General features: G+C 40.8%; 1 protein-coding gene across 1 annotated transcript; it reads right to left on the bottom strand.

Annotated features, from left to right (window-relative positions):
- Positions 1-61,420: 61,420 nt before the first annotated feature.
- CNPY1 (canopy FGF signaling regulator 1) lies at positions 61,421-126,920 on the bottom strand. Its single transcript, XM_067469517.1, has 6 exons — positions 126,709-126,920; positions 122,414-122,525; positions 99,241-99,356; positions 70,685-70,888; positions 68,756-68,852; positions 61,421-61,940 (listed from the first exon to the last, which is right to left on the bottom strand). Exons 2-6 carry the CDS (start codon positions 122,508-122,510, stop codon positions 61,903-61,905), a joined length of 552 nt encoding a protein of 183 aa, XP_067325618.1. The 5' UTR covers positions 122,511-122,525; positions 126,709-126,920; the 3' UTR covers positions 61,421-61,902.
- Between the last annotated feature and the right edge of the window lie 238 nt (positions 126,921-127,158).

Here is a 127,158-nt window from a genome sequence, read left to right as displayed (position 1 = left end):
AGAGTGGTCCCTGGTCCCTGGTCAAAGTGGTCCCTGCTAAAAGTGGTCCCTGGTCAAAAAAAAAAAGAGGTGAAAATGAACCACTGTGGGAACCACTGATCTACCTTAACTGGCAGAACTTAAATCTGGGTCTCAGTATACATGCACATACATAGTGTAGTGGGGAAAGGGGCAGGAGATCATGCTTTTCTGTTTTTAGTTCAGGACAGCACAGAATTCTGTTGGAAGCTGAGTAATCAATGGAATTTTATGTCAGAACTAGAACTCTCAAATGTCAAGGTTTATTTTCTCCAAACTCCACCAGTGTTCACATTTGAGTATTCATGCCAAATTTGGTCCAGATTCATCATTGTTTGAGTCCATAGTGCTCCCTGGATGTAGATGAACTCAAGGTCAGTGCCTACCAAACCCTTCCAGTATTTTCTGTTGGTCATTGGAGTTCTGTTTGCCAAGTTTGGTTCAATTCCATCGTTGGTGGAATTCAGAATGCTCTTTGATTGTAGGTTAACTATAAATCCCAGCAACTACAACTCCCAATTGACAAATTCATTTTTTGAGTGATGGTTACTCCTTGGGTTAGATATCTTGTGGCCAAATTTGGCAGCAATTTGTCCAGTGGATTTTGAGTTATGATATCACTCAAAACAAACAGAACATTTTTATATAGATAGATAAATAAATGTATTAGAGATTGCTATAAAATCTTTCACAATAGGCCCTCTACATTTGCTCAGGGAAATCCTTTTTTCCCAGTGTGAACACCTCTCTGGGAATCTCTAGGTCTTCCATCGCAACTCTAGAATCATACTTGAGGACCTACACGTGTGTAGAGAAGTGTTCTGTCTAGGAATCTCTAAGAGTTCCAGTGTGACTCTATAGTGTCCTTCCAGTCATACCAGAACACCTAGAGTAGGCATGGGCAAACTTGGGCCCTCCAGGTGTTTTGGACTTTGACTCCCACAATTCCTAACAGCCTTAGGTCTTTTCCTTTCCCCTCTCAGCCATTTAAGCCCGAGGCTGATAGGAATTGTGGGAGTTGAAGTCCAAAACACTTGGAGGGCCCAAGTTTGCCCATGCTTGACCTAGAGATTCTGCAAGAGAAAATAATAATCAAATTTGAAAATCATCAAATTTGCAAAAGTTAACTCTACAAATGTGGAAGGTTGACTATATTTCTTTGCAATTACAATCTAATATAATTGCCCTTCTGAACTGTATCTATAACCATTATTCTAAACACAATTCTATCCCAATTCTGTTAGAAATATTATTTCCCATAGATAATGATATATATATATAAGTGCACTCTCCCCAAAACAAGACTCATAGAATCATAGAATAATAGAGTTGGAAGAGACCTCATGAGCCATCCAGTCCAACCCCCCCTGCCAAGAAGCAGGAAAATTGCATTCAAAGCACCCCGGCAGATGGCCATCCAGCCTCTGCTTAAAAGCCTCCAAAGAAGGAGCCTCCACCACAGTCCGGGGCAAAGAGTTCCACTGCTGAATAGCTCTCACAGTCAGGAAGTTCCTTCTAATGTTTGGATGGAATCTCCTTTCCTGTAGTTTGAAGCCCTAGTGCATCCTAGTCTCCAGGGCAGCAGCAAACAAGCTTGCTCCCTCCTCCCTATGACTTCCTCTCACAAACTTGTACATGGCTATCATGTCTCCTCTCAGCCTTCTCTTCTTCAGGCTAAACATGCCCAGCTCTTTAAGCTGCTCCTCATAGGGCTTGTTCCCCAGACCATTGATCATTTTAGTCACCCTCCTCTGGACACATTCCAGCTTGTCAACATCTCTCTTCAATTGTGGTGCCCAGAATTGGACACAGTATTCTAGTATTATTCTAATTCAAGGGTATGGGTAAAGGTCTTATTATGGTCCTGAAGCCATAAAAAAAACTTAGACTATTTTTTTAATTGGGCGATTTTTCACCCTCAAATACCAAAAACCTAAAAGGTGCCACAAAATAGAGTGCTTTGGCCCTCACAATTCCTCCCAAGCCTCTAACATAGCTTGCGAACCTAAAACAAGCTGCCTTGCAATCAACCAAAAACCAATTAAAAATGAAATGGCATTAGACACAGGCCCTAAAGGGATGCAGGTGTGAAAAATGGCCCCTGCCTTCTTTGCAGTTTCCCACCTCTGATTTACTGTGGCATACATTTTCAAGGACTAGATCTTAGATACCAGTATACAGAGAACTGCTGTAAAATCCCAGTTTTTTTTAAAGTAGATGGATTGGATAGATGTAGATGGAATGTTATGCAATGATTATATCATCTGGTGACAGTAAAAACTGAAAAACAGTAGCATAAAACATATTGCTCACGATTGCAACATTCTCACTTGCTTCAAACAAACAATTCTTTCTCCCACTCTGGACATTATTCCACAGATATAACCACACCTGCCTAGTTTCCAACAGACCCTCAACCTCTGAGGATGCCTGCCATAGATGTGAGCAAAATGTCAGGAGAGAATGCTTCTGAAACATGGCCATACAGCCCAGAAAACTCACAGCAACCCAGTGATTCTGGTCATGAAAGCTTTCGACAATACATTTGCTAAATAATTGTGAAAAGGGTATCACCAGTCTGTAGTGTATGAAGCGACTAAGAAGCGGATCTGTCATTGCTATATTGACAAAAGACAATCAAAAGTAAGCAAGCAACAAAATCTAACCTTCTGTTTTCATTCATTGGTACTGTTACTGAAGACTACCAACTGCTAACAAGATTGGGTTATATAAGCCAGTCCTCCATTCACCATTGCTGCCACTGTCACTGAAAGACTTTTGAGTGATAGAAGGCAAGAGAGAAGCCTCATCCTGCCACTAGCGTCCATCATAAATTGACTTCAATGCAATGAGTTGTTTATTTTTGTGCATAAATGTTTCCTCCTCTTCCGTTGCTTCAAAATGTCAATAGAAAAATATTTAAATGTAAGAAACCAATACCATGGTTCAACCGTGAGTTACAGTAAATTTTGTCAACTGGAAAGTTGGTAGTTTACTTACTTACTTACTATATTAATACCCTGCCCTTTCTCAACCCGACGGAACTCAGAGCGGCTCACAAGCAGGCAACAATTCAATGCTGCATAGACAGGCATAAAATAAATAAGGGCAAAAGTAAAGGTTTTCACCTGATGTTAAGTCCAATCGTGTCCGACTCTGGGGCTTAGTGCTTATCTCCATTTCTAAGCTGAAGAGCCGGCATTGTCTGTAGACACTTCCAAGATCATGTGGCCGGCATGACTGCATACAGCACTGTTTACCTTCCTGTCAAGGCAATACCTATTGATCGACACACATTTGTATGTTTTCGAACTGCTACGTTGGCAGAAGCTGAGGCTAACATAAGGAGCTCATGCCGCTCCCCGGAGTCGAACCTGTGACCTTTCAGTCAGCAGGTTCAGCAGCTCAGCACCGGGATTGTGGTGCAGCTGGCTGAGCGTCAGCTGCATTAAGATCACTCTGACCAAAAAGGTCATGAGTTCGAAGCCAGCCCGGGTTGGAGTGGGCTTCCAACCAATTGTGTAGCCTGTTGTCGACCTTTGCAACCCGAAAGACAGTTGCATCTGTCAAGTAGGAAAATTAGGTACCACCTTGTGTGGGGAGGCTAAATTAACTAATTTATGAGGCCATAAGTACTTCATCAGTGTCGCAGATGGACGATGAAAGCGACAGCTCCCCTGGCGGCCAGAAAAAGTTAAATAGCCTCTGTGTACGTCTGTATACGTTGTATGTCAAATTGGCATTGAATGTTTGCCATATATGTGTACACTGTAATCCACCCTGAGTCCCCTGCGGGGTGAGAAGGGTGGAATATAAATACTGTAAATAAATAAATACTGTAAATAAATAAATACTGTAAATAAATAAATAAATAAATAAATAAGCAAACTAACTCACTCTGCCACCGGTGGCTCCTCACATACATTAAAACATATACATTAAATGAAAAACCAAAAAGTAAAAAAAAAAATAACGAAGCATTAAAACCAGTTGTGAAAACCACACAATCCAAAATCATAGTCCAGGAACCATTCTGGTCCAGTTCAAGCTACGGGTTGGGGTGAGCTCTTGCTGTCAGCCCTAGCTTCTGCTTATCTAGTGTGAGTAGATAAATAGGTACCACTTCAGCGGGGAGGTAAACGGCACCCCTGAAAACATGCTGGCACTTCAATCAGGAAGGCATCCACGGACAACAAACTCCTCGGCATGGAAACAACAGCACCTCCCTGTGGCTAAGTCAAGCACAGTGTCCAGATGCCAGAGATGAAAAAGAGGGAAGACTTGCCTCTGTCTTTGTACTGTCTATCTTTGTTGTTAATTGCACCACAGCACTGAATGTTTGCCATATACAGTAGACAGGGGCAGCTCGTCCATTATGCGAAGTAAGCGGTCGCAGAACACTTTTTTTTGCCAGGGGCGCAGAGGTGCCTCTGTAAAGTGTCCCTCGACCACCAATTGAGGAGCGCCCCCTCAGCTCACAACAGCCCTAGCAGTCCGGGGGGAGCCTCGGCTTTCTTGCCTCGCTGCCGGGCAAGCCTCTTCCCAAAGGGGCCGGGCCCTTGAGCCTCGCCTATCCCCTCTCGTTCCTGTTCCACCCAGCCACTGGGTGCACGAGCAGAGCCGGCGCTCAATCGTTCTCTGCGTTCGATCCTTTCCCTATGACCAGCTCCCTTTCCCGATCCCCCGGGGCTCCACCCGCCTCCTCTCCTCTCCCCAATCCGCGGGTGGGCCAAGGGGCGGAGCCGCCACGTCTGGCCCGCTTCGGGTCCGGAGGCGTGTCTGAAGACCCCAGCGTGCGAACCAAAAGTCACCTCTTCTCCTGACTTTCTCTTCAGCCATTGGGACCAAGACAGAGAGAGAGAGAGAGAGAGCCCCTCCGGCTGGAGGTATCTCCCACCTCCGCTCCCTCCTTTGTTTTTGCACCTACCTTCAGGAAAGGTGGGCATCTCCACCTCTGTCTCTCTCTCTCTTGGTCCCAATGGCTGAGGAGAAAGTCAGGAGAAGAGGTGACTTTTGGTGCACACGCCGGGGTCTTCAGGCACACCTCCGGACCCAAAGCGGGCCAGGCAAGGGAGCAAGTGCGGCAAGTGTAGTTACTGGGATGTATAGTTCACCTACAATCAAAGAGCATTCTGAACTCCACCAATGATGGAATTGAACCAAATATGGCACACAGAACTCCCATGACAAACAGAAAATATATATCAATGATTGGTTGGGGGGGGGGGATACTGTTTGCTTACCTTTGAAGATTACTTAGGGCCGCCTCTGACAGTAGAGTCTCACTTATCCAACCTTTGCTCATCGAACATCCTGTATTATCCAACGCAGTCTGCCTCTCGCCTGGATCCACCCCTGTTTCAATAGATTGCAATGTTTTGGTGCTAAATTTGTAAATACAGTAATTACTACATAATGTTAGCATGTATTGAACTGCTTTTTCTGTCGATTTGTTGTAAAACATGATGTTAATTTGTAAAATCATAACTTAATTTGACGATTAATAGGTTTTTCCTTAATCCTTCCTTATTATCCAACATTTTCGCTTATCCAACGTTCTGCTGGCCCATTTATGTTGGATAGGTGAGACTCTACTGTATGTATTCTGTAATCTGCTGAGTCTCCTTGGGGAGATAGAGAGGAGTATAAATAAATATGATGATGATGATGATGATTATTATTATTATACAAGTAAAATGAAGAGGAAGTACTATGCCATGTGAAATGCACAAATAGGAGCCTATGTTGAATGACAACTAGGCAGGAAGAAATAAAAAACTCTTTAGCTTGAGTCAAATCAGAAGTAAGTCAGATACAGATAAGATGATAGCTCCTGCTGATTCAGCATATGCTTGGGAGCTACCAGACCTTCTAATGACATAAAATCAACATAAGCACCAACAAATAGTGTAGCCATTGTTGGTATATTTCAGGTTTAGCAAAATAGCATATAGATACTATCCCTGATCCCATCTTTAAATGAGTTATTGCAAAACAAGCCTAAGTCTAATTAAGTCTGCAAAGCTATGTAACTAGTACTATAGAAAAAAATAGGAACTTGAAAATCAAAATGCTTCAGTTTCGATTTTATACAGCAGAATCATCCATAATGGTTAAAATCTTATTTGACATGATTTTGACACACTACCAAATAGTAAGAGATACAGTATATCTTATTAAGAGAGGTATAAAACTGAGCACTGTGATCTTCTAATACCACATGAATTAAACAGCAAACATTTCAAATTAATACATCAACTTTCCTGAAGAAGCTTGTAAAATACTGTAAATGAAACTAGTAATTAACATCAACACCAATCTAAATGTAGATATTCTGGGAGAGATATTACTCTCTCAGGAATGAATGTTTAAGGACCCAATTGGCCACAACAAAAGCCACGATGAAGCTGCCGTAGTATGAAACGCATTCACATTAAGGATGCTGCAAACCTATCAATCTTACAAAAGCAGATGGTTGCCATAGATTCGTAAGTTGTTTATATGCTATCCCAAGTTTTTATAAACATGTTTGAGGCTGCAATCCCAACTATCTGGAGAAAAATCCTAACTTATGGGATTTAATTCTGGACAAATATGTTTATGAGGAATGTAATGAAGACTGAGAGTAAATTCACATGGACTTTGAAAGGTTGTGAGGCAGACCTTGAAAAGTTATATTTTTGGACAACAACAACACAACCACACTTGTTATTCTTATTTATATTTTCCCCCCAGTCTATGACCCAAGGAGGCTAAAAACAATTGAAAGATTCACACAGGGCCCTTCTACAGAGCCAAATAACCTGGAATATCAAGGCAGATAATCCACAATATCTGCTTTGAACTGGGTTATCTGAGTCCACACTGCCATATAATCCAGTTCAATGGAAAGGGCCAGGCTTTAGCGCAGTAGGCTAACCACTAGCTGCAGTAAATCTTACCAGCTGAAAGATTGAAAGTTCGAAGTCCAGGGCTGGGTGAGCTCCTGGCCTTCAGTCCAGCTTCTGCTGACCTAGCAGATCAAAAACAGTAATGATAGTAGATAAATCTATATGTTGGGAATCAGCCTGTGTTTGTGTTCCAGGATGATCATGATGCTTCTGATGTGGGCAATGCTGTGAGAAATGATGAGGGAAATAATGGCGCCAAGGCTGAGGTGCAAGATGGAGATGGTTTGGTCAATGATTTTCTTGCAGACAATGACAGAGAGGCCCCGGCGCAGAGGGCAGTTTCTCATGAGAATATTCCTGCTGGGCATACGGATGATGGTTTACTCCCTCTCTCTGTGAGCTCTCAAGATTTGGGTTTGGAAAACAATCTGACACCTGGAAATTTTAGTGAGCAGCCAGAAAGAGAGTTGAAAAACAGGCGGCTGGAGTTCAGCTAGGACCGACAACAAACTCAAGGTTTACGTCGCTCCGAAAGGCTTTGTCAGGGTGGGGGGAAAGGAAACCAGTTTCTGGGTTTTGGGATATAAGATTTGCTTCAAGGGAGAACCTGTTAGATCAGGCATCATTTGGAAATCAAGTTTATATGCCATGGAAATCCTGTTTAAGGGGTCTTGTTTTTGTGGATACTTCTAGCCTTTTGGTGTTGATTAGCAGCGTTTGGATTGTCTTTGCATCTTGTTGATTCCTATCTGGACAAATACTGCCTTGGATTGCTTTTATATCTTTTGTGGACATTGCTTTGAGTTACTGCATTTTACTGACCTTTTATTTTTTGGAACTTTCCTATTTTCTTGCAAGCATTTCTTTCTACTGGCTATTTTACTGAGCTTCAATAAAAAGGATTTGTTTCTTCACTCAACGTGTGGTGTGTTTTAAAATCAGAGGGCTTTTTCCTGTTTTGGAGTGCAACACTATACAGATTTAAAGCGGGAAGGTATTTAAGGCACCCATAAGAACATTCTGGCAATTTGATCAAGGAGGAAGTTTACAAACAAAGCTCCTTGGCAGGGAAGATGGAGCAACAGCACTCCCTCATGGCCGGAACCAAGCACACACTCCAAGATGTCGAAGATGGGAAAGACTATATATCTCTATCTATGTACAATTGTCTGCCTTGCCATTGTACAATGGCATTGAATGTTTGCTGTATATGTGTTCTGTGATCTGCTCTGAGTCCCCTTCTGGGTGAGAGGGGTGGAATATAAATACTGTAAAATAAATAAATAAATGCTGATTTTATACAGCTGTGTGGAAGGGGCCACAGTCTGTCAACAGCATGGGATTTTGGTAACTGTAACCCACAAAAAAGTAAAGTAATTTTCCTGCAAAGTAATTTGTTCATTCAGTTTAAATCAAAGCATGCTGACAAGTCTTATAAATATGTGTGTGTATAGAAAGCACAGGCACCAGGATAGCTCAAAAACCTATACAGTGGTTATGGATGTTATAGCATCACTATATTAAAATGATGCTTCGTGTGTTAAACTAGGAACCTGGAACACTATTTTTTTAAAATGTCTTTCCATTTTATTATGTTTTCAGCTATTTTTTCTTGTTTCTGAATTGTCTTGTGGGGAGAAATGGGGCATACTAATGCAACAAACAAACCAATGTATGGGAAAGACAAAAACAATTCTCTGGTTTTAATTGTGTTTTTAATTTTAAAAATATATATATTTATATTTATGTTTTTAATGTTATATATGTTTTAACACTGCCTGCAGTTATTTATCAATTAGTTAAATGAATTCAGTCCATACTTTTTTGTTTTCCCCCAAGGGCTTAAAGAATTTCTCATGTTGGCATTCTGACTTTACAGTACTTTTGATTTCAGATGACTATCCAGCCTCTGCTTAAAAACCTCCAAGGAAGGAGCCTCCACCACACTACAGAGCAGAGAGTTCCACTGCTGAACAGTTCTTACAGTCAATAAGTTCTTCCTAATGTTCAGGTGGAGTCTCCTTTCCTGCAGTTTGCAGTCATTGTTCCATTGCGTCCTAGTCTCCAGGGCAGCAGAAAACAAGTCTGCTCCCTCTTACCTATGACTTCCCCTCACATATTTATACATGGCCCTCATTATGTGTCCTCGCAGCATTCTCTTCTGCTAGCTAAACATGCCCAGCTCTTCAAGCCGCTCCTCATAGGGCTTGTTCTCCAGACCCTTGATCATTTACATCACCCTCCTCTGGACACATTCTAGTGTCAACATCTCCCTTCAGTTGTGGTGCCCAGAACTGAACACAGTGTGATTACAGGCGTGGCTTCCCTGGATCTAGTCACGATACTCCTGTTTATGCAGGCCAAAATCCCATTGCCTTTTTTAGCTGTCACATGACATTGTTGGCTCATGTTTAACTTGTTATCCACAAGGACTCCAAGATCTTTTTCACATGTACTGCAGTCAAGCCAGGTGTCCCCCATTCTGTATCATCATCATCATCATCATCATCATCATCATCATCATCATCATTTATATGCCACTTTTTCTCTTTTAAAAGATATTCAAAGTGGGTAATAATGCTAAAAACAATACAATGTACAATTTAAAGCCCAAAACATATAAAAACTAAAATAGAATTAAATGTAGGAGAATTACTAATAAATAGTTAAAACCATTTTAAAAGGTTCACATTTCTTGCCCCATTCAATATGAATTTCAACAGCAACTTTGGGAATATATGTTTATGTAGAAGGTAAAGTATATGGATATATACAATCATTGGGTTGTTGTAGGTTTTTTTCGGGCTATATGGCCATGGTCTAGAGGCATTCTCTCCTGACGTTTTGCCTGCATCTATGGCAAGCAAGCTTGCCATAGATGCAGGCGAAACGTCAGGAGAGAATGCTTCTAGACCATGGCCATATAGCCCGAAAAAACCTACAACAACCCAGTGCTTCCAGCCATGAAAGCCTTCGACAATACATTACACAATCATTCTTTCTTCATTGTCAAAATACAAAAATGCTAGTTCATTACATCCTTGAATACATTAAGATTAAATTCTCTCTAGGTATTCCCTGGATTTTGGCGAGCGAGGAGGCAAGGGATGCTGTATATCAGGGGTTCCCAAACCTTTTAAACAGAGGGCTAGGTCACAGTCCTTCAAACTGTTGGAGAGCTAGATTATAATTTGAAAAAAACATGAATGAATTCCTATGCACACTGCATATATCTTATTTGTAGTGCAAAAAACACTTTAAAACAATTCAATAATTAAAAGGAAGAACAATTTAAACAAATATAAGCTTATTAGTATTGAAAAGGGAAGTGTGGGCCTGCTTTCGGCTGATGAGATAGGGTTGTTGTTGTTGTTGTTGTTGTTGTTGTTGTTGTTGTTGTTGTGTGCTTTCAAGTCATTTCAGACTTGGGTTGACCCTGAGCGAGGGCTGGGTAAATGACCTTGGAGGGCTGTATTTGGCCCCTGGGCCTTAGTTTGAGGACCCCTGCTGTAAATGATACATTTTGGCTCAGCCAAACCAGGGGACTCTTGAATACCACCAACGTCATTCCAAAATTACACACCAGACCACCATTATTGAGTTGTTGTAGGTTTTTTCGGGCTATATGGCCATGTTCTAGAGGCATTCTCTCCTGACGTTTCGGCTGCATCTATGGCAAGCATCCTCAGAGGTAGTGAGGTCTGTTGAAACTAGGAAAAGGTGTTTATATATCTGTGGAATGACCACGGTGGGACAAAGAACTCTTGTCTGTTGGAGCTAGGTGTGAATGTTTCAACTGACCACCGTGATTAGCATTTGATGGCCTGGCAGTGCCTGGAGCAAACTTTTGTTGAGAGGTGATTAGATGTCCTTGTTTGTTTCCTCTCTGTTGTTGTGCTGTTGTAATTTTAGAGTTTTTTTAATACTGGTAGCCAGATTTTGTTCATTTTCATGGTTTCCACAAGAATGTGGACAATTTCAACAGAAAGGAGGCCATTATATGCTATTCAAGGTGGTCAGTTGAAACATTCACACCTAGCTCCAGCAGTCAAGAGTCCTTTGTATATATGTGTGTGTGGGGGGGGGGGGGGGTTACACATGTGCATGAACACACACACACACACAACCATATTCTCTATCCCTGTCCTAAGCTATTTTGCAAGAACATTCCTCTCACTCATATTCTCTTGGCTAATACTTCTCTGAACACCGCACAGCTTAGCTTTCAGATTCAATTTGAGACAATGCTCCATGGAAATATGTTATCAATTAATCAGTTACATGATTAAAAATATAAATGGAGGGTGGACTAAAATGACTCCTGCCAGTATTTCTTTTCTCTCTTTTTTTTAAACCCACCAGCTTCAACCTTTATATCTTTACAACCATTGTGGAAAGCTGGAAACCAGAACTGTTTTGGACTTGGAATATTTTTGAAGATGGGAACACATATATTTTAATACATGAGATATCTTGAAGATGAAATATCACTGGTGTTTCATATACACCTGATGAACATTGCCGGATGATAATTTTATGCAATATTTTTCATAATTTTGTGCAAAGTTTGTGAACTATCAGAAAGCAAATGTGTATATGTCTCAGGCACGTATTTAGACAATTTTGGAATATTTTGGATTTCAGAATTCCAGATAAATCTATACATATAATAAAAGTCAAAGTTTGTATGCGACGTAGGACAGAGGTAGGTAGGATGTAGGGCGGACGTGTTTGTGGCAGCTTTCTGATTGGCTGCCACTGTGGTGCTATTTGCATATGGTCTCTGATTGGCCAACCTCAACAGGACCCCCTGGTGGTGAAGACGGTTAATGAGAGAAACGGAGACATGACAGAGGGAAATTTGCATATGGTCTCTGGCCAGCCTCAATTCCAAGATTCCAAGAGGACAAAGAGAGGAAAGGAAAAGGCCAGATGCTGTGTCAGAAAATTACCAATAAAGACCAAACCTGGCACACAGAGCCCCCGTGACCCACTCTACAGCCTACTGCAGTTTGGAGGAGGATGGACCATGGATGATGGGACTTCCAGTCCCATCACTCACTTTCTGAGACTGCTGTTGACCTCATCCAATGACTAATCAGGACCAAACTTGGCACATAGACCTCTCATGACCCACCTTATGTCCTGGTGTGGTTTGGCTGGGGATGGACCATGGATTATGGGACTTGCAGTACCTTTGCTCAATTCCTGAGACCACTGCAACCCACATCCAATTACCGATAAAAACCAAACTCGGCACACTGAGTCTCCATGACGCACTCTACATCCTGGTGCAGTTTGGAGGAGGATGCACCATGGACGATGGGACTTGCAATACCTGCACTCCCTTCCTAAGACCATTACAACTGCCAACAATGATGGATCAGGACCACAATTAACACAGAGAGCCCGCATGACCCACTCTACATCACTTCACTCACTTCCTGAGACAACTGAGACCCTCGGCAATGACTGATCAAGACCAAACATGGCACACAGAGCCCCCATGACCCACTCTATATCCTGCTGCTGTTTGGAGGAGGGTGGACCATGGATGATGGGACTTCAAGTACCTTCACTCACTTCCTGGAAACAATGCAGCCGTTATCCAATGACCAATAAAGACTAAACTTGGCATAGAGAACAGCCATTACTCACTTTCTCTAATAACCTGGGCAGTGCTGGGTCCCCAAGCTAGTATAAATATAAATCCTGAAGTAGCGGCATAAAAATGCTTGTTTGATTCTGTCATGTGGTAAAATTATTGTGATGAAACACTCCTCTTGTCCATTCAGAAGGAAAAAGAAATATAGCAGAACACATATGTATCATCAAAGGCTTTCAGGGCTGGAATCACTGGGTTGTTGTGCGTTTTCCGGGCTGTATGACCATGTTCCGGAAGCATTCTCTCCTGATGTTTTGCCTCCATCTATGGCAGGCATCCTCAGAGGTTGTGGGGTTGTGAAGTGGGGTTTATATTTATATATTACACATAAGTAGGTTTTTTGATATATAAAACCTCAATTTCCTAGTTTCAAAGAGACCTCACAAACTTTGAAGATGCCTGCCATAGGTGTTCTCGGTCTCCCACCCATCAACTTTAGTCCTGCCCCCAGTGCCTTCCTTATGGTGATGAGACCAAAGAAAAGGGATTGTTTTTCAAATACTTTATGTTCTCTGGGCTTTACCAAAGTTGCTTAATGGTTATACTGAAAATTAAACTGGCCCTGATTCCAAATGTTGCAGAATCTTAACAAAAACAATTAGTGAGTGTTTCAATTTCTAAATTCCACTCACCTTTCCTGCAGGTTTCTAATATTGATTTGTATGCAGAATGAGCCAAAATACAAATTAAAAACAAAATATGTGGATGTAGCGCTCCTGATGGTGGAGTGGGTTAAACCACTGAGCTGCTAAGCTTGTTGACCGAAAGGCTGCAGGTTCAAATATAGGGAGCGGCATGAGCTTCTGCTGTCAGCCCCAACTTCTGCCAACCTACCAGTTCAATAACATGCAAATGTGAGTAGATAAATGTCAGTAGGTACCACTCCAGCGGGAAGGTAACAGCGCTCCATGCAGTCATGCTGGCCACATGACCTTGGAGGTGTCTACGGACAACGCCACCTCTTCAGCTTAGAAATGGAGATGGGCACCAACCCCCGGAAATGACACCAACCCCCAGACATGACTGGACTTTATGTCGGAGAAAACCTTTACCTTTGCCTAGTGGATATACCAAACTGTCAGTAACTGATACTGAGCCTCCGGTGGCGCAGTGGGTTAAACCCCTGTGCCGGCAGGACTGAAGACCGACAGGTCGCAGGTTCGAATCCAGGGAGAGGCAGTTGAGCTCCCTCTATCAGCTCCAGCTCTTTATGTGGGGACATGAGAGAAGCCTCCCACAAGGATGATAAAACAAGTCCTGGATATTAGACAGAGGACAGCATGATGCAATGAGAAATTCCCTGTGCATTTTCCCAAAAGCCTACCATTCCAATCCTGGTCACTTTTCATAATTTTTGCCCCCCTTTTTACTTCAATGGAAAACTTAGAAACAAGTTTTAGAAATAATATTTCTAAGAAAACTTAGAAATAGTTTTCTAAGATCTACAAAGGCACTCACTGGAACACCTCAGCAAGTGAAAATCCAAAAGTGGCAGGCTAACAATCCAGAACTTCAATCAATGGCTGACACCAAATGGGCACACAGAAAACTGAGCGACTTGGAAGGCACTGAACAGACTGCACACTGGCACCACAAGATGCAGAGCCAACCTAAAGAAATGGGGCTACAAAGTGGAATTCATGACATGCGAGTGTGGAGAAGAGCAAACCACAGACCACCTATTACAATGCAACCTGAGCTCTGCTACATGCACAATGGAGGACCTTCTTATAACAACACCAGAGGCAACCAGGAGCCCCCTTTTATAACTTTTGTAACTTTTATAGTCCCCGGTGGTACAGTGGGTTAAACCCCTGTGCTGGCAGGACTGAAGACCGACAGGTCGCAGGTTCAAATCTGGGGAGAGGCGGATGAGCTCCCTCTATCAGCTCCAGCTCCTCATGCGGGGACATGAGAGAAGCCTCCCACAAGGATGATAAAACATCAAATCCTCCGGGCATCCCCTGGGCAACGTCTTGCAGATGGCCAATTCTCTCACACCAGAAGCAACTTGCAGTTTCTCAGGTTGCCCCTGACACGAAAAAAAAGTAACTGATACAGAACTGTGACCCATAGTTCTAACACCAAAAAGGCATCTCCTTCCACCCAAATTTGCTTATAGGTTCTGCTTCTTCATAAGGGTTTGGACAGCCAACTGCAGAGGGAAATGAACCACCGTTGAATAGCAGGCTCTGCTCTTTTTAGCTGCATTTTTAGCCGCAGCTTTTCTTTTCTCAGACTCCAGCAATCTGTAGCACAAAAGACCAACAAAAAGCCCCCTTCTGAATTGGGAGAGCTTGCTCCTGGGGAGTTTGTGTTGGCCAAGGGGACCTTCCTGGCTTGTTTCCCTATATAAACAAACAAACAAGCAAACAAAGTGACTAGACCTTCTGCGTAACCCGACAAGTTTTCAAAGTTTAATTAGCTCCACGCTCGGCATTTAGACATTTCAAGCCGGCATACATTTACATATATTAAGAAATAAGCAATGACTGTATGAATGAATAAAATGATTGAGTGCTTTTTCAGTATAAAATGGAAACATTTTCTACAGAATTGTATTCAATGAGTTCGACTGAAGTGAATGAACTAGATATATAGCCTACTGTGAACAGAGCTCTTGTTTGTGATGTAACTGGTACAGCTGAAATTTAATTTTTACAGTTTGTAATACATACAGACGAGAGTGAGGATGTTCGTGTTTCGTACCTTATTACACACTAAATACGTTGTTTTGTATTTTTGTTCTTCTCCAAGCAATGAGGAATTCTAAAGCAGCTTTCTGGATGACAGAACATGGAAGATGTTTCATTTACAAATAAAAGTAAGTAGGAAGGGAATCTTGCCAGTTTGCAGAATTGTGTAAATCTCAGAACAACCCTAATTTCCCTAAATGTCAACGGAATGCATTAGCTTCATACACTTCTATATATACCAAAGTTTTAAGGGCGCTTAATTATAAATGTATATAGTCCCTCCTGGGTCCTCTGGTGGTGCAGCAGATTAAACTGCTGAGCAGCTGAACTTACTGACCAAATGGCTGGCAGTTCAAATTCAGGGAGTGGGGTGAGTTCCCATTGTTAGCCCCAGCTTCTGCCAAACTAGCAGTTCGAAAACATGCAAAGGTGAGTAGATCAATAGGTGAGTCGCCTCCGGGCTGAGAACAGCGGTATAGAAGTAAAGTAAAGTAAAGTAAATAAATAAATAAATAAATAAGTACCACTTCTGTGGGAAGGTAATGGCACCCCATGTAGTCATGCTGGCCGCATGACCTTGGAGGTGTCTACGGACAACACCGGCTCTTTGGCTTAGAAATGGAGATGAGCAGCACCTCGCAGAGGCGGACATGACTAGACTTGCCCTTTGAGAGTCTCCTTAGACTTATTTATATATAACCATCTTAGTCTTACTTTAAAGATTCCTGACGTTTTGGAATATATTCCTTGGTCCCTTATAACAATGGAATAGTGTGTGTAAAATAGACAATATATGGAAGTTTATTTGTTGGTTTCATGTCAACAGTAACAACAGTTGACGGTGACGGCTCTGCCTGTTTCAAGAATGTGCCCCTTGAAGTCTCAGCCTAAATTCAATTTAGCCATCAGATTGATTATTCCAGGAAAAGGGCCAGAAATTTTCTGAGAAGGCCAATATCCGTTCTTAGTTTTGGAAAGTAGCATTCATAACCTTTTGGGGAAACCAGGAAACTTTTGGAAAGGCATGACCTTGTTAGATATGGTAACCTTTTGTAAAGTATGATCTTCCCGAGAAGAGTTAAAAATTCGCTTGAGTCAACCTTCTCCTTAGTGGTAAATATTTCTGTATATATTTCAGATTTCAAAGACTTTCTGTATATATTTCAGATTTCAATATTAATGTCTAAAATATGTAGTATGATTTTACATAGGATTTGTGCTACAGTAGAATAGTAAAGACAAATATCACTTAAGTAAAATAAACATCAGTTTATTTTATTTATTTACAGTATTTATATACTGCTTTTCTCACCCCTAGGGGGGCTCCTGTTCAAATCCAGAGAGAGCTGGATGAGCTCCCTATATCAGCTCCAGCTCCTCATGCAGGGACATGAGAGAAGCCTCCCACAAGGATGATAAAAACATCAAATCATCCAGGCGTCCTCTGGGCAACATCCTTGCAGACGGCCAATTCTCTCACACCAGAAGCGACTTGTAGTTTCTCAAGTTGCTCCTGACACAACAAAAAAAATCCCTAGGGGGATTAAATATTAAATAAACATTAAATAACTAGAAAAATAAAATAAGGTATAAACACTAAACTAATCAGGGAATCTGCTAATGCAACACATCCAATGAAGTGGTTTAAAACCAGTATAAAAAAAGATTAGGACTAAGTACGTTCCAGTCTACTTGGAATAAACGAAGCTCATTCCAGAATGCAAGGCAATTAGGTTCCTCAGCTGTTAGACTAATATGTCATTGAACTGTTAGGAACAAAGATATGCCAATACTCAACAATAGCAGAGTTTCAACAATAGCAGAGTTTCATCTACTCACCCTTAAAACATCTTGATTTAAATAATTCTCTCAAGAGACAAAAATAAGTAGTCTCCATTAAAATAACACAGTTGGTTTACTCACAAACTTCATGTATTCAGCATACAGGTATATTGCTTATCAATCCAGTTACAGATAGGATTTGAAGTAGTTTCTCTGTGCAGAAAACAAAAGGCATCTGTCGTAGAATTGTAATAGTCCAAAGTCTGAAGCATCTCTCTGTTCTGAGAGTCTAATGGAGTCTCTACATCCTAAAAAGGAGTCTGAGATCTGAACAGTCCCAGATCTGATCACATGGTCACAGAGTTAATGAAAACTGAATATCAACACAAACATATACAATACAGTAAGCAGCAATCTGAATTATATACATAACAAATAACTACTATTGAAGGCTTGTAGAAGGCTGCTATTTCCAACACTTAGGCTACAAATGATAAAGTCCAATTCCAAGCAAAACTGTACTTCTCACTTTGAAGCCACAAGTTAATCACAAAGTTGGCATACAGTAGATAATATATTGGACAGCTACCTACCAGAAATGCATGGAAATGTAGGATTTATGGACCTAAGGTAGCAATTTGCCAGAATACAGCTTTGAACTACCACAGCCTGTTTCTCTTCATCATTCTCACCAGCGTCTATATTATTATTATTATTATTATTACTACTACTACTACTACTACTACTACTACTCCTCTATCTATATATATAAATTTGTTAGGGGCATCCAACGAGGAAACAAAACTCAAAAACCCCCCAACGAAAATGTACCAAAATTGCCATGCCCATAACACAACCCACAAGGTACTACTCAAAATGAAAAACAACACAACAACACACTCACAAAACGGCAAAACAACAAAACTAAAAAAAACCAACAAAACTTAACCAAAATTGCCATGCCCATAACACAACCCACAAGGTACAAACATATCTACTCAAAATGAAAAACAACACAACAACACACTCACAAAACGGCAAAACAACAAAACTCAAAAAACCCCAACGAAACTTAACCAAAATTGCCATGCCCATAACACAACCCACAACATTGCCATGCCCATAACACAACCCACAACAACACAACAACACACTCACAAAACGGCAAAACAACAAAACTCAAAAAAACCCAACGAAACTTTACCAAAATTGCCATGCCCATAACACAACCCACAAGGTACAAACATATCTACTCAAAATGAAAAACAACACAACAACACACTCACAAAACGGCAAAACAACAAAACTAAAAAAAAAACAACGAAACTTAACCAAAATTCCCATGCCCATAACACAACCCATAAGGTACAAACATATCTACTCAAAATGAAAAACAACACAACAACACACTCACAAAACGGCAAAACAACTGAGCATGCACATTGGTGCCCAGCCGCAAGTTCCCTGGCGCGCGCACACAGTTCCCTCTGCGGAAGCCATGCCCACTCCAAGCCCCACCGCGCCGCTTCCCGCACACACACACCCCGCCGCACGCACACACACAACCCCACGCTCCATCACTCCCCCCGCCGCACACACACACGCAACCCCACGCTCCATCACTCCCCCCACAGCCACACACACACGCGCAACCCCACTCCCCCCCGCTGCCGCACACACACACGCAACCCCACGCTCCATCACTCCCCCCGCTGCCGCACACACACACACAACCTCACGCTCCATCACTCGCCTGCCCCAATCATACCTCCTTTTACTTCACGCCACCTCCAAACCCCACCGCACCCCTTCCCGCCCTGTCAAAATCCAGGAAAGACAGGAAGGAAGCAAAGATGGAAGAAAGAGAAAGGGAAATAAAGAAAAGGGGGAAGGAAGGAAAGTTAGAGAAAGAAGGAAGAAGAAAAGGAAAGAAAAGGAAAGATGGAAGGAAAGAAAAGAGAGACAGCAGAAGAGAAAGAAAAAGGGGGAAGGAAGGAAAGAGGTAGAGAAGGAAGAAATGAGAGACAGAGGGAGGGAAAGAAAAAGGGGGAAGGAAGGAAGGAGAGAAGGAAAGAAAAAAGGGAATGAAAGAAGGAAAGAGGGAGTGAAGGAAGGGGGAAGATGTAGAGAAAGAGGGAGGGTAAGGAAAGAAGGAAAGAGAGAAGGAAGAAAAGAGACCAGAAGAGAAAGAAAAAGGGGGAAGGAAGGAAGGAGAGAAGGAAAGAAAAAAGGGAATGAAGGAAGGAAAGAGGGAGTGAAGGAAGGGGGAAGATGTAGAGAAAGAGGGAGGGAAGGAAAGAAGGAAAGAGAGAAGGAAGGAAAGAGGCCAGAAGAGAAAGAAAAAGGGGGAAGGAAGGAGATAGAGAAGGAAGAGGAGAAGGAAAGATGGGAGGGAAGGAAGGAAGGAGGGAAAGAAGGAGAGAAAGAGGGAAGGTTGGTCACAGCAATGCGTGGTGGGTAAAGGTTGTTATTTCTATGATTATTATGATGCTATTATTCTTATGAGACCATTTTAGGGGGAATGGGAGAGGTGTCAGGTCCCGGAGGCAATGCATTGCATTATTGTTATTGTTATGATGGTGGTGAAATAAAAGGAAATAAAAAGCGAAAGAAGGAAGCAAACAGGGAGGGAAGAAAGGCAAAGGAAGAAAGGGGGAGGGGATGAAGGAAAGAGAGAAGGATGAAACCAAGTAGTGAAAGAAGGAAAGAAAGAAAGAGGTAGAGAAGGAAGAAAGGAGAGAAAGGGGGAAGGAATAGGTAGGTACCTCTCTTTCATAATAGTCCAGATATCTACCTCAACTTTGATAAGTTTTACTATAGGCCACAGCAACGCGTGGCAGGGCACAGCTAGTTATTATTAAAATATTCCTGGCAATAATATTTAATCTGTCTGTTTTTTAAGGGCAGAATCCTGCTTATGATTAAGTGTAGTCTCATAGTGGCTGTTTCATCAAAACTGGATATAGCAGAACTTACTCTTTCCGTGCTTTGATATTGGAAGCACAAAATCAAACTTTCCCCCCCCCTTGATCATATTTCAAGGTAAACTTGTATCTAACAGAGTCTTTACTATCATCTCAAAATCTTTCCCAGCAGCAGTAGAGCTCTTCCGTGTTTATTTTTTTTATCAGAGATTGAAAAAATCTAATTTCAGATTATTTTTAATGAAATGTAGTAGACTCTGCTCCCTGAAGTTGAATTTAATTTTTTTCCCCATCTAGTGATATTCCAAGACTCTTTGAAGTCCTATAATTTTCCCTCTGATTTCTAGCTTCAGTGAGGTTTGAAAGTTCTTCCTATTTGGCCTTGTCCACTAGTTTATGATTTAACCCCTCTTTGATAGGCCCAGGCATTACCTCAAAAAGTTCATAGAACAGTTGTAGTGACCAGAGATAAAGATCAGTGGTTATAATCAATTAAGTTATCAATTAAGTTGGAACCTTTCTAATATAAATGGCTCCTTAATTAAATTTATTTTTGACTCAATTTAACAGGGACTAATTTTGAAAATATAGTATCAATATAACCAGCATACCTTGGACATATCATGCAGTCACATGACTCATTAGAAAAGATTATTCTGTTCAGTCAATTGGAAGGCAGTAGGAAAAGAGGAAGATGGATCACAGGTAAGTTGACTCAATTAAGAGAGAGAACATCCTGAGTTTGTAAGACATGAGCGGAGATGTTGATTACTGGGCTTCTTGAAGGTCTCTAATTCATAGGTCAAAGCTGATTTGCAGGCAATGAACCACCACCATATTTACTGTGACAGCGTGAGTGGTGCCACCTGTGTGTAGAACTTTAAAGTGCAAACATGCCCAAACTTGCCTAGTTTGTAAATGTATAGTTGGATTGATTGGTTATTTATAGCTGTCAATCAATGTTGTTTGCACCAGTTATATTGCTTCCTCAGCTCAATTGCTTGGCTCCACCTCTTCCTGGAGGAGGGCAGAGCTTTTCCTTTTCCATTCTACCATCAAACTTTCTATCAGATAGACATGAGAAAAAGACTTGGCTCTAAAGCCCTCAATTAAGTTATCTCTCATCACCAATTCTAAGGTTTTTACCCTTGGGACTCATACTTCATGTCCAGATCGCTCTGGACAACGTTGAGGAGACCCAAGTGCCTTCAAACTGGTCCTTTGGCATCAAGACAACCAGAGACTGTAATGTATATTTCTTTTACCCCCTTTGAAACTTCCAGCTTATTGCCTTAAAGGGATAACTCTTTGTGAACAATAAAACCTATTTTGAGTTGTCTACAGTGTTTTGGTCCTTGGGAGTTCCAGTTCCATAAAGGAAGGCAAGAAGCAATCCCCTGGGGGAAAGTTGTCATGTCTATGTCTTTTTCACTAAGAGTGAAAATAGAGGGAACACAGGTGGCTAAATAATTTTAGACCAAAAAAGGGCATTGTCTGTAGCTTTCAACAGTTCTACCTCAGTGCATGAGGCAGGGCATTGTGGGCAAGCATACAGATGCTGAGGCGCGACGGCATATTTATCTTTTTCTATCAACTTTCCTATCACTGGTAGTGACATAGTTGTTGTGGTATCCTGTACAAGGTCAAAGGGACAACAAATTCTGCTTCCAGTGGAGAAATGGATCTGACATCTTTTTGTGCTGAATATTTTTGTTTTTCTCTGCATTGATATCTGATTCTCTCAAAACTAATACTCTACGATTCCCACATATTATAGGTCTATTGAGGGTTGGTTAAAAATACACTCATCCCTCCACATTTACTAGGGTTAGGGCAATGAAGATCTGCCAATTAAAAATTGCTATTTTTTCACACTAGAAGATATCTTTCTAGAAATCCCTAGGTCCTGCAGTATGACAATATATATTGTCAGCTTCCTGCACTGGCGGACCTAGAGATTCAAATTGATGAATAATCAGATCTGCAAATACCAGACCCATAAAGGTGGTCCTGATTATATTTGCTGTCTGAGGTGAAGGAGAAAATGGTGGTCTACCCATTCCATGTACAGAAGTGGACAAAACTAGGAGCTCAGTCTTACAGGATGATACCTTCCACCATATTTGAGGCAACAGGCTAGCTTAGCAGAAAGAGGGTACGACAAATGGCATCATAACACTGACCTCCATCACTTTACCTTTACCTAACCCTTTACCACTGCATTCCACCCCATTGATAACAACAACAACAACATTATTTTTATAACCCACCACCACCACCACCCTGAAGGGACTCAGGGCAGCTTACAAGGGGGGCAAGCCCACATTACAGATAAAAACAGCATTAAAATCTATAAAATAAAAACGTAACACAATCAAAAACAACATCAACAACATTGATGCCACTTCTGCCTCATTTTGGGAGTTATCAATCAATAAAACCATAGACTAAACGCAACACACTATGAAAGCACAAAAGCAAATGTGAGAAATTTGACAGGTACATTTTTTGTGTATATCACTTTACTTGTATGTGTTCTCCATTTGCACTCAATCAATGCTTTGGCATTAAGATAAAGGGAAAGCAACTCCTGTCATCTTCATTCACAACTATATAAATATACAAAACATTACACAACTTTATGAATACACAGGCTGGCTCTACACTATAGAATCAATACAGTTTGACATCACTTTTGCTGCCATGACTCAATGCTTTGGAATCCCAGTATTTGTAGTTTGATGAGGCACCAGCACTCTTTGGTAGAGAAGGCTAAGGACCTTGTAAAAGGACAAATTCCAGGATTCCAGAACATTGAACCGTGGCAGTTAAAGTGCTGTCAAACTGCATTAATTCTACAATGTAGTTGCATCCCAAGATCCATGTGAGATATGAAGTTTACGGAGAAAATCCTATCACCTTTCCCTAGATCAGTGGTTCTCAACCTGGAGTCCCCAGATGTTTTTGGCCTTCAACTCCCAGAAATCCTAACAGCTGGTAAACTGGCTGGGACTTCTGGGAGTTGTAGGCCAAAAACATCTGGGGACCTCAGGTTGAGAACCACTGCCCAAGATACTATAAGGTCCTTCCTTGCTGCTTGTTTTTGAAAGCACTTGATTAACAGAATTTCAAGCTGTCCTTTCACACAGCTTTGTGCTTGGTATCTCCAAAGTCCCTTAGATACTTTGTTCTTCCTGTCCTTTGCCCTGCTCATATGTACCAGGTTGTTGCACCCATCCTGCCTGTTGATGGGCAACCTGAAGGCTCCTGGCCTGCACTCTTATAGCAACTTATCATATCTTTAAATGAGTTTGAGAGTTAACAAACCTTCAAATAGAACCATGATAGCCCTATATACCAAAGATCGTCTCCAGAATTAGAGTTTATGGCCACCTTGGTTTTAATAGTGGGATGCAAATTCACAAATGTTCTGCATTGGGCACATTTATAGACCCCTTTGCATACAACAATTTTTAGCAATATTTTGTTACAAATTTTCAACATTGGGTTGTGGAGGAGCAAAGAAAGTGCTGAGATTGCAGTATGATCACAAAACAAGCTAAAGTGTTGAGTCTAAATTAGGCTGAAATAATAATTCTGATCTCAAGCCACAGATCTGCTCATGGACTAGCTAAGAGCCACAGGCAGCCTCTCTAATTGTGTAGGACAATGCAGTGGGGTCCACTTGCTGCATTATGCTTATACCATGATCCCATAGGGAACAGGAGAATTTGCACATCACCCCACATCCTGACGTTCTAGCATATTCTCACACAAAGATTTAGTCTGTCTGTCTACCTTCAACATCCCTGAGCTCTGGACAAATGAGAACTACATAGTGTAAACAACAACATTGGCAAAAAAATGAATGCCAAAGCAGATCATACGACATAGCTGATCCTTGTAAAAGCTTTCAGGTTGGGCTTTGTCTCTGATTTAAGCAGAAAGGGAATGTAATAGGGTGATATTACTCTCAGACCTAGGTTGTCTGAATTCTGGAATTTATAATCCAAAAAAGGTAACTTTTTCAAACCCAATGGGATTTACTTCTTGTTCAGGATATTAATCTGGAAATTAGTACATGAAGCCATGATAGAAATGCTTTTGTTACTACAATATTCCATAGCCAGCTACACATTCATAACTCTAACAATGATGAAGATTGCATAGAAATGCCAAACAAACACCAATATTGTATTGTTTCATGGACACTGGGAGTTTGGCTTGAAATATTTGGAAAATCAGAAATATTTGTACACAAACATCCTTGAGTCGTGTTCTTCTATGTGCTGTTCCGATTTTATCTTGGGCAATTTGGAAGTCACTAAACAGATTCAGAAGTGGAGTTGGCAGATCAACGGACAAGCTGGCTAAATGGCACTACCTAGAAGAACCCTCCACCTTGTGCAATTGTGGAGCAGAACAAACAACTCAGCATCTGTATGCTTGCCCACAATGCCCTGCCTCATGCATGGAGGGAGAACTGTTTAAAGCTACAGACAATGCCCGTTTTTGGTCTAAAATTATTTAGCTGCTAAAATTATTTAGCCACCTGTGTTCCCTTTATTTTACAAATTTTATACTAATTTGGGTTGTTGTAGGTTTTTCTGGGCTATATGGCCATGTTCTGGAGGCAATTTTTCTCCTGACGTTTCGCCTGCATCTATGGCATCTATATAAACCCATTTTTCCTACTTCCAACAGACCTCACTACCTCTGAGGATGCTTGCCGTAGATGCAGGCGAAACGTCCAGATATATAAACCCATTTTTCCTACTTCCAGCAGACCTCACCACCTCTGAGGATGCTTGCCATAGATGCAGGCGAAACGTCAGGAGAAAAATTGCCTCCAGAACATGGCCCTATAGCCCGGAAAAACCTACAACAACCCAGTGATTCCAGCCATGAAAGCCTTCAACAATACTTTATACTAATTTATTTATGCAATGCTTTTGACACGAAAATAAATAAATTCTATCTGCCAATGCCTTGTGTTTTAAAAAATGCATTTTTCTTTGACAGTCTAAATCTTACAGTTACATTCATCTAAACAAGTTAACAAAAACAGAAAACATGACCTAGCCATTTAACGACAGCAACAGCTAGTACAGCTTCCATTCTGAATAATAAACTAATTAAATGCGCAAATATACAGTTTAAGTATTATTCACAGGAATTAACTGGGAAGTCATTTTGAATAATGAATAAGTCCGAGACTATGACAGTTGCCATGCATATGATCCAAACACAGAAAACTGGCCGACTATACAACTTAACTAATTTTCCATTTAAACCATTGCACCATGACACTTGCATTGCTATCATCACCTATTTTGATATCTTCCAGCCCAAATTTGATTTGTGATCTTGACAACTGAAGCCTTAAAATTTATAGTTGAGCCATTCAACAACTGATAGAAGAACAGTGAAATTCTCAGATCTTTATGAAGTGGGGTTGATCAACCCCTTTTCCAGACAAACCGTGGTGAGCTCCACTTTAATTATAATTTCTTTAAAAATCCTCTTAACCCCATCTATTTTGCAGATTGCATGGCATTTCTCATATGGAATTATTACTTCATTTCACCATGCTATGTGCATGCACACACACAAGAAATAATGCACATTTAGAGTCCCTTCTTGTTCTTAGGACAAAACCCTTTTGAAGTGCGATTCTTGTATGGCTGAATATTAAGATAATGGATGTTATTGTTACCTACAGCTTTCTCATTTAATTTAACCGAACGGTGCTTCTTCCATTGCATTCTTCTCACAATAATCTTGCTGGATTAAGAGTCATCAAAGGGGTGTTATTATGTTACCCTCAGCTTTGATTGCTTAATTTCTTACTTTCAGGGACAACTATGATTTGAAACACGAAGCTGTTTTAAGGTTATTCTGATAGAGGTTGTTGCTGTACTGATTGTAATGAAACCTCTTCATGAGTCAACTTTTTTCTATCACTGACCTAAATTCTCCAACTGAGAATTCAGTCCAAAATTGCAAACCACACTGTTATAATATTTTATGCACTTCTGTTGATCTTAATAGATTTTACGTTTACTTTCAGCCTAGTACTCCAGTCTAAAACACACTTAATGTTATGTAGAATGTGCAGTGGATTTATATGGAACCTGCTTGGCTATATATGACATTTATGGTGTGATTTTAATAGTGAATGCAATGTTTTATATGTTTTAATGTTCATTTAATTTCAATTTTTAGTTTAATTCTATTCTGTTGGTTGTCCAAAAGGATTGATCCTAAGTAATCCACAGCCAATGTGATGAATCATTGATAGTACTGGCCCGCGCTTTGATTGATTGTTATGATATATACCCAGCCCACAGGTTCCACTGCTTTTTAGGAATTTAATAATGTTCATTTTTTTATAATTTTATCAATGAGATTTTTATGTGCTGTTGATTATACTTATATCATTGTATTTATACTTATGTATTGTTGTCTGCATGTGGCACTTGGAGTGCTTCTGTGAGCCACCTTGAGTCCCTTTGGGGAGATGGTGGCAGTGTATAAATAAAGATTATTATTATTATTAAAAATATTATTGAAAAGTTACCATATGTAAAGCTGCCTTGAGTCCCCTTTGGGATAGAGAAAGGCGGGATACAAATAGAGTGAATAAACATAGTCTATAGCTTGATGCCATGTATAATCAATGAGGTTTGCTTTAAGTGGTCATCTTGGCCCAATTGACAGATATCATAATAGACAAAATAAGTAAACCTCACTTTGTGGGGGTAAACAGTTGGATTGAATCCATTTGTCCAAAGGCCTGAAGTTCCACAGAACAAAAAAATAGCAAGAAAAATACTATAAGCAATTGTTAGAAAGCCGTCTTGAGACCCCTTCAGGGTAGAGAAAGGCGGGATACAAATAGAGTAAATAAATAAACAAATGCAAAGTCTTATAGCTTGATGCTATGTATAATCAATGAGGTTTGCCTTAAGTGGTTATCTTGACCAGGCCTCCTAGTCCAATTGACAGGATATCATAATATACAACATAAATAAATCTCACTTTTGGGGGTAAACACTTGGACTGAATCAGGCATGTAGCCGGGGGGGGGGGGGGGGCTTGGGGGGCTTCAGCCCCCCCCCTGAAATTTTCATGGTGGTTCGCGAAAAGGCCTTATTGGTGCATTATTTAAATTGTTATGTTTATTCATATCATGATCTGATCACCATACTCAATATATCCCATATGCATGGGGGTATTGGGGTAATGATACAAAAGGTTTGCTAGGCTACACCCTCTTTCACTCAGACTCAGCCCCCCCCGAAACTCAGCCCCCCCCCGAAACCCCCCCTGAATATTTTTTTAGCCCCCCCCCCCAAAACGAAATCCTGGCTACGGGCCTGGACTGAATCCATTTGTCCACAGGCCTGGAGTTCCACAGAGCAAAAACATAGCAAGAAAAACACTATAAGCAATTGTTAGAAAGCCGCCTTGAGTCCCCTTCGGGTTAGAGAAAGGCGGGATACAAATAGAGTAAATAAACAAACAAATGCAAAGTCTTATAGCTTGATGCTATGTATAATCTGTATCGTTCTAATTTTAGTATATGTGCTGCCAAAGCGAGCTATGTATACTATGTATACTATGCTATGTATAATCAATGAGATTTGCCTTAAGTGGTTGTCTTGACCAGGCTTCCTAGTCCAATTGACAGACTATCATAATATACAACATAAATAAATCTCACTTTTGGGGGGTAAACACTTGGACTGAATCCATTTGTCCACAGGCCTGGAGTTCCACAGAGCAAAAACATAGCAAGAAAAACACTATAAGCAATTGTTAGAAAGCTGCCTTGAGTCCCCTTTGGGTTAGAGAAAGGCGGGATATAAATAGAGTAAATAAACAAACAAATACAAAGTCTTATAGCTTGATGCTATGTATAATCTGTATCGTTCCAATTTTAGTATATGTGCTGCCGAAGTGAGCTATGTATACTATGTATACTATGCTATGTATAATCAATGAGATTTGCCTTAAGTGGTTGTCTTGACCAGACTTCCTAGTCCAATTGACAAGATATCATAATATACAAAATAAGTAAATCTGACTTTTTGGGGGTAAACACTTGGACTGAATCCTTTCATCTACATGCCTGGAGTTCCACATAGCAAGAAAAACACTATAAGCAATTTTTAGAATGTGAACAATAATAATAACGATTTTGCACAATTTTGCACAATTTTTAGATGGTGTATTTCCTGTCCATGTCAATTAAATGCTATTGCTATTTTGTGCCACTCTGATTTTTTTTTAAAGAAAGAGTAGTTTCTTATAACTATTGTTATTATAAGTAATAGTTGATACTGAAAATCAAATTTATAAACCAAGACTGGGTCTTTGATTGTGAAATTCGCACTACCAAGGAATTGTGAATGCCTTTCTCCAGCTATTTCCATTCAAGTATCACTCTTAGCCCTTGGCTTCTTTATTGTGGTTTATCTGCCTGTGTTGCAGCACCTTCTTTTCCGTTCTTTTCCGTTCCTCCAGCTTAAACACCAACCTAGACACAAGCGGTTTCTAAAAGGAGAGCCATCGCATAGAGCCAGCTCTGGCTATTCTTGAAAATTGATTCTTTGTGGACTTCCTACTTCTCTTACTATTGTTATTCATGCTCGTTTTAGGTCCATTTGGCCATGTCACAAACGGTTTGATGTGCTTGGGCAAAACTTTCTGGCAGAAATCGCTTCAGCTCCAATGATGTGAATGGAGTTCTGCTATTTTTACACTCTCTGGCCAAGCCAAGTAAACCCAATAAAATCTCACTATAGTTCTGCTTCGTAATCTCACCAACTTAGCTGTTTTCATACTGTTGCTGGCTCTATTCATCTCAAAGAGCGTGGTTTTGCCTTGCGTTTTTCCATGGACTGCTTTTATGTTGCTACAGTTGGCCTGGCCGCTTATTCATGCTCAAGAGCTAAACATTAGGAATGCTGAGATTCCTTCCTTTTTGTCAGGACAATTGTTTAGATTGTTTGCCACTTAACGCTCTGATGAGCTCCCTTTCCCTCTCCCCCTTCACCCTCTTGCTCTTTCTGTGCTGCCTACAAATCCCCTTTTCCTCTTTAGTCTTTCAACTCTTCCTCATTGGCCAAGACACATAACAACAACTCTCTCTTTTTGACTTACTCTTTGGTGAGACAGAGACACTCTTCTACCTTTCCAGCAGTTTTCTTGCCATTTTAGGGTTTGTTTTTTTTTCCTTGCTGTTTTTCTGCTTGGTGGTGTCTGGAGCATTGCCGTAGAGAGCTGGTGTCATATGGGTTACCTCATTATTGACTTCCAGTCCTCCTGGACTTTTATTTTATTTCATCTCAGCATTGGCACCATATGGCAGCTATGGCAACTGAATATATCACTGTATTCATTTTCTGGTTTGAGTCTGCATTGCTGAAGGGCTCCACTCCCTGGCCTGGCTAAAAAAAAAAAAAAAGGGAACATATCTAAGAGAAGCCAAGCCAGTACTATGGAGACTAATTCACATTTGCATTTCATTTCTAAAACCAGTAGGTTTGGGATCTAAGAAATCATTTTTGGGGGGCTGATATACCAAAGTTGATTTATTAAGGAAATTTTTAAAAAGAACTCCATCATGCCAGCCATTTTTTAAAATCATCATCTGTATACCTATTGCCATCTATCAACAATCTATAATGCTGTCTGAGCCTATCCATATTTCCGTGTAAATAAGTTGCACTAAATGCACTAATATATATACCCAAATATGGAGCCCCAGTGGCACAGCATGTTAAACTGCTGAGCTTCTGAACTGCTGACCGAAAGGTTGGTGGTTTGAATCAGGGGAGCAGGGTGAGCTCCTGCTGTTAGCCCCAGATCTTGTCAATCTAGCACTTCAAAAACATGCAACTATGAGCAGGCCCATAGCCAGGATTTTGTTTCGGGGGGTGCTGAGTTTGATGCAGGGGGGGGGGGGGGGGCTGAGTCCGAGTGAAAGAGGGTCTACCTTAGCAAACCTTTTGTATCGTTACCCCAATACTCCCATGCATATGGGATATATTGAACATGGTGATCAGATCATGATATGAATAAACATAACAATTTAAATAATGTACCAGTAAGGCCTTCTCGCGGACCAACATGAGAATTTTTGGGGGGGCTGAAGCCCCCCAAGCCCGCCCCCCCCCGACTACATGCCTGACTATGAGTAGATCAATAGGTGCTGCTTTGGTGCCATGCAGTCATGATGGCCACATGACCTTGTAGGTGTCTATGGACAATGCCGGCTCTTCGACTTAGAAATGGAGATGAGCACCAACTCCCAGAGTTGGACATGACTAGACTTGGGACTTCATCACACTAGAGAATGAATCCACTTTGAATCTGGTTTCTGCCATTATAAATTGTATTACAAGATTACAGCCCAGCCAGGGATATTGTTAAAGCACAGTCAGCCCATTGTATGCTAATCAAGGTGGTCATTTGAAACATTCACATCTAGCTCCAGCAGACAAGAGTCCTTTGTCTCACCCTGGTCATTCCACAGATATATAAACCCTTTTTCCTAGTTCCAACAGACCTCACTACCTCTGAGGATGCTTGCCATAGATGCAGGTGAAACGTCAGGAGAGAATGCCTCTAGACCATGGCCATACAGCCGGAAAAAACCCTACAACAACCCATTGTTAAAGCTTCTCCCATTCTCTCCTATTTCTTGTTTTTCTATTTTGTTTAAAACAGGGGAAGAAAAAACCTCACACAATTTCCTGTGTGAAGCAGTTCATTATGTCCTGACACCGACTCTACATATGTATATATGCGGTTGTTTATGAGAGAGGTCCCAGTTATCAAGGAGTACCACGTAGAGCAGGCATGGGCTGTTGGAATTCAACCCCACACTGCCCAAGTCTCAAGTCCTCAATGACGAACAGTTTACTTAGCCTAGCATTTCTCAACCTGGGAGTCGGTCATGAGGTGGGTGTCAGAGGGATCACCAAAGATCATTAGAAAACACAGTATTTTCTTTTGGTCGTGGGAATTTTTTATGGGAAGTTTGGCCCAATTCTATCATTGGTGGGGGTTCAAAGTGCTCTTTGATTGTAAGTTAACTATATATCCAAGCAACTACAACTCCCAAATGACAAATTCAATCCCTCCTAAACCCACCAGTATTCAAATTTTAGTGAATCAGGTATTTGTGCCAAATTTGGTCCACATCCATCGTTGTTTGGGTTCACAGTAGTCTCTGTATGTAGGTGAACTACAACTCCAAAACTCAATGTTAGTACCCACCAAACACTTCCAGTATTTTCTGTTGGTCATGGAAGTTCTGTTTGGCAAGTTTGGTTCAATTCCATCATTGGTGGAGTTCAGAATGCTCGTTGTTTTGGATTTCAACTCCCACAATTCCTGGCCTCAGGCCCTTTCCTAATGTATATAATACATGTACATACAATGTATTATATTCTTGTTGTTGTTGTTGTTCATTCGTTCAGTCATCTCCGACTCTTCGTGACCTCATGGACCAGCCCACGCCAGAGCTCCCTGTCGGCCGTCACCACCCCCAGCTCCTTCAAGGTCAAGCCAGTCACTTCAAGGATGCCATCCATCCATCTTGCCCTTGGTCGGCCCCTCTTCCTTTTGCCTTTTGCTATTCTTAGCATTACTATATTATGCTATGCCACTATACTGCAATATTATGAGTAAAACGTGTAATATATAATATATAATTAATATTATTGTATTATTATTATTAGTAGTAATAATAGTGGGTTAGTAGTAACCTGCTTCGGCTGAGGGAGAAAAAGAAAGGGGCCTGAGGCCAGAAATTATGGGAATTGTGGGAGTTGAAGTCCAAAACACCTGGAGGGCCGAAGTTTGCCCATGCCTGGTGTAGATTCAATTGTTCTGATTTAGAAAAGGAGAGACCAAATAAATGCTTTTCCTCTTTTTCAGGTGCTTTTAACATGTCAATTTCTATTTCCTTCGCCCACATCCTACATTTGTTCTCAACTTACTTCAGTTGGTGCAAACTGAATTCAAATGGCAAAAAGCAGTTTGCACTCCCTTAATTCAGCAAAAGGAAAAAAGAGAAAAGGAGACAGAATCTCATCCTTCTCAGTAGGTTCGGTCAAAAGCAAACTACTGCAACCCATTCTAGCTTGGTTATTTTTTTCTTATTAAAAACCTTTACATCTTGCTCAGCCACAAGCCTTCTAGTTTTCATCTGTTTGCAGCTACTGAAAATGCTGAATATAGATGAAGGAGAGAAAAACTGATATTTTAAAAGCAGCTGAAATAGTGGGACTGCAGAGGCTTTATTGGGTCTGTTCCTATCAAATCAGAACAGTTGAAGGGTATGCATTTATATAAACATATTTCTCTCACTCTTAAGTGCTTGCTTGGACCTTGTGAGATTTTTAGAACCAATCAAAGGTGGTAAACAGAACATTCTGAACAAAGAGTTTTTGGCAGGGACACCAGAACTCAACATTGGCAAGTAGGTTCGTATTAATCTTGACTCCTTACAGGGCAAGGGAAATGACTTTCCTTATTCATTAACACTGTGGCATCCTTAAATATGAAGGCTCTTAAAAGCACAATGTGCACTTAAAAGTGATCTCTATATTGCAAGTTATTTTCCCGGGAATGCTCAATGACAAGAGCTGTCTTAGTGCTTGATTATTTAATACATTTCTTATTAGGTATCTCCTAAGGAGGATCAGCTACAGGGGTCTTGATGGTCCAGTTTTGCTAGATATTTCAATGGGATGGGTTTAGTCTTCCTATGCCTTCTCTTAGGGGCTCGTGCCCCCTTACCTAATTCTGGAGTCCAAGGGCACTTCCAGACATGGGGAAAACCCACGCAGAAGTGGATTTAAGAAACCCACTTTGGTGTTGATTTTTGTCCCCATGTCTGCCCAAAAAGAAATGGGATTTCCTGGTTGAGTGGCCCCAAGCCATCTTGGTAACTTCCAGGATGGTATGGGGCCACCCAACCCCTCCCCCCCAAAGCCCTTAAAAGATGTAGAAACCGGGCTGCCATGACACTTCTCCAGCAGGTCTCCTGGCATGTAGATATAATGCATGGAGGAAAATTGCTCATTTCTACATACCAGGAGGCCTGTCAGATGAGCATCTTGGCAGCCCAGTACATTTTTACTTCTTTTATGGGCTTTTGGGGGGGGGGGGGTTGGGGAAAGGGGCAGATACCCTCTCAGTTTTCTGTGCTCATGGAGCTCGAAGAACCGAGAGTATCCGGTAGTCAATGCCCACAGGCCCAATAACACATTAGACCTGGGCCTTTCAGGTCTAATGGGGCATCTAATTAATTCAGGCCAAAGCAGGGTTTTCCTCCTTTGTCCCAAATTAATTCTGTTTTATTGGGAGTGTTGTTTGGATGCCTCTGATAAAGGCCCGACAGGCCCCACATTTTGGGGCCTGTATGGAAGAGCCCCATGTTTATTGGCCAAAACCTTTAATTTAGAAAGAAAGATACGTTATGCAGTTGAACTAGGCAGATGGAATAATACTTTCCTGCTCAAAGTTCTTTTCAAGAGCTATCTGTTATGCTGTGTAAACACAAAGAGGAGGGAGCAACACCTGTGGAAGGGACACAACACTATGATTAGCAGAGAGACTGAATTCAGGACAAAGTGATGTTGGTATGACTTCAAGTAAATGTCTGGTTCATAAGTATTTTGATATTTGATTTCTCTTTGATTCTTCTGAGGTTTCAATCATGCAGATAGCCTTGAAGAAATAGAGGGGAGACTCTCATTTTCAGATTGTTTCTTTTCATGTTATGAGCTCATGGACAGAGGGAAATGAGACTAGCATTTGTCATTGTTGTATGTCTTCCCGTTGTTTTTGCAGGATCACTGCCACAATAGTCTACCTTGACCAATTTACTTCTAGAGCCTAGTATATGTGTGTTTGAAAACCATCTGTATACATGTTCTTATGGAACAGATTCTTTATCCTTCTTTGCCCTTCATGTAACTATTCTTTTAGACATCAGAAAGAAGCTGATGTAAGACAGTTGTGGAACTCCAGAAATCTTGTTGTGTAGTATGCAGAACCATAAGCAACTGACACTTTTTTTGTGAGCTAACAACATCTCATTTCTCTGAATGTATGCAAATAAATTATGGATGACTGTTTAACAAGCTTTGATCTTTCTGCAGCTGCCAACAGCAGCAACTATTCTGGCTGTAGTATACAAATCTCAAAGATCATCACAACATGCCCTCTCCACCGAGAGTCATTGTTTCGTCACTTCATTCCAGATTCCCAGTAATATAAACTTCTCTACATCTTCTTCGATGCTTTTGAGTCATTATAGGCTTGTGGTTTCTCAACAGGTCATCTCCCATCAGGATGGTCATTAAAGATTTTACACTGAGCATGCTAAAGCATTCCTGTAGTCCCAGCTTTTCTTTTTCAATCAACAGCGTCAGTTGAGATACTCCAAAACATACTGTAAATTAGATTCATAGTCGCCCCGTCACTAGAGACTGGATGCTATCTAGATACCATTCATCCTCAGTACTAAGGGTTTTTAACCCCCCCCCCCCCCTTTTTAAGTCTAAATGGTATGGAAAAACAAGCAAGCCTGTCCTACAGTAGCAATCCTGTGCTGCTTTTGACTTAGCCACAGAAAACTAGAATGTTAACAGGCTCCACCCTCCTAGATTTCCCAGTGGTTACATATATTTATTCATGTGTGTGTGTGTGTTTTGGTTTTCAGTTTTGAGTATGAGGTAATCTTTGTATGTTGAAGAAATAAGGACATATATTTGAAAAAAGTAGGGGCTGTGATAGTGCAGTGGGTTGAACCGCTAGCTGCAGGAAATCTGCTGTCCAGAGGGTCAGCAATTCGAAGCCATGAGTCGGGATGAGCTCCCGACTGTTAGCCCTATTTTCTGCCAACCTAGCAATTTGAAAGCATACAATGCAAATAGAGCAATAGGTACCACCTCATTGGGAAGATAAAAGCCTGCCCCATGCAGACATGCTGGTGAAATATGATCAGAGATGTCTACAGACAATAGGCATGGAAAAATGGAACAACAGCACCTCCCCATGGTTGGAGTTGAGCATCACCTTTGGATGCCAGAAATGAAAGGGGAAGACCTTTAAGTTTGTATGTATATTGTATGTTGTTCACTGTGTAAAAGGGATTGAATATTTGCCTTTTATCTGTATACTGTGTTTGAGCTCATTCACATTTGTAGATAATATGCCATTGTAGCTGGGGGCTTCCATGATGAATCTGCTCTGGTTTTAGTCTGAACCTGGAGTGCTGCACTTTGGATAACTCTTTTCAGGGCAAAAAACTGGAGTGCATGCATTGCCCCACTGACATGAACACCCCCCCCCCCCCCCCCCGCAATTCACTGCAGACTGCCAAGCAAGTTCTTTAGACTAGAGTTCTGAAACCCTTCCAACTAGGATGGTCATTAGTAACCATATCTAAGCTGATTAAATGTCTTCAGCACTCGGGATATAGGGAAAGAACTTGCAGGAATGATTCTGTATCTTAAAAAGTGCCTAGTGTGAAAGTTTATGAGTAACACAGAAGAGAAAACTAAGAGGTAAGATGGAAAAACGGCTTTTGAGGCCTTAGACAAGCCAATGTTCTCTGAAATATTGCATCACCTTAGAGAGGACTGTTGCAAGGATGCTCAAAAAGAAGATGTCATAATCTATTTGTTGCCTATTGTGTTTCCTTCCTTTTTCTTCTTGGGAAAGGAATTTATGAAGGTGAGACTGTGGAGAGAAAGAGCATGGACGTTGCATGTGTGGCTGATTCTTATAGCTACACATTTGTCTTTCCAAGAGGAACCATTTCATTTATTCATTTGCTCATTTTATTTATTCAATGATGTTCTCAGATGACATACATTTTGGTGTCTATATATGGACCATCAGCTTTGAGCCCTACCCTGCTGTGTTGGAAGCATTAATCAGACCCTCAGAGAAACTAAAACCACAGGTCGAGTTTATAGTTGGTTGAAAGGCATAAATATGATGCCAATGAAATTAATACTGTGTCGAATTAAGACTTAGATTGTCTTGTGCAAATTGGCCAATAGAAAGTTGCCCTTTCTTCAACATATAACATTTAGATTTAAAACTATAGTAGAGATCTTGCATTGGAAGACACATGACTTTGTCTCATTAACTGTGTCTCCCAATGTCTTGCTGTATGACTTCAAGCCATTTCCAACTTATGGCTACTCTAATGCAAAGCTATCATGGGGCTTTCCTGGCAAGATTGCTCAGAGGGGGTTTGCTGTTGCCTTCCTCTGAGGCTGAGAGCATGTGACTTGCCCAAGATCATCCACTGAGTTGGATGTTCTGCAACAGGAAGAGCACCTAAATGGATATGCGTGAGGAGGTGAGTTTTAGAGGGAATCTTCGCTGGTTGGAATAGAATTTTGAACTCCAAAATGACATAAAAACAACAACAAAAAACAAAACCATGAGTTACAAAGGCATACATGCAACCCACCATTATTCACCACCATTGTAATTCATGACCAGGTTGCCATTTTAGCAAAACTTATTATTTCAGCAAAACTTATTATTTCAGGTACAGTGGGAACCTTTCAAAATAACTGTTATAGTATAACAAGCATCAGAGGAAAAGTCAGAAGATGAGACAGATGGTGGGTTTCTAAATGAGTCTGTATGTGAGCGGAGAGAAGTGTAGGCAGATGAGGCTGATGCTGTGGATTCCTGTGCTCCTTTCCAGGCAACAGGGGAAAGTGAAAGTCCTTGGGCTGATGGGGAGTTTTCCCAGGAAACTAGATTAGGCCTGAGAACGGAGGGAGTAAAAAACAGACAAACTAGATATTCTCACAGAATCTGTGAGAAGACCTTGAAGTCCAGGTGCATTCGGTATAATGTCATAGATGCCTGGACAGGCTTAAGTTAAGTAGTCTGGATTCAAGCCTCTCAGAAGAGACAATGTTGCTAAAGCATGATTTTCCTGTCTCTACTCTCAAGTTCATGATTCAAGTTTCATGCTCTGGTTCATGTCTTTGTTCCTATAAGGGTTTGCCTTGGAAGAAGCTCCTGTTTTCTGGTTTATGGATTCATGTTTGAATAACTGCTAAGGATTCTGGTTCTCTTGAATTTATGTACTTTGCAATTTTTGGATTACTGCTATTTTGTATTTCCTATTTTTGAATTACTGCTATTTTGTATTTTCTGTTCTACTTATCCTTTTGGAAATGCCATTTCCCCCCTTTGTACCTGCTTTCCTTAATAAACATTTCCAGATAGTATTACTGGACTCTGGTGTGTTGCTGGGTGGAAAAGTGTTTCAGTGCTAGAGTGCAACAATAACCATTTTAGGTAAGATAAATGTGGGCAATGTAATGGAGACACGTCTTTGTGTGTCCTTGTGGAATGTGATGGGGAATGTTCAATGGTTACTTTCAGATTGGAGGTGTAACAGTACATGCATTTTGTATTAAAATCTGGATTTTGTAGATAGATATTTCCCTGGGACTTGGAATTTAAAGGATAGCCAGTATGGTTGGATTCCACATGGTTTTATTTAAGCTAAAATAATACTTCAAGATAAATATTCACCAGTTTCAAATTAATGATTAAATCCTACTGTTTTGACAATGCATGTACATGTATTATATGGATGTTGACTGCAGGGAAATGTATTTAAGGCATATGGTCACTTTGTGGCTATTGTGTGTCTTCAAGTTGTTTCTCACTCATGGAGACTGTACGGTGAAGCTATCAAAGATTTATTTGGCAAGGTTTTTTCAAAGATCGTTTGCTATTGCTTTTTTCTGAGGAAACAGTAGCTGAACTCTGATTCAAATCCTGGTCTATCAAAGGCCCTTCCACAAAGCTGTATAAATTACACATTGAAGTGGGTGATATGGTAGTGTGGACTCCGATAATCCAGTTCAAAGCAGATATTGTGGGTTATCTGCCTTGATATTATGGGATATATGGCTGTGGAAGTGCCCAAAGTCCCAGTCCAACATTCACACTCAAACCACACCAACATCCTGGCTAAGCTTACATTAATGTATATGTAAGAGATATCCTAACTTCATATCTTGTGTATTGTTCTCCTCCCCTCCTTTCCTTTTTTCTTATTGTTTTGTCTCCTCTTTTCCTTTCTGATTGTATTTGCATTTTTAGTACATAGAAAAGCTGACATTCTTGAATACTAAATAAAACCAATAAAAGCAATGACATGCAATTAAATGGAAAACAATTAAAAGCATCTAACACTTAATTTTGGATTTTTTTTTGAAGTACTGACAGATATTGGCCATGCCTAGCTATAGAAAATAGACTTAATAGTGCCTCTGAAATCATTGCTTTTTAAAAACATCAATAGGAAAACATTTTAACATGCCTCCTCTTACAAATTTTGCCTACCAGTTTACTATTCGCATGACAATGTCATGGCCGTTAACATGGAAGGAACATAGTGGGATGTAGCCTTACAGAAAGTGCAATCTCACCCCTGAGAGTATGAAAAACCAATTGTAAACTGCTTCCATGAAACAGAAGACCAATCTTTAGAAATGTGATGTGCTGCCCACCTTGAATGTGCCGGGTGAATCCAAAATTTAATGGAGTGCTGAGATATTTCACAACAATTCCATGCAACAGAATTTGAGTTGAGACTACACAGAGCTGGAGTAAAGAGTAAAACTTTCTTAGCAGTGCCGCTGCATAGCATACATTTCGGTTCAGAGGCAGCACAATCTCTGTTCTTCTTGAAACCAATCAACTGTAGCATGACATCACAAAGAAGTTAGGAAGGCGCCTCTTTCTGTTATTGAACCTCTTTTGCTGTGTTGGTCTTTACTTAGAGTAAATTGCCCCAAGTGGCCCAATCATCTTAGCCACATTCTCACTAAGACAAAAGGCAATAATACTATACATCTATCTCTTTTGACTTTTGCAGATTTGATTATTTGCAGATTACTGTACTTGCTTTTGCCTCTCTGGCTGCCCTATGCCCATTTCTAATGAGACTTTGGTGGGATGATGGGAAAGGGAAGTGCTCATTCATGCGCTTTGATGGGAAGGGGATGGAAGGGGATGGGACAGGGAGCAGAAGGAGAGTGATGCACAGTCTTTGGAAGCAAGGGAGGGAGTGCCATGGAGAAAAAAGGAGGAGAGAGCTGGGTATATGAATGGCAGTGATAAGGTGAGGGGAAAGGCAATGGGAAGGGGCTGTGGCTGCTGCTCTTATGGCAGTGGCTTCAACAAGTCTGGGTTTAATAGGGACTATGAGTCCACCCAAGATTAAGGCCTGCCTACACTCTTGGAATTCCCTATTAAACCCTTGCATTAAACTGCAGGAAAAGAGATTCTATATAACACTAGGAGGAACTTCCTGATGCTAAAAGCTTTTTAATAGTGGAATACATTGCCTTGGATGTGGTGGAGTCTCCTTCTCTGAAGGTTTTTAAACTCCATCTGCTGGGAGTGCTTTGGGAGTGTGTAGCCCTCCATGCAAGGAGGGAGTTGGACTGGTTGGCCCATGTGGTCTCTTCCATCTGATTTTTTGATTCTATAAATTATGTATATTGAGAGCTTCCACATTAATTTCTGTTCAGCTTCATGAACTGTTTACGAGCAGCAGGTTCCCTAGAGAGCCAAGATGTTGCTGTTTTACTCTGAGGCAACTTTTCTCAACCTGGAGGTCGGTACCCCTGCGGGCGGGGGTTGCAAGGAAGGTGTCAGAGGGTCGCCAAAGACCATCAGAAAACACAGCATTTTCTGTTGGTCATGGGGGTTCTGTGTGTGAAGTTTGGCCCAGTTCTACCATTAGTGGAGTTCAAGGGGCTCTTTGATTTTAGGTGAACTATAAATCCCAGCAACTACAACTTCCAAATGTCAAGGTCTATTTCCTCCAAACTCCACATTTGGGCATATTGAGTATTCATGCCAAGTTTTGTCCAGATCCATCATTGTTTGGGTCCACAGTGCTATCTGGATGTAGGTGAACTACAATTCCAAAACTCAAGGTCAATTCCCACCAAACTCTTCCAGTATTTTCTGTTGGTCATGGGAGTTCTATGTGCCAAATTTGGTTCAATTCCATCATTGAAGGAGTTCAGAATGCTCTTTGATTGTAAGTGAACTATAAATCCCAACAACTACAACTCCCAAATGACAATATCAATCCCCCCCCCATCAGTTTGGGCCTATGGGGTGTTTGTGTCAAATTTGGTCCAGTGAATGAAAATGCATCCTGCATATCGGATATTTATATTATGATTCATAACCGCAGCAAAATTACAGTTGTGGAGTAGCAATGAAAATAATGTTATGGTTGGGGGTCACCACAACATGAGGGATTGTATTAAAGGGTTGCGGCATTATTAAGGTTAAGAACCCTGACGTAAACACTAGGAAGAACTTCCTGATGGTAAATGCTGTTTAATAGTGGAATGCATTGTCTTGGATGTGGTGGAATCTCCTTCTCTGGAGGTTTTTAAACAGAGTTTTTAAACTCCATCTGTCATGAGTGCTTTGATTGTGTAGCCCTCCATGGAAAGAGGGAGTTGGACTGGTTGGCCTTTGTGGTCTCTTCTGTCTCTGATTTTTGGATTCTATAAATTATGTACATTGAGAACTTCCACATTAATTTTTGTTTAGCTCCGTGAACTGTTTATGAACAGCAGGCTGCCCAGAGAACCAAGGTGTTCCTGTTTGAGGGATCGGAACAAAAGATCTTCCCATCTGAATCAGGTTGGTAGAAAGCCATGCCCAAAGAGTACTTGCTTTGTACCACCTCTCAACCCCTGAACTCTAAAAATGAAGGGCAGATCTTCTGAATGGAAAACAATCATGGACAAAACACCATGAAATGAGACACAATGAGAAACATCAAAGTTTCTCTAAACAATGGAAGAAAACAGCAGTCTGTGATGGGCTGTAGGTCTTTGTGTGAAGTGTGGGCCCTTGGCAAATGAAGCACTAAGACTGTATGTTTCACTAGAAGTCTATGAAGCACGGGAATTCCTATTTTATGGGCAAATGTAGATGAAGATATAAGGGCTGTAGCCTTTAATGGATGTAATGGGTAGATGAATCAGCTACAACTTTACTTAGTTAATTGCTCTGTTGATGGGCATCCCTTGTTTGTTTGACTTCAAGCCTTCTGGGGCCTTGTCTTGCTGCAATGGAGCCTTCGAAGTGAAAGCTGACATCCTAGGGAATAAATCCCACTGAATTCAGTGGGATTACTTGTCAGTAAACATTTTTCCATTTGCACTCATAATGGGATGGTATTTCTTCCTAAAAGTGCTTGAATATAGTAGACGCAGTGCTCATCCAATGACTATTTGTCATTGGAGATTTTTTAAAAGCCCAATTCCTTTTTTGCTTACCAGAAACTGTAGTTGAAGGTATACATGTGCCCTTGTTTTCTGTTTCTCCAGAGCACTGCATAAACTCAGATACTTCTGTTGCTTTTAGCATCATAGGCACTATAAATTGGTTAGGTTGCTAACAGGAGTGGCGCTCAGGGAGCATACAACTCCTCTGTTGCATCAGCTCCACTGGCTGCTAGTTTGCTACCGGGCACAATTCAAAGTGCTAGCTTTAGCCTATAAAGCCCTAAACTGTTCCAGCCCAGCTTATCTATCCAAACATATTTCCCCCTATGAACCCACTAGAGATTTGAGATCATCGGAGAAGGCCCTGCTCTCAATCCCACCTGCTTCACAGGCATGTTTGGCAGGGACAAGAGACAGGGCCTTCTCTGTGGTGGCCCCTCGGCTGTGGAACTCCTTGCCCAGGGATATCAGATCAGCCCTCTCCCTCCTAAGCTTTTGGGGAAAAAATCTGAAAACTTGGCTCTTCGAGCAAGCTTTTGGAGCCTCAGCTTAATCAGATAAACCTTGAATTGGAAAATGACCTAGGAACGGCTAAGACGACGGAACAGATGAGGACTGAATATGATGACATTCAAAGTGCTAGCTTTAGCCTATAAATTTTTTGTTCACTGGTTTGATGTTTTTAGATATAGCGTAATGTGATGTTTATTTTTATTGATGTATGTATTTTATATGTGGCATCGAATTGTGCCGATTGTTGGGCTTATATGGGCGGGGTAAAATGATATAAATAAATAAATAAATAAATAAATAAATAAATAATACTGTCTTTGGCCTCAATCATGTTTTTTAGTTGCAACAATGACAAACTTAATGAATACATTGTAGAATGCTACAGTGTCATATACGTATATCCCATTCCTTAAACAGGTCTCCTTTAGTTAGGACTCACAATACGATTTTGATCAATGGAAGCTGTCTAATCTGTCTGTAAGGTCGGAACTGACCTTGGTTTAGGTCATATACTGAATAATCTTTTCCTCTTTCCATCACATACCCCTTTAATGTGCAAAATCCTCATTTTCTCTTAAATTTGGTCTGGCTTTCTAGGGGTTAGCGCATTTGGATCAGAGGAGCCATTCTTTCTTTTCCAATATCTCTTTCAGTTTATCCTTGACCTGAACTAAGATTTAAAGATGGGGTTAAAGCCAACCTTAGAAACTGTGGCATAGACACGAGAACTATGAATCCCTCCTCCTTGAGTGCTCTAACTGGAGGTCAGCTGTGACCAGCAGTGTTGCAGAATTTGAAGAGGCATGAATGGAGGACGAATAGGAAAAAGGTGTCAAGAGGAAGGTGCATCAAGCCAACCCTGACCGGGACCGCCTTCCATCTGGAAACCAATGTCCTCACTGCAGGAGAACATGCGGATCAAGAATAGGGATCCACAGCCACCGCCAAGACACTGCACTTGGACAACCATCATCCTTGGCTATGAGTGATCGCCTAAGAACAACTTGGTTGTGTATTTGCCAAGAAGAAATGCTTCACTGGCAAATAATGCTTTTCATGGGGAAATTCTGACTTGTATTATCAAGACATTTTGGCTGAACTTGCATTCTATGTATTTTTCATTGTAACCTTGCAAATGCAGAGATAGTGGTAATTCTTACATTGGAGGAAGATGTACCATGAAAGGAGAGTTTAGAAGTGGAGTGGGCAGATCAAAAGACAACCTGGCAAAAGGGCACTACCTAAAAGAATCCCCCACCTTGTGTGACTGTGGAGCAGAACAGACAACTCTGCATCTGTATGCTTGTTCACTACCCCCTGCCTCATGTACAGAGGAAGAATTGTTGGAGGCTACAGACAATGTGGTTGCTGTTGCCTGTTTTTGGTCAAAAATTTTTAGCCACTTGTGTTCCTTCTATTTTTATCAGTTTTATACTAATTGATATCAAATAAATAAATACAATTATTATTTATTATTCTTTGTCCTGAATTAATTTGCTTTTACCTGAGGCATCATTTGGACACCTCAGGGAAAAGTCCAACATGGTCCACATTTTGGGCCCTGCCTGGAATGGCCTGGGAATAGACCCTTTAACTAAGATTTCGGTCTTACTTTCCAAACATGAAAAAAGGATGTCCTATATGTGTGTAGTTATTACCAAAATGCTGAGACAATCCTCAACTGGAAATCCTAAAAGCAACATCAACTGTTACATTTACTGTTACTTTTTAGTTAAGCAATACATTACATAACTCCTTTTATCAAATACAAAATGCATTGCATAACAGGCATGGTTGCTGTAATTAAAAAATTAAAAACTATTTGTATGCAATGAAGATTGAAAAGAAAACAGAAGCAGGTGGTAACAATAACCATCCTTAACACAGAATGGGAAGGCAAGACCCTGGCCATTTGCTGGCTAGACCGGAGGCATTCCAGAATAAAAAGGTCTTCCGCAGACAATGAAATGCTATTGGGGAGAGGACCCAATGGATGCCCTGGCTTAATCAATTGGTTAATTAACGGAGTCATCAGTTAATGAGTGGACAGTTAATCAACTGAATTAATTAACTGGTTAATCAGTTAAAAACTGGACAGTTCATCACCTGGGAAGGAGGAACTTTAATCAGCTAATGGAAGCTCTTCTATAGAATAGGAAAATGAATTTCCTATAGTAAATAATAGCAAAGTAAATAGTATGTTATAATAGATAGTAAATGACAACAACAAACAATAACACAGCATTTACATATACTTAAGATAGCAGGCCTTCTCTAGGGAAGCTACTATTTGTCACAAAATGGTGTGAGATAGAGATTGGTGGAAGCAAGGGAACTCGGGAGTGTTAAAAGAAAGCCCTCCCTTTTTTTGCCTGTTCAAGTCTTTGGGGTCTTCATGGATTTACAATTTTGGACTTTGATATTAGGTCAAAGAGCAAAATGGGGAAACTTGCTTATGCTGGCTAAATATCACTATTAAACATGGGATTGGGATGCATTGGGATACATAGCGGTGGGGCTTCCTGCTACTCAGCTTGCATGCATCCTTGTGAACACAGAGGTCTCTCCTACTCTGTTCCTTTTGTTAAGCAGCACTTTGTCTGAAGCGAAAGGGATAACGGCAGTGTTGTTCTTCAGGGATCTGTATTGACTCTGCCAAAGGCAGGGCAATACTGCTCAAGGGCATTGCAACATTCTTCAGGGGAAAACAACACTCTGCGTAACAGGGGCACACATAGTCTTGAGCAAGAGTGTGTTTGTGTGCATGTACACAATTCACACACTGAGGCCAATTCCCAGAAGTCAACTATGCCTTGCTTTTCCTTCTCCCTGTCTTCCCTCACTCTTTTAGGCTACAGTGCTACATCATTTAGCTGCATGGATCCCATTGGAGTATTTATTTATTTATCGTGGCAGAAGCAAAACCAAACAGTTGTATTGCATTAAAACAAACAAATAAACAAAACACAAAGTTTGCAAACTTGGCATTCTATTAAATGTCCTTTGACCAGTATCTAGCCACTTGGAGTGCCTCTGGTGTTGCTGCAAGAAGGTCCTCCATTGTGCATGTAGCAGGGCTCAGGTTGCATTGCAGCAGGTGGTCTGTGGTTTGCTCTTCTCCACACTCGCATGTTGTGGACTCCACTGTATAGCCCCATTTCTTAAGGTTGGCTCTGCATCTCGTGGTGCCAGAGCGCAGTCTGTTCAGCGCCTTCCAAGTCGCCCAGTCTTCTGAGTGCCCAGGAGGGAGTCTCTCATTTGGTGTCAGTCATTGATTGAGGTTCTGGGGTTTAGCCTGCCACTTTTGGACTCTCACTTGCTTAGGTGTTCCAGTGAGTGTCTTTGTAGATCTTAGAAAACTATTTCTAAGTTTTCTTAGAAATATTATTTCTAAAACTTATTTCTAAGTTTTCAATTGAAGTGAAAAGGGGGCTAAAAATTATGAAAAGTGGCCAGGATTGGAATGGTAGGCTTTTGAGAAAATGGACAGGGAGTTTCTCATTGCATCATGCTGTCCTCTGTCTAATATCCAGGACTATGGGGGGAAAAGCACTAGCTCATCTAATTTATACAGGAGCCCCTTTTGAAAATCAAGTATAAGGATTATATTGCTAAAATCCATATTCAGTTCTTATTGTGATAATCTTATTTTCTTATGCATTGACTGGCATCAAAATGTGTAAGGCCTGCCGCCCTCCCTCCCTCCTACAAACAGTCTAAGGTGGTTTTCAACAGTAAAGACAAATAAAATACTGTACAGTTTTGTACAACCAACTGAATGGTGGCACAGGCAACAGATTAAAAGTTAAATGCAAAAAATACCCCCAAACAATCTGAAACATCAGTGTGAAAGATCATAGAGATGTAGCTACAAAGGGGAAACTCACTTCTTGATCCAGTTTCCACAAAAAACATTGGTTTTTTTTAGTGTGGGTGGTATCGGGGTAGTAGTGGGACAGAATGATGGGTGGAAGGCAAAGCATCACCATTTTTAAAGAATGTGTTGACATTTTGTTGGAAATAGCAATCTTCTCAAGCTTCCACTACTTATTTATTATGTACGTAATGGCTTACTGTATTATATAGGTGTGTGTTGGCTTGCAATTTTACCTAACCTCTTTGTTGTGGGAGGGGCTGCAGACCATGTGGTCAGAACTGGGCATGTTCAAGACTCAAGACTCCATTTTAGAGAGAGTAGAAGCCATTAGACCAGTGTTTCTCAAACTGAGGGTCGGGATGCCTCCCCCCCCCCCCCAGTCATGAAGAGGTGTCAGAGGGGTTGCCAAAGACCATTGGAAAACACAGTATTTTCTGTTGGTCGTGGGGGTTCTGTGTGGGAAGATTGGCCCAATTCTATCATTGGTGGGGTTCAGAATGCTCTTTGATTGTAGGCGAATTATAAAACCCAACAACAACAACTCCCAAATGTTAAGGTCTATTTTCCCCAAACGCCATCAATGTTCACATCTGGGCATATTGAGTATTCGTGCCAAGTTTGGTCCAGATCCATCATTGTTTGAGTCCACAGTGCTATCTGGATGTAGGTGAACTACAACTCCAAAACTCAAGGTCAATGCCCACCAAAACCCTTCAAGCATTTTCTGTTGGTCATGGGAGTTCTGTGTGCCAAGTTTAGTTCAATTCCATCATTGGTGGAGTTCAGAATGCTCTTTGATTGTAGGTTAACTATAAATCCCAGCAACTACAACTCCCAAGTGACAAAATCAATCCCCTCCCCAACCCCACAAGTATTCAAATTTGGGCGTATCTGGTGTTTGTGCCAAATATGGTCCAGTGAATGAAAACACATCCTGCACATCAGGTATTTACATTATGATTCACAACAGTAGCAAAACTACAGTTATGAAATAGCAACTAAAATAATTTTATGGTTGGGGGTCACCACACCATGAGGAACTGTATTAAGGGATTGCAGTATTAGGAAGGTTGAGAACCCTGAATTAGATTCTTAGAGAGAGTAGAAGCCATCTGTATGCTTTTAGAAGTCAGAGTGTGTTATGCTTTAGACTTCAGTAAGATGTATGCTTAGAGACTAAACGGAGAGATACCTTGGACTATAGGCTTGTTTCTAAGTAAGTTTAGGTAACACAGGGCGTGTTACCTAAACAGAGAAACTACTTAAAATCCTATTGTAACTGGATTCATAACCATGTACCTGTATGCTATATACATGAAGTTTTGTGAATAAACCATCTCTGTTATTTTTAAATAATGTTTATTTTGTCTCTTGAGAGCATGATTGAAAGGCAAATATATTTTAAGGGAGAGTAGATATTTTTTGGACTGCTAAAGGAACACTTCTAAAGGTCTACTGTATATATTTCCAAAAGGTTATTTGACCAGTGGTTTTCCACAAAGGTTATGAATCCCATTTCCCAAGTGGTTATGGAGATTCTCATTTCCCAAAACATTTGACCCTCTTGCCACTGATCTCATGGCTGAATGCCTCGTTCTGAACTCAGAGCAAACAATTTCACAATCAGGGCTCTGCCAGGGAAGTGTTTGGCTGGGAAGGTAGCAGTGGAGCTTCAGTATGCTCAGAGAGAATGATGCAGTTTATTTTGTTTTTTTCAATGGGCGAGAGCCCTGATCTACCCCCTCATCATTGATCCCACTCATTGCTGTGGAACAGGTGGCAGCCCCAAGAATAAGAACAAAAAAGCAGTCCTAATCTGAATTTGGTTTTGGAAATGTGTAGCTGACAACACAGTGTTAATGTGGTCTATTATAAATAGGTGTGCTAAGGGCGAAATACTTTGAATTGCAGCTGAATTATTTTGCCGATGTAGACAACTCCCTCGGCTAGATGTGTCAAATTTATTTTCACCGAGGACCATATCAGGCTTATGGTTGCCTTCAAAGGGCCACTTGTAATTGTAAAACTGGATAAATGTAAGGTAGAGTCTCACTTATCCAACATAAATGGGCCGGCAGAACGTTGGATAAGCGAAAATGTTGGATAATAAAAAGGGATTAAGGAAAAGCCTATTAAACATCACAGTATGCTAAGATTTTACAAACTAAGCAACAAAACATCATGTTTTACAACAAATCGACAGAAAAAGTAATACAATATATGGTAATGTTATGTAGTAATTATTGTATTGGGTTGTTATAGGTTTTTTTCGGGCTATATGGTCATGTTGTAGAGGCATTCTCTCCTGACGTTTCGCCTGCATCTATGGCAAGCATCCTCAGAGGTAGTGAGGTCTGTTGGAACTAGGAAAATGGGTTTATACATCTGTGGAATGACCAGGGTGGGACAAAGGACTCTTGTCTGTTGGAGCTAGGTGTGATTTACGATTTTAGCACTAAAACGTCACAATGTATTGAAACAGCTGTGGATCCAGAGCAGGCCCATAGCCAGGATTTTGTTTCGGGGTGGGTGGGTTGAGTTTGGTTTGGGGGGGGGCTGAGTCTGAGTGAAAGAGGGTCTACCCTAGCAAACCTTTTGTATCGTTACTCCAATACCCCCATGCATATGGGATATATTGAGTATGGTGATCAGGTCATGATATGAATAAACATAACAGTTTAAATAATGTACCAGTAAGCCTTCTCGCAGACCACTATGAGAATGGGGGGGGGGGGGGGGTACATGCTTGATCCAGGGAGGAGGCAGACTGTGTTGGATAATACAGAACATTGGATGAGTTAAAGTTGGATAAGCAAGACTCTATTGTACTTTCCTGGGAGCAAGTCCACTGAAGTCAATGGGGTTTTTCTTATGTAGTGAAAGAGATCATTGCATAGTAAATGGCTCATCATATACTATGACTCAACATATATATTTGCACAAAAGAGCTAGCGACAAGTTAACATGAAGTCTCTCCCCCCCTTTGGCTATGATAACAAGCTAATTTGTTTTTGCTGTTCTAGTGTGGCCATTTCAACTTGTACAACCAGTACAATACACAGTAACATTATGTAGTACTTACTGTATTTACGAATTTAGCACCAAAACATTGCCATGTATTGAAACAGATGTGGATTCAGATGGGAGGCAGACTGCATTGGATAATACAGAACGTTGGATGAGTGAAGGTTGGATAAGCAAGACTCTGCTGCAACAATAAGTTGCCCTACTATTGAAAGCCTTGCGGGCCACATAAAATGACATGGCGGGCATTTGACACATTTGCCCTAGGCCTCCTCTCGTTGGGACTAAACGATAAGACTGAGGTCAGCAACTAGGTGATAAGCCATGTTTGGCCATTAACCAGGTGACTCGAGAGAAGGGGAACAGCTGGGAAGGCAGGAAGGGAACCTCAACCACCTCTTCTCCCTTGCCATCAGCTTCTGAATGTTAAGTCTGGCCTTGCCAAGAGAAATCAACCAGAAGAGGCACCCTTGCTTTTACACTACAGTACCGAGCATTAGCCCATATTAATTTGGGAATCCAGACTGGTGGACTTCTTTAGAAACCCGATTAGATTATGCAAATATTCACCTTAAAAAGAATCCTGTTCGGCACTATTGTTTGTCCTGGCTGCCGCCTCTGACTGGCACCATTTTTACCCACTGGGCTGTTTCTTCTTACATGGTTAATCCCCCTCGATCGGGGATCATGCAATGAATGGGAATGTCATATATATGGTAATATCACTGGAAGTCTGTTTGGGGAGGAACAAATCTACTACCAATCAGATGTGGCTAGATGTGGAAGCCACTGAGGATGCAAGAGGGCAATTGAGAACAAAGCAAATGAACACAAGTTAAGATAATTTTCTAAAAAAAGAATCCCTCCCCTAATTGCGAACCATATCCAGCATTTTTCAATACCTTCTGCAAAAACAAACAAATCTGAGTCATTTGGACTTAGTTGAAAATAAACTCCAGATTGGAGCAAAAAAAGCCTTTATTAAGTTCTCGGTATTCTCACAATCCCTTTTGAAAAAAGGGAGGGGGCATTAATACATATAAGAATATTATCTTCTTGGAAACTTGGCTGTTTCTCTCCACCGATTTGTGTGTCACCTCCAGGTCTGCTATAATTATTTATTGGCTGTTGTTCCAGTTCCTCTTTTTTTAAATAATCTTCAGGAGATGCAAAGGCCCATGACGTGGAGCGCAAGCAATATGAAATGTCACGACTGGAATATATATTCCCCTTTCCTCAGACCTCCTCATAAAGTTTGAAACTGATATTAATATTTAACTTTTCAACTCACAAGGTCTTTCATGGTCTCAGCCTGACTTAATTAGCTGACATTTAGTTCCCAATATTCCTCAGCACACGCTTAGGAGTCCTTGGGTACCAGTTTATTAACATTCCCCCACAGTCGGCTGGCAAAGGCCGCTTCCAGATTCTTTATCAATTGTTCCTGTAGGCAACCAAATTCATTCCTGAATGCTGGTAGAACTGGCCTAGTCGGTAAATATGTTTAAAGGCAGAAAGAGCCGCCTTCCTTTTCCATTTCGTTTAAACAAGCTTGGTGGGTTGCAGTCCCTCCCTCTCTTCTCCCCCACCTGCCATATCCTCAGTGCGAAGGCTCATCAAAGAAAATTCAACAAAAATGGGCTGCATTTACCTTAATGTGTAATGCATAAAAAGATGATTTTGCTATGAATTAAGACTCCTATACAGGTGCATCAAGGAACCTAAACAATTCTCGTAAGCATGGTAGCACAAAGCTCTCTTCCTTGCTTCACTCCTTAACCTTGGTGAAGACACATTTGGGTTGATTTTGAATGTATGGATGGCTACTTTTAAGCCACGCCTAATTGCTGTACAGTAGAGTCTTGCTTATCCAACCTTCGCTCATCCAACATTCTGCATTATCCAACACATTATCTGCCTCCCAACGGGATCCATAGCTGTTTCAATACATTGCGATGTTTTGGTGCTAAATTCATAATATAGTAATTACTACTTAACGTTACCATGTACTGAACTGCTTTTTCTATCGATTTGTTGTAAAACATGATGTTTTGCTGCTTAATTTGTAAAATCATAACGTAGTTTGATGTTTAATATGCATTTCCTTAATCCCTCCTTATTATGCAACATTTTTGCTTATCCAATGTTCTGCAGGCCCATTTATGTTGGATAAGTTGGAAACTTCAATTAGTCCAAAGGGCAGCGGCTAGATTACTCACCGGAGCGTCATACAGAGAGCATACCACCCCCCTGCTATGTCAGCTCCACTGGCTGCCAATCCAGTTCCGAGCACAATTCAAAGTGCTGGTTTTGACCTACAAAACCCTTTACGGCTCCGGCCCAGCATATCTGTACGAACATATCTCCTTCTATGTCCCACCTCGGAGTTTAAGATCCGCTGGGGAGGCCCTGCTCTTGACCCACCTTTATCACAAGCAAGACTGGTGGGGACGAGGGACAGGGCCTTCTCGGTAGTGGCCCCTCGCCTGTGGAATGCACTCCCGGGGGAGATTAGGTCATCAACATCCCTCCTTGCTTTCAGAAGGAAGCTAAAAACCTGGATGTGGGACCAGACCTTCGGGTAAGCTGGCAGATGGACAAAGACAACCAATGACGACCAGAGTAGGAAAGAATAATGACGATGCTAGATGGATTATGGACTATGAATTGGCGAACATTGACCACAAGATGATTTTATTGCTGCTAGTATACTGTTTGATTGTTTTAATTAGTTATAACTGTTGTCATTATATGGTAAATTTGTGTATTGTGTATTGTATATTGTACCGTTGTCATTATATGGCAAATTTGTGTATTGTGTATTGTATATTGTACCGTTGTCATTATATGGTAAATTTGTGTATTGTGTATTGTATATTGTACCGTATTTTGTGAATTGTTAGAATTGTTAGGCATTGAATTGTGCCTTTTGTAAGCTGCCCTGAGTCCCCCCTAGGGGGTTGAGAAGGGCGGGGTAGAAGCACTCCAAATAAATAAATAAATAAATAAATAAATAAATAAATAAATAAATAAGTGAGACTCTAGTGTATCTAGATTTCTAAAGCATAGTAGATTTTCTTACTGGATACTTCAGCTTTAAAGTTTGCTTGCCATTCCTAATTCATCTTGGGAAATGAAATATTGTCTTCCCTCCATCCTTGTGTGTAGTCAATAATAGTAATAATAATAATCATCATCATCATCATCATCATCATCATTATTATTATTATTATTATTTGTAATTCGGCCCTATCTCTCTGAGGGGACTCAGGTAAAGTTTTTCCTTTTCACTCTGAGGGGTGGTGCTCATCTTCTGCTCTGTAGGGTGGTGTCATCTCTATTTCTAAGCTGAAGAGCCTGTGTTGTCCATAGACATCTCCTAGGTCATGTGGTCAGTGCGACAGCATACAGCATTGTTTACCTTCCCATCAAGGCGATACCTGTTGATCTACACACATCTGCATGTTTTCAAACTGCTAGGTTGGCAGAAGATGGGGCTAACAGTGGGAGCTCAACCCAACTGTGGATTTAAACTGCCAACCTTCCAGTCAGCAAGTCCAGCAGCTCAGCGGTTTAATCCATTGCACCACCATGGCCCCTGGTTACCCTCTTGTGCTTGCAGCTTGATGCTTGAGCCCAAACTTGGAAATCCAAGAATAAGGATCTGAGAAAGCTGCTACGTATTTAAAGTAGTGTGTGTGTGTGTGTGTGTGTAATGTTTGCAATGCTAACTACAAGAAACTGAGCTGATTATACTAGATTGCTGTCTGGCTTCACAGCTTCAAAGAAAGCCATGTCTGGATTCTCTCACTTTTGTCTGCACTATATGTACGTTGTTGTCTCTATTGCGTACATCTCTCAAAAGATACATGGACAGGCTTATGGAAACATAAACACCCTACAGTATTTGGGATTGAGCAGAAGTCCATATCTTGAGAATCTCACCTGAAGAATTTCCATGAACTGGAGTGTCACCATTCAATGCTAAGCAAGGTTGCTTGAAAGTATAGCCTGCTTTGTTCAATGGGGTTTATTCCAAGTGTTGCAATCGCAGCATGATATACAGCAGGCATGAGCAAACTTGGGTCCTCCAGGTGTTTTGGACTTCAACTCCCACAATTCCCAACAACCTCAGGCTTAAGCAGCTCAGGGGAAAAAGAAAAGGGCCTGAGGCTGTTAGGAATTGTGGGAGTTGGAAGTCCAAAACACCTGGAGGACCCAAGTTTGCCCATGCCATATATATAGAGTGTTGTTGTTGTATTTGTTTGCCTTCAAGCCATTTTCAACTTATGGTGACTCTAAGGTAAACCTATCATGATGGTTTTCTTTGTTCAGATGGAAGTTCCCATTGTCTTCCTCTAGGGCTGAGAGAGTGTGACTTGCTCAAGATCAGCCAATTGATTTCCATGGCTGAGCAGGGCTTCGAACCCTGGTCTCTCAAAGTTCCTGGTGTTCATAACTTCTTTCCTCTTCCCATAATTAGCTGGGGTACAATACATATTACCAGAGAAATATATTCATATTTATAGTGCAATTCTAGATATATTTACTCTTTGTATACGCAAACATAACTGCAGCGTAAATGTGCATAAATTGCAGCATGCTGCCTACCTTGCCACAAAAGTTCCCTTTCTTTGAGTGCAAAAGTAGGCACAGGCCTGGGTTTATCCTTCAGCAACAGCATATAAATAAATTCTGGCAAGAGTTGCTAGAGATCCACATACGATATCTAGCAATGGAATAACTTTAGCTCTAATTATCTAGTTAAGCTACCATAACAAAACATGCTGTATATGGTTGTGTTCAGTATAATTACAGAGTATTTCACACAGAAGTGTGATTAATAGTATTTCATTACATTTCGATGCGGCTCCCCTAATTTGTGAGGAATTTAATACGTGTGCTGGGTGTCGACTTTATGAGTTAATATTCTTCCGTCATTTGTTTTGACTTGTGTCAATAAATGCAAAAAAATTACAACCAGCCTGATATACATTTCTTTAGAAGAGATTGTGTTTTTCTGTTGGTTCACATGAAGGTGAGAAAGAGAGTGTGTGTGCTTAAGAGAGAAAGCAGGCAGATAGAGAATGTGAATCAGGAGACAAGCCTGAGTAGAAAAATATGACTTGTTATTGAACAATCTTGTTTTAAGGGCTTATCTTAGTAAATAAAGTATTGATCTTTTCCATTGGGGACCTTTGGTTTGATTCTACTATCTATCCCTCGGTGATATGTATACAGTGGTGGCAGGCAGCTCATTCCTAGCAAACAGTATCAGTTCACATTAAATATAATATCAGTCACAGCGACCCGAGCTCTTTGCCCGATAGACTTGATGTGGAAAATGAAATCAACCATTAAAAAGTATGTGTATAATTCTAACCCTGTTGCCATCTTTGTTTCAAAAGGAAACAGAAGCCAAGGGTTTAGCTGTTGCAAAGGCTCTCTTACTCTTAGCTGAATGATGGCCTTTTATTACACCCTTCTCTGGTTTCCTTAAGCAGTTACTTTGAATACATGTCAATTATTATTTTTTACATTTATCCAAATTGGTGCCATGGGTTAAACCAGTGTTTCTCAACCTCCCTAATGTCGCGGCCACTTAATACAGTCCCTCATGTTGTAAAGGTAAAGGTTGTCCCCTGATATTAAGTCCAGTCATGTCTGACTCTGGGGTGTGGTGCTCATCTCCATTTCTAAGCCGAAGAGCCAGCGTTGTCCGTTGTCCGTAGACACCTCCAAGGTCATGTAGCCGGCATGACTGCATGGAGCACCATTACCTTCCCGCCGGAGTGGTACCTATTGATCTACTCACATTTGCATGTTTTCGAACTGCTAGGTTGGCAGAAGCTAGGGCTGAAAGCGGAAGCTCACGCCGCTCCCCGGAATTGAACCTGCGACCTTTTGATCAACAAGCTCAGCAGCTCAGTGCTTTAACCCACTGTGCCACCGGGGGCTCCTCCTCATGTTGTAGTGAACCCCAAACATAACTTTATTTTTGTTGCTACTTCATAACTGTAATTTTGCTACTGTTATGAATCGTAATGTAAATATCTGATATGCAGGATGTATTTTCATTCACTGGACCAAATCTGGCACAAATACACAATACACCATCTTACATATCAGATATGTACATCCTACATATCAGATATATACATTCTACATATCAGATATTTACATTATGAATCACAACAGTAACAAAATTACAGTTATGAAGTAACAACAAAAATAATGTTATGGTGGGGTTGATTTTGTCATTTGGAAGTTGTAGTTGCTGGGATTTATAGTTAACCTACAATCAAAGAGTATTCTGAACTCCACCCACAATAGAACTGAACCAGTCTTGGCACACAGAACTGCCATGACCAACAGAAAATATTGGAAGGGTTTGGTGGGCATTGACCTTGATCTTGAGTATGGGAGTTGTAGTTTACCTACATCCAGAGAGCATGGTGGACTCAAACAATGGTGGATTTGGACCAAACTTGGCATGAATACTCAATATGCCCAATATGCCCAAATGTGAACACTGGTGGAGTTTGGGGGAAATAGACCTTGACATTTGGGAGTTGTATTTGCTGGGATTGATAGTTCACCTACAATCAAAGCGCATTCTGAATCCCAGCAATGATAGAATTGGAGCAAACTTCCCACGCAGAACCCTCATGACCAACAGAAAATACCGCGTTTCCTGATGGTCTTTGGTGACCCCTCTGATACCCCCTCGCAACTCCCAGGTAGAGAAACACTAGGTTAAACCCTTGTGCTAGCTGAATGCTGACCTGAAGGTTGGCAGTTTGAATCCTATAACAGGGTGAGCTCCTGTCTTTCAGCTTCAGCTTCCCATGTGGAGACATGAGGAAAGCCTTCCATACGTGTCCCCTGGGCAACATCTCTGCAGACAGCCCATTCTCTCACACCAGAAGTGACTTGCAGTTTCTAAAGTTGCTTCTGACATGATAAAAAATTAAATTTTGTTGAAAGTTAGTACTATTTTTATCAAGATAATTCCTCATTTTTTCAAGAAAAAAAATCAATTTATTTTAATTTTTCTTCTTTACTACAAAGGGATATCTTAAATGATAGAGAAGTGAGGTATCTATGGACACCAGCTATCTATTTGTCATTACGTATTACATTGAGCGACTCTTAACTGATATTTAAACAGAAATATTTCAGCTGGTGATTATGTATTATGAAACTGAACACCATCAGTCCACACTGAAAAGACGTACTTGCAAGAAAGACCTATACTTGAAATGAAGCCCAGCTGAATCAAAAGCTTACATGCCTGACCCCAAATATATGGATTTCAAAGGTTTTTTTAATCATGTCAGAAGCAACTTGAGAACATACTACAAGTTGCTTATGGTGTGAGAGAATTGGCTGTCTACAGAGATGTTGCCCAGGGGACGCCCGGATGTGTTACCCTGTTGGGAGACTTCTCTCATGTTCCTGCAATCTAGACCTGACAGACAGGAGCTCACCATCTAGCCGATTCGGACCGGCAACCTCCAGGTCAGAGAGATGTATCATAAGAAGTCCCCAGTATTTGCTCAATAAATAAAGCACAAACCCTGTAGCAAAGAGCTGAATGCAGTATTTAATACAACACAATCAGCAACACCTCCTCAAGATACTGTCTTACTGACAGAAGTAAACAGAACATTGGAGATTACTAGCACTAGCAGTGATGGATAACACCACAATAATTTTGATTATTAGCACCTTCAATTGGTTTATTTAGTGTGTTCATAGATTGCAAATCATAGATCGCATCATTTTCTTGACTTTTGGACGGTCCATGCAAACAGCCGTTCCCCCCTTTTAATAGCAAAGGGGGGGGGGTCTGCAATGGTTTAACCCTTCCCCAAACTAATTGGGATACTGAAACCACTTCTCACTAATTAAAATAAGATGATGAGATTTGAAGTTGATTATGCCCCCTTTTTAATATATATAAAATATAGATTTTGGGCAAGTTCTTTCCTTATCTGCATCCTGAAAAATCAATAGGGTTCCATGAAGTGTGAAGGAAGCAATTCAACCCTTTCCCATCTAATTTTCCATCCACCATGAATAGGGGCAGACTTTCCAGCTCTGTTTGTCTAAATGAAGCCAACTGGAAACCTCTCTGTTTCTTCTTCATATCCACGGTGTTTGCTGAGCACATTCGTTTCATGTCAAAATTAAAGTCCTCCCACCAACCGGGGTGTTCATCTTTGTTAATCACGAGGAGAGAAACCATACTAATTAGCCCAAAATGTATGGTTATAAATGAAAGAAAGTAAGTGAATGTCAATCCCCGAGGTAGACAATGGAAGTTTAAGACAAGACAAAGGAAGAATATTCAAGACAAAGGGAGAATTGGGCGGGGGAATGAGAGAGTGTCGCCAAAAAGAATACCCTGCTAGGAAAAATATTAAAGCATCAACTCCAGATCCAGTTAGAAGCAAAGCGCTCATGTTTTATTTTTGTGGAAATTGGTACAAGATGATAGTCCATCACTGATTCTGAAGTCATTATTTGTAAGTACCGTATATACTCGAGTATAAGCCGACCCGAATATAAGCAGAGGCACCTAAATTTACCACAAAAAAAACTGGGGAAACGTATTGACTCAAGTATAAGCCAAAGGTGGGAAATACAACAGCTACTGGTAAATTTCAAAATAAAAATACATACCAATAAAATTATATGGAGGCATCAGGAGGTTAAATGTTTCTGAATATTTGCCATATTTCAAAGAAAAACAGTAAACTAGCTCTGTAAGTAGAAAAGTAGAGTCAACAAAAAGATCACAGTATCAACAATAACATAATAATAATAATAATAATAATAATAATAATAATAATAATATACATCACATAGTCCTAGGCACTTGGGAAGTGTCTGACGTGTGATCCAATACAACAACCAGTACAGTCATCTTGTTTGCTCTGTACTAATCTTGTTGTGTTTCTAATAATAATAATAATAATAATAATAATAATAATATACATCACATAGTCCTAGGCACTTGGGAAGTGTCTGACGAGTGATCCAATACAACAACCAGCATAGTCATCTTGTTTGCTCTGTACTAGTATGTTGTGTTTCAAATAATAATAATAATAATATACATTACATAGTCGTATTGGATCACATGTCGGACAATCCAATACAACAACCAGCATAATCATCTTGTTTGCTCTGAACTAATCTTGTTGTGTTTCAAATAATAATAATAATAATAATAATAATAATAAACATTACATAGTCGTATTGGATCACACGTTGGACACTTGGGAAGTGTCCAACGTGTGATCCAATACAACAACCAGCATAGTGATCTTGTTTGCTCTGTACTAATCTTGTTGTGTTTCAAATAATAATAATTATTATTATAATTATAATAGAACTTCATTTGTATCCCACCCTATCTCCCCCTGGGGACTCAGGCTGGCTTCCAACATAGTAACAGACAAACATTCAATGCCTATATAAACAATGCAAAGCTAGATATAGATCTATAATTATATATACTAATTTTACATTTGCATTTCCCCCTGAAATGTTTCCAAATTCTCTCTCTATATGTGTGTATTTTCCTCCTGTAGGCCCTATATTTACAGGTCCTATTTCCCTCCTGCAATGTCTTCAAATCCTATATATCTATATTCATATCTATCTATCTAGACATCTCTCTCTAGCTAGATAATTATATCTATATAGGATTTTCAGAGACTTACAAACATGTGAGGGGAAAATCCATATATAAAATTATATGCACATATACATACAAAGAGAAGAAAGATACAGTATATACAGATATATAGGTGCCTCTATATATCTATATCTATATAGGATTTGCAGATACTTACAAACATGTATAAGTATCAGTATATACAGAAATCTGTATATACTGTATCTTTCTCTCTTTGTATGCACATATACATACAAAGAGAGAAAGATACAGTATACACAGATATATAGGTACCTCTATATATTTATCTATATCTATATAGGATTTGCATATACTTGCAAACATGTGAGGGGAAAATTCATATAAAAATAATGTATACATATAGATACAGATATACATGTACATGGAAATCTCTAGATATCTATATGTATATAGGATTTACAATGACCTGCAAACATATGAGGGGGAAACTTCCAAGGCAACAAAAATGCACATATAATATATTTAGATACACAAAAAAGCCAGGAAATTGCATGGGCTTGAAAGACAGCCATACAAACAAGGAGGACATGAAATATATCTCCTTTCCCTCCTTCCCTCCCTTTTGACTAGAAAAGAAAACACACTGTCAGGGGAGGTGAAGAGGAAAGAGAAATATATCATATATTGCAAGCAATTGCCTCCAGACTCTGCTGCCTGGTTTTGACCCCATTATAAGCCAAGGGAGGCTTTTCCAGCTCAAAAAAGTCTGAAAAACTCGGCTTATTTTCGAGTCCCACTGATTTAACAGTTCTTGTTTCCAAGCAAATGTAGTTAGGACCGTGGCCCATGGCTCTGATGTAGCACAGCCCAGTGTAGTTCTCATAACTGGACTTGTATCATTTCCATGTAAGCCAAGGTAGCTCGGTTTGCTGGCATGAGCATGATACGCAAGCCCAACTCAGCACATTTCCAAAGAAGAATATTTGTTAATATCAATGGAGCTTACTCCCAAGTAATATTTTCAGGGTCAGGTTGCCAGTCATTGTTAATCCACCATCTGTGACTTGTAAGGCTCCTGGAAACGACTGTAAACCATGCAGCAGGAGTCCTAGTAAAGATATAAAGTGGATTACTGGGTTCCAGCAAAACCAAATTAATAAAAGTCTGCAGCGACTCAAAAGACCATGAACTTGCATGTAGCTCAAACAGACCTACTCATATTTCTGTACTAAATATAAAAGTAAGCCAGCTTACATTTTTGGAAATATTAAAATAGATAATAGTATTGGGGGGAAAAATGACTTGCTAAAGCTAAAAGGCATTTCAAAGCAGGCAGGTATGAGAGGAGTCCTTTTTTAAAAGCATAGCATGACTACACAAACATCTCACTGAAAGTTCAACACTGACATCTTCATTTTTAACTATATTAACAGCCCTCCCTTATTTTAGACTTAAAACCCTTTTCTAAATAGTTTACTATAAACAGATTTCGATTATCTTTCCGGCGACTGCGAAAAATTGTATATCTGCTTCGAATTTTTCAAGCAGAATTTTCAGTGGAAAAAGACTTTTGGGAAGTTTCGTGTATTTCTGACTATAGATGATATAGAGACAAAATATAGTACAAAACAGTATACTCACTTTAAACCTATGGGATGTGATTTGCTCCATAAACAGAACACATTTAAACATCCGTAAGAATTACCCAGAAAGTGAGAAAACCTCATTCCATCCTTCTCGCTTATAGCCAAGCGAGAAGGATGGAATGAAAGAGAGCTTTCCGTGATAAAGTATCGAAAATTATAAACAAACACACGGTGTGAATTAGTAATAAAATACCTTCCAATCAAAAAGGAAATTATTAGACACGGTTTACTGGTGCAGGGAACATCAGGGGCACGCTGACATTTCCCCATTGAAGCAGCCCACTTATGATCAGATTGCAACTTATTATGGTAACCACATTAAATTCTACATTTTTCTTTGTTTTGATGGCTTGGATTTTGCCACGAAAAAATTATACCATGCTATTTGATTGTCTCTTCTAAAATCCAGGCTAGAATTTGCCACAAAATGCTATGGCAATGGCTGACTCCTAATCAAAACAGGTTTCCTGGTAACACACTGCTCCTTAATGAGTATTTAGGTGTTTAGAAAGCCACCAATTTCTGCCATGGAGCTGGTCTTGAGCCTACATTTACATAAACTGGTGTGGCTCCATTGAAAAAACACTATCACTGTATATACTCAAGTATAAGCCTAGTTTTTCAGCCCTTTTTTAGGCCGAAAAAGCCCACCTCAGCTTATACTTGTTTGAGGGTCCTGGAGGGAAGGCATGGGGCTGAAAGAAGCCTTCAGCCCCACACCTTCCTGCCAGGACCCTCACCTCTCCGCATAGCAACCCAGCTCTCCTTCCTTTCCTCTCTTGTGCAACGTGCACCTTTCTCTCCTTCTCTCTCTCGATGCCAGTCTTTCTCACTTTTCCTTATTCATATACACACAGCATTTCCCCCAAAATGCATAGTTAAAATAAACTGTGATGATTATTGGAAGCCCACGTAAGCTCATTTACACTGAAGAAGGTTAGAATAATGGTTTAATCAGAGTTGGACAGTTTTAAATTACAGTTTTATGTAAATACGCAAAAACATTTAATCTACAGATGCCTCAATTAATGTAATTTTATTGGTATCTATTTTTGTTTTGAAATTTGCCAGTATTTGCTGCATTTTCCACCCTCATCTTTTACTTGAGTTAATACGTTTTTCCAGTTTTTTGTGGTAAAATTAGGTGCCTCAACATATTCAGGTCGGCTTATACTCGGGCGTTTTCCACCCTTGTCTTTTACTTGAGTCAATACGTTTCCCCAGTTTTTTGTGGTAAAATTACGTGCCTCAACTTATATTCGGGTCGGCTTATACTCGGACGTTTTCCACCCTCGTCTTTTACTTGAGTCAATACGTTTCCCCAGTTTTTTGTGGTAAAATTAGGTGCCTTGGCTTATATTCGGGTTGGCTTATTCTCAAGTATATACGGTACTACATCAATATTGGTAGGCCTCTATGCCTTGGCCCTTAATGGTTGGAGTTGCAGGTTAGTTCTTTTGTTTCCGAAAACTACCCATTGGCAAAAGAGAAAGAATCACTGAATGCAGGTAATGCATTCAATTAACATGTCTCCCATGCTTTTTAAGAAATAAGAAATGCTCTATCGCCAGATTAATATATTTGCTAGTAGCTGCAAACAGTTCCTGCATAGCTCAGAAACAAATATAACTAATGGGAAGGCTTTCTAATTTGAAGAATATTTGCCACTAACCCATTCCAGTTATGAAAATCCCAGTCCACAGTCATCAACAAATGGTGCAGACAGCATTGTATGTCAGTCGAGGAGGTGTTTTTTTTAAAAAAGCAAGTAAAGATAAAGGTTAATGGAAGGCAGAGCCTGAAGGGATATTTCATTTGATCCTCTTCATCTGTAATAATAGCAGACTACTGTTTCTTTAAAGTTCACTGTGCATTTCGGGCTTTTTGCAAAGACCTGAAGAAGGAAGGACAACATTATGCATTGTTAAAGGATGCCACAATCCAATTCTATCACAACAATACAACTTTTCCATATGTTATGCTTCAGAATCTCTTCACCAAGTTAATACAATAAGGGAGTGGCCCTCTATCTACGGTAGAGTCTCGATTATCCAACATAAAGGGCCGGCAGGACGTTGGATAAGCGAAAATGTTGAATAATAAGGAGGGATTAAGGAAAAGACTATTAAACGTCAAATTATGTTATGATTTTACAAATTAAGCACTAAAACATTGTGTTTTACAATAAATTGACAGAAAAAGCAGTTCAATACGTGGTAACGTTATGTAGTAATTACTATATTTATGAATTTAGCACCAAAACATTGCAATGTATTGAAACAGCTGTGGATCTGGGCAAGCGGCAGACTGCATCGGATAATACAGAACGTTGGATGAGTGAAGGTTGGATAAGCGAGACTCTACTGTACTTTCCAAGGAGTAAGTCCACTGAAGTCAATGGGGTTTTACCTATGTAGTGGGAGATGTCATTGCATAGTAAATGGCTCGCCATATACGATGACTCAACATATATATTTGCACAAAAGAGCTAGCAACAAGTTAGCATGAACTTTCCCCCCCTTTTGCTTTGATAACAAGCTAATTCTGTGTTTCTCAACCTGGGGGTCGGGACCCCTAGGGGGTCACGCAGGGGTGTCAGAGGGGTCACCAAGGACCATGAGAAAACACAGTATTTTCTGTTGGTCTTGTGGGTTCTATGTGGGAAGTTTGGCCCCATTCTGTTGTTGGTGAGATTCAGAATGCCCTTTGATTGTAGGTTAACTATAAATCCCAGCAACTACAACTCCCAAATGACAAAATCAATCCCCCCACTCCCACCAGTATTCAAATTTGGGTATATTGGGCATTTGTGCCAAATTTAGTCCAGTGAATGAAAATACATCCTGCAAATCAGATATTTACATTACATTTCATAACAGTAGCGAAATTACAGTTATGGAGTAGCAACAAAAATAATTGTATGGTTGGGGGTCACCACAACACGAGGAACCATAATAAGGGGTCACGGCATTAGGAAGGTTGAGAATCACTAAGCTAATTTGTTTTTGCTGTTCTAGTGTGGCTATTCCAACTTGCGCAACCAGAATTTTTATTTAAAGGATGGTGGATCTGTACAATTTTGCATTTTCATGATGGGGTGTGTTAAGAATGAAAGTGTTTCAGAAGTGAAAAAAATAGTGCCTTTGAAGTGAAATGCAAATTTCTGAATGGGATGTCTCGGGAAATATTTGAAATTTTAATGACACGATCATTTTTGAAATGGTTTCCCCTCTCTTCTCCTTCTATCTCTTTACCCTGAACAGATTCTTCTCCTTCCATTTCTTTATACTCCAAAAACATCTTCATTTAAGAATTTTGCTTTGAAGAACCCATTAGAAAGTCACTCTGGGCTCCATAAATGAACAGTTTGTTAGGCACCTTGTTGTCAAAGTTATCCAATGTCTGACCTTATGGCAGCAATCTTTCACCTAATTATTTGACTTCCATGGGACTTCATTCTATTTGGAAGTAAATATATCTAAATGCTTAGAATTCATCTATAGGACAAGAACATAGGGACGATGTTGAGCTGATCGAGTCTGCAAAAGAGTTAGGTTTTCGCGCATGCCTAGTAGCCAGTGTATGTTTACATTACATACAGTTTAGGTTTTCGTGTTGTCGTTCCTCTGAGCTCAAAACCAACATTGGAATCTTAGATTAAAATCGGACAATTACTAATTTGAAATAAAAAGAAAAGGAATTACTTAATGTGGCTTTAATTACTGAGATATTCCAGGCTTACATTTACAGAATGCATTTTAGAAGAGTGCTCTGAGTCACCCAAGGGCTGAGAAGAGTGGTATACAAATATAGTAAATAAATAAATATTATTATGAAACACTTTGCTAATTTACTGAAAATTTCCAAAGGATTTGGCAAGGGGGCGAAAGACAATTATGAAACTGTGTAAGGTTTCGTTTAAAAGATCATTCACAAAGAGAACACAACTTCTTTATGTTTAAATCCCAGAGAATGTTATTACATCCCAGAGAGGTTATTGATGAATACGTCACTTGATGCATGCATTAAAACAGAGCTATGTCATTTAGAACGGCTCTGTATGGCTTCGGGATTGGCACATCATCCCGAAGAATAATTCTCAGTGCGGACTAGTCACCTGGAAAGTATCAACTTTCAAAGCTGTGCTGTGAAAAGAATAATAGACGTGCTGGAGCTAGGTAGATTGAGAGAACTAGAAGCAGAGACATCGGGCTGTTGTAGGTAAATAGAAGTATTTTTTTCTACCCTTGTGCAATTCAAAAATGCATGAATGGTTTCAGCTCATGCTTTCTACATACATAAATAAATTCACCTGTGGGATGAGAATGGAAAATTTCAGCCAAAGAGAATAATTTTGCAGAACTATGAGCGTGTGAAGACGATTAGTACAAAGGAAGTCTCTATGTTACCTTAATGATAACTTTGGGGGGCAGGTGGAAGCAGTGCATTATATTCCAACAGAAAGAGCGCCATACGTTAACCTGGAAAATGCTTGGCCAACTTCCTAATTCTAATTATAATTGACACAGCATAATTACTGCAGTGTTGTGTAAAGGGTCAGCTGGAAACTAAGGAGAGAACACTGGTCATTTATGTAAATTCATTCTCTCTGTCCTTCTTGTTGTTATTGTTGTTGTTGTATGCCTTTAAATCATTTCCAATGTATAATGACCTGAAAGGAATCTTGTCACAGGGTTGAGAATATGTGACGTGCTCAAGGTCACCCAATGGATTTCCATAACTGAACTCTAGTCTCCAGACCTGTCGTCCAATGTGCAAGCAACTAAACCACACTGGATCGACATCTCCAAAATCTTTTAGGGAAACACACATCTAGGAGCAAGTATTTGTCCTGAAATGCACCAACACTTCTATGATATCATCAGTCCGATGATAATTATAATCTCCTTTCTAGTAACTAGATTATTATCCTGAGAAACGGTTCTTGGTTGTTTGTAAGGGGATGTAGATAGGAAGGGGGAGTTGGCTTGCAAATAGATATATATAGTGTATAGTGTAGTTCAGCTTTTTTGATTCCTCATCTGTGAAAAATATAATATAGAGATTTTGAGCGAGATCAAAGAAAACTTTTGACAGCTAACTGATCCATGGTTGTCTGAACCAAACAGATTCTTCATGTTAACACATTTTTTTGGGACCTTTTTCTTCCATCTTTAGTCAAACAGTGAAAACAAATATCCTGTAAACATGTAGAGATATGTCACTATATCTGTCTAATGAAAGGTTTCTTGATTTTTGACACACTGGTAGCATTAAGAGCACATATTCTTTGCTCCCCCAAGATGTAGAAAGACCGCACCTCTTAATATTTTCCCCTATCACACAGCAGAAAGGAACACAGAGCCGTTCAGCTCAATTGCAGGTCACTTTCCCACAAGCCATCCCAAACATGACAGATGATCTGAATGTTGTTTCTAAAAATGCTTCATAATATCATTCCATGGTCTGTTTGCATTTTTTGCTTTCCACTGGAATGCACAATCCCACAACCAGCTCTTTATTGTAGGCAAAACCTTCTGGGGGGCCATTTGGGTGACTTTAAAAAGTCCATCTTTCACAAAGCTACAAATGCATTTATAATAGTATCTTGACTAGCTTCCTGTACAAACTTCGGGGAGATGAGAATGACTGCCAGGCATTAAAAGAAGCTTTCAACAAAGATGTAATGTGATTAATACAGATGGGGAATGAATTATATATGTACAACTTACATCAAGATTTCACCATATTTTGTACTTTAGCCCTCGCTATGCATCTAATGCATCTCTGTAGTGAGTTCCAGAAAAGGCCACTTTTTTCCTTTGTTGTCAAACAAAATCTTATTACCAATTTTGGAACCAGATTTCCACTTGACCAGCGGTTACATTAAACGAAATGTTTGGGTTTTTAAAGAAGCTAAATAATTGTATTTCCTTCCAGTGATGATGATGACGAGGAGGAAGAAGGTGACGGAGGAAGGTGATCTGAATTAATTTTAATTTCCGAAAGCTAAGTAGTTTTTATTTCTCTCCACTGATGATGCTGGGGATCTCAATTAATTTGAAAACAGCGTGTCATTGTTTCCTATTCATTTCAATCTCTCTCTCAGTTTAAATTAGCATGCTTTGTTGTATGTAGAGTATGTTTTCCCCTTCCTCACATGGAAGAAAGGGTAGATAGACATATAGTGAGTCTGCTTGCTTTTCTTTCCTCTTTGCAATTCTGGGGTTTCTCTTTAGCATGTCTGCCATGTTTGTAGTCCTGGGAGATTTTTTTGCAAGGTCACACACAAGGACTGCTCTAATCTGCCATTGCGTTGTAGTGTAGTCTATAAATCTGCATCGAGACAAAAAGTGCAACCTTGCTAATACAGTAATCATTGCTAGTATTACTATTGTTGTGGTTGTTTTGCAAAATGCTTTCGACACTCGCCCAGAAATGGCAAAAGCTATTTGCACAAAGGTTCCTCCGCTTTGTTTCTGGATGCATCCATTGCATTTCGCCACTGCCCTAAACATACCATCTTTGATGGCCAATTGCTTTCAGCTGGATTTATTTCCAAATTGGCATTTGTAGAATGGCAACCTAGCTCCACAATTCTAGATACTGTATTTCTTCAATTCTGGGACTCTATCGAGTGTAACACGCATACTAATTTCAGTATCACCAACAGAAAAATAAAAGCACCCGTGATTCTAAGATGCAATCCATTTTCAGAGATATTTATATGGGGGACGACGACAGAAACAACAACAGGGACTTAGAATTGAAGAAATACTGTACTATTCCTTGTAAATTAGCTCCATGGATTGTGATGAAAGTGACCATAGGTTCTCTGTAGGCAGCTGATTTCAAGGGAACCTGCACACCCATGACTATTTTTAAAAGGTTAGTCTGTATTCACATACAAATTAAATTCCGATTAAGGTAAAACCTTGTTTCTGAAATCAGACAAGGAAAAAATGGCGTAGGCTCATAACTACCATGCCAGCGCCATGCAGAATTACGTGCTGTGGCTAAATTCTATGAAGTTCAGTACAGGTGATACCTGTGTAAATATGCACCGTGTACAGCCTAGGTAACCTATTCTGGCACGAGCTTTCCCAAGCAAAAGTCCACTTTGTCAGATGCTCCGGGAAAAAGGAATTCATTACATTGGCCTTTAGCATAAACATTAAACATGCAACTTTCCATGTACTTTTGGCTACTGTACGACAGAAAATTACTTCACCCTAAAGCTACAGGCAAGCAGAAGAGTTAGATCAACATGCTGGAGAAACCGTGCTTCTAACATTATCGGTTTCTTCATGCTTTATAATGTTCTTTTCTCTTTATCTCCCAATTGCATAGGGAGAGAAAAAAACTATGACAGAAAAAGCCAGATTGTGGCAACTCCATGCAGAGCTGTGAGAACCATCTTGGCTGACTGCAATTTTCTACTATATGAAAAGAACCAGTATGAATTATACAATGATTGAGAGAAACAGGGTAGAAGCTATAATTTTAAATAATTCATCTTTCTGTATTGCAATGAGGGCTTTTGAGCAGTTAAGAGTCTAATTGTTTGACTTTTCCAGACATTTTAAGTATTTACTCTTTTTTTTTAACTTTTTTCAAACTTCCCAAACTTCTAGCATCTTTTATTTTCTCATACTGACATTGCCCTTTTGACTTAGAATTAATATTAGGTCTATCCAATCCTGCGTTGATATTACAAGGGCTGGTTCTTGGATCGACGTTTTCACACAGATCTCGTCGCTTAGCCTTAATATCTAGAATATTTCCATCCAACAGTGATGGTCTAACAATACCACAATTCTATGAATGCTTAGTCAGAAATAAGTCCCACTGAGTTCAACTGGGATGACTCCTGGGAAGTCTGCACAGGATTGCAGTAATTATAACTTGGCCAGGGAGGGCAATATCAGCGAAGGACAGAATGCCTCTTTAGTCCTAGACAAAAACACGCACAACCAGAATCTTTATAAAAAGCTGACTAAATATTCCACAATCTATTTGATCACTATAAATGCTTTAAAGAAGGAAGAGAAAGAATATAGAACAATCAGTTTATTCCTAAGGGCAAGGCAGAAACACGGAAACAAAGCGTTCACAAAAACGCCATTGCAGAATTCAACCTTGCTTAAGGATTAATCACTTGCTAAAATGTTTTCGCTGGCAACACAATGTTTGATATCTAGATAGAGAGACAGAAATAGTGGATAAGAGAGAGACCACGAAAAGAGGGACCACTAAGCATCTATTCTGGGAACAATCGAGCTCCATAAAAAACAGTGTTTTCGCCATTGACCCCAGAGAGCTTTGGATGGATGCTTAACCCTTCTGAGCTTTGCACATAATGTATATTTTCATATTTTTTTAATATGTTGGAGGTCTAGTTTACAAAAGTTATTTTATTGTGTGGTTAAAAATACGGCACTCGTAAGATGTAAGGAAAATACAGAGTGCGTGGACATGACGGGCGTTTTTGCAAACATGGTGGCATGTTGGAATGGCAGAATTTCCTTGCAGATGCTACCTTCAACTTCCTATCCCCCTCGCTCCATGGAAGTGCAATGTCAAAGCTGCTTCAGCCTACAGAGCATCATTTTTTTTGCTGCACAAGAGCAATACAACTGGCTTGAGGAGGGGAGGGAAGGGGGAAGAGTTTCTGTTGAGAGAGAGCACATGTTACATCAGACACAGTACCTGATTTTTCAATGCACAGCTTGTCAGCCAGAAAGTCTGCCTCCTGGGCGATAAGTGAGAATATTTCATCTTCATACTGTTCTATGATAGTTTCACACTGAAAGGGAGAGAGAGAGAGAGAGAGAGAGAGAGAGAACCCAATAGCTCTCTAGTAAAGAACTAAACAAGGCCGTTTACACAGAGCAGCACAAGAACACACTGCCACGAAGACTATTTGGGGCTGTTTGCTCATTGCTGCATACTAAGCAATTGTTCTAATTTATTTATTTCTCCCCCTTTATAATTAACAAGATATTGAAATTCCAATATATGCTAATTCTGGGCTCCATTTTTCAAAAACAGAACAACTCCTTTCCATGCTGATATTATTTATTTTTAAAGAGTGATCAAACGCAAATTGCAAACATTCCCAGTTCAGGCATATTATTCTCATTTCAATACAACAGGAGGAGGTAATTTTTTTTTTTTTAAAAAAGATATGACTACCATAGTATTTTTACTATGCAGACACATATTTGCGTATGTGCACTTGGGGGGGGGGGGTACATATATATTCAGGTATATATGTGTTCTATGTATTCACACACACTTCCATTTCATATATAGGTCCCACCTCTAAATACAATGTTAAACGTCAGGAGAGAATGTTTCTGGAACATGGCCACACAGCCCAGAAAACTCACAACAACACAATGTTAACATTTATTCACATTGGTAAATGTGATTATTGATTCCAGGCACTATCAGCAATTATTCCAATCTCATGGGTAGAGGGCACTGCCCTCGGAAAACCTTTTTGGGAAGCAGAGAATAAAGCTTTGCTGACTTGTTTCATCCATAAGTTACAGGCACAAGCCTCTATCCCCTAAATTCGAGATCAGTTGCGATAAAGGATGCAAGGACTATAAAGCGTAGTTTAAAAACATTTTTTGTCAGGATACCAAACATCTAAAGCAACGGATACTAGTGTTTGCCAACTGAAAACATCAAAAATTTAGGGTTCAGCTTCAACATGTTAAATTAAATATTAAGATCGTGAAGTGCAAGAGTGAGTTTTCATGGTTCAGAAAGCAAGAGCAACCCAACTGGCTCAACTCTACATTGATGATTTTACGAAGAAAGCTTCTGAGTTCACTTGAGCTGTAATTACATCTGAATGCTACTAAGGGTAGTATTAAGTGCAGTAGTAGAATTGGTATACCTTTAAAACAGATTGGTTTCTGAACTAGGGTGCAAATCTATCACAATTTCCCACTTTGTCTGGTTTTTTAAAAAAACCTCATAGCAGCCACTTTATGATGCACAATGACGCGTGATGCATGAAGGGAAATTATTATTCATTCACAAAGGAAGAAATGGGTGCTAGGCCAGGTTGAGGAGCTACACTCTCCCTACTGTATGGATGCTCTAGGCCCTTGTTCTAGCTCAGCACAAGGGAAGCCTTTCAATAAGGCCCAAGGATGAAAAAAGATGAGGATGACACCATGAATTGTGTTGGCATTCATTTAGATTCTTAACCATTATCACAGTTGTCAGCCGCTTACAGGAGAGAACAGCAAAAAACATTACCACTGATCTGTATTATCAAAAAGTAATTGCCAGAAAACTGGAAACTTTTATTGTGCTGTTTTTAAAAATTAGGGATCAACAAACCAGACAGATGGGTAATATCATCTATATTTGCAATGAAAGTAATGCATTATAAGATATTTGCTCTGGTATGTCATGATGTCCCACATTCTATGAATCATGCCACAACATTGATTGTTGTTGTTGTTATTATTAACAATAAACTAGTGCAGAATTACAAAACAAAATTTAAAAACCCACACGTTTACATAGAGTGCCATGAGTTAATATCCACTATCAAGCACTTTGCTAGCAACAATTCATCCCAAAATGTCACAAGTTTATTACGTGTTGTCTTACCGCATATTTCAAGGGCTTATAAGCATCAGAGTAAAAGAAATATTTTTTATATTCTGCATAGATCGGCTCGTCCTTCCTGGGAGCATATCTCTTAAATATCTTTTTCTGAGTCACCGGGTCATCCTGGAGTTGATAATCATTCATCCGGTCACAGATCTGTTCCAAAACGTCTGTTAAGAAGGTCTCTGACTTTGCAAAAGGAATCTGGAGTAAAAGGGGAAACAAAGGATAAGCAAATCTATGGAGATATATATATATATATATATATATATATATATATATATATAGGCACAATTCCAATTGTCACAGAAGCAAGACTGCGGGAAAATATAAGTACTGGCTTCTTAACAGAGATCGAGAAAACAGAACAATGCTCTGAGAGCTCCCTATCTGCATAATTATTGACCCATGTTGTCCTCATTCTGAATACTTTTAATAATCTGTGACACAGTGATCAATGTAAACCACATTATATTGCACATATAATTGAAAATGCCCAGCTGCCTTGAGAAAAAGAAATAACCATCTAAGATTCTCCACATAATATTCCTTTTGAACAGAAACAACATACTCTGCCATTGCAACCTTTTGAGATTTTGAAGCACATTTTGCTGCTCAAAGAGGCTCAAGACGTGGCAGAGACAGAGAGAGAAGCAACACATTTCCCTGGCCAACGTTTTCTCAATGCAGCCGTCCAAAGATTTCTGTTTGGAGTCAGCTTGGCTTTCTGGAACTGGAGCTGAGTTTCTCCAAAGTCTTTCCGCCTCCCCTCCCCAGCCCCACCACCACCAGCCCTTCAGTTGCTCTGTCTTACTTGCTGTTCATCAAGTCAGATGCAGCTGTTTAACGCCTCCCAGGGGTCTGTACAAAGAAAATAATTGCTTACAAAAATTTAACTTCTCCCAGGTTCTACTGTTTCAAGCTTTATTTTCAAACAGCTGGTCCATGTCCTCGCCCAGTCCTCTTCCTTTCAGAGTTAAGCCAGAATTCATGGGGGAAACATAGAGACGCTACCTACATGCTTAGCCAGAGTCGCAACAGCTAGTGCTGCAGGGGTCAAAGAGCACCTCTCACCCTTGGAAACGGGGACAAAAAAAAGCCTTCTCTCCCGTCTAGACAGGTCAAGGTGCAAGATGCGCCTATCCCTGTTGCTTCTTCCGGAAGGGGGCGTGAATTGGAGCCAAGTGCACAGTAAACAACGGGGCTGCATCCTTGGGCCTTTAGAAGATGCCATCCCACCCCCCCTTCCACCCTCTGCTGATCAAAGTAGGAAGTTATCATGACAACCATAGTCAAAGGGACTGCATCACAAATGAACTCGATTTCTGCAATGTTGATATATCCAGTCTCCATTGTCTCTTTTCAGACGCAGTATGAACCCTTCCGGTCTCAATGATTACATTACAGAAGCACTTTCATATGTGTGCTCCATTTACACAAAGGAGTCCCTTGCTTCACCACCATCTGGCTACAAATCAGATAAATAAAGGCAGGAGAATTAAAATTAAAGCTTAGCGTCCTTTCCCTTCCTCCCCCTTCCCTCCATACCCCACCTCCTGCGCCTCTTAAACTAGGCCCTTTCATGAGACTGTCTCCGCTAGCCTCGCCCTCCATCTTGCATTTGGCATCTTAACTTTTTTTTTTTTTTTTAGAAATGGAAAAACGAGGGAAAAACAGAAAGGTAAAACCTTGCACATCAGGAGAGGATAATAAAAGCGCTTGGGGAAGGGTTGCTTTGCAGGCAACGCTGAATATGGATTTTGAGAGCTGCATCAAAGCCCAAATAATAAATAAAGCAGACTATTCAAAATGTGGGTGCGCATGGAATCGTGAGCCCAGACTATATTGGTTGAAGCTATTAACAAACAGAACTTTAAAATATATATCAAGAGCTTCCGCGTTTTTGAGTTGCCAAAGATGAAAGAAGGCGGAAACTTTCATCTTTGGCAACTGAAGAAGGCAGAAACCAAAACGATTTGCTCTTGATATGTTTTTTTCTGTTTGTTAATTGCTTCAATTCACACACACACATATATATCTCCAGTGACTAACTGCATCCTTCTTGGATCCAGGACAAACTTGGGGGAAGTATTGTTGGTTTGCATTTTAAACACACAAACACTCATACACTTGCAAACAGACACACAGTGACTAAACAGCATGGTCCCTCAGAAATTAGCTGAAATAGACAACCCACCACACACTTCTCCTCCCTCCTTCTCATGATTTGGAATTAAAGAGCCAAATACTCTGTTGTCTAGAAATCAGCCTCAGTTTGAATTCAGTTCAGCTTGATTTCTTAAATGAGGATTCAGATTGGAAATAAAACCAGGAAAAAGCTTGTCGAGATATATTTTCCAAGAAATGTTCTTCCATTGCTCTCCTTACAGAACTATTCACTTTTAGTAGTTATGATCCAATCAATATTTATATGTTATTGTCATTTTATGTTAGGTTTCATATGTATGTGAAGCATTAAATGTTGCCATATATATGTTGGAAACTGCTTTGAGGATGAGAAAAGCGGTATACAAGTGAAGTACATAAATAAATAAATCAATACCTTAGGAAATTAGGGGTTAACTGTAACACAGATATTTGAACTGGATTGGGATTGTGAAATAGCTGGCCTATTTTAACCTTTGTTTTAACCTTCATTTTTAACTTTTGTGGTATGAAGTTTTGCCTTGGCATTTTAATGATGATATTTTTAATTACTTTTAACTTAATCAGGTTCTAATGTATGTTAGTTCACTATGACAGGAGTCTTAGGATAGTGATTAGTGTCTATTTGTGTACTTTTTTTTGTTTTTGTTGATATGGTAAATGGACTAATCAATAAACTGCTTTGCACCTTAGGAAATTATTATCTGCATTTTTCTAAGTGAAATTTTGTCTAAAACCCATTGGAGAAGCAAAAAATTCAGCTGAAGGGGGCATACAATGAAGTGATAGAGTGCATGTTAAAGGTGGAGAAGTTTGATCTGACATGCTCAGACCTGCCATATTTTCTCAATACAGAGTTCAGTGATTGCAGTATGTAAGCCTACTTAGATACATATTGATTGGGGATACAGAATGTTACACAGAAAAATACATTAGATATTAAGGCAGAAGTCATACACACAATTTAATTGTACACACACACACACACACACACACAGTACTTATTTCTACTTACCTGGAAGAAAGACTAATTAAATTCAATGGCAGGTACCTTTTTATTTATTTGCAATATTTATATGCCACTTTTCTCATCCCTGGAGGGGACTCAAAGCAGTTTACACAGAAATAATGGCAAAATTCAATGCCTTACATATGTAAACCAAATCACAGATCAACACCATATAAGTCAATGAGACAATTCACTATAAGATAAGAAAAAAGGCCATTTAAAACATGAAATATAAGAATTGAACCATCTAATAAAAACATTAAAATCGCATGATCCAAGTGCACAGAACAGGCTGTTCCAATGTCAATGGCACATATTCCATATTTGCTTCTTATACTGCATTACTTTAATAATCAAAAGATGGTTCCATACTTCTGACTAGATACACATTAGATTGTACTTTGTATTAACTGCAGTATATTACTTTTGCACATTTAAATGTAACAGTTGAACATTGTGGGAAAAGATGTAAACGGAAACACTAGTTTCTCAGAACACTGATTTTAAAAGACTTAAAATGTATTCCTAGTTCTGCTACTTAACTAACTGTGGGGAGGGGAATAAAAGTTATTTCAACAATTACTATTCTGTTTTCTGGTTGCTTATATTAAATCCAGTAAAAGGAAGTGGAGTAGCCAAAACACATGTCGCATCCACAATCATGTTCCTGTAGACACACAATTCAAACTATAGAATGTGTGGGTTGTTGTAGGTTTTTTCAGTCTATATGGCCATGTTCTAGAGGCATTCTCTCCTGTTGTTTAATCTGCATCTATGGCAAGCATCCTCAGAGGTTGGGAGGTCTCAACCTCTGAAAAAACCTACAACAACCCAGTGATTCCAGCCATAAAAGCCTTCAACAATATATAGAATGATTGAAATATAGTAGAGTCTCGCTTATCCAACCTTCACTCATCTAACGTTCTGTATTATCCGATGCAGTCTGCCTGCCACCCGGATCCACAGCTGTTTCAATACATTGCAATGTTTTGGTGCTAAATTCGTAAATACAGTAATTACGACATAAATTTACCATGCATTGAACTGCTTTTTCTGTCGATTTGTAACAAAACATGTTTTGGTGCTTAATTTGTAAAATCATAATGTAATTTGACATTTAATAGACTTTTCCTTAATCCCTCCTTATTATCCAACATTTTCGCTTATCCAACGTTCTACCGGCCCATTTATGTTGGATAAGTAAGACTCTATGTACTGCATTTCAGGACAAGCTCGGTTCATCCCAGCTGCATTAATACATTTCTTCATATTTATATATCTCAAAAGACAAAAAAATATTTAATATTCTGAGAGTGGTGCATATACACACATCTATATGTGTAATACACATCTCATGAAGGAGTGAAGATTCAGTATATTGCATGCCTACTACTAGAGTGGTTCATTTCAGAACCAAATGAAGGATATGCATTGCTTTCACAAGCTTTTAAACCTCATTTTACCTTTAGTAACTGGCAAAACCACCCCTGACTGCCCAAGAAAACCTTATGAAATTCATAGGGTCGCCAAAAGCTGACAGGTGATTCGAAGACACATACACACAAAGTTGCAATAATAAACAAAGTCAGCATGATGGCTGAGTTATAGACATTTCCCATTTCCATAGTTTCTTTTCTTTGTGTGTGTGTATGTGTGTGTGTGTGTGTAGAGAGAGGATGGGGATGATGAGAGGTTAAGTTAGTATGAATTTTCCCTTTTCCCTAAGGAGTCTTTAGAACCTTAAATTCTCTTTCTACACACTCTTGAGGACTGTTACATATACGGAATTGTACACAAAACAACATACACTTCTATTGCTCTCAAGTGGTCCTCGTACACATGAAATATGTTAAATGCAATCAGTTCATTTCAGCTGGCTCACTGTGAGTTTTTTCCATAGCCAGGTTTTAATACTGAATGCAACAGGCATTTGCCTATGAACTGGTTCAACATCATACTGAAGAAAAACCAGAGGATACTTTTGCACAATGAGAATATACTTTTGGCAAAGGCAGCCCTCTTTGACCACCAGTGCCATAACCATCTTGCAAAAGTGAAGCATACTATAAAACTGGTTTAATAATAAAAGGGGAGGAGGGTAGTATTTGGACAAGTGGCAGAAAATGAAAGCCTTTCTTTAGGGACTCTGAAGATTTTGAATGGTCCTTGTCAATAAAGGAACTCCCATTGTCGTGACACCGGAGATGTGGGCCTCCACCTCGGAAAAAGCTGTCTTAGAGATAGTAACCTCATTAAAATATGAATAACAAGTCAGCCATTATTGTAAAGAGAGAAAGGCATCTTACTCTCCGTCAAACTTTCGCTATCATTAAAAACAACACCCCCAGATCAACAGACTACTCTAAAAACCCACTCCCTGCCCTTGATTTTAGTGGCACAAAAATATTTTAATGGGAGACGGCCTGCCTGAAAACATTTTTAAATACATCTCCGCTGCTGCCATTCATTCAAAGCATGTCTGACACTTTTAAAAAAGGAGGAGGGGGTTGAGCAGTTGATTTTCCAATAATTCAAACTGCTGAAAGACGATGGGGAAGGAGTTAATATCGACACACACACACACACACACACAAATGGAGCCATGTGCACAGAGAGAGACAAATCAGTTCCAGGACTTATTTATATTTTTAGCCAATTTTAAGCCCCATGATGGAGCATTTATTACAGGCTACAAAGATGACACCTTCATAACAGTCAATTACAAGGGAACTCATGAGCCAGTTCATTACTATGTCTCTGCTAATCTCGTCGCAAATTTCTGCCTTGATAGAGACCATAACCAGCCAAGAATGCAACCGGGTGGTGGATTTGGGATAACAAAAATAAAAATGGCAATGGCTGCAAATGGACTCCTTCCAAAGTCGAGAGTGCCAAATATTTTTCCCCAATGGCAGTTGCTTTATAAGATATTTTCTCCTCCTTTCTCTCTCCTTCTTTCTCTCCTCTCTCTTCTGCCTCTGTTAGTGTTGCAATATGTATGAATTATGTATGCACGCGTGTATACACACGTACAATCATCCATGTATATAAGTATACATGTCAGGCAGCAGGCAGAACTTGTGGGAGCAAGAGGAGCAATTTCTAGGAATTTGGAAACAAGTGTTTTTAAAAAGTGTTTCGTGTCGTTTCAAGACACGCTTTGTAATTGGCAAAAAAAATAAAGTATTCCGATTGTTCTGGATGTTTATTACGAGTCAATATTTAAAGGTGAACGCTACCCCCTCCCCATCCCGCTTGCTCTAGGCTAGAACAGGAGAAACATGAATGCCGAGCTACTCAAAAGGCTGATGGGATATATAATTAGCTATTATGTTAATTGAATCCGCTGTGAGTTTGTTGTATGAGATTTCTTCATATAATATGCAAATGATCTCCAAGGTTTAGTTTTATTAGACAATATAATTAGAAATCCTTTAAAAGGAGAGAATTCTAATGAGGCATAATAAAGGTTGGAAAAATATGTCTGCTATGTGGGCCTACCACCTGGCTTTGCTTAATTAAAAAAATATCGAGGAGAATAAGAAAGAGAGAGAGAGAGAGACTTTATTCTCCAGCAAGGAAAAAAAATCACAGAAAGTTTAAAACGTTTAGTCTGACATGTTAGAGATAGAAACTGGAGAAAGATACCTTTGTTTGAGCTCAAAACAAAAAGAGAGAGATTTTCTTATTTGAAAAAACCCTGGTCATGTTGGACAGTCAAATGTAAACTTTTTCTAAAAATTAATATCAGAGACTGTATTTGTGTGGAAATGTACACGTTAAGCATTCCTTATCCTAGGATTCCAAAATCTGGATTATTCCACAATCCAAAATTGTCCACATGGGTGTCTTAGACAGGGACAACTTTGATTTCTGATAGTCCAATGAACACAAACTTGTGTTAGAGAAAGCAAGGAATCAGTGAGCGTGTGTATCAACTGTAAAATAAGATGCATTAAGGTGATTGGTTGGGCAATGCACAGGGTGATAGCTGAGCCTGGAACTTTTGGATACTGTTGCATTTTTGTTCAGGCTTTGAGCTATGCAGGTGCAGACAGAATAAGTGAGAGACATAGAGAGACAGACTGATTTGCTTCTTGGCTGCTGAAAGAAGGTCTCTCGTACGGACACAGAAAGGACCATTTTAAACCCCTCATAAAAGGACATTTAGTGAGTTTATGCAGCTGATCATATTGTACATATGTTGTTCTGAACTAAGAAGAGTAAACTACTTGTTCTTTACTGTTCACCTGCATGGCATATTTTCTTTCTCTGGCAAAGCAGTGTGTGGGCTGACCAAATGTGAACTACATGTGGTTTATTTAACATTATGCCACAGGTTTCATAGAGATAGTTATTTTAGAAATATTTCAGGCTAGGCATATAAGGTGTTTCTGAAACATAAACAAGGTTTGTGTTTAGACTTAGGTCCCCATCTCCAAGATATCTAATTATGTATCTATATTAGGCATGAGCAAACTTCGTCTCTCCGGGTGTTTTGGAAACTCCGGGTGTTTTGGAAACTCACAGCCAAGGGCTCATGGACAGGCACTGGCACTTCCATGTTGAATAACATTGAACTTTAGAATGTATCTGGACCCTGGTGTTGCTTGTATGTGGTAAAATGTAAGATCTAAATCTGACAAAATGGGAAGTTGTCCAAGAATGCTTACATTGTATAAAATATATCAATCTTTAAGGTTCCACCAGACTCTTTATTGTTCTTGTTACAATATATGGACACGGCTACCCTCAGGAGCAAACTGCCTTTATCACTTCAGACAGAGCCCCCAGTGGCGCAGTGGGTTAAACCCCTGTGCCGACAGGACTGAAGACTGACAGGTCGCAGGTTCGAATCCGGGGAGAGGCGGATGAGCTCCCTCTATCAGCTCCAGCTCCTCATGCGGGGACATGAGAGAAGCCTCCCACAAGGATGATAAAAACATCAAATCATCCGGGCATCCCCTGGGCAATGTCCTTGCAGACGGCTAATTCTCTCACACCAGAAGCGACTTGCAGTTTCTCAAGTTGCTCCTGACACGACAAAAAAAATTCACTTCAGAGATGCCACTAGCTCTGTTATTGTGGGACAGTGACTTTAGCATCGGTACATTTTTTTGGACAGACTTTGTAGCTCTTCCAAGTGTTTTGTAGCTTGATTCAGGGCTTACAGGAACTATCCAAGTGCTGGACCCTATTCCCAATATAGCTACAGCACTTGGATAGCTCCAGTAATACAGCGAACCCTTCGTATCCACTGGGATTTGGTCACAGGACCTCCTGTGGATACAAAATCCACAGCTGCACAAATACTGCTGTATATAACAGTGTAGTAAAATTGTGTCTCTTACATAAAATAGCAACATCAAATGTTTCTTTTTGGATTCCCCTCGCCTGAAATATTTTCAAATGATGTATGATTGAATTTACGGATACATAATCTGTGACTACATAGAGTCAACTGTACCTGAAGGAACTGCAAATGAAGCTGCTGTGAAAACTAAGAGTGAAGATACAACTCCATAGTACTGAAACCATTAGCTGTATCTGAGGTCTTTCAAAGAATTACAATTGCTACACAGCTAAAGTGAAATCTTAATGATACAGAACACTAACTAGATTATGTCCAATGGTCGGTACACTTTCTAAACAATTTGTAAGTTATGCTTAGAGTGATATTCTCCTAACATTTATTTTTAAAGGGTACTGTCCAATTCCAAACACTAAAAACAACAATGAAAACATGATATTTTTGCACTAGGTCAGCTAAAAAGTCAGGTTAGCTACTCCTTTCCTGTGCATTATGCCTTGTCTGATTAACATATTGCTTACAGTCTCTAATGGGCACTCCAGAACTGGCCAACATGCGAATAATAAGCAGATAATCAAAGCAAAAGCAGAGCCATCAAAATGCAAACACTTTCTTCCCTTACTCTGAACTTCCACCTCTGGATGTTCAAGAGTAAACTTTTGGAAGAGCCAGGTTAGCAAAGAGGCCACAGGGACACACAGGCTCCCTATAGTCCTAATCACTGTTGTGTCAAGTGTGCATAATATTAACTAGCAAAAGTTATGTACATACATAAATGCATTTCGATGTGCACTTATATATACAGTTCTCAAGTTGACATTACATAAATTTGGTACAATAGTGTTAGTACCACAGGAGTTCCAGCTTCTCGAAGAGACAGTTGAAGAGGCCTGAAGCAACTGTCACACATTGGAAATTGTTTTCAGGTTGGGCCTCCTCAAGATGCTTCCAGATGATGCTTTTTGGAGGGACAAGAGATGCAACCAAATCACTGGGTTCAAAGTGCCTAAAACCGGCACCTTCTGGTGCAGCTCTGATAACTTCCATCATCATCAAGAAAACCTACTATGCCAAAAAAATAAGCCATATCACTTTTTTGGGGGGGGGGGGGGGTCACAGAAGCTGCAAAAGCAGCAACGGTATTAGCAAATTCCCATATAAGCCCATGTCTTTTGTTTAAGCACTAACTTTGCTTTCACTTCCAGAATCACTGGAGGAGACAGTGACCTGGAAGCACAAGCAATTGGAGAAGATCTGTGGCTAGTAAGATTATACTAATCCAGCATGAAGATTAAGGAGAGGTTTATGTTCCAAGTGGCTTTGGTTCAAATCAATTAAAAAGGAAACACCTTTTGAAAGAGCACAAAAGGTTTCATCTCTTCTCATCCCTGGAAGTGAGGCGACATCCATGTCACCCTTACAGTTTCTTGCTCTTCAAATGAAATATATCCAAGTAAAGCCAGCCAGCAAAAGTACCAGAGGGAATTCAAAGACTTGGGTATATGCAGTTAGTACTCTTTGCGTGAGGCCGCAACCAGGGCAGCCTCACTCAGAGACTACTAACTGCATATACCCATGTCTTTGAATATGGTAGGAGGTTCTGAGTACTCTCTATAGCAGGGGTCCTCAAACTAAGGCCCGGGGGCCGAATGTGGCCCTCCAAGGTCATTTACCCGGCCCTCGCTTAGGGTGAACCTAAGTCTGTAATGACTTGAAAGCACACAACAACAATAACAATAACAACAACAAAAATACCTTCAAAGAGGAAGTTACATTTTCCCTGAAGAGATCACACTGCTAAGTATCTCATAAGCCAAAAGTAGACCCACACTTCCCATTAAAATACTAATAAATTTATATTTGTTAAAATTGTTCTTCATTTTAATTATTGTATTGTTGAAGGCTTTCATGGCCGGAATCACTGGGTTGTTGTAAGTTTTTTCGGGCTATATGGCCATGTTCTAGAGGCATTCTCTCCAGGAGAGAATGCATCTAGAACATGGCCATATAGCCTGAAAAAACCTACAACAACCCAATTATTGTATTGTTTTTAAGCGGTTTTTGTACTACAAATAAAATATGTGCCATGTGCATATGAATTCATTCATAGTTTTTTTTCAAATTACAATCCAGCCCTCCAACAGTTTGAGGGACTGTGACCTGGCCCTCTGTTTAAAAAGTTTGAGGATCCCTGCTCTATAGGTTTGTTTGTTTGGTTTCACTTTGCTTTTTATGGGGCAAGAGCATTGAGGAATACATTTCTTGTTAACTTCCGCTATGTTGACTTCAACCCATGGCAACTCTTTGAAGGAGAAACATCCAAGCCTATCTCCACAAGGGGACACGGGGCAGATCACAGTACACATACATGGCAACATTCAATGCCATTTTGGATAGACAGGACAGAGACAGACAGAACAGAAAGGAGGTATGTTGTGTCGATGTCTAGGTTTTGGCCTCTTGGAGGTTGTGCTCGAATCCGGCCACAGGGAGGTGATGTCATTCCATCCTCTATGATGAAGAGCCATCAGGACTTCCTCCTTGCTTTTGGTCAACAGGCATTTTCTGATCTTTTTCTTTTTAGTGTCATAAAATACCTCCACCGCTTGTTCTCTACTTACAGCTCAAGCTGTTTTCGAACTGCTTAGGTAAACAGTAAACTGACAGTCGGGAGCTCATGCTGACTCAAAATGGTAATTGCTCAGTCAATAGATCCTATCATTGCTGATGATTTCACAGCTGTGCTAAAGCCGGGCTCTCAACAGCCCTGCTCAGGTTTCCTTGATGAAGTCTATCTGTTTTGGAGCATGGCCTCCCTCTTTCCTGCTGCCCCCCAATTTACCAAGCATTATCATTTTTTCTCATTAATGAGAGGATGCTTTTTTTGATGTATGCTTTTTTAAAAAGATGTGACAAGTAGAGGCAATGGTCAAGATCCTGCACTGTACAGAAAGAGTATGACTTCTGCAGTTGTATCTCTATTATGGTCCCCCACTCACAATACTAAGGAATATCAGATTTGCTGTGGCCCACAAACAGCCATTATAGTGATAAACAGGTAGGGAATGGGAGATAATCTGACTTTGCCCCAGAGTCAGATGAAGACCAATGATATATGGGTTGTTGTAGGTTTTTTCGGGCTATATGGCCATGTTCTAGAGGCATTCTCTCCTGACGTTTCGCCTGCATCAATGATATCTTCTGCTGAAGGTGTTGTCGAAGGCTTTCATGGCCGGAATCACTGGGTTGTTGTGAATTTTCCAGGCTGTATGGCCATGTTCCGGAAGCATTCTTCTGACATTTTTACCCACATCTATGTCAGGCATCCTCAGAGGTGTGAGGTTTGTTGGAAACAAGGCAAGTGCAGATTATATATCTGTGGAATATCCAGGGTGGGAGGAAAAAAACTCTTGTCTGTTTGAGGCAAGTGTGAATGTTACAATAGGACACCTTCATTAGCATTGAATGACCTTGCAGCTTCAAAGTTTGGCTGCTTCCTGCTTGGGGAAATCCTTTGTTGGGAGGTGATTAGCCTGCCCTGATTGTTTCATGTCTGGATTTCCCCCGTTTTTGAGATTTTAGAGTTTTTAAATACAGGTTGCCAGATTTTTTTCATTTTCATGATTTCCTCCTTTCTGTTGAAATTGTTTGCATATTTCAATGGCTTCTCTGTGTAGTCTGACATGGTAATTGTTAGAGTGATCCAGCATTTCTATGTTCTCAAATCTTATGGTTGGTTCATCAAGTGCAGCATTTACCCTTGCCTCAAACAGACAAGAGTTCTTTCTCCCACTCTGGATATTCCACAGAGATATAAATCCCACTTGCCTAGATTCTAACAAACCTCACAACCTCTGAGGATGCCTGCCATAGATGTGGGTGAAATGTCAGGAGAGAATGCTTCTGGAGCATGGCCATACAGCCTGGAAAACTCACAGCAACCTGTAGTAGTAGTAGTAGTAGTAGTAGTAGTAATAGTAGTAGTGTGACTTCAAGTCCTTTCCAACTTGCGGTGATCCTGAGATGAACCTCTCACGGGATGTTCTTAACAAAATTGGTTCAGACAGGGTTGTCTTTTGCCTTCCTGTGAGGCCAACAGATGGGACTTGCCCAAGCAGATACTCAAACTATTCTGCTGAGATGAGCCGAGATATTATAGGGTTCTCGTGGATGTTAAAATAATGTTTCGCTTGGCTACAGGGACATAATCAGATGCTTCTCAAATCTCCCACACTCTCTACCAGTCACAAATTGACTTCATCATTGCAGAGAGTGGTACAGATTATCAATCTCCACCAAAAACAATGCCAACATAATGGGGATATACATTTGTGTATGTCACTAGCAGGCTGTTAGTCATTGTGTAGCTTCTTCTTCACTCCAACTACAGCTGAAGGAGTGGCCTCATGGATGCAGCTCCATCCACTTTGTGGAGACTCACATTCTGCCAGTGAACTCACTGGATCTCGACCAATGCAATTGGGATGAAATAATGATTGATTTATTGTGCTGCAGGCTCCCCTTTCTATGCATCTCCCCTCAGACATATACTATTCCATTTATTTCATAGAATCATAGAATCAAAGAGTTGGAAGAGACCTCATGGGCCATCCAGTCCAACCCCCTGCCAAGAAGCAGGAATATTGCATTCAAATCACCCCTGACAGATGGCCATCCAGCCTCTGTTTAAAAGCTTCCAAAGAAGGAGCCTCCACCACACTCCGGGGCAGAGAGTTCCACTGCTGAACGGCTCTCACAGTCAGGAAGTTCTCACCCAGGGTTATATCAATTTTATCCTGTGCATTTCACCCACCCATTGTGCTTTTATTCCTCCACCATGTTATTTCGCATTTGTTTACTGTATGTATATTCTGTTATTTTATGTATTTTATTTTGATGTTATTACTTGCTTGCTTGTATTTTACTTTGCTATATTGTAATTTTGGGCTTGGCCTCATGTTAGATGGTTGTGATGGTTGTTGTTGTTGTTATTTCTCATTAGTAACTCTTGCCATTACAACGTGATGTTGCTTGGTCACACATGTCCTGATTTTCACCTGTGAGATTACGGATAGTATGAAAAAACCACCTGTGAATACTGGTACACGCTCTAAAATACTTTAATGTGCTGGATTCTATTTTATTTGGATGGTAGGGATTTTCCCCTGAAAGTGCATGGGTTTTGGAGAAAGCTCTCTAGGCCCAGGGGCATTCCCATGCTAGAATTAAATATTGCCGACTTATTGTGTATAATTCCTGTTTTACAAAATGTGTGGCTTTTAAAAAAAGACTTTGACCACGCCACGGTGGAAATCTCCTGGTATTCCACCCCGAGCTGTAGGCAGACCAGAGGCACCCAATCGTGCCAAGAAACTCACAGATATTATGCAGAAGGAGCCAGCTGGCCACGTATGTGAAAGTCAGGCCAAGACATTTTGTATGGCTTCTGGTTAAGAACACCGACAGCTGAAAGGAAGAGGGATGAAAGGTTTGCTGACATTCCACTCAACCTTAACCATCCTTTATTCACCCCAAATAATGGTGAGCTGCGGGGGACTTGGCGCAATGACCCCCATTCATCTCTCCTTCTTTGCTAGCCAGGGAGAGAGGGGGAGAATTAAGTGGATTGCAGCAAACACTGCCATTTAATGCCCTTCTGGACAGCCGGAAAAGTTCTTCAGGTGATTGAATAGAAGAGGAGGGGAAAGAGAGCTTTGTTTTTGTTCTTGCACGCCTTCCGGTTATTTCCGACTTATGGTGACCCCAAGGCAAATCTATCGTGGGGTTTTCTTTGCTAGATTTGTTCAACGAGGGTTTGCCTTTGCCTTCCTCCGAAGGTGAGAGAATGGGACTTGCCCAAGGTCACCCAATGTGTTTCCATGGCTGAGCTGAACCCTGCTTTCCAACACTCAAGCCAATATACAGCACTGGCTCTCTGGGAAAAGAGTACAGATCCTTGCTGCCTCTGCATAGAGCATCATACAATGCTGGCCAAACTAGACCTGGGCTTTTTTTCATATCCGGAGCGACTTGAGAAACTGCAAGTCACTTCTGGTTTGAGAAAATTGGCCATCTGCAAGGACATTGCCCAAGGGATGCCCCGATGTTTTACCATCCTGTGGGAGGCTTCTCTCATGCCCCCGCATGAGAAGCTGGAGCTGACAGACGAGAGCTCATCCCGCTCCCTGGATTCGAACCACCGACCTTTCGGTCAGCAGACTTGCTAGCACCACTAGGGGCTCCTGGACTGAACCCCAGGGACCCCACTGGAAATATAAATCATGAATTTGAGGGTGCCAAATAATTTCCATGATGTAATAGCACACTGTTTATTTAATCTACATTTTGTTTTCATGTTATGCACAACTAAGAAACATGAACAATATGCTTACAGTATATTGTCTGGGAACGTATACATCTGGGACTTTGCATGGAAGCCTCAGATAACAGCGAATCTATTGAAATTAAAGGTCCCTGGCCTGAGAGTGCCACAGAGTCATACTGGAAGACCTAGAAAATGCCTAGAGAGACCATATTTTTGTCAGAACTGGATAAATGGAACAGCAGGCTTGTTTACAGAGATACAGGGGTTGTACTGTATTGGAAAAGCCTGATGAATAAATATGTTGTGCAAAAACAGTACTAATGAGGATGGCATGAGGGGAGGGAATCTTCAGATGTGGACTTTGGAAATGATCACTCTTAAGAAAAAAATTGGCAACTGGGCTTTGCACGTGCACATGTATGCATGCATGCGCATGAAGAGTTTTGGGGAACAATTGAATATTGAATGTAAAGTTTTTAATTATTTAATATGTATTAATTTTAATTTTAGGAACCCCCAGTGGTGCAGTGGGTTAAACCTCTGAGCTGCTAAACTTGCTGACCAAAAGGTTAGAGGTTTGAATCTCGGGAGCGGGGTGAGCTCCCACTGTTAGGCCCAGCTTTTACCAACCAAGCAGTTGGGAAACATGCAAATGTGAGATCAATAGGTACCTCTTTAGCGGAAAGGTAACGTTGCTCCATGCAGTCATACTAACCACATGACCTTGGAGGCGTCTACGGACAACACTGTTTGGCTTAGAAACGGAGATGAGCACCACCCTCCAGAGTTGGACACGACTAGACTTAATGTCAGGGGAAACCTTTACATTTACCTTTAATTTTAATTTAATTTTAATATTATTGGAATTGTATGTTGCTCTAAGGCAGGGGTCCTCAAACTTTTTAAATAGAGGGCCAGATCACAGTCCCTCAAACTGTTGGAGAGCCTAATTATAATTTGAAAAAAATGAATGAATTCCTATGCACACTGCACATATCTTATTTGTAGTGCAAAAAAACCCCACTTAAAAACAATACAGTAATTAAAATGAAGAACAATTTAAACAAATATAAACTTATTAGTATTTCAGTGGGAAGTGTAGTCCTGCTTTTGGGTGATGAGATAGGAATGTTGTTGCTGTTGTGCGCTTTCAAGTAGTTTCAGACTTAGGTTGACCCTGAGCAAGGGCCAGGTAAATGACCTTGGAGGGCCGTATCCAGCCCCCGGGCCTTAGTTTGAGGACCCCTGCTCTAAGGGACTGAATAATTGCCTATATGTCAGCCCCCTTCAGGGTTGAGAAAAGTAGGGTAGAAATAGGGTAAATAAATAAATAAATAAATAAATAAACAAATTGGAATCTGGGTGACCTGGAGCAGGTCACATACTCCTAGCTTTAGAACACTCCATGACAGTGTCCTAGGTCTCCATAGGTATGAAATTACTTGCAGGCACACAACAACAATGGTAAAAAGCATTTCAAAACAGTATAGTCTTAATCACAGTACACTCTTACATGCCCTTTCCTTAAATATCTTCAGTCCCCAAATTTATTTATTTATTTATTTACTGTATTTGTATATTGCCTTTCTCAGCCTATTGGCGACTCAAGGCGGTTTCCAACAAAACAGTATACATAATATCATAGTACAAATTAGACATTAAAGCAACATAAAACACAACAAGCAATAAAAACAACATAATCAGCGTCTCCTTATTGTCAAGCATTGTCCAGTTCCATCGTCAAATTGTCAGATTTCCTATATCAGTTATCTATATCCATTACTCCATATTTGTGAATGCTTGCTCAAATAGCCATGTTTTAACTTGCTTCTGAAACGTTAAGAGGGAGGGAGCAGATCTAATTTCTCTAGGGAGGGTGTTCCATAGCCAAGGGGCCACCACTGAGAAGGCCCTGTCTCTCGTCCCTGCCAAACATACCTGTGACGAAGGCGGGGCCGAGAGCAGTGCCTCCCCGGACGATCTCAAGGTGCTTGATGGTTCATAAGGGGAGATACATTCAGACAGGTAAGTTGGGCCAGAACCGTTTAGGGCTTTATAGGCCAAGGCCAGCACTTTGAATTGGGCCCAGTAGCAAACCGGCAGCCAGTGGAACTGACGCAACAGGAGGGTTGTATGCTCCCTGACAGCCGCTCCTGTTAGCAATCTGGCTGCCATTCATTGGACTAATTGAAGCTTCCAGACTGTCTTCAAAGGCAACCCCACGTAGAGCGTGTTGCAGTAGTCTATACGGGATGAAACCAGAGCGTGTACTACCGTGGCCAAGTCAGACTTCCCAAGGTACGGGCACAGCTGGCGCACAAGCTTTAATTGTGCAAATGCTCCCCTGGTCACCACCGAAACCCAAAGCTTGTCAGAATAATGAAGGAGAGACATTCTAGCTTCTCTAGGAAGGGAGTTCTAGATCTTAGAAACAGCCACTAAAAAAAGTTCCAGTGGTATGATGCTAGAGTTGTTTTTTGTGTATTCCGATCATTGCATAGCAGGCAGCAATGCCTCTGGCTCACTTGTTTCTACTGCTTGTGCAACCCTGAAGTCAGATGCTACCTTGGTCCAAACTCCTAGTAAGCAGAACCAACCACCAGAGCAAATCACTCACATAATTCTGGCTTCTATATATTTTTAATTTCATTTTTTAAAGCAGGCCTGTTGATATTTGAGGTAGATTCTCCTCCCTTCCATGTAAACAAACAATTGCTCAATTCACTTTCAAAAGAAATACGAACTGGTAACCTTCTCTGTTTTTTTCTCTTTGAGGTAATTTAACCTTGTGGAGAAATAAATACGGCAAACAGATTCCACGCAGACTTATCAGCCCTCACTTAAGAGAGGCAAAGGGGATTATCACCACAGCTGTCAGGAAAGGCAGCCTTGTTATACAACCGTTACAGGTACCAAAGGTCGTGTTCCTATCGTGGCCTTTGGGGACTGGGCACATCTCTCCAAAGAGTTCAGTCCTTTGCAGAAATAAACAGAGTCGAATGATTGATTTAAGCACTGAAAACAACTTCATGGTGAGGAGAGCTAGAGAAAATGCCGGAGAAAGAACACCAGTAATTGATCCATTCCTTCATCTCTGCTGAGAGGGGGCTGGGCATATATTTGCCCCATGTCTAGAATGATTCCAATGGTATTTGCCTTAGTAGTACCACTGTTTCCAAATTAACTTGAATCGGACCTCATTGCACAAGAGAATGAATCCACTTTAGATCCGGTTTCTGCCTCCTGCAGAATTCTGGGGTTTGTAGTTTTGTGAGGCTGTTAAACTACAAATCCCAGAAATCTGCATGAGGCAGCAAGCAGATTTAAACTGGTTTCATTCTCTAGTGGGACCTCATCACACTCGAGAATTAATTTGGTAAAGGGGGTTGAACTACAATTGTCTCTGCATGCCATCAAGTTGGCTGTCGACCTATGGCAACCCTATGAATTTTGTAGGGTTTTCTTTGGCAAGCAGGCCCGTAGCCAGGATTTCGTTTCGGGGGGGGGGGGGCTGATTTTTCTCAGGGAGGGGGTTTCGGGGGGGGGGCTGAGTTTCGGGGGGGGGGGTGAGTCTGAGTGAAAGAAGGTCTAGCCTAGCAAACCTTTTGTATCATTACCCCAATACCCCCATGCATATGGGATATATTGAGTATGGTGATCAGATCATGATATGAATGAACATAACAGTTTAAATAATGCACCAGTAAGGCCTTTTCGCGAACCACCATGAGAATTTCGGGGGGGGGGCCTGAAGCCCCTCAAGCCCCCCCCCCCCCCCCCCGGCTACATGCCTGTTGGCAAGGAATACTCTGAAATACAATCTACAGCACCTGCATTAATTGTATTGATTAGACATTCCCCCACCCAGGTACTAATCATGGCTGACACTGCTTAGCTTCCAAGATCAGAAAGGATCTGGCATCTTTATGGTGTACCTCAGGCATGGACAAACTTTGGTTCTCCAGGTGTTTTGGACTTCCAACTCCCACCATTCCTAACAGCCTTAGGCTCTTTCCTTTCCCCCCTCTGCCACTTAAGCATGGGTTATGCAAATTCCAGCTACATGGTACCACCTCTTTGTTAGAGAGGTTCTCAGTGAACTTGCTGAATAGGAGGAAGTGGCCAAAGAGCTGTGCATTAGAGAACGCCAAGGAGAGGCAATGGCTCTGTGTGGCCTCCCAGATAGTGTAGAGTGGCCACTCCAAGCTAGGCATTCCCCATTCTGTATCTTTGCATTTCATTTTTTTTCTGCCTAAGTGTAGTATCTTGCTTTTGTCTCCGTTGAACTTCATTTTGTTGGTTCTGGCCAATCATCTCTCTAACCCAGCGGTTCTCAACCTGGGGGTTGCGACCCCTCGGGGGGGTCGTTCGGCCATTTTCTGGGGGTTGCAAAGCCGCATTGCCTGGCCATGCTCCCTCCAAAATGGCGGCCGACCCCGTGAGCCACTAGCACTCCCGTGCGCGAAGCCATCCGCCTGTCCCTCATCTCCTTCTGATGGCAGAAGGAGGCGAGGGACAGGCGAGTGGCTCCATGGGTGGCTATCCTGCCTTTTCACCATATTTAGGCAATACCCCAATCTTTATATGGTAGAGTAGGCCAAGCGGAGATTCAGTCTTTTGCTGAACTTCAGGAGAGAGTTATTAGGCTTCCTTTTTAAAAAAAACAAAACCCAAATCTTGGTACAGTCATTATTTCCTCCTCTTCTTTTACATCTTTCATTTCATTCTTAGAGACCCAACCAGAAAGATAAGTGGAAACAAAGCATCTTACATTTTAAAGGTATCTATTGCATCATAAGGAGAAGGAGAGAAGGCAACCCTTTTTTTCCCCTCACCCATGGTCTTTGCCTCTTTTTCTGCCAAAAAATAAAAAGGTTACTGCTTCACAAAGCGCAATCTGACACAATTAGCTACTGGTAGATAAAAACAAAGGGCTACTTTAAGCTGCTTTCCCAGATGAAGGAAACTTTCATCTCTGAGTCCAGAGAATAGACAAGGAAGGAGATCTTTCTTTTTTGTTGTTGACTTTGGATCCTTCCACACAACCCTATATCCTAGAATATCAAGGCAGAAAATCCTGCTCTCTCTGCATTGAACTGGGTTATCTGAGTCCATACTGCCATATATTCCAGTTTAAAGCAGATAATGTGGGATTTTATTCAGCTGTGTGGAAGGGGCCTTAGGGAGGAGATTTGTATAACAGACTACTAAAGTGACCAGTAAAGGGGTCCTTGAGCAAATCAAGTGTGAACAGTCCCTAGATGCCAAAATGAACAAACTGGGGCTATCATAATTTGGCCATGTCTCACTTGCTAAAGTGGGAGGAAGTAGGAAAAGACCACATTATAGACTCAATCAAGAAAGCTACAACCAGGCCCGTAGCCAGGATTTCGATTCGGGGGGGGGGGGGGGGGCTGAGTTTGTTTCAGGGGGGGCTGAGTCTGAGTGAAAGAGGGTCTACCCTAGCAAACCTTTTGTATCATTACCCCAATACCCCCATGCATATGGGATACATTGAGTATGGTGATCAGATCATGATAGAATAAACATAACAGTTTAAATAATGCATCAGTAAGGCCTTTTCGCGAACCACCATGAGAATTTCGGGGGGGGGGGGGGGCTGAAGCCCCTCAAGGCCCCCCCCCCCAGCTACATGCCTGGCTACAACCCTTTTGGAAAATGGCATTCATAACCTTTTGGGAAAACAAAGAATCTCCACAAGCCTTTGAAAGCATGACCCTTTTGGAGATTAACTGGCATTCACACTATTTTGAATAATCATAACCTTTTGGAAAGGCATGACATTGTTAGAGATTGTAACCTTTTGTAAAGTATGATCTTCCTGAGAAGAGCTAAAAACAGAGTAATTTTTTCTCTTTGGTGGTATATATCCACATGTACTTGTGCAAGGCAATTTGGTTTCCAGCTGTTAGACTGACAACCTAGTTGTCTCTGATCTGCTAAGAACAGAGATATGCCAATACACAAAAACAGCAGAGCTTCAGAAGTGTTCTTTTCAGCTGCCCAAAAACATACAATAGATTGGTTTTAAATCATGTTCTCAAGAGACAAAAATAAGTAGTCTTTGTTAAAAGTAACATAGTTGGTTTATTTACAAACTTCATGTATTCAGAATGCAGGTGCATTGCTTATCAAGCCATTTACAGATAGGATTTGAAGTACTCTGTGCAGATAACACAGGGCATCTTTCTTAGAATCTTAACAGTCCAAAGTCTAAAGCATCTGTATTGTCGAAGGCTTTCATGGCCGGAGTCAATGGGTTGTTGTAGGGTTTTTTGAGCTATATGGCCATGGTCTAGAGGCATTATCTCCTGATGTTTCACCTGCATCTATGGCAAGCATCCTCAGAGGTATGCTTGCCATAGGTACCTCTGAGGATGCTTGCCATAGATGCAGGTGAAACATCAGGAGAGAATGCCTCTAGACCATGGCCATATAGCCTGAAAAAACCTACAACAACCCTCTAAAGCATCTCTCTGTCCTGAGAGTCTAATGGCATCTATACATTCGGAAACTCTAATGGCATGTCTATATTCTAAAATGGAGTCTGCGATCTGAATAGTCCCAGATCTGATCACATGGTTTGTAGTCCCTCCCATGACAAAAAGCTAAGGAAAAACTGCATACCAATACACACTTATACAATACAGTAAGCAATCTGAATTAAATACATAACAAATAACTAGTATAGGAGGCTTGTAGAAGGTTACTATTTCCAACAAACTCTGGATTTGTAGGGCCTGAACAGGGATATTTATGACAGATGTTTTGGAGGCCTTTCACTTATAGGGTTGCCATATGTTGACCTTGCCTACTACTACAGCAACAAAAGGTCAAATGTACAGAATCTGTCTAAATACAGAACATCAGTTGATGGAACCATCCTACAGAAAATGTGCTTCACAACACCAAATATTGTACTCACTATTCGTGGTACCTACCAACACATATTCACACATTACAGGAGAGTGCAAGCCTGAGACATTTGGGACTGCCAAGAGACCATGGCCAGGTCTATAGAAGGAACTACAAAAAAAATACTGTAAAAATACAGTATGACCTCCTTATCTGTGGATATAATATCCATGGTTCCACTTATCTACACTCCAAAAAACATTTGTGAAAATCTCTAAATTCTTGAGTTATATTCTACAATAACTTCCAGACCAAGTATTGACAAAATACAGGATTCGTTATTGTCGACAGTTTCTGTTATTTACAGGTATGTGTGTGTCTTGGAAGGTATTCCCCCTGGATATAGAGGGTCTATTGTATTGCAACATTTCTGCTACAAGATAAAGAAATTGATTTGCCTGGTCATTCCAAAAATGCTGAACCCTTTGGGAAGCCTATACAAGATAATGTGGATGGTAAAGTTTGAAACGACAAGGGGATTTTGCATATCCCCTTGGATCCAAATGTTCATTATCCTTAATAAAGACCTGGATTCAAATGTATCTGATCTGCAATTGTTTGTGCCTGAACACCTCCTATGGGGATACAGTTTTACAAATTAGGAAAGTTAAGCAACTTCCAGTGTCTCCAGAAATACAAAATATGCTATTTGTAACAATTCAAATGGAATTAATTTCTGCTGGTTTTGTTTGGTATCTCATTACAGTCAGGTGCTGTCATGTGTGTCTGTTTTGTGTTGGTCTATTTTGGGGGGAAACTGCTTTTGGTTGTGATGAATCAGCAGCTCATGATTTCCCTGTTAATTATTCCTTCCCAGTTAATAAAAGCATGAAACAATGCAGGATCGTATTCTTAGCCAAAGGAAGCACTATTGCTGAAGATTTGAGCAACATGCCTTCAAAAACAGTACCAGTAATTTTTCCTCATAGCTGTAAGCTGGTAGCAAAACTTGCAAAGATTACATTTTTGGACCACAACTTCCCAAATTCCCCAGGGATACTGGGGGAGCTTCAGTTAAAAAAACAAAAACAAAACCTTTTCAATGTCTGATGGCTTGAATAAGCTGAACATGAAAAAGAAAGGTCTTTTCACCACTAGTGGGAAGCACTGGCCATCCATTTGCAACTTCACCCTGAATATCAAGTGAAGTCCTTTGGTATATGCTGCATGAGATGAATATTGGTATTATGCCTTGATATGCAATGAGGTTGGACGAGGGATGTGCAAGAAACATACTTTGGTGGGCTTTTAGTGTAGAGGTTTCCCAGTTCGAAGACTAGGAGATGTATGCATATAATGCCTACAATTTGGAAAACAGAATCATAGAATTGGAGGAGACCTCATGGGCCATCCAGTCCAACCCCCTGCAAAGAAGCAGGGAAATTGCATTCAAAGCACCCCCGACAGATGGCCATCTAGCCTCTGTTTAAAAGCTTCCAAAGAAGGAGCCTCCACCACACTCCAGGGTAGAGAGTTCCGCTGCCGAACAGCTCTCACAGTCGGAAAGTTCTTCCTAACGGTCAGGTGGAATCGCCTTTCTTGGAGTTTGGAGCCATTGTTCAGCATCCTAGTCTCCAGGGCAACAGAAAACAAGGTTGCTCCCTCCTCCCTATGATTTCCTCTCACACATTTATACATGGCTATCATGTCTCATCTTAGCCTTTTCTTCTTCAGGCTAAACATTCCCAGCTCTTTAAGTTGCTTCCTCAGAGGGCTTGTTCTCCAGACCCTTGATCATTTTAGTCACTCTCCTCTGGACAGATTCCAGCTTGTCAATATCTCTCTTCAATTGTGGTGCCCAGAATTGGACACAATATTCCAGGTGTGGTCTAACCAAGGCAGAATAGAGGGGCAGCATGCATAAAGATACACATTCCTCAAAATAGATGAAAAAGGTCAGATTGTATCTTCTAATTAAGAGGAAACAATGAACAGAAGAGAGCTTAGAACAGACATAGGGTGAGGGAAAGGGGGAAGCTTTCTCAACCTGGGGGTTGGGACCTCGGGCGGTCATGAGGGGGTCACCAAAAACCATCAGAAAATACAGTATTTTATGTTGGTCATGGGAGTTCTGTGTGGGAAGTCTGGCCCAACTCTATCCCTAGTGGGGTTCAGAATGCTATTTGATTGTAGGAGAACTATAAATCTCAGCAACTACAACTCCCATATGTCAAGTCTATTTTACCCAAGCTCCACCAGTGTTCACATTTGGGCATACTGAGTATTTGTGCCAAGTTTGGTCCAGATCCATCATTGTTTGAGTCCACAATGCTCTCTGGATGTAGGTGAACGACAACTTCAAAACTTAAGGTCAGTGCCCACCAAACCCTTCCATTATTTTCTGTTGGTCATGGGAGTTCTGTGTGTCAAGTTTGGTTCAATTCCATCATTGGTGGAGTTCAGAATGCTCATTGATTGTAGGTAAACTATAAATCCCAGCAACTACAACTCCCAAATGACCAAATTATTGATTTGGTCATTTGGGAGTTGTAGTTGCTGGGATTTATAGTTTACCTACAATCAATGAGCATTCTGAACTCCACCAATGATGGAATTGAACCAAACTTGACACACAGAACTCCCATGACCAACAGAAAATAATGGAAGGGTTTGGTGGGGGCCCCCACAACCCCAACAGTATTCAAACTTGGGCGTATTGGGTATTTGTGCCAAATTTGGTCCAGCGAATGAAACATCCTACATATTAGATATTTACATTATGATTCATAAGAGTTGTGAAGTAGCAATGAAAATAATTTTATGGTTGGTGGTCTCTACAACATGAGGAACTGTATTAAGGGGTTGTGGCATTACGAATGTTGAGAACCACTGAATTAAAGCATAATTCCTTATGTGAACTGAGAAGAGTTGATGGGCAAGGATTTCGATCCCTGTGTCTGCACCAGAGTTTGGGAAAGTAGTTTTTGTGGAATACATTCCCCATAATGCCTGGGAATTTGAAGACCTTGGACATTTTATTTTTAGGGAATTTAACTCTCAAAGTCCTTTACCTAGAGTCCTCTAGCTATGAAAGTTGGGGATTCTGGGAGCTCTAGTCCAAAAAGGTAATTGGCCCCAAGATCTGCTCTGGAGAAGCACTGACAGTCGGAGACTTCAGAACTCAGGCCAGATAGATAATCAGTCTAACCTGCTAAAAGACATCTTCCTCCTGTCATGAATTCTGAATCTCAAGTTGACAATCATACATGTCACGTTGGCTGATGTGCCTGGATTGGCAGAAGGTAGATTTGTCAAGCTGCTGACATATTCCACTCTCATAAATGTAGACACTGTACAACTTGAAGCATAGTGCCAGAAGGCACTGCTCATTTTAAAAAGCTGCTGTTCGCCCTCTCCTGTAAGTACAGCTTCATTCTTGTCTTTGAGTTCCATCACCTCTGTAATGTCTTGGCTTGTCTTCATGAGGCAATTCTATTTGGACAGTAGAAACATGAGCCAGTAATTTGTCAAAAGAAATGTAGTGGGTAGATAGAAACAGAGCTTGGAAGAGTTGCTATTCTGGACTGAAAGGCCCAGGATCCCCTCATTGGCTATAATCACCATACTGGCTGGGATGTCCTGGGTGACATAGTAAAAAAGGACCTCTTCCAAAGTCTGGTTAGATTTGTCTCATGTAAATTGTGAGCTTTGCAAGTCATTTCCTTTAAAAACTAAAGCCCCCTTTCTAATTTAGTTCTTTTAGGTATTTTTACATCTTGGACTTTATGGGATGTCACAACTGTCCCATAAAGAGTTTTTTCAAATGGGTTGCAAAGCACACAATTAGGATTTTCCTTCCCTCACTCCTCCATGTTGCAGTTCCATGCTTTATGACTAACTCTACATTCCTCCTTGTTTGGAGTAAGGATAGTTTGCCAATCCTAATTTAAAAAACTCTGAAGCTAAGTACTAAGGCCCCTTCCACAGTGTGGACTCAGATAATCCAGTTCAAAGCAGATATTGTGGATTATTTACCTTGATATTCTGGGTTATATGGCTGTGTGGAAGAGCCCTACGTGAGTTAGGCTGACCCTCTTCCTCTTCCATTTTCTTTTTTTCTCATGAGGACAAGTAAAAGGTAAAGGTAAGGGTTTCCTCTTGGCATTAAGTCTAAGCCTCCTGACCACTGCTTCTCCTCCTTCTCCTCCTTCCTGCTGAGCAGAGCCATTCCATGTGGCACCTGGAAGTGGGGGTGACTTAGTGTCTTCGTTTTTAGGCCTGTTCCTGGGGTTATTTGGAGTTCTGATTCAGAAAATTGCATTGGATAGACCACATCAGTTCTAGATTATTAAATATGGTTTTCTGTGGGTGAGCGATGGCGATGACTGGATGGGATATGTTCTATATCAGAAACTAGAGCTGATGTGGTTTATCCAATGCAATTTTCTGAATCAGCACCCCAAATAACCAAACCAAAACTAAAGTTGATCAAAAACTGATTGATAACCCTTTTGGTACCAATGTTGGAGAGTGGTCCCTGGTCAAAGCAGTCCCTGGTCAAAAAAAGGTTGGAAACCACTGATCTAGCTGCTTTTAGCAATGCCTGAACTGCATAAGGTGCTGAACCCCACCTCCAAAATACACCCAACTTACTGAATTGCCTGAACATTAAAACTGGAGAGCTGGTAGCCCTATGAATGAGTAACTGTTATTACTGTTGAATTGTTACAAACAGCCCTTGAAGACTGTGGCTTCCTTGACAGAGTCAATCCACATGTGATCCTTCTGTTTGGAATTTTTTTCCAAGAATTACCCATTTTTAAGGGAGAAAGGGAGAAGCGTGCCAAGAGGAAGGTGCATCAAGTCAACCCCGACCGAGACCGCCTTCCACCTGGAAACCAATGTCCACACTGCAGAAGAAGATGCAGAGCAAGAATAGGGCTCCACAACCACATACAGACCCACAAGAATGTTGGAAGACAATCATCCTCGGAAAACGAGGGATCGCCTAAGTAAGTAAACCCATTTTTAAGTCATCCATAATATCTCATAATATGTCCAGTGTATGATAGCCTATTCTCCACCCAACCCATCATATCAGTATCAATATCTTTCTATAGCAGGAATCCTCTTTCTGATTTGTGGTAACTAGAAATTATATCAGTATAGTATTTATTATGTTGCATGAGGGTATCAAGTACCTCATTGTATAATACAATCACCTGGGTCACAGAAATATATTCACATTGTTGCCCAGCTGTCGCAACCCTGCATGACATCTCTCATTATGAACAGTCCCTCACTGTTCTCATTGTCAGCCAGTCGGGATTCAAGTCAATGCAGATTTAAACAACAAATAATACAGGGATAATCCAGAAATCATAGTCAATAGCTCATTCAAAAGGTCCTCACCAAAACATCCAAGAATATGCGTAATCCAAAGCCAAGGTCCAAAATAGGATAAGGCACACGAAGAGCTCCAAGCTGTTGCAAATTCCAAAGTTGCACCCAACAAAGACCAAACCCAAGCTGCCACTCTTTATGCCCCATAGCACAAGTGCTCTCACCTGTTGGCCCTTCTCTGTGCCAGCCGGGTGGATCTACGCAGCTGAGGCCACAGTTGTAGTCTTTTTGGGATGCTTACCTATGCCTCATTGCTCTTCTGATCCTGAGTTAACTCAGGACTCCCACTTGCCTGAGACACTTGGTCCTGCACTGCAGGAGTAGCTTCCTCAGTGTCAGGCTGCAGCTGTTGTTGTTCCCTGCTTGTTACTGACTCAGATGCTGGCCCTGGAAGCCCTTCATCTTCGTCCATATTGCAGACCCTGACACCAGCTTCCTCTAGCTTTTTTTTCAGGAGAGAAGGATAAGTGACATAAATTCTTTCCTATGGACCTCCCTCAAATACACTGAACCCCACAAAACATCTATAGCAGTGGTTCTCAACCTGTGGGTCCCCAGATGTTTTTGGCCTTCAGAAATCCTAATAGCTGGTCAACTGGCTGGGATTGCTGGGAGTTGTAGGCCAAAACACCTGGAGACCCACAGGTTGAGAACCACTGCCTAGCATCTAAGAATGCTGGGCAAGCTTAGCATCAAATAGGTTCTTGCCTTCAGCATTTTTCTTAATCTCCTTCTCTACAAAGGAGTGCAATACATTGGAATAACCTTGCTACGTGTGCAGGACTTGCTGGATCAGTAATACATAGTCTAGAAACATCTGCCATCATGGAGATTCTTGCATGAAGAGGAATTCACTTTCTGCCAGCTCCTGCTTCTGCACTCCCCTCCCTACTCCTGCCATTTCCAACTCTCTGGTTACTGAAGTACATATAATTGGGGCAACTTGTCCTGCAGTTACCTACCTTTATGCCTTTGGAAATTCCCAGTCCCTTGCACATTTATTTCAAGTCTCAAACCAACATCCTTTCAGCTGAATAAATTAAATAAATTGCCCCATGACATGACACAACATTGCCAGTTCAAGTCCATGATCCACATGAGTGGGGGGGGGGGGGATGGCCAGATCCCATCTCCTTCTTTTATGTTCTCTCCCTTGGTGGCTTGGATGCTTCTGACTGGCTTCTCCTTAACACCATCTGGCAACAGAACAATAACTCCATTCTCAACGTTGAAAAAGCCCCCTCCAAAAATAAAAAAGGTCCCAGGAATGGAGGAAAAATACCTCAATTTCAAGCTTACAGATTACTTTGGGTCCCAGAGGAAAGAGAAGCAATTTAGTGGCTGCTGGCCTTACCAAGGAAAAGGTTAGAAGATTAAGAGACCAACTGCTGTTTGGATAAGTGGCTGGTAATTGCACAAGCCAGCAATTATGGGCGGCCATGTCTCCCTCTCCCTCTTGCGCTTACCTTTTTCTTCCCTCGTGTGCCGTCAGGGTTGATGCGATAGGTCCCCGAATTCACAGTCCTCTTTGGACCGATTTTCTTGATGTCATAGGCCAGTTCATCTGCAAGGGCCTTACACGCTATCATGAGACAAGGAAAGGAAAAGAAAACACACCGATATCAAAAAAGAAAGGGAAAAGATACATCACTTTCCAAGAAATCACACAATAAAACATATTGATTTTTGTATTGCAACAGGTATTGGGGGTTGCAGATATTTTGTGGAAGAGATATAGATAGTCTGCTTAGTCTATGGTAGTATTTGTTAGTTTTACAGACTAACTGGTATTTAAAGATATATCTAGAGCAGGCATGGACAAACTTGGGCCCTCCAGGTGTTTTGGCCCTCCAGGTGTTTTGTAACAGCTGGTAGGTTGTTAGGAATTGTGGGAGTTGAAGTCCAAAACACCTGGAGAGCCCAAGTTTGCCCATGTCCAATCTAGTGCTTATTTCTTACTGCTGAAACTCAGGTGGAAGCACCCTTTACATATGGAATACAAGAACAGAGGTGTTAGGAAAGCATTTTCAGTTAGAGCTTAGAAAAGTTACTTTCCCAAGCTTTGTCTTTAATTCTAAAAAAAAATAGAGTGAGTTGGATCTGCACTACTGCAGGCCTAAAGGATGTGTGACCCCTCAAAAGCAACATACCCCAGACCGTAATGGTAGTAGGTTAGTTTAACCCAAGGAATCTGATGGCAAAGCCAAAGTGCCGTATTCCCTGGTGGCTTCCATTTCAGTGGGACAGTGAATGCATTCCAGGTTTCAAATGGCCTTAAATAGGCTGTTCTCTTTCACCAAGATCTCCACCCTCATCAAAAAGAGGTTACTAGAAAGGGATTATAAACAACTGCTGAGCTTGGCCAATATATCCTGTTCGCCTGTGAAAATGACAATCCCATTCACACAGGGAAACCCAGGATTTTATATTGTAGCACTCACTAACCCCTCATACAGGAGAGCCTACATGCTGGCTAGATATAATATTATGCCATCTCTGCTCCATAGAGGAAGACTCAAGGGTCTATCGAGTGATAAGAGGGTTTGCCCTGTAGCAAGTGGACATATCCTTCCGCATATCCTTCCGCACTGTCCACTTTACCAGGAAATAAGATTGAGCTTACTACTACAAGTTATAGATTCTTTGAAAAACCATACTGACCAAGGCAAAGTAAATATGCCATTGCCTTCCAGTGGCAAGGTTCTTGAACCAAGTCTGTAAATGCAACGTGTAGCAAATGTGAAGTTTCCTTTTCTATAATTTATATTGGATTTTATATTGTCTTGCTATATATGCCAATAAATTGGATTGGAGCTGAACCTACTGTTTGGAAGAAAGTTCAGGACCTTGGATAGCATACTTACAGCCTAATTAAAAACCTGCAGTGGATATATTGTTCCACTGACATGGGAGACATAAACTATCTCAGTTGGAAACATGTGGTCATCTCTATAGCTGATATTTTGCTATAGTATAGCAAAATAGTGGCAAGAAATAGATGTTACAGTTCATAGCCTGGCTTAACAACAACAACAACAACTTTATTTTTGTACCCCACCTCCATCTCCCCAAAGGGACTCAAGGAGGTCTTATTTTGTATTGTATTGTGTGTTTATTTTATGCGTTGTTTTAGGCACATTGTGCCACATGTAAGCCTCCTTGAGTCCTTTGGGGAGATGGAGGTGGGGTTGTTGTTGTTGTTGTTGTTGTTGTTGTTGTTGTTGTTGTAAGTGAACTGAAATCCTGTCCGTGGTTTTTCTGTTAAGAGCAATGACAGAATAAGTGAACCTGGAGCACTTCTGGAAACTGATACTACAGCTTATTATATACATTTCGTAGGTCCTTCCGAACCCTATGACATGATCTAGACCTTGAGTATTTCATTATCTGAACTTTGCATTGTCCCAGCTCTCTGCTTACATATATTTTTAACAATGATCAGCAGTTCAGATGATCACCAGGGATTCAATAAACCAATTTTGGTTCTCATCTAGAACAAGAAAAAAACATGGTTTTCAAGTAAGTAGCTCAAAACCCCAGATCTTGTGGGCTGCTTTTGTCTTTCTGAGTTACAACCTGCTCAGGCATTCATCTTTGTTGTTGTTGTTGTTCATTCGTTCAGTCGTCTCCGACTCTTTGTGACCTCATGGACCAGCCCACGCCAGAGCTCCCTGTCGGCCGTCACCACCCCCAGCTCCTTCAAGGTCAGTCCAGTCACTTCAAGGATGCCATCCATCCATCTTGCCCTTGGTCGGCCCCTCTTCCTCTTTGTAATATGACCCAATTAATGTTTTCATCTTTGTAATATGACCCAATTAATGTTTTCATTATCATCAACCACTGTAGTCCTGATCTGTGCTAAATCCTTTATCCAATTGGCCTTAAAGAACAACATGTGGATTGGGATGTGGCTCGTGGTAAAGGATTACAAGGCAAAACAGGCATTGTGTCTTTCTTTATTGGTGTGGTGTGCGATCAGTAAAGATCACAACATATAATTTGTTTCTATGCACACACACACACATATAGTTCATTCCAAAGAGTTTTGAACACATTGTGATAAATGTTTAGATAGATACACAATCAGGAGCCCCCGGTGGTGGCAGTTCAAATCTGGGGACCAGGGTGAGCTCCCACAGTTAGCCCCAGCTGTGGTGTGCAATCAGTAAAGACAACAACATATAATTTGTTTCTATGTACACACACACACATAGTTCAATCCAAAGGGTTTTGAACACATTGTGATAAATATTTAGATAGATACACTATCAGGAGCCCCTGGTGGTGGCGGTTCAAATCTGGGGACCAGGGTGAGCTCCCACAGTTAGCCCCAGCTTCTGCCAACCTAGCAGTTTGAAAACATGCAAATGTGAAATCAATAGGTACCACTGAGCTTCTGAATTTGTTGAGCAAAAGGTCGGCAGTTCGAATGCGGGGAGCAGGGTGAGCTCCCGTTGTTAGCCCCAGCTTCTACCAACCTAGTAATTTGAAAGCATGCAAATGTGAGTAGATCAATAGTTGTTAAACTTGCTGACCAAAAGGTCGGGGGTTCAAATATGGAGAGTGGGGTGAGCTCCTGCTGTTAGTCCCAGCTTCTGCCAATCTAGCATGGAGCATTTTTACTTTCCTGCCGAAGCAGTACCTATTAATCTACAACCTAGCAGTTCAAAAACATGCAAATGTGAGTAGATCAATAGATATCGCTTTGGCAGGAAGGTAATGGCGCTCCATGCAGTCATGCTGGCCACATGACTTTTGAGGTGTCTATGGACAACACTGGCTCTTTGGCTTAGAACACCACCCCCCAGAGTCGGACACGACTAGTCTTAATATCAAGAGGGAAACCTTTACCTTTTAGATACACAATCACAATAAATGATATCATTTGGCACATGGTCTGTATACCAAAATTTATTCACAGTTATTTATGGTCTACAAGCTCAAGTACGGAAATATTAGTAGCTGTTCGTGTGACATGCAGTTTCATGTTAATCTCTTTTATGTTGTAAAATAGGAATCATTGTACTATTAACTGGTTCAAGTAGCAGACAATAGGCTTACATAATCCCCAAACATCTCTTTGCCTGAGTTTCCCCCTCCCTGTCTCCATATTAATATAAATTATTGTAATTATGCTTTTAAGCACGATTAGTATTTGCAAAATTTTAGAAATAGGAGGAACAGGCTTCTCATTAATATGCAAGTCTGTTCTCAAAAAGGCTGATTTATACATTAAATGTAAGTCAATACTTCTTGAAAGTTGGTCCCAAAGAATTTATCTCCTGAATTACAAAAGGAACTAAATGGATATCAATTAGTTTCCAGCCACAATATAAGGCAATATCTTTTTTAACCTTCAGAGCCCTTAATTAAACAATGTTTGGAGTGTCCATAGAAAAGTATTGCACCTCCATGTGCTTAAGGATAAACAAAAGGGGACACAATTTCCTCAGCTTTTGAAAGAAAAACTAGTTTTTAGACACAAAATGCTTGTATGAAAATAAAAAAAATATCCCATTGGGTTAAAATGTTAAAAGAAACAGGAATAAAAGGTAAAGGTTTCCCCTTGACATTAAGTCTAGTCATGTCTGACTCCAGGGAGGGGTGCTCATATATCCATTTCTAAGCCAAAGAGCCAGTGTTGTCCATAGACACCTAAAAGGTCATGTGGCTGGCATGACTGAATGGAGAACTGTTACCTTCCTGCAGAAGTGGTACTTATTGACCTACTCACATTTGCATGTTTTCAAACTGCAAGGTTGGCAGAAGCTGGGGCTAACAGCGGGAGCTCACCCTGCTCCCCGGATTCGAACCTCTGACTTTTGGTCAGCAAGTTCAGCAGCTCAGAGGTTTAACCAGCTGCGCCACCAGGGGCTACTGGAGGAATAAATTAAGAGGAAATAAATTATTTCCTGTAAGAGGAATACATTATCATAAAATTTTAAATATGTTTTAATGGTTTTTAACTGGGAATTTTTAAAATACTGTTTATATTTAATCCTGATTTAATGTTTGCATATTTGTATGTTGATGTTTTTAAGCGAAGCTGCTTTGAGTCTCCTTTGGGAGAGATAAATATAATAATAATAATAATAATAATAATAATAATAATAATAACAGAATCTGTGCTTCTGTGAGAAATCCAGTATCAAGGCTATCGCCAATTGTTGCAAAGGTTGATGTTAAGAGGTACAGAATCTCTTCATCATGTCTGAGGTGGATGAGCTCCCTCTATCAGCTCCAGCTCCTCATGCAGGGACATGAGAGAAGCCTCCCACAAGGATGATAAAAACATCAAATCATCCAGGCATCCCCTGGGCAACGTCCTTGCAGACAGCCAATTCTCTCACACCAGGAGTCACTCCTGACACACCAAAAAAAAAAAATCTTATTTAAACCAAAAACCTAAATCAAGAGGGCAAGCCTAAATAATTTCTAGCACTTCAAACTGGGTGAGATTCAGCATAGCTTCAACTGTAACCTAGGGCCCTTCCAGACAGCCATATAGCCCAGAATATCATGGGGAAAAAAATCCCACAATATCTGCTGGGTTATCTGAGTACACACTACCATATATTCCATTTCAAAGCAGATAATGTGGGATTTTATTTAGCTGTGTGGAAGGGGCCCTTGTGTCAGTGAAGCTAAGCACTAATGAATACCAGATGCTTAAGCAGCTGAGAGGGAAAAGGAAAGAGCCCAAGGCTGTTAGGAATTGTGGGAGTTGAAGTCCAAAACACCTGGAGGGCCCAAGTTTGTCCATGTCTGTATAAAGTATATTTTAGAGTAGTAGTTATTGAGCTATGGGTCTAAAGATGTTTTGGCCTTCAACTCCCAGAATCCCGAAGGCCAAAACGTCTGGGGACCCACAGGTTGAGAACCACAGGTTGAAGAACCGGGCAAAACCACCTCTGAGTATCCCTTGCTTGTGAAATTCATGGGGTCGTCATAAGTCAACATGCAACCAGAAGACACAGATATATATGCACACACAAAAGAGGACAAATGCTGGTGGTTTGAGAATAAAATTCAAGGCATCTTCCATACTACCCTCCTCTCCACCTTCAGGGTTCCTTGGAATTGGAGCTTCAGGATGTATCCCAGGCTCAAGATTCCATAGGGCCTGGCCTTGGGGAAAACATGGGTCAGGGGTTCAGCCTGTGCACCATTGCCCACCTCTGGCCAACGGCGAGAACTACAACATGACAGGCTGTCCCTGCAGACAACACAGCAATAAGGGAAAGAGTCCATAAAAGACACGTCAGACACCTTACCATGTCTCTTAAAATGATACCTGTCCTGGCTGTTTGGTCTGAAAAATAACTCATTATCTGACAATTCTCATAAACTACATGTCCCAACAAGCTTTTGAATATTTCTTGTTTAGACTACCTCTACTGGCCATGATGGTTGGAGTATTCTGGGTATTGCAACCCTTAAAAAGACATGGCTCCTTCACCTGACTTCTGTGGATCAAGCTCCTCTTAAAGGGACAAAGGCAGCAGGCTAGACAGATTTTTCTCCTTCCTTTCCACCCAAACTTTAAAATCTGATTCCTAGCAATTTGACTACAAATGTCTCAAGACAGTTTTCCTCCATGCTCCAAGAAATAAGAAGGCTCTCTTGATGGCTCATTAGGAGCGTAGCATGCTCGGGATCTCAATAATTGAAGGAACACATTTCCCTCTCTAAAAGGGAACCCACTGAAAAGGCAGAATCATACTTTCCCGTTAATCATGTTTTTAAGGGAGATGGGATGAAGGAAGGGCCTCTCCTACAGATCACAGGGCCAAAACACATCCTTCAACTGTCTAGGTTTGACACAGACAATCCTGAGTAATACTCTGCCATTCCACTTGGACTGATTGATAACTGGCAAATAGAGAGAGAAAACGTGGAGGCAGTGACAGACTTTATATTTCTAGATGCAAAGATGACTACAGACGCAGATTGCAGCCAGGAAATCACAAGACATTTACTTCTTGGGAGGAGAGCAATGACCAACATCGATAAGAGTAGAGACATCACACTGGCAACGAAGATCCGCATAGTTAAAGGAATGGTATTCCCCATAGTAACCTATGGATGTGAGAGCTGGACCATAAGGAAGACTGATCGAAGGAAGATAGATGCTTTTGAACTGTGGTGCTGGAGGAAAATTCTGAGAGTGCTTTGGACCACGAGAAGATCCAACCAATCGATACTTTGGGAAATAAAGCCTGGCTGCTCATTGGAGGGAAGGATATTAGAGGCAAAGATTAAGTACTTTGGCCACATCATGAGAAGACAGGAAATCTTGGAGAAGGTAACGATGTTGGGAAAATGGAAGGAAAAGAAGAGGTGCTGATCAAGGGCAAGATGGATGGATGGATGGTATCCTTGAAGTGACTGGTTGACTATGAAGGAGCTGGGGGTGGCCATGGCCAACAGGGAGCTCTGGCATGGTCCATGAGTTCACGAAGAGTCAGATGCGTGACTGAACAAATAAACAACAACAATCCCACTTGGGGCGCTTCCAGACAGCACTTAAATTTGTGCCATAGTGGGCTTTTAAAGGAAAGATTGGAGGGGTGGGGGGTGGGGAGAGAAAATGGAAGAACTCATATATAGCCAAAGGTTCACTAATAGTTTGGAACCAATAAAATGCTAAATAGTGCATATGTCCTACAATCTGTTTAAAAGGTGAAGCAATGTTCATTGAGGCTTTTGGGGAAAAAAATCCACTCTCTACCTTTTTGGTCAGAAAAAGGCCACACAATCTGGAGCCACTTGTGGCTTCTGTAGACACACTTCCCCTTCCCTTGTAGACGGTTAGTATCTTGCTCTGCCATCTTTGCTGCAGGCACTCGCACCCAATGCAAATACATTAATTGGACAATTCCACCTGGATGTGATGAAAGAAGAGGGGGACTTTTTTTTTTCCTGGAATGGAAAGAAGGATTTTGTTCCCTGTCTAGTTAGAGATCTGGCATCTTTCAAAGGGGAATACCATCTGTTCCAATGCAAACACCTTTCCCGACATCATCATAGAAGAAACTGATTTCCCAGTAAAGTGTCAAAAGACAACAAAGGCTGTTCCAACAGAGCTCATCTGTTTTTCAGGGGGAGGGAATGGGGGAAGCTTTGGCTGAGAAGGCATTGGCTGTTCCAGCCTGGACTGTTCCGTTTGGCTAATCAAATTTTCCAATGAGTCAGATCTGCAATCAGAACCCATTTTTTTTTTTATCAAATCACAGGTTGGAATTTTATGGTTTAAAACAAATGTCGGCAGCAACTCCATTTGCAAGATCTAAAGTTGACTTCCACCTGCCCAACTTAGATTGGCCCTCCCTATATTTTTTTATAGTGTGTTTATATACTCTTCAAATGAAAATGGGCATATGGCCAAACCACACTGGAGCGTAGTCAAGATGGCAAAAGCTGTTAATGATTCTATGGTAAATTTCCACCAGAGGTTGACCACAGAGTTGTGAGGGAGGAGCTATAGACTTTTAGAGGGAATGCAAGATACTCCACTTAGGCAGAAAAAATGAAATGCAAAGATACAGAATGGGGGATGCCTTGCCTGAATAAATAGAAGTTTAGTGTCTAGATCCAGGGAAGTTATGCTACTCTTCTATTCCACCTTGATTAGGCCACACCTGGAATCACACTGTGTCCAATTCTGGCCACCACAATTGAAGGGAGATGATTACAAGCTGGAATGTGTCCAGAGGAAGGTGACTAAAATGATCAAGGGTCTGGAGAACAAGCCCTATGAGGAGCTGGGCTGGGCATGTTTAGCCTGCAGAAGAAAAGGCTCAGAGGAGACATGATGAGAGCCATGTATAAATATGTGAGGGGAAGTCATAGGGAGGAGGGGGCAAGCTTGTTTTCTGCTGCCCCGGAAGTTAGGATGCAATGGAGCAATTACTTCAAACTACAGGAAAGGAGATTACACCTGAACATGAAGAACTTCCTAACTGTGAGAGCTGTTCAGCAGTGGAACTCTCTTCCCCAGAGTGTGGTGGAGATTCCTTATTTGAAGGCTTTTAAATAGAGACTACACGGCCATCTGCTGGGGGTTCTTTGAGTGTGATTTTCCTACTTCTTGGCAGGGGATTGGACTGGCTGGCCCAAGAGGTCTCTTCCAACTCTATGATTCTATGAATGCCCCTCTAGGAATGTCTTGGTTCTCCATCACAACTCAATGTGGAAGCTGACCATAAATTCACACTGGGGGACCTAAAGATTTTTAAAGAAGTGTTATCCCAGCTTTCAAAATAGTATATTTTTTAGTAGTAGTTTTCCCACTTCTGTGGGAGTCCTTTGCAAATTTCGGCATAGGCAAACTTTGGTCCTTCAGGTGTTTTGGACTTCAACTCCCACTATTAGAGCAAGCATGGGCAAATTTCAGCCCTCCTGGTGTTTTGGACTTCAACTCCCACTATTCCTAACAGGCTACTGGCTGTTAGGAATAGTGGGAGTTGAAGTCCAAAACACCCGAAGGGCTGAAATTTGCCCATGCCTGCTCTAACCTCATTGAATGTGGTAGACTGACTATATGGATATCATTTTGTAATAGAAACACAAGAAGAAAGCTGCCAATTATGCTTCTCTGTGGAAAGCCTTTTAATTTCTACACCCCTGAGAAGACATGTTCCCATTTCATTGCCAGTCTTGTCATTCCCAATTTTTATTGTCAAAGCAGAGAACATTATGAGGTTTTTCCCCCCATTTTAGCAAAAAAGGTAATCCAGGGGTATCCAAACTTTTTGCAAAGAGGATCAGATTTGGTGAGGTGAAAACATGTGGGGCATGACCATTCAGCCTGATATTTCTTGAATCATTAACATTAAATTCAAATTAACTATTTTATAAAATTTCTAGCTAAACCTGACCATGCTTCACTGTGGCTCAGTCTGTTTTCTGCTTCCCTGGAGACTAGGACGCGGAACAATGGCTTCAAACGACAAGAGAGGAGATTCCATCTGAACATGAGGAAGAACTTCCTGACTGTGAGAGCCGTTCAGCAGTGGAACTCTCTGCCCCGGAGTGTGGTGGAGGCTCCTTCTTTGGAAGCTTTTAAACAAAGGCTGGATGGCCATCTGTCAGGGGTGATTTGAATGCAATATTCCTGCTTCTTGGCAGGGGGTTGGACTGGATGGCCCATGAGGTCTCTTCCAACTCTTTGATTCTATGATTCTATGAATGAGATAGTAAATAAAATTGTTGAGAACATAGATTCACCGAGAAATCTTTCAGTTCAATACCCTGTCTTGCATTGCTATGTCTATGTGGAATGAAAGAAAAGGCAAGAAAAATATTTTTTTTTACATAAATATTTTTTTTATTGTAAAGCTAGTGGAATGACTATAGTTTGGTTTCTCTGTTTTCTGCATAAATATAAGGATCTGTCAGTTTACTGACTGGAGCATGAGATGTATAAGTGCCCATCCGAGAAGCAATTGTTTCTAAAATTCAAACCACACACTTGCAAACCACACACAGCAAAAGCAAGGCATACTGGAAATTGAAGATCTTCGTACTTGAATGCCATGTTAGTTGGAATGAGTGGTATACCAATAGCATCCAAACACAGCTCAGCTTTCATTTCTTGTACTGCTGAAGTGAAATGACAGCTGTTCTGTGATTGGTGGGTATTATACTGCTGAGGTGAAAGGAAAGTTGTGCTTTGATTGGTTGTTATTTCTTCTGCTGCTGTGGTAAAATGAAAGCTGCTCAGTGAGTGGTTGTTATTTGTTTTACTGCTGAGGTAAATGGTAAGTTGCACAGCAATTGGTTGCTAGAGCTCAGCTTTCATTTCTTATACTGCTGAGGTAAAATGAAAGCTAGGCTGTGAGTGGTTGCTTTGGCCATCACAGGTTCCACTTTGTCTATTCCCTGACTGATAGTTTTACGCTAAATACGCACGTGTATTCGAATGCAGCGTTGTGTCTAAATTTCATTTTACTATAAAACACATGAGTATTGGAATGCAATGTTGTGTTGAAATGCCAAATCAATCGACCAACTACGTTTTGAGTTTTGCAAGCACAAACATATGCAGGCTGAGATATTATATATAAAGATTATTGCAAATTGCATACTTTTCATTTTTTTCACGCAGAACACAAATAAATCACTCTGCCATTCATATTTGAAAACCACATAAAATGAATAAAAAGTCTGTCTGGAAAAAAATGCGGGAAGATTAAATATATATCTAGGTTTATTTGAAGATTTACATATTATTCACTGTTAAATGCTCAATGTAAACTTCTAAATTAAAAACATATTAAGAGGAAAATAACACTAACAGTTGTCTAATTTTTTTTTGTCGTGTCAGGAGCGACACGCTTCTGATGTGAGAGAATTGGCCGTCTGCAAGAACTTTGCCCAGGGGACGCCCGGATGATTTGATGTTTTATCATCCTTGTGGGAGGCTTCTCTCATGTCCCTGCATGAGGAGCTGGAGCTGATAGAGGGAGCTCATCCGCCTTTCCCTGGATTTGAACCTGCAACCTGTTGGTCCTGCCGGCACAGGGGTTTAACCCACTGCGCCACCTAATTCAGAAATACAAAAACGAATCCATGTATCACTCATTCTTTCATTTTTCAAAAAATAAAAATGTTATTGATTTTGAATAAATATAAAAAATTGTGTTTTTCATTATTTTAATTTTAGATTCGGATCAAAAATAGGAAATAGAAAAACAAGCTGACAGACTAAATTTGATGTTAATATTTAGTTTGTTAGGTTTATGAGACTTGGTTTGATTGTCAATTGAAAAACAAAAGATCAAATGATTCATAGATTGAAAAGATTCTGTGCATATTCAAAACTGTGGTGTTGATCATCACAAAAAATCAATTCACTGATCTTTTTTGTACATGTATGTAGTCAACAGTGTTGGCGGGCAGCATATTATTGATTTTATGACAGAGGCTACAGGCCAGTGAAAATTTGAACATGGGCTGTAATTCCCCCCCCCCCCCCCCCAGGCTGGACTTTGGGCATGCTTGGGTTAGTCAATCTTCAATGTTATGCTTTTTGTTTGGGATTGTGATAATAGCAGTTGGCATCAAAATGACTTGAAGAAGTCATGCAATAAGGCTGCAGGAGTCTGCAGCTTAGAAATAACATGTTGCAAGTAATGCAATTAGGGTGACTAAAACAATCAAGGTTCTGGAGAACAAGCCCTATGAGGAGCGGCTTAAGGAACTGGGCATGTTTAGCCTGAAGAAGAGAAGGCTGAGATATGATAGCCATGTATAAATATGTGAGAGGAAGCCATAGGGAGGAGGGAGCAAGCTTGTTTTCTGCTTCCCTGGAGACTAGGACGCGGAACAATGGCTTCAAACTACAAGAGAGGAGATTCCATCTGAACATGAGGAAGAGCTTCCTGACTGTGAGAGCCGTTCAGCACTGGAACTCTCTGTTCCAGAGCATGGTGGAGGCTCCTTCTTTGGAAGCTTTTAAACAGAGGCTGGATGGCCATCTGTCAGGGGTGATTTGAATGCAATATTCCTGCTTCTTGGCAGGGGGTTGGACTGGATGGCCCATGAGCTCTCTTCCAACTCTTTGATTCTATGATTCTATGTAATTAATTACTTTGGGTGGTCAATGGTGAAACTAAGGGCCCTTCCAGTCAGGCCCTATATCCCAGGATCTGATCCCAGGCTTTATGTTTATTCCTGGTCATCTGGCAGTGTGGACTCATATAATCCAGTTTAATGCAGAAAACATGGGATCAGATCCTGGGATATAGGGCCTGTCTGGATGGGTCCTATGGCCCCATTGACAATGCCATATAAAATCCAGATTTTCTGATTTGATAATATGGATTATATGGCAGTGTAGGTCCAGCCAAAGTCACATTACAAAAGCAGTTTAGCAGCCTTATACAAATCTAGAAATTTGAGTCATAAAACCAACAAAAACCTGGGTTGAGTTATCCACATGTCAATGTGAATACCCTTAACTCTTATCTAGAAATGAATCATTCCCTTCTCTTGAGGAAAGTATAGAAAGGTGAGAACTTAGTCCATCTCAGGATAACCTAAAAGAAGCACCAACCCCCTTTGGCTCCAAAACCTGCCCTTGACTTGTTCATGGGGTTGACTTATACATGAGTATATACCAGTGGTTCCCAACCTTTTTTTTTGACCAGGGACCACTTTGACTAGGGTTCACTCTCCAACATTAGTACCAAAAGGGTTATGAATCAGTTTTTGGTCAACTTTAGATTTGCTTTGGTTATTTAGGGTGCTAATTCAGAAAATTGCAATGGATAGACCACATCAGCTCTAGTTTCTGATACAGAACATAGGCCATCCAGTAGTTGTCATCTTCTTGCCCACAGAAGACCATATTTAATAATCTTCAGCACTGTAAGAGGGTTTCGCAAGACCAGTCACTCTTGTTGCAATGGTGTAGTGAGACCGCGGACAATATTTCAGTTCTTGCAGACCACCGATTGTCCACAGACCACAGGTTGGGAACCATTGGTGTATGGTAGTAAGCAAAAACAATGGAGTTTGTCTTAAGCACTTGGAGTGATTTTTGTTTGTTTCCAGCACTCCTTTGAATATGCTGATAAAGATTAATCTCCTTATTCAGAGGCCCTTCTGAATTATGGAAAGCCATAATGGTGCTGGAATCATCATCATCATCATCATCATCATCATCATCATCATCTTTATTTATACCCCGCCACCATCTCCCCCAATGGGGACTCGGGGCGGCTCACATGAGGTCAAGCCCAAACAGAAAATTACAATACAATAAAATACAATAAAATAAAAACCGAAACCCAAGCAACAACACAGTAAAATACAAAAACATGATGAATACAATAAGCAATGAACACAAACATAAGAATGCAATGAACAATCACAGTAACAGTGAGTGGGCCGCATGTACAATAAAATGATTAAAAACTCAGGGTGAGAAAAAAGGAGCAGATTATTTGCAAGGGAGAGCTCATAGGGAAATGGGGTAGTAAACAGGCCTTCGTACAAGGGGGGGAGGGTGTACTCCAAGGACAAAAGTGTTGAGAGGAGCAATAGCATAAGGTTGTATGGCTACTCTCCAAAAGCTCAATGGCAGAGCCAGGTCTTGAGATTCTTTTTAAAGCTTTCTAAGGTAGGGGCTTTCCTAATCTCTCCGGGCAATGAGTCGAGGGGCCACAGAGGAGAAGGCTCTCTCCCTTGTCCCCACAAGACAAGCCTGTGAAACTGGCAGGGGTGAAAGGAGGGCCTAGATTAGGGGTAGTAATCTGAGTACTGGATTAGGACCCTGGGAGATCAGGGTTCAAATCCTCGCTCAACCCTGGAAACCTACTTTGTGGCTTTGGGCAAGTTACATTTTTTTCGCCTCAGAGGAAAGTCAGGGCAAACCCTCTCTGATGAATACTTGACAAGACAAGAAAATCCTGTGATGGATTTGCTTTCAGGGTGACATAAGTCAGAAATGTATTGGAGGCACACAGCAACAGCAAGAACAACAAAATGTGAGCAAGCTCAGATGCCTCACTGACACTGAACTCAACGTGTTTGGCTATATCTATAGCTAGCGACAAAGCAGGCAGCTGGTTGTGTGTCCGATGCACCACTGCCTGACTGCTGAGTCAAAGACAGGATCGGGACCTTTTAATCGGACTCCTTTTTTCCATCTGCCTTTCAAATTAATTAAGCCGGAGCAGGAGGCCCAGAAGGGCTGATGAAGCTGTGAAATTTTCTGTCGAAACCATCTTTCAACCCCTGCCAAGGTCTTGCGTGGAAGTTGGAAATGGTTGAGAAAGGTTGAGAGGAGGCCAAAGAGCGAGTAATTGAATAATCCATCCCAGACAGGAAACGGGGGCAGAAGCAAAGGCTTGTGCATCCTGAAATGTTAACCCTGTCTTGGAAGAGAAAGACTACAATTCCTCCAGACAGAGAGAACATGTCTCTCGATTGTCATCTGAATGGGGAAAAGAATTACCAAGAAGTCCGTCTTACTGCTAGGAACAAACATATGACCCTATAACCTGCCGCCACATATTTTTTCACTGATTGACAACTCCTTTGATTTTTTTCTTCTTCAAAGAGCATTTGAAGTAGATATTGTGGGATTTTCTGCCTTGAAATTCTGGGATATAAGGCTATGTGGAAGGGCCCTCAGTTCATCCAGGTCGAAATAGAGCTTTAAAAACAGCAAGTCACAAGTAGCAGACCTGTTTCGACTTCCTTATTAGAGGACAGTGAGGGTTCAGTACAGTTAGAAAAGTAATCATACTATTGGAAACAAAGATATTGGGGTGTTTATCTTTAAAGAGTTGTTTTGGACTGTCAAGGGTGCAAGGAAGTTGCATTTCACAAGTCATGTAGCACTTTTAAACAATTACTTTTGAGAGTTACAAAGGCAGAAGAAAGTTGCATTTCAAAAGCAGCACAAGTTTACTTTGGACATAACAAAGTTGTAAGCAAGTTATATTTTAAAGCTAATATATGAAGATCCTTGGGGTTTTTTCTCTAGTGTTACTTTTAGGGTAATAAGAGTGCAACAAAGCGACATTTCAAAAGTATTGTTATAAGTGGAAACAAAGGCCCCTTTCACACAGCTGAATAAAATACAAGATCTTTGTGCCCTTCCACACAGCCATATAACACAGAATATCAAGGCAGAAAATCCCACAATATCTGCTTTGAACTGGATTAGCTGAGTCCACACTGCCATATAACCGAGTTCAAAGAAGATAATGTAGGTTTTGTGTGTGTGCGACAATTAATATTTTTCACTTACATTTTAAAGTTTTAAGAGGTATATTTAGTGGTTTTAAGAGGTCTTTCAAGAAGGATTTTTCCAGCTTTTAAAATCTTTTTTAAAGGCCTTTAGCTGTTAATGTGCTGTAACAGGAGAGTGTTTTCATGGGATGGATTGTACAACATCCTTTGTTCCTCTTACTGGATGTGTTTTAAATTAATACTTTAGTAAAATTCTTCAACAGCCTTTTAAAATGTTTGTATCAAATTTGTCTGAAGCCACCTTGCATCCCTTATCAGGAGAAAAGTTGGATATGCAATGTATCAATGAAATAAATAATAAATAAAAAAGTTTAACTCCTGGGTGGCATATGTTTTGTAACGTATTTATTTATTTTACTTATTAATTTACAGTATTTATATTCCGTTCTTCTCCCCCCCCCCCCAAAGGGACTTAGGGTGGGTCACAGAACACATATATGGCAATCATTCAATGCCAATTATACAATGACAAGACAGACAACAGACAGAGGTATTTATATAGGCTTTCCCCCAACTTTCAGCATCCTTGAGGCTGTGCTTGGTTCTGGCCACAGGGAGTGCCTTCGTTGTTCATAAATTTTGTTCCTTTTTTCTGATTGAAATGATGTGCCTAGAATGCCTCCCTGCTTATTGCGGTTCCTCTTGATATACTCACATTGCTATTTTCAATCTGCTAGGTCGGTGGGGAGCTGGGCTGAAAGTCAGGAGCTCACCCTGACCCAGTTTTGAACTGTCAACCTTTTGGATAGCAAGATTTACTGCAGCTGCAGATGGTGATTAACCTGCTGTGCCAAAGCCGGCCCATGTGTTCAATGAAAGCAGCAGGAGAATGAGGAGGAAGCAAAATCTTGTCCTTCTCAGTAGTTTCAGGCAAGATCAAATTGCTGCTGCATCTCAGAATTGTATGTTCTCCCGCATTAATAACTTTTACCATCCTGAGCACACTCTGATTATGTTTGGCCATATGCCTTCCATTTTCTATCTGTAAATTATGCTTCAGGAGTTAATGGGGAGAGTGAGCCTAGAAAAGCTGGCATGCCATGGTGATGGCAACAAGCTAGATGATGTTCTTAGAAGGAATGCGTTGTCCCTCAGGGCCTGGAAGCAGTGCAAATGGGCCCTGTGCTAGTTAAATTATGAGACCCCTTCCTTAGACCCTGAAGTTGTTAGGCCTGGTGGGCCTCCACTGCCTGCTTTGTGGCACACTCTTATAGACTATCAACTCTATCATTATGTCTGGAATTGCTCCAAAACAGAAAACCTTCAGATTTAGAATTGCACCATATAAGCAAAATCCAATGAAGATGCACCCCCCTCCCCCTCCCCACCAACAGGGGCCTATGCTTAAGCACACCTAAACACAATGGCAAATCCAGCACTACCTGGAGGGCTCTATTCCTACATCTGCAGTCACCACAATCAGAGGGTGTCTTTACATTGTAGAATTGTCGCACCTCAGAGTAGATTCACCTTGTTGGAAAACATCAAACTGCACACAGCCAGAAGTGTTTACAGTTTATTAAAAAAAAAAGGTAAAAAGGTCTTAAAAGCAAATGTAATGTTTCAAAAGATCAATATAAAAAAGCACTTTGAAGATTAATCCAAAAAGGCACCAGCAAAACAAAAACCCAAGAGAACATGACAAAGTCCTGAAAACATGAACACAAGGACTGCAAGATAATCCATACAAGCAAAGGCAAGCTTCTTGGTAAAATGCAAAGTTGCTTTGACAAAGATTTGGTCTCAAACATACTGCTTAATACCCTTTGCAAAACATGAAGGTGTTTCTCTGGCCTCTGGCCTCCTTCCTGTTAGCTATTCTTACACTCCTTCGAACTCTGAATTCCAAACGGACAGCCCGATCTAAGGTTCCCATTTCATCAAGGTCAGTCTGTTTGTTAGTGTCAGCCTGTTTCCCTGCTTGCTCATTATCATTATCAGGCTGAGAACTGTCTTCCTTCTCTGAGTCAAACTGCACTTGCACCTGGCTGTTTTCAGTATCAATACATTCATTCCTTGCTGTGGAAAACTGCACTTCTTCACTGTCTATAACAGGGACATTTTGAACCAGGCTGCGAACCGAAGTCCCATCATCCTCATCAGAGACACTCTGTGGTTCCAGCTGAGTCACAACAAGAATGAATGCAATTTAACACCACTTGAACTGCCATGGCTCAAAGTTATGGTATCATGGGAGTTGCAGTTTGGTGAGGCACCAGCACTTGTTGACAGAGAAGGTTAAATACTTTGTAGGACTGCAGCTCTCATGATTCTATAAGATTGAGTCGTGGCCATTCAAGTGGTGTCAAAGAGCATTCATTCTTCAGTGCAGAGATGCACCCAGGAGCTGATACTTTATGGCTGAGATCCTATATAATAAAACAAAATTATGTTACACAATCTCAATACTGAATATCAACATAGTGCAGTGTATGATCAATATTCATGACTGATATGGCATTACTTAACTTCAATATGTAATGCATAGAACCAGGCCCGTAGTCAGAATTTTGATTCGGGGGAAGGGGCCTGAGTTTGATTCGGGAGGGGGGGGGGATGAGTCTGAGTGAGAGAAGATCTACCCTAGCAAACCTTTTGTATCGTTATCCCAATACCCCCAGGCATATGGGATATACTGAGCATGGTGATCAGATCATGATATGAATAAACATAAGTTTAAATAATGTACCAGTAAGGCCTTCTCGCGGACCACCCTGAGAATTTGGGGGGGGGGGTCTGAAGCCCCTCAAGCCCCCTCCCCCGGCTACATGCCTTCATAGAACCAAAGGATACAGCTAGTGTGCATTCACAAGCTACTCTGTGTCCTTTTATGTGCTAACACATGTGTGATGCTCCAATATGCACTAACCTTCCAATGCCACTGTCAGCTAGATATAATGCAATTTACAGCTTCATGTGTCATGGTTTGGGTTTGTGTGTTACATAATTCTGTGCAACTTGCACATCTTCCCCAATGATATATTTTTCATTCTGTGTCAGAAGAATTGACTGAAGGGCAGGACGCTCTTTGAACTTTGCCTTCATGCCACATTTGTGTATCGCACATTTTTTACACTTTACACTGAGCATCTTTGTCATTCTTCAACACGGAATGAACCTCGAGTTGAAACATTTTTAGTCTAATGAAAACATTAGATCAATTCCTACCCGCAGAACTTGTCATTAAATCAATTGGATCCTCGCGTTCATTACGCTGCTATCTGACATGCAAAGAAGGGCCATTAACAATAAGATTATACTGAAGGGGAGCCTACTCTTTAAAACAAGACCAGAAAGGGAGAAAAATCTGCCTGGCATACAGTATGTAAATCTTTTAATAATGACAACCAATTCCAAGTCATCTGAAATGCTGGCAGATTAAAATGACTTGTGTAGAGTATTAGCTTAATCACATAGTAATGTAGAGAAAGGATAAACCGGGAGAATGTCACAGTGCCATGAAATGCAATGGGAAATTTCAACAATGGAGAGGACCTTTCTTGGATTGCACTGATCCAGATACAGTAGAGTCTCAGGGCGCTTCCAGATAGCATGAAAATGTGGGTTAAAAAAACCTGGGACCTGACTGCAGGTCCCCACACAGATCTGTTAGTCCCTGGATTGGGACCCCCACCATCCTATAATGCTTATGTGATTGTTTTATTGTTTTGATGTTTTTAAATTGCTTGTATTGTTGTTGTTATTGCTTATATTGTTGTATTTTGGGCTTGGTCTCATGTAAGCCCCACTGAGTCCCTTGGGGAGATGGTAGCAGGGTATAAATAAAGTGTTGTTGTTGTTGTTGTTGTTGTTGTTGATATTATTATTATTATTATTATTATTATTATCATCATCCTCACAGGCGTTTTCCATATCAGAATAAGATGGAAGATGGATGGAGGACATCCGGTAGAAAGAGTTTTTTTTAATTACTCCATTATGCACTGCATTGTATAAACAATTGTGCACACATGCGAATAAATATAAGCAGATTTGCATGGGTGCATATGAGGTTCAGCACATAATGGAGCGATTAAAAAAGCAAACTTCAGCCCAATTTCTCCCTTCCCCCAATTGTTTATTCAAGCTCCATTTAATATTATAAAATTTTAAATAAAGAGTTTCAGAGAACTCTAATTGCTCTCTGTTCATGCTTCCTTTAAATCAGCTGTGTGTCCGTTTCACAGCCCAATCAGCTGATCAGATGTTTCAGGCTTTTTAAAAAGTGGACATGTGCTGCAGCGGTCTCTACAAGGAGGAGGGAAGGAAATCATGTGTTTTTCTCAAGTGCTGGGATATACAGTGATGAAAAAATAATTCTAGCATTTTCTGGCTAGAATTGGGATAAAAGGGGAACTTTTTACCCCGTGTTGTTTGTCAGCTGCAGCAAATCGGAGTGGATTTACCTCTAGCATCATTTCATTGAGGACTTCTTTTCACTTGTGCTGCCTTAATAGTGCTATTTCTGGCCAGAGCATGTTCTGCAAAGTTAGACATAAACATTCTCAAAGATTTGCAAATTGCATGTGTAGAAAAGCTTCTCAGAAGTAGGGCTGCAACCTTCAGTCCCTAAATACGATCGTAGGTACAAGTCTCCCTTTCATTTGACTCTGAGGCCATGTCTTTGGACTCATAACTGACCCTTACAATGATAGTATATTGAGCTATCAATCATGTTGTTAGCTTTATATTTGCTGGATTATTCTGTACCTTATGTTCTGCTGTGGACTTTGGGATAACAATGAAACTGGTGGGGGGGGGAGGAGATTTTTTTACTATCATAGCTTGTGACTGAAAATTGTAAACACTTGCCTAAATGGCAATTATCAGCTGGCATGCTACAGTTCAGTGATTCTCAAACTGTGGGTCACCAGATGTTTTAGCCTACAACTCCCAGAAATCCCAGCCAGTTTACCAGCTTTTAGGATTTATGGGAGTTAAAGGCCAAAACATTTGGGGACCCACAGGTTGAGAATTTATTATTATTATTTATTTATTTGGGGTGCTTCTACCCCGCCCTTCTCAACCCCCTTGGGGGGACTCAGGGCGGCTTACAAAAGCTACAATTCAATACCCAACAATTCACAAAATACAATATACAATTTACAATTTAACATCAACAGTTATTACTAGTTAAAACAATCAAATCAATACCATAACAGCAATAAAATCATTTTGTGGTCAATGTTCGCCGATTTATAAATCCATAATCCATCCAGCATTGTCATTGTCCTTTCCTACTCTCGTCGTCATTGTCTTTGGTCCATCTGCCAGCTTACCCGAAGGCCTGGTCCCAAATCTAGGTTTTTAACTTCCTCTTGAAGGAGAGGAGGGATGTTGATGACCTAATTTCCCCGGGGAGCGCATTCCACAGGCGAGGGGCCACCACCAAGAAGGCCCTGTCCTTCGTCCCCACCAGTCTCACTTGTGATAAAGGTGGGGCTGAGAGCAGGGCCTCCCCGGAAGATCTTAAACTCCAAGGTGGGACGTAGAGGGAGAACCACTGCTATAGTGGTTTGCGTACTGGGCTACATGCCTGGAGACATGCTGTCCCTGCTCAACTGTAAAGCCCACTGGGTGGTCATGAGAAGGTCAAACCCTTTCATCCTTTCATCAGAGGGAAAATCTCCTCTGAACAAATATTATCAAGTAAATCTTGTAGGAGAGTCACATCGGGATTGCCACAGGTTGAAAGGGACTTGAAGGCACACAACAGGTGCATCTGCTCTGTAGATGAATGCATTTATTCTACAGTGTAGATGCACCCAACAATAACAACACTGCAAATCCCAGAACTCAATGAGATAGGATCAGGGCAGTTAAAGTAGAATCATAGTGCTATAGAATCACAGTGTAATAGGAAAGAGTCCTAGGTTATATACGGATACAACGTACATTTCAGAACAGGAGGAAATAGCCTTCCTACATTGATTTTCAGGAGCCCTCTGGTGGTGCAATGGGTTAAAGCCTTGTGCCAGCAGGACTGCTGACTGAAAGTGGTGAGCTCCCATCTGTCAGCTCCAGCTTCTCATGCGGGGACATGGGCAACATCCTTGTAGACGGCCAATTTTATCACACCAGGAGCGACTTGTAGTTTCTCAAGTTGCTCCTGACATGAAAAATAGAGAAAAAAGTGGGATAACATGCTACCTTATGCTTAAGAAAGAAAAAAAAAGAAAAGAAAAGAAAGAAGGAAGTCAGCCCATGGGCATCTGTAAACCAAATCACTTGCCTTCCAGTTTCCTTCTGCTGCTTTCCAGAAAAACCCAGGGCGGCCTGTCTCTCAGCCCTGCCACGCTTGCATCACCCAAGCAAGACTTTTGTCAGGGGAACAAATGGCTGAGGCTGCAGCCACCGGAGGCATTCACAAGGGAGGGTTTATTTCAATATGTTGTTGAAACTACTTTGTGTCAGGTTATCTGTCTCAGGGGGAATGTACATTTCTTATAGCTCATTGTGCCATCTGTTAAAAGACGCAACCACTTGTCTCTCTGCTAGGAGACCACAGATGGAGAGTTTTCCCCCTTGTGCCTACAACTGTCAATAGATGACAAAGGCTTGTTGTTTTGCAGCCAGGTGGAATTGCCAGGGAAGGAGAGAGGGAGACGTGGGTGCTCCTGGAGAGACGCAGGTAGAGGGTTATGTATGGCGGAGGAAGGAAGGAATGAAGCCAGTCCAGGATTTAATACTACCAATCTGGCATATTTTGAAAGGCTGTTGGTAAGTGAAGTGTTAAACATGAAATAAACCTATTTTTATACCTTTTGCAAAAAAAGGAAGCTTCACATTTTTGCCAAGAGAGTGATCCTATGGATGATGCTCAGATGTAAACTCCATTAATCAGAGTGTTGAGGGACCATTCAGACTGTAGAATTAATGCAATCTGACACCAATTTAACTGTCATAGCTCAATGCTATGGAAATACGAGAGAGTATTTAGCCTTCTCTGGCAAAGTGCTAGTGCATAGCCAAACTACAACTCCCAAGATTCCATTGAAACTAAAGTAGTGTCAAGTTGGATTACGTCTAGTATACGTAGATGTAGATGGAAGTTTCATCTCAACAGACCTTACTCCAAGGAAATGTATGCAGTAGGCACATTTTCCTGGTGTTGATTTTAGTGGAGATTACTCACACATAATCATATAATAAAGTCATTGGTGTTTTTTGCTCTGCAAAATACCTCAAATTGGTTAAATGTTCCCCAGGTGCTGCAGCAGGTTAAACCACTGAGCTGCTGAACTTGCTGATTGAAAGGTCAGCAGTTTGAATCCAGGGGGTGAGGTGAGCTCCCGCTGTTAGCCCCAGCTTCTACCAATCTAGCAGTTTGAAAACATGTAAATGTGAGTAGATCAATAGGCACCGCTCCGACGGGAAGGTAACGGCACTCCATGCAGTCATGCCGGCCACATGACCTTGGAGGTGTCTACGGACAACACCAACTCTTTGGCTTAGAAATGGAGATGAGCACCACCACCCAGAGTCGGACATGACTAGACTTAATGTTAAGGGGAAAACTTTACCTTTATCACTCCACAACCTACCCAAAAGCTTCAATCCTAAGTCTCTCCACCCCCCCATCAGTCTTAAATTGTTTATAAATGAAATGTCATACCACATCACTTCCAGTCACCTCAGGCACTCCATTGTAGCCTGCAAGGGGATGTGGAAAAGAAAAATCCACAGCTGCTCACCTCTGCTCTAAGCACTACACCACAAAGTCTTTCTCTTGTATTTCTTCTGCTTGTGAAACAGGTATCTTTGCATTTTTCTTGCACATTTCTCATACGTGTCTTTCTCTAATTTTAAGAAATTGTTGGAATAATGGTGCCCCAAGAAAGCACCAGTGAGGAACCCAATGAAATTACTCACCACCACAGAATAATTCGGGGTCTCTCTGTCCTTTTACGGTGTTGCTGAACAGAGCAAACAGCAGTGGGAGTGACAACAAGAAGCAGAACACAGCCATTCCCCAGGTACCAGCCTGCAGAAATACATAGAGCTTTTGTGAGCAAGTGTACTTTTTCTAATACATGTATTTAATCATGTATGTTTTAATTTTTTGATTGTTTACTTTGTGGATTTTAACATTGTCTTTTTTAATTGTTGTAAGCCACTTTGAGTCCCAATATGGGGAAAAATCAGGACAATAACATACAGGTGGAGTATCTTTTATCCAAAATGCTTGGGACCAGAAATGTTTTGGATTTTTTCAGATTTCAGAATACCTGTATTTGCATAATGAGATATCTTGGAGATGGGATCCAAGTCTAAACAAGAAATTCATTTATCTTTAGTATACCTCATATACACATAGTAAGATGATAATTTTGCACACAATATCATTAATATTTATCTGCTTTAAACAAAATATTTGTACATGGAATCATCAGAGGGCATAAGGGTCACTATTACAACCACCCATGTGGACAGTTTTGGATTCTGGACTAAAGGCGTTCAACCAATAATATGAATAATAAGAATACTAATGTTTTATAGTAACGAGGGGGCCTTCCATGCAGCTGTATAAAATCCACATTGAACTGGATTATATGGCAATGTGGACTAAGTTCAAAGCAGATATTGTGGATTATCTGCCTTGATATTCTAGGTTATATGGCTGTGTGGAAGGGCCCTAAGACAGGCCCTATATCCCAGGATATGTATTTATTTTGTTCATTTCTAACCCACCCTTCTCCCCACAAAGGGGACTCAGGGCGGACTCCCATAAGCATTGATGATGCTATCAACATATACAATAAAAATTCATAAAACTAAATTTAAAACATTATACAATACATTGACAAATTCACTAACAATAAATTAACATGCTGCTAAAACCAAGGATATGATCCCAGGTTTTCTGTTTTATACTTGATTATGTGAATCCGCACTGTCAGATAAACTGGGATAAACAGAAAGCCTGGGATCAGATCCTGGGATATAGGGCCTGATTGGAAGGGCCCTAAGGGGTCTTTTAAGACAAGGTAGTCTGAAAAAACAAATACACGTTCTCTTGGATTAACCTCTGACAAAGAACTTCGTCTGAGGGCCCTTCCACACAGCCCTATATCCCAGAATATCAAGGCAGAAAATCCCACATTATTTGAGTGTGGACTCAGATAACCCAGTTCAAAGCAGATAATGTGGAATTTTTTTGCCTTGATATTCTGGGCTATAGGGCTGTCCGGAAGGGCCCTAGGTTACAGCTGAAGCTATGCTGAATCTCACCCAGTTTGAGGTGCTAGAAATTACTTAGGGCTGCCATCTTGATATAGGTTTTGGATTAAATATAGGGCTGTGTGGAAGGGCCCTCAGTTGTAAAAAGCACAGCTGATTTGCAAGCGGATTGAGCCCATGTAGTGAAGTGTTTTGCAAGTTTGCTCTCATGACCCATTTAGATAATGGCATACATCTTTTGTGAAACGTGTGAGCCTGCATACCTGCAAATTTCACCATTTCTGTAAAACCAGAGCAGCTCCCACAACCTCCAGATATGACAGACTACAGAGCTTGCTATACACATCCAGGGATGATGAGTGTTACAATCCAGCACATTGTGAGGGTGCCAGATTGGAGAAGGCAGCTGCAAACTTAGCTATCCTGCATTGTTGTGTTACAATGTGCTATCAGGTTTCCCACTATTGGTTAAACATGTTGTAACTTGACACACCACAAGTTTTTCTTGGCAAAATTTGTTCATAAGGGGTCTGCATTTCTCTTCCTCTGAAATGGAGAGATTGTGACTTGCCCAAGGCCATCCAGTGGGTTTCCATGGACACATGGAAAGTCAAATGGTCACCCCCAGAGTCTAAGCCACACTGGCTCTCAAGCCCTCTTATATTCCCTCCTGCAAAAAATCCCCTGAGTTCCTAGAATAGATTGGGATCAGACTGTCCCCCATCCTAAACATCATTGCTGAACCTGTTCATCTGCCTTTCGTAAAGCACCCGGAGTAACACACACCTGTGGAGCCAATGAGGCATGAACCCACTTATGGAAAGAAGCAGCTCTTTTGCATGCTGGTCACAGCAGGTTTCAAATAACTCAGATTGCTTTTTCTCAAACCAGTGAGTAATAAATCTAATGCAAATCCATCTCCACCCAAAACCTTCACTCAAAACCTTCACTTTTTTTCCTGACCTGAGAAGCTTCCCTTAATAGAACCATGCTTTTCTCCCCTCCTGATAGTACAAAAACTTGATAGTGCAAATATTCCATTTAAAAACCACACAAACACATACAGACTTCAACCAGGACTGACTGGAAGTTGTGATTCAAGCTGTGGTCAAGCTGGGGAAAACTGAACCACAAATTATGGCAGGCAGATATGATATTGCCACCAATGAAAATAAAATCTGCTCCTCACCTTTGTAATTTTTAGCAGAGGGATGAGGAACTCTATACACTTCCCTTGTGTTTTGGACTACAGCTCCAATCAATCCAATATGCAGGTATAATGAGAGCAGTAGTCCAACATATTCAGAAAGGTTCAAAGTGGCCAAATTCCTGATTGAGAGCAATGTTACTATTCAAAATTCTCAGGGTGGTCCGCGAGAAGGTCTTACTGGTACATTATTTAAACTGTTATGTTTATTCATATCATGATCTGATCACCATGCTCAGTATATCCCATATGCATGGGGGTATTGGGACAATGATACAAAAGGTTTGCTAGGGTAGATCCTCAGCCCCCCTGATGCAGTGAGTGCCTTCCCCTGGATCACTTCTGGGCCTTCAATCTCCACCCCATTCATGTTCATTACACCTTTCTTTTGCTTAGAGAAAGAAGCTTTTTCCTGGGTGGCATTCACTCTTCTCAAATTCCAATCACCCCCAAACCCTGGCACTTTCCATATGTATTGGACTACAATCTCATCATCCCCCACCCAATACAGCCCACAGTTGTAGAAAGTGGCAATGTTCCTCCTGCCTTGTGACCACAGAAACTTATTGAATTATTATCAGATTTCACTGATAATAATTCAATAACATATAAAGTGTTCAGTTTCTCCAGAGACTAATAATGATGCATTTCTTAGGCCCTTTTCACACAGCTGAATAATATCCCACATTATATGATTTGAACTGGATTATATGGCAGTGCGGACTCAAATAACCTAATTCAAAGCAGATATTGTGGATTATCTGCCTTGATATTCTGGGTTATATGGCTGTGTGGAAGGGCCTTTAGTCAGATACCTATTGACCCACAGCATTTTGTTGTGATGAGACTGGCTTAGGATTCCTTTTGTACAAATATGGATTTCTGGTTTTTCTATACCGTTTTGGTTGGAGATGAGGAGATGCATGTGACTCTCCGGATGATGTTGAGTTGCAAGTTCACATTAGTTCTAGCCAACATGGCCAGTTGTGAAGAAAGTTGGGAGCTTAAGTCTAACACCTTCTTAAGAACAATGCATTCTCCTTCTCTGTCTTAACAGGATCCATCAATTTTGACATATAAACCCACCTTAAAATTCCTTTACTAAAAAAACTCGATAAATACATCACAAACCCATGGTCCTTCCATACAGCCATATAACCATGAATCTCAAGGCTGATGATTCACAATAGCTGCTTTGAACTGGATTATTTGAGTCCATACTGCCATACACTCCAGTTCAATGTGGATTCTATACAGTTGTGCAGAAGTGGCCCTGGTTTCTCCTCTGTGATGCCCACTAATTCATTTGGAAGAGGCGGAGGACGCAGGGGTTATTTACTAGTTATCATAGAAAACCCAGCATTTGAGATGCCCCGTGAAATGCAACCCTGGAAAAAAATAGCAACACTAAGTTTCATTCTATCTTACAACATAGCTGATCCTAAAAAATTGAAGTGTTAGAACTTTTCAGACCTTCGGTTTCAAATACATACATTTACAGATTTGTGTATATTTTTTTCTTTCCATTGAGCTCAAGGACCATCCTGATGGTCAGACATTATCCGACATGAATTTGACTTCCCCAGGCCAGAATTGGTTCTGCTCCTGAGTATCTGCCACAGCTACAAAGATACAAAACACCCAAGAGAAAAGAGAGTAAAGCTTTTGCTGAACTTCAGCAATCTTTCAAAAACTTCCCAAAGACTGGCAGAAAGGAAAGGCAGAGTTTTTGATCCATAAATATTATTCTGTTTGTATCAGCTGAATTTTGAAAACTTACCTACTTTGCAAGATTTCAGCCTCTGCTCAGTTCAAATTGCACTATGAGTAGCAGTAAAATTCAGACTGGGCAACTTTTAGAAAGGAATGCTGCTCATCCACAAGGCTTGTGCTTTTCCCTGGCCCAGTTCAGCACAGGGCTCTTCTCATAGCTAGAGATCTCAGGCAGGTTGCTGAGTCTGCCCTGGATGCAGCTGCTACTGGCCTCTTAGGGTTTTCCCAGCACTTCTGTCATCATACCATGAAGCTGCTGGGATGGGTGAGTGAAGGGGGAGGAGGGAGCCAATGAAAGCCTACCAGGTGGGAAAAACAAGGAACCCCACAGCCAATGGAAAGCTCCCCAGGCTGAGCCCTGCTTCCATGCACCAAGCAGGTAGGACAAGGAAGGAAAAAGGAATTCCAGTTTCCATGGTGAAGGCAATCACCTGCATAACATGTGGCCCTGTTTAAG

The sequence above is a fragment of the Anolis sagrei genome, chromosome 6 (genome assembly GCF_037176765.1).
Source record: "Anolis sagrei isolate rAnoSag1 chromosome 6, rAnoSag1.mat, whole genome shotgun sequence".
Classification (NCBI taxonomy): domain Eukaryota; kingdom Metazoa; phylum Chordata; class Lepidosauria; order Squamata; family Dactyloidae; genus Anolis; species Anolis sagrei.
Note: the sequence above shows the minus strand (reverse complement) of the source record. Positions and strands in the feature narration are given on the sequence as shown.

What these genes read in the sequence shown, in the direction of transcription:
- CNPY1 (XM_067469517.1), bottom strand. Translation starts at nt 122,510, where the DNA reads ATGGCTGTGTTCTGCTTCTTGTTGTCACTCCCACTGCTGTTTGCTCTG. An exon ending in CCCCGAATTATTCTGTGGTG is followed by an intron (nt 99,357 to 122,413) that starts GTGAGTAATTTC and finishes GTCTCATGATAG; the next exon opens with CGTGTAAGGCCCTTGCAGAT. An exon ending in ATAAGCCCTTGAAATATGCG is followed by an intron (nt 68,853 to 70,684) that starts GTAAGACAACAC and finishes TCTCCCTTTCAG; the next exon opens with TGTGAAACTATCATAGAACA.